This window comes from Eschrichtius robustus, chromosome 3 (assembly GCF_028021215.1).
Source record: "Eschrichtius robustus isolate mEscRob2 chromosome 3, mEscRob2.pri, whole genome shotgun sequence".
NCBI classification, from domain to species: Eukaryota; Metazoa; Chordata; class Mammalia; order Artiodactyla; family Eschrichtiidae; genus Eschrichtius; species Eschrichtius robustus.
Window position 1 is genome coordinate 9434503 of NC_090826.1, and position 108346 is coordinate 9542848.

At 52.0% G+C, this 108346-nt stretch overlaps 4 protein-coding genes and 2 non-coding genes across 13 annotated transcripts; 5 read left to right on the plus strand and 1 right to left on the minus strand.

Annotated features, from left to right (window-relative positions):
- Positions 1-6847: 6847 nt before the first annotated feature.
- On the plus strand, positions 6848-6963 carry LOC137763245 (U5 spliceosomal RNA). Its single transcript, XR_011073789.1, has one exon. It is a non-coding gene; the product is annotated as a U5 spliceosomal RNA (small nuclear RNA).
- An 8238-nt stretch (positions 6964-15201) lies between these two features.
- KIAA2013 (KIAA2013 ortholog) lies at positions 15202-21044 on the minus strand. Its single transcript, XM_068538903.1, has 3 exons — positions 19830-21044; positions 16635-17488; positions 15202-15905 (listed from the first exon to the last, which is right to left on the minus strand). The coding sequence occupies exons 1-3, from the start codon at positions 20860-20862 to the stop codon at positions 15888-15890; spliced, it is 1905 nt and encodes a 634-aa protein (XP_068395004.1). The 5' UTR covers positions 20863-21044; the 3' UTR covers positions 15202-15887.
- A 4897-nt stretch (positions 21045-25941) lies between these two features.
- On the plus strand, positions 25942-52592 carry PLOD1 (procollagen-lysine,2-oxoglutarate 5-dioxygenase 1). The gene is made up of 19 exons (XM_068538904.1): positions 25942-26093; positions 32592-32683; positions 34095-34228; positions 34678-34841; positions 35988-36100; positions 37968-38031; positions 39344-39441; positions 40307-40408; positions 40982-41113; positions 42595-42716; positions 44426-44530; positions 44958-45083; positions 45393-45534; positions 46160-46273; positions 46954-47019; positions 47667-47771; positions 49004-49150; positions 49920-50045; positions 51491-52592. Exons 1-19 carry the CDS (start codon positions 26018-26020, stop codon positions 51644-51646), a joined length of 2184 nt encoding a protein of 727 aa, XP_068395005.1. The 5' UTR covers positions 25942-26017; the 3' UTR covers positions 51647-52592.
- A 5371-nt stretch (positions 52593-57963) lies between these two features.
- MFN2 (mitofusin 2) lies at positions 57964-86140 on the plus strand. Of its 2 annotated transcripts, none has more exons than XM_068538905.1 (19): positions 57964-58193; positions 59417-59552; positions 64175-64353; positions 68423-68558; positions 71607-71769; positions 72454-72578; positions 73298-73406; positions 73519-73626; positions 75024-75177; positions 75345-75412; positions 75554-75675; positions 77404-77530; positions 77952-78056; positions 78333-78435; positions 79242-79498; positions 80046-80201; positions 81639-81835; positions 82677-82811; positions 84039-86140. In XM_068538905.1, exons 3-19 carry the CDS (start codon positions 64179-64181, stop codon positions 84106-84108), a joined length of 2310 nt encoding a protein of 769 aa, XP_068395006.1. In that variant the 5' UTR covers positions 57964-58193; positions 59417-59552; positions 64175-64178; the 3' UTR covers positions 84109-86140. The 2 variants fall into 2 exon arrangements, with proteins under 2 accessions (XP_068395006.1, XP_068395008.1); XM_068538907.1 differs by having other exon boundaries at positions 57965-58193; positions 79242-79462.
- Positions 86141-91977: 5837 nt separating this feature from the next.
- Positions 91978-92104, plus strand: LOC137763164 (small nucleolar RNA SNORD22). Its single transcript, XR_011073727.1, has one exon. It is a non-coding gene; the product is annotated as a small nucleolar RNA SNORD22 (small nucleolar RNA).
- Positions 92105-96566: 4462 nt separating this feature from the next.
- On the plus strand, positions 96567-108085 carry MIIP (migration and invasion inhibitory protein). 7 transcript variants are annotated; one of them, XR_011073371.1, is made up of 12 exons: positions 96567-96650; positions 98087-98282; positions 98532-98858; positions 99293-99374; positions 103365-103473; positions 103559-103617; positions 104317-104446; positions 104608-104704; positions 105065-105156; positions 105672-105806; positions 106091-107825; positions 108022-108085. XR_011073371.1 is itself a non-coding variant. In XM_068537726.1 (11 exons), the coding sequence occupies exons 2-11, from the start codon at positions 98169-98171 to the stop codon at positions 106386-106388; spliced, it is 1443 nt and encodes a 480-aa protein (XP_068393827.1). In that variant the 5' UTR covers positions 96567-96650; positions 98087-98168; the 3' UTR covers positions 106389-107997. The 7 variants fall into 7 exon arrangements, 4 of the variants coding, with proteins under 4 accessions (XP_068393827.1, XP_068393829.1, XP_068393830.1 ...); XR_011073373.1 differs by having other exon boundaries at positions 103559-103611; XR_011073372.1 differs by lacking the exon at positions 96567-96650 and adding an exon at positions 96876-96949.
- The last annotated feature ends 261 nt before the right edge of the window (positions 108086-108346 follow it).

A 108346-nucleotide genomic window follows, 5' to 3' on the forward strand; every position in this document is an offset into this window, starting at 1 on the left:
GTGTTTATAGCAGCTTTATTCATAGTTGCCAAAATCTGGAAGTAACCAAGATGTTTTTCAATAGTTGAGTGTATAAATAAACCACGGTACATCTGACAATGGAATATTATTCGGCACTAAAAAGAAATGAGCTAGCAAGCCATTAAAAGACATGGAAGAAACTTAAATGCACATTGTTAAGTTAAAAAAAGTCAATCTGAAAATCTACATCCTGCAAAATTCCAGCTGTATGACATCGTGGAAAAGGAAAAACTATAGAGACAGTAAAAAGTCAGTGCTTGCCAGGGGTTAAGGAGGAAGGAGGCATGAATAGGTGGAGCACAGGGGATTTTGAGGGTGGTAAAACTACCCTGTATGATACTACGATGGTAGATAAGTGTCCTTATACTTTTGTCAAAACCCATAGAATATACAACACCAAGAGTGAACCCTGATGTAAACTAGGGGTTTTCGATGGTAATGATGTGTCAATGTAGGTTCATAGATCATAACAAATGTGCCACTCTGCTTGGAGACGTTGATAGTAGGGAAGGTTGCAGGGAGGTGGGCAAGGGTCTATAGGAACTCTCCGTACTTCCTGCTCAGTTTTGCTGTGAGCCTAAAACTGCTCTAAAAAATAAAGTTTGTTAATTTTTAAAAATCTAATGAACAATTTCGCACCAATAAATTTAAGAACATAGACAAAATGGATACATTTCTAGAAAAATATAAAGTGCTGAAACTGGCATAAGAAAAATTAATACATTTCTGTATATTAATAGCCAATAAAAAAATTGAAATGAGAATCAAAAACCTTCCATCCCCAAAGCCTCAAGCCAAAACGGTCATAGATAAGTTCTACCAAACTTTTCAGGAGTATTTATCTCCTATCTTATACCAGCTGTTCCAGTCATTTGGAAAAATACAAAATTATATTCATACCTGACACCATACACCAGAATAAACTTCAAACACACCAAAGATCTAAATGTTTAAAAAAATGAAACCATATAAGTACTAGAAGAAAATATGAGCGAATTCATTTTATAATATGCATGAGGAAGCCCTTTCTAACTATGACTCAAAACCTAGAAAAAAATAAATGATTGAGGGCTTCCCTGGTGGCGCAGTGGTTGAGAGTCTGCCTGCCAATGCAGGGGACACGGATTCGAGCCCTGGTCTGGGAGGATCCCACATGCTGCGAAGCAACTGGGCCCGTGAGCCGCAACTGCTGAGCTTGCGCGTCTGGAGCCTGTGCTCCGCAACAGGAGAGGCCGCGATAGTGAGAGGCCCACGCACCGCGGTGAAGAGTGGCCCCCGCTTGCCACAACTAGAGAAAGCCCTCGCACAGAAACGAAGACCCAACACAGACAAAAAATAAAAATAAATAAATAAATAAATAATTTTAAAAAATAAATAAATAAATACATGATTGATAATTTGACTCCATCTTTAAAAAATACTTTTGCTCTGCAAAAATGAAAAACAGAAAGAAAATATTAGCAACTTACCTGGCAGATAGAGGACTAATATCCTTAATATATAAAGAGCTCTTTAAAATTACAGGGAAAATCTTTCCTTTCTGCGATATGCAGCTGCAAGATGGTAGTGCAGGTTTCCAAGAAAAATTAACTGAAAATGCACACAGAAAGAGGTAGACAAATGGCCCTTAAACATACGAAAAGATGCTCACCTTTACTTTAAGAAAGAGAAATGAAAATTAGAACTATACTGGGGGACTTCCCTAGTGGCGCAGTGGTTAAGAATCCGCCTGTCAATTCAGGGGACACGGGTTCGACCCCTGGTCCGGGAAGATCCCACATGCCACGGAGAAACTAAGCCCGTGCACCACAACTACTGAGCCTGCACTCCAGAGCCCACGAGCCACAACTACTGAGCCCACGTGCCACAACTACTGAAGCCCACGTGTCTAGAGCCCGTGCTCCACAAGAAGAGAAGCCACCGAAATGAGAAGCCCGCGCACAGCAACCAAGAGTAGCCCCTGCTCGCCGCAGCTACAGAAAGCTGGTGCGCAGCAACGAAGACCCAACGCAGCCAAAAATAAATAAATAAATAAAATTTAAAAAATAAATAAATAAAATAAAGGCCTATCACTTTAAAAATGTATGGACGCTAAAAGATTTTTTTTTTTTAAAAAAAAACAAAATGACATCAAGATACCATTTCTCGCCTATTAAATGGGCAGAACTTCTCGACAATGTCCTATTGGCAGCTCCTAGTGGCCACCTGCACTTCTTGGCTCATGGCCCCTTCCTCCATCTTCAGAGCACATCACTGCAATCTCTGCTTCTACGTTCTCCTGTTCTGTGGTCAAATCCCACTCTGATGCCTCCTTATAAGGACCATCTCAAGATGTTTAGTGTAAGCACATCTGCAAAGTCTCTTTTGCCACATAAGGGATTAGGACCTAGGTATCTTTGGGGGCCATTTTTCAGCCTCCCACACCCACTATTGTCCATTCTAGAGCCAAAATCAGGGTACAGGGATTGGATAGACGTAATGGAGGCTGCTAATTTTCTACCTTGAGCCGCTTGCCCTACTTTTACCTGGGTACTGTGGTGTACTCAAAAAATGGGTTGTGGGACTTCCCTGGTGGCACAGTGGTTAAGAATCCACCTGCCAACGCAGGGGACGTGGGTTCGAGCCCTGGTCCTGGAAGATCCCACATGCCACAGAGCTACTAAGCCCGTGCGCCACAACTACTGAGCCTGCGCTCTAGAGCCCGTGAGCCACAGCTACTGAAGCCCACACGCCTAGAGCCCGTGCTCCGCAACAAGTGAAGCCACCGCAGTGAGAAGCCCGCACACCTCAACGAAGAGTAGCCCCCGCTCACTGCAACTAGAGAAAGCCTGTGCGCAGCAACGAAGACCCAATGCAGCCAAAATTTAAATAATTAATTAACTAATTACTTAATTTAAAAATGGGTTGTTATACAGCAGATAAAATGCATGACCTGGAACTAGGTCTACAGATATACCCACACAAATAAATATTGAAAACATAAATGTTGCACGAAAAAGGCATGTTGCAGAAGGATGGATCAAATATATTATAAACCTGAATTTTAAAAACACAAGATCAAAGTTTTTTGTGTTTGGAGGACCCACCTCAGCTTTACTGGAGAGGAAGTAAATGCAGTTTTCAACTGTATAAAAACAGACCTAAAGCATATTTGGAGAAATGTTGACATCTCTTAAATTCAGGTGTCAGATGCACTTTCATTTGTTACAATTTTCTGTGGAGTTAGAAGTATTTCGTGATTTTTTTTAGTACTATTGTTGTTAATTTGTTTCTGCTTTATTGATGTATAATTGACAAATAAAATTGTAAGATATCTAAAGTGTATGTTGCATTAATTTGAAATACATATACATTGCTAAAGGATTCCTCCCACCCAGTTAATTAACAAATCTATCAACTTACATATTTATATTTTCTTGCATGTGTGAGAACATTTAAGTTCTACTCTCTTAGCATATTTCCATTATACAATACAGTGTTATCAACTATAGTCACCATGTTATACCTTATTATTATTTTTTTTTTGGAAGGCTCTTTTATTTATTTATTTATTTTTATATTTATTTTTGGCTGTGTTGGGTCTTCGTTTCTGTGCGAGGGCTTCCTCTAGTTGCGGCAAGCGGGGGCCACTCTTCATCGTGGTGCGCGGGCCTCTTCACTATCGCGGTCTCTCTTGTTGCGGAACACAGGCTCCAGACACGCAGGCTCAGTAGTTGTGGCTCACGGGCCTAGTTGCTCCGCGGCATGTGGGATCTTCCCAGACCAGGGCTCGAACCCGTGTCCCCTGCATTAGCAGGCAGATTCTCAACCACTGCGCCACCAGGGAAGCCCTACCTTATTTTTTTTACAGCTGAAAGTTTATAACCTTTTACCAAACTCTCGCTATTTCCCCCACCTCCCAGCCCTGGCAACGACTTTTCTACTCTCTGTTTCTATGAGTTTGACTTGTTTTTTAAATATTCCACATATAAATGATACCATGCAGTATGTATTATATCTGTCTGTCTCTGACTGGCTTATGTCACTTATCATAATGCCTTCAAGTTTCACCCATGCTGCTGCAAATGGGAAGATTTCACTCTTCTTTATGTCTGAGTAGTATTCCACTACCTATCTACCTATCTATATTCCATTATATATATATATATAAATAACACATCCTTTTTATCCATTCATCTGTTGGTGGACACTTAGGTTGTTTCCATGTCTTGGCTATTGTAATAATGCTGCGATGAACATAACGGTGTATATATCTTTTCAAATTAGTGATTTAGTCTTGCTCAGATAAATACCCAGAAGTGGAATTGCTGGGTCATGTGGTAGTTTTCATTTTAATTTTTTGATTTAATTTTGGCCTCTCCTCCTACCTCTTTGGAGCAGGTCCTCAGAGCTATCTGAGGAGCTATTTCCCAGGCTGTAGTCCTCAGTAAGGTCCCTGAATAACGCTGAAAACCACAACTCTTTTTGTTGTTTGGTTTTGGGGTTTTTTTGGCCGCGCCGTATGTGGGATCTCAGTTCCCCTGAAAATCGCAACCCTCGATTGCGCATTTTTCATTCTGTTGACAAGGGGCAGATACTGACCAGCTGGTAGATTTGGGGGTGGGAAGATAAGGCTCCTGCTCTCTCAATGAAACCCTTGGGAGGTCATGGGCTGAGAGTGAGTCAGGGATGGGGGGCATGAAGGTGAGAGGAGAAAGTTTAAAAGGGGCATACTGGGGGTGGGACAGCCAGAGAAATGTCCAAAAAAACTGAGGCCCTCCTCCAAGTTTTGCTCAATCGTCTGATATTTCCAGCAGTTCAGCCACCCCAGAGCAGATGCTGAAAAGGCAGAGGGTGGGGTCTTCCCAGCTGAGGAAGTTGGAGGGAACTTGGGGCAGGCAGGAGGAGGAGGATAGAGGAACGGGCTCCATCAACGCCAGTCTTTGGGGTGGAGGGATCACCATGCTCCTCCTTCCCTCCTTTCCTTCTGCTACCTAGGACTTGGGGTCCTTCCTCTAACCTGAAGTCAGCTACCGCCCCCTCCCCATTTCCCACCCCACCCTCATCTATTGTTTTTCTTTTTCTTTTTAAAATGTTTATTGAAGTATAGTTGATTTTCCATGTTGTTTAATTTCTGCTGTACATCAAAGCCACTCAGTTATACATATATATATTCTTGTTCATCTTCTTTTCCATTATGGTTTATCACGGGATATTGCATATAGTTCCCTGCACTGTACAGTAGGACCTTGTTTACTTCCCCTCTCCTGCGTCTTCATCCTCTCCCTCTGCGCTGCCTCCTCCCCAGCAAAGTTTGAACCCCTTTAACACTCTCCTGATGCCGAAGAAAGAAAAAGTCCTCCTCTAACCTCACACGCCTTCCGGCTGGTCTCCCTGGAGCCTTCACTCTCCACCCCACTCACTCCCTCATCAGCTCCCCACAGTGGGGCTTCTACCACTTTCACTCCCTGAAAACGCCTCTGGTCAAGGTCACTGACTTCCATCCCGTGACATCCACTGGCCCTTACAGTCCCCACCTTAATTGACCTCGGGTGGACCTTTAACACAACTGACTGCTCCCTTCTGCCCTTGATTTCTTGGTGGTCCCCACTCCTGGTCTTCCTTCTGCCTCCCTGGCCTCTTCCTAATGACCTTCACATGCTTCTCCTGCTGAATCACCTTCCCTCAATGCCACCACCCCCTAAGGATCTCCCTAGAATTTTTTCTCTCCTCGACCTTGACCCTTTCCCAGGCCTTGCCCCCCATCCAGGCCACCATACTTCTCTCTGCTTTAATTCTCAGGCTCCTAATTAGCTTCCCCAAACCTCCTTGCTTTCCAACAATAGCCACACTTTAACCAGAGTGGTTGTCCAACAGTGTTTCTCAACCCAGCTGGCATCACGCTCACCTGGAAGGCTTGTTAAAACCCAGCTGCTGGGCCCTACTCTCAGAGTTTCAGATTCAGTGGGTCTTGGAGTAGGACCCAAGAACCTGCATCTCTAACACGTACCCAGGTGACATTGATCTGCTGGTCCCAGGACCACTGTGTTAAAAAGCTAATCTGATCATGTATTCATTTTTAAAGCTCTTCACTGCCTCCCCACTGTCCTCAGGGTAAATCCAAGCTCTTAGCTGGCACTGATGGCCATCTGGTTACTTGCCCTCTCAGCACTGTGCCTCCCTGCCCGGAATACCCTCACCACCCGGCTCCTGTTCTGCCCAGATGTCATCTTCTGTTATCAACGCTCATCACCGACACCTGGTTCCCCATCACACTGAGCACTCCTTGAAGATGAAATACTACAGTTACTACTCTATCCCTAGAGGCCGGCACAGGGTTGAACACAGTGGTCAATAAATTTTTGTTGAATGAATGAAGATAATTATTTCAAACTTTTAAATTTTTATTTTATTTTATTCTATTTTATTTTATTTAACTCCAAGAGAAATTTTCACTTGTAATGCCACCTATAAAACAGACTTTTTCTAGCTGGATCAGCCTCAGCTCACTATCCCTGTTAAGTCTCGCCTCCGTTCTGCCCCCTGGCGGTAGTCTCGGTCCCAGTACAAGATGAATGATCTATTTGAGGTATTTCCGGAAACCGGAGCGTATAGACTGAGATTTTCATTTGCATATCCAGAATGCATTGCACCCAGGACAGATTTTCGACTTAAAAATGACTAGATTCTCCTTCTTTCTTTAACTATTTTTTCCCAGAAGTGAGAATTCTTTCATAGAATCGTCTGGGAAAAAGCAGATGTGAATAGCTCTTTCAGTTAAATAATCACCGTTACTGTGTTAGGGGTAGCAGTTACCCGAGGAATGTGTGCCGCCTATGGATAAAGCATACTCTGGTTTCTCTTCAGATCGTATAAATCTTTCGCCTTTTACTAAAGATTTCCGTGGAGAGGAACAATTCTGAGTTTTTACCCAATTTTTTGAGGCCTAGCATTAGCAAGGCCAATAATGATGTTTAAAAACAGAATTTTTTAAGTTCGATTTTTTTTTTTTTTTTTTTAAGTTAGGTAAATCGATGACTTGTTTCACTTACTGCACCGTGTCTTGTTTTACGTGAGAGCTAATTGTTCTTTTAAACAAGTTTTAGTTTCAAAACATTGGTTTTATTATATGCGTGGGGGGTAGATGTGGTAAGCTTCCTTTAAAAAAAATGTCGAAGTTCTGAAAGCGAAGTAGTTGCTCTGTTGGAGTCAAAAGAGTGTTTTTGTTTGCGTTCCTTAGTTGTTTTTAAGTACATAATGCTCCTACCTGGGAGAGAGAGTTTCTTTAAAGTTGTGGTGTTCAGGCTTAGACATCCCGGAATTCAATAATGGCCGTCAGCGGGATCAGTTGCCCCGCGTTATGTAGAATGTTAGTGTCGCGACCAAGAACCTAAGGCGCTGTACCCCGCATTAAAGGAGAGATTCGTAGCCGCTGGACCGCGAAAAAAATCTTTAAAAAAATTTGTTTAGAAATAAGTGTAAGCGTGGATTCGTTGTTGTTCCTAGAGCGTATTTTTAAGCGTTGCTATTCTATTCTCATGAGATAATTTAGCTTTAGAACAGACACTATCATTCGCTAAAAATACCACTCAGGGAAGACTTTTGCTCACGGTTGTTAACGGATTGGATGAAACTCTAGCGGAAATGACCATTTCAACCGACCAGAGTGGCCAGAACTCAGCCTTCTGAGCACGCGTAGCTGCAAAGTAGGCTGGGAAATGTAGTCTTTTCTCTAGGCAGCCGTGACTTTTGCGTAGATCGTAAGAGGGAGAAAGTGAATACCGTGGGAAAGAAACTAGCAGCGTCTGCCCTAGTAAAGAAGGGAAAGAATCCATCCGCACGTTTCTTTCTTACACATTCCTTACTTGGGTTTCGTTTCCCTGCCTCCCAGGCTGCTCCCTGTGGCCAGCTGTCCCATCTGTGTACAAGGAACCTCGCGGAAGCTGTAACGCGGCTGTGGGACCACCTCTTCCCAGGCCTTTTTGATGTTCTCTTGTGTAGAGAACCAGAACCCCAGGCTCCGGCAGTTGTCCACCGTCTACCTCTGCCCAGTGGGGCGGCTAGCTTTCTTTTCCCCCTAGAAACGCTGCTTTCTTCACGACGAGATCTGGTCACTGAGAACGAAATACTGGTGACAGTGCTTTCTTGCACTCTGAAGGCTAAGTGTGTATCTAAAGTAGGGGTTTTAACTTGTTTGTTGTTCACTTTCGGCAAAAGCAGCAATCCAGAGTAACGAGCACGCCGAGCAGCCAGAGAACTAGATATTATATGCTTCCGGGTGAAAGAGCACGCTGCTTCCATGAAGTAGTCTGGCCGGGGAAAATCGAACTTGAATCTGCTTAAGACTAGATCTGACCACCAGTTGACAGAACAGCAGAGCACAGTCGAGCTTGTCTGCATTTCTGCGGGGATGGATGCACTCAGCAAGTCCTGGCTGCGAGGAGCTTTCCAGGGCAAACCACCAGATTTCTTCAACAAATAAATTACCAGAAGAAATGAGAGAGGGAGATAAAAAGGGAATCTATATATTGAAAGAGAGTTAAAAGAACCCATCTCACCAAGCAGAACTTACTGGGATCCTGGTTTAAACAAACACTATTTTCAGAACTTCTTACATTTATAAGATGTCTTCTTTTTTCAATCTGACCAGATATTTGATGATATTAAGGAATTACTGAAGGGTTTGGGGTATGATTATCATATTGTGGTAATGTTTTTTGTTTTAACCTCCTTATACTTAGAAGTACCTACAGGCATATCAACAATATAAACTTTTTTGGGGGGGGGGGGCACACCACACAGCTTGTGGGATCTTGGTTCCCTGACCAGGGATGGAACCCACGCTTTCAGCACTGACAGCGTGGAGTCCTAACCACTGGACTGCCAGGGAATTCCCCGGAAATATCTACAGATGAAATGCTATTATATCTTGGATTTGCTTCAAAATAATGAGTGCAAAAAAAAGCCCCACCCCCCCAAATAAAAAAACAAAGACAAAAATAAAATTTTGTTTATGTGATGGTTGTTGGACTCAGTAACCAGCACACGGAGGTTCTTTATACTATTAGGTCTACTTTTGTGTATGTTAAACATGGTTCATAATTTAAAAGTTTTGAATATATATATATTTTTTTTTAATTAAATTTTTTGGCCGCACCGCTCGGCTTGTGAGATCCTAATTCCCCGACCAGGGATCGAACCCAGGCCCCCTACAGTGGAAGCATGGAGTCCTAACCACTGGACCGCCAGGGAATTCCCTGAATACATTTTAAAAACAACTTTGCGGTTGGTAACATAAGCACTTCTTCATTAATAGATCAAATATTGGTATCTAGTGGTAAGTCTCATGACTACCAGCATTTCAAAGTCACGATGAACGTGAGCAATATTTCAAGATGCCTGCCACCACTGGGCGTGTCATGACTGCATCTGTGATTTCTATTTGTGACAGTGATGCAAATGCCAAAGTTAATCATGGAAGGAAATGCTGAATTTCAGTTGGAGGTTAGCGAAAATAGAGATTTTTTCCAATCCAATTTCGCAGACCCCCTGAATTCTGTTCAGGGACCCAAGGTTTAGAAGTCCTGGTCTGCATTCCCTTGCCTCCAGGCACATAATACAAACAATTCCCCCTTGTATGGGGAGAAGGTTTTGAATTTATCAAAGCACCTTCACACAGAGTCATTTATTTCATGGGAATTCCTAACCATCTTTCTGAAGTTGGAAGGTGTTACTAGACCCATTTTACAGGTGGGAACCTAGAGTGTAACACTTAACCCACTTGTTTGAGGTTACACAATGATAATGACGGAGCTGGAGACAGAACCCAGGTCCCCTAACTCCCAGCCCACTCCCCACTCTTTCGCATCCAGCTCCCAGCTCCAGAAATGCTGCTTAGTTAACTTTTCTTGAAGTTTTCTTTTGAGAGAAGCCACAGTCTTTCTCCTGAGCTCACCTGTCCTCCGTTTGGTCATCTCTCAGGACCCCCTTGAACAGTCACATTGATTCCTGTGGTGCTCGCGGGCTACCAGGAACTCTGATTTCCAGCACTCTCCTTCACATACTAGCAGAGGTGATAGTTAACCTGCCACTGGGAGAGTGTCAGTCCTGCAAGGTGGTCAGTGACCTCTGGCAAGTCTCTTTCACTGTGTCTCAGTTTCTACTTCTGTAAAACAGGATGATTAACTGTCCTCCTTGGTTTTGGAGGAAGCTGTAAAGATTGGCTAAAATTATGACAGTAACTAGGGGAGAGTAAGTGATTAATCCTCGGGAGAAATTATTACCTGTAATGTTATCATTGCCGTGAGTTAGGGCCAGAGCCCACCTACCCCTTGCCTTTACAGGTCAATGAGGTGGAACCATAAATCCCAACTGTCTAAGCTTATTACCTACTTTTTTTCCCTTCCTGGATTCTATGCTCCAGACAAACTGAAGTATTACTGTCCATTGCCTCTTTAAACTTCCCCATTTCTGTATGTCTACTCGTGCTCTGCCCACTGCCTGGACGGTCCTCTCCCACACCTTAACCTAGGGAACACTCATCATCCTCCAGGAAGCCATCCCTGACCCTCCAGTGGAGGTTAGATGTGCCAGCCCCATACTCCACAGCCCCGATCGCAGTATAATTGTCCATTTTCTTATCTGTCTGTCTCCCCTTTAGACTGTGCATTCCTCCAGCTCAGGGTCTGTATCTGACCTCTTTCCAGTCAACAAGATTACTAAGGGGATTTGGTCAAATACAGGGACTGAGAACCCCACATCAGATAAATGGGTTTGGAGATAAGTACAGTCCACCTAATGTCCTGCCCAGAGAGACTTCTGGATGAAAAAACAACAACATTCCTGATCAGAAGAGATTGGTGCAGGACTACCCTGGTAATGCAGTGGTTAAGAATCCACCTGCCAATGCAGGGGACACGGGTTCGAGCCCTGGTCCCGGAAGATCCCACATGCCGCGGAGCAACTAAGCCCATGCGCCACAAATACTGAGCCTGTGCTCTAGAGCCCACAAGCCACAACTACTGAGACTGCATGCCACAACTACTGAAGCCCGCGCACCTAGAGCCCGTGCTCTGCAACAAGAGAAGCCACCGCAATGAGAGGCCCGCACACCGCAATGAAGACCCAACGTAGCCCAAAAATAAATAAATAAAATTTAAAAAAAAAAAAAAAGAAGAAGAGACTGGTGCAGCTCTGGGCAAATAGGCAAGTGGCTATTTCCAAAATGTGTCCACCGTGACTTGGGCAAGTAGTGGGAGCCTCTAGTTTTGGAGCTAGCAGACCTGGGACACATCCCAGACTCCACAAATTGTGTGACTTTGGCCTAGTGCCTTATCACCTCGGAGCCTCACTTTCCTCATCTGTAAAATGGGAATAAAGCTTTCCCTACAGGGTATACTGGAGAGCTGTGCTTTGCTGCCAAGCATCTACTTCCCCTCCTTCCTGACAAGAGTACCCCAAATTTCCTTTGGGGAACCACTCCTCTCCTATTATTCTCTGTTCAATGGTTTGAGACTGACCCAATGCCTAGCTCTGAGGTGGCCTGAATGGTCTAACCTAATTAATATATCCCTTGCACCCTGGTCACCATGATTGGCTCAGGGATGGGCTGTCCAATCAGAGGTGAACTTCGGCACTTTGGGTAGGAATGCTGGGACTCAGACTCTGATGTCCTGGTTAGGAGGGCAAAAGGCTTATGATAACTGTGGCCATTTTGTTTCCACAAGGGTAGCCAATCTGAGGATGGAAGCCAATCTATAGGAAGCAGAGCTAAGAGATGGATCCTACTGAAATTATTTGAGTCCTGGATCAGGCCATTCCTGAAGCTCCTCCTGGACTATACTGTTATGGAACCAGTACTTTTCCTTTTGTTTAAGCCAGTTATAATTAAGTTTTCTGTCACTTGCAACCCCCTTTGTTTTAACTGAAACACAAGGATTGAATGACATAACGCATACAGACACAATTCAACAATTATTCTTTAAACATCTACCCTGTGCCAGGCATTGTAGTCTCTGGCCATCCAGAGTCAAAGACAGGTATAGCCACTGCCTTCACAGAACCTGAGCTAGTGGGGAAGTGCCAAGCACACAGACGATGATCATCAATCGTAACCATTCCCCCTTTGTCACCCAAGGGCTGGACGGATGCATGGCCTGCTAGAAGATTCGCAATGAACTTTTCTTTTTTTTTTTTTTTTTTTTGGCCTCGCTGCGTGGCATGCAGAATGTGGGATGTGGGATCTTAGTTCCCTGACCAGGGGTCAAACCCATGCCCCCTGCAGTGGAAGCGCAGAGTCTTAACCACTGGACCGCCAGGGAAATCCCAAAGATTCACAATGAACATTTACTGAGTCAAATGATTTATTTGAAGCTTCCATCAGCCAAAGTCCAGAGGAGAGGCTCCCAGGAAGCACGATTATGAGACTAGGTAGCTTGTTCATGGCGAGGCTGTTTGCTCAGCTCAGCTGAGATGGGCCTCCTTTCTGCAAGGGAACAAGTGCCCCTCAGCAAGTGAGGTGATCCACCCGATCACCAGACCCCTAAGCAGATGGCCAGAGGTCAGACTTCTTGGGTGTGGGGTGGGGGGCTGAAAACAAGACCCCAAAGTCTTATCTTCTTCTTAAGGGTTTTTTTAAAGGTCAGGAATCCTTTTAAGAATCTGAGGAAAGCTACAGAAACTCTCCTCATGAAAAAAAAAAGTACATACATTTTGCAATTCCATGGGTTCATAAGTCACTTGAAGCCAGGTTATGGACCCTTGAGCAAAAAAAACTCTAAGGTTTTTTTAATCTAAGACACTACGAATGTCTGGATTTTTGGTTTATCACCCTTGAAAAGTTCCATTCCTCCACTGGAAGAATATGACTGTCTTAGTCCGTTTGGGCTCCTACAGCAGAATACCACACACCGGGTGGCTTATAAACAACAGAAATCTATTTCTCACAGTTCTGGAGGCTGGAAGTCTGAGATCAGGGTGCCGGCGTGGTCAGATTCTGATGAGAGCCCTCTCCTGGGCTGGAGATAGCTGTGGTCTCTCTGCGTCCTCACACGGCAGGGAGAGGACTAGAGAGCTCCCTGGGGTCTCTTGTATAACGGCACTAATCCCATTCATGAGGGCTCCACCCTCATGATCTATTCACCTCCCAGAGGCCCCACCTTCAAACAAACACCATCACATTGGGGGTTAGGCTTCAACATGTGAATCAGTCCGTAACAACACCCACAGGAGAATCCAACTTCCTCTTGGAAAAACCCTCCAGAGGAGCCACAGACCTCCTGGTTAGTGTCTTAACCCGAAGCAAAACTTGTGTGCAGGTAGTTTATTTAGGAAGAGATCCCAGGGGACAGCAGAGGGAGGCTGGGGGAGGGTAAAATGGAGGGAGGGAAATTGAATCAAGGGTGTCTTCCCAAGTTCTTCACCACTGTGGGCAGTGGGGGGCCTGATCTTGCCGTCTGAGGAGCTGTGTAGAATGTGTCACAGAACTGTCCGCCCAGGGGATGGCGGAGGGAGCACTGGTCCACTGGCTCCGTCTCTCATGGGAGAAGGGCTGCCCCTAGCAGCCATATCCTTGGCCTGCTTTGAGGCTACACACATGCTGAGCGCAGAGCAGCTTCCTGAAGGTCAGAGAGAAGGTGCGGTCAGATGCTGCCAGGAACCCGCACCTGGAAAGAGCTGGTGGCTGCAACCACGGCAGGAGTGAAAGGTGGCCTGAGAGGACGTGAGATGGAGCACGAGAGGCCAAGGTGCCCGTAGGTTTTCAGGGAATTAATACATTTCCAAACCAACTTTTCAGCTGTTGGGAAGTGCTGGGTAGTATGCAATTCCATACCAGGTGTCTACCCCTGAAAAGCAACTTGACCAAGCCTCTTTGTGCATCCAGCCCAAGAAGAAAGCTCCAGTGCATTACTGGACCGTGAGAGGCAGACCCACTAGAGTTAGTGGATGGCCTGCTCCCAAATGAGGCTGAACTGGAGGCACTGCAGAGGCTCACGGCAGACGCCCAGCCGCTTTCAGAGTGGGCTGATGTCAGCCCAGAGGGCAGGAGCAAATGCATTACCCACCCCATCCTGCGGGAGCCGTCAGAGGAGTGTGTGGGGAGAGAGCATGGGGAGAAACAGAGTGTAGGGGCTGAGAGAGAGGCTGGGCTGACAGCGAGCCCCAGTTTGCATCCCAGCCTGGGCTGCTCGGCCTGGAGCACGTTTCCTCATCTCTCAAATTGGGATCTTAACCCTTAGCGACCTCCTCCCTGCATGAGGCTGTGTTGATGTAAACTACCTAACACACGTGCTCGCTTCAATGACCTATAATTCTCAAGTATTCGTCTACTGAAATTCTAGTCATTGGCTCGGTATTATCCAGGCACAGGTACGTGGGTTCGTGTTTACACGTACGGGAGCCCACACCATGCCTGGTTCCAAGTTAACAGGGTGAGTGGGAGCCATGAAGTGCCGCTCCTGTGGTCAAGCAACTTCCAGTTGAATGCAATGACTAGAGGGCATGTCACGCCATACACCACAGCCCACCTCACCCCCTGCCAGCCAAGGGCCCCTGGCCAGAAGGGTGAGGCACCCTCAGAGCAGGGGTGGAAGGCGCACAGGACTGGAGCGACAGCAAACCAGAGCAACTTGTAGAAGAGCCTGAAACCCTTGTGTACTTTCTCTCCCAGCCACCTGCGGGGGCCGGACACTCGGCAACTTGGCAAGCAAACCTGGCTTCCTGGTAAGTCAGGCTGCCCATCTGGGAAGCCAGGGAAACCACCAAGACACTAAGGTGATGGTGCACACTCAGCCTGGCCCCTCTTTGCTCCATTCTCCCCACAAAGGAAGGACTCATACCTTAGCTTCGAGAACAATCTGCAGGAGGCCCACTCATGGTTTTTCCTGCCCCCGGTCCTATGGGCAGCAAAACCGGGGCAGGCAACTCTCTTTAGGGCAGGCAGGGGGAGAGGCACTGCAGCAGGAAGGGGCCAGGGTAATGCTCCTCGAGCAGCCCACTCAGCTGGGACATGCAGCAATCCCCGAGGTGGGCAGCATGGGGGCCACCCCCACAGCCTCTGAGTGGGCTCCTCTGAAGAGGAGAGGACGTGGGAAAAGAATACTGTCACCACGGTAGGGTCTTTGCTTCGGGCTCTACCCAAAAGCCTGGTGACCGAGGAAGGTCCGATGTCTCCAGAGGTCTCAACCACACGCAAACCGGTCGTGGAGGTTTGAAAGAGATTTATTTAAAAACAGAACACAAAAAAAAGCTTTGGTATTCCAAAACCCAACAATCATCATCACTAGAAAGTTAAGCACCTCCCCTAAAGCCCAGAGGTACAAAACCACAGATCTCCATAGGCTCATGATAAGAAAGACACAATGTGCAAACCCGAGGGCGACGGAGACCCACCCCCTCCACGCAGGCGGCATGCGGGCCTCCAAACCTCCCGAGGTGGTGCATATTGGAAATCACTGCCAAGATTCACTACCAAGAGTGGATGCAAAAGCCATCCAGCAAAATCTCAACAATAAATTAAAAATTCATTCAAGAAAGAACACATTAAATTAGGAAAAGAACACATTTTTTCCTAGACAAGTCTTTTCAAAAGAGGGTCTATTTCCTGGGACAGAAGAAAGGGGGAAAGTGGAAAGAGTGAGTTCAATTTCAAGTATTTTCCGTATAGGTTCATTTTATTGAGTCGAAAGCTTACAAAAAGTCCATCAGCCCCTCCCCTCCCGCTCCCCGATGCAAACTCCTGAACATCCACACGCACTTCCGAGTCACTGGTGTCCCCCAACAAGGCACAAAAGGCTGGGTGCTTTCCAAGGATCCCTTGTTCGCAGCAGCAGGACTTTCAGTGCTGGGTGTCTTGTGCAAGTGGTGACTGAAAGCAGGACTGATGCCACTCAGACACTGGGATCTTCCTGTTCAATCAACAAGACAGGTCGTTACTGCTCACGCCAACCCCGGTGGACAGCTACAGCAATCTCAAGGGAAGCAGGCGATGGAGACACCCTGCTGGCACCCCACCCAGGCTCCGAGCCCGCCTTGCTGACAGCGCTTGGCCCAGGGACGGGCTAGAGCTGCCACAGACTCGGGGGCCCAGGTGCCTCCTTAGGCGGGTGCGGCGAGTTCACGGGCTCTGCTCTGGCCAGGCCCGGCTGGAGGGGCGGGCAGATGACACTGGGCAGGACCTGCGAAGGCAGCTTGGCCTGTACCCCTGATCAGCTGGGAACCACGGGTGAATGGGGATACGCCAAATTAAGAGCAGAGAAGCCCACCACCTAGCAGGGAGAAGCGGCTCACCCGCCTGCTTAACAGAGGCTGCCAGATCCATGCGATGCAAACGCAGCCCCTGTCCTGTGACGGCCACCCGGGAAGGCGGCCTGCACATTTCCCTTTGATCTGACTTTCTGGGTTCTTCACGCTTGAGGAGCTCAGACCTGCCTCTGGCCCTTCTCCCACTCCTTCAGGTCAAGTGCTACTTCCTTTTCCAAACCAGAAGCCACAGAGCCTGTTTCTCCTGAGTCCGGGCTCTTTAAAGAGTGGGAGCACAGAGCTGGAGCTTAACGTACCCTCCACCCCACTACACTAGACTCGGGACAGAACGCGAGGCCAGGGCCCCGGGCTCTGGAGGCGCAGTGGCTTTATACCTTACTCCTGAAGAGGGGCTTGGCGCCAGGCCCACAGTACTCGTTGTAGATGAGCTTGAATAGGAAGAGGTGGAAGAGGGTGATGAGGGAGGCCACGCTGAACCAGAAGAGGAAGGGCAGCCCAGGGTCCTGCTGGGCCATGTGCTCGTCGTGGGCCAGGATGGCCTTGAGGTGCAGCGTGTGCCGCAGGTCCTGCAGGTGCGTGAGGTCGGTGGAGATGTAGAGCAGCGGCGTGATGGGCTGCGTCACCATGACCGAGAAGGTGTGGCCCTGGGGCGCCGAGGTCAGCTCCACAGGCTCGTCCAGGCAGCCCGCTTCGCAGGCGTAGATCTTGACGAGCTGGCCGCGGGACTCCACAGACACGTGCAGGTACGGCTTGCCCTCGGGGTCCGCGAGCACGGCCAGGTTGATGTGGTCATTCTTGTAGCGGATGCCATGCAGGGCGTAGCTGTTGTGCAGCACGTCGGGGTCGGCCTGGAACTGGAGGTGGTTCTCGGTGAACTGCAGGCCGCCGAAGCTGAGCACCATGCCCTGCAGGATGCCCGGGGCGCCCGCCCGCACCAGCCCCTTGCAGCCGCGCTTCTGCAGCGTCAGCCTCCACAGGTCCCAGAGCTGCAGGATCTGCTGGATGGAGGACAGGCGGCCCGGCCAGAGGTTCCCGGCGTGCATGGTGGCGTGGCCGCTGAAGCAGTGATCTTCGTAGTTGAGTGTCGACTCCATCTGGTCCCGCTCCCTGTGGCTCAGGTCAGGGCTGAGCAGCGGTGCGGGGGAGCAGGAGAGCATGTAGTACAGCGTCAGGTTCACGGTCAGGCCTGACGGAGTGTGGGCATCGGTGATCTTCTTCATTTCCACACCTGTAACACCACAGAGGTTGTACATTAAGGAGGAACGGCATTGCCAAGAGGCTGAGGTTATGAAACAAAGCCCAAGAGCAGCAGAGACACGAAGCTTTTGTCCTTAGGGATGAAAACAGCAGCTCCAGTCTCCCACGAGTACGGGAGAACAGCATCCTGCCTGGCTTCCTCACGTGACCACCTTGAGCTCTCTGGGCCTGAAACTGAAAATCCTGCCAGTGGGGCTCCTGCCAGAGCCCAGAAGAACACAGATTTAGCCAAGCCTAGGGCGCCAAGTAAAAAGGCCAGTTCCCCGACTCCAAGAACTGTCATCAACGCCCTGGCCAGTCGTGGGCTGCTTCTCTCTCACCGGGCCTGCAGCTTTAAACATCTGAGCACAGGATCTCCCAGATTTGTATGAGCTCTCCACTCAGCTCACCGCCCACGTGGTGTCTCAAGCTGGATGTCTGACAAGCATTTGGAAACTGACAAGGTTTGAATCCTTGCAGCCCCATGCTAATCCTTCCCTAAATCATCTCCAGACACCCGCTGGAGCTCTCCCCGCAAATCCAGGAGTCACCCTCAAGTTCTCACTCCCCACAGCCAGTCCACAGAACGCCCCGGTGGCTCCAGCTGCAAAAGTATCCGACTCATCCACCTCTGCTTCCGCAGTCACAGCTCTGGTCCCAGCCACCGTCCTCTCACCTGGGCTCCGGCCAAAACCTCTTATCTGGTCTCCCCACTCTACCTCCCCCCTCTCCCCCATACTGTCTACACTCTGACACAGCAGCACCGGGACCTTTAAAAATGTGCACCAGGTAGTGCCTCCACCCTGCCTCCCATCTCACTTAGAATAAAATTCACTGTCCTCACCAAGGCCCCAAGGTCCTTTACTCTCTCTCTGGCCACTGCCACCCTCCCCTTGCTCACTACCTGCCAGCCACAGTGGCCACTCAACCAAGCCCGCCCCTGCCTCAGGGCCTCTGCCCTGCTGGCTCCCTCCAGACCACCACACGGCGCTGCTTCTAGCTGTGTAGGCCTCAGCTTCTGCGATTCCTGCTCAGAGAGGCCTCCCTGACACTCTTCGCCCCACCCACTGCAGTCACTCACCCCCAAGCACATATTCTTATCTTTTCTCCTTAAAACGCTTGAGCCTAAAAAGCTATCTCGCTTTTTTTATCCAAATTTTCACTTTCTAATGTCTGTCTTCCGCCCGCCCAGAACTTAAGAACCATGAGAACAGGGACTTTGTTCTGTTTGCTTCCGTATGCCCCACGTGAAGAACACTTTCTGGCAGAAGCATTCGATAAATACTTGACTAAATTAAAGACTCTGAGCAACTAAGTTTAGGATTTATACAACTAGAACCGTGGAAACCAAAATCTCTTAATCTCTCTCTCCTCTACACTAGGATTTCCTTTTCTTAAGCAGTCAACGGGGCGAAGGAGTTTTCATTTGACAGGAGCATCCCACCTGCTGAAGAGATTCCACTACCCACCCCCCCACCCCCCATGAAAAAGCTGCAGCCACAACAGCGAGGCCACAGCTCAGGCTAGCGGGAGTCATGTCAAGAAGCCCATGCCTGTCACCAGCCAGAACTGTGGGAACTGAGTTAAGAATCCTGGGATCGGGCTTCCCTCGTAGCTCAGTGGTTAAGAATCCGCCTGCCAATGCAAGGGACACGGGTTCAAGCCCTGGTCCCGGAAGATCCCACATGCCGCAGAGTAACTAAGCCCGTGCACCACAACTACTGAGCCTACACTCTAGAGTCCGCGAGCCACAACTACTGAGCCCACGTGCCACAACTACTGAAGCCCACGCGCCTAGAGACCGAGCTCCGCAACGAGAAACCCGTGCACCGCAATGAAGAGTAGCCCTCGCTCACCACAACTAGAGAAAGCACGCATGCAGCAGCGAAGACCCAATGCAGCCAAAAATAAATAAGCACATTTAAAAAAAAAAAAAAAAGAATCCCGGGATCGGCCAGGCCTCTGGCTTATCCTTTACCAATTGACCTCCCAAACCACCCTGCTCAAATAAGGCTTCAGCCACAAGAACGAATAACAATAAGACCTGCCCTTCACACTCCTCTTTCACGACAATCTCATAAAAGTCCTCTGAGGTAGGTGCTACTGTTATTATTGAACACAAGCCCAGAGAGAGTAGGGTTCAAGGTCACACAGCTACTAAGTGGTGGAGCAAGAGTCGGCCCCAGATCAAACGCCAAGCCCAAGTTTGAACCACCCCGGGACCCCGCCCTTCAGTGTCACCTCTGCAGACTTTGCAGGGGCATCTCCAGGGTGGACCGTGCTCACCCTGGTGCAAGGTGTGGACGGTGGACCAAGCACTCGCCAGGCCTCACCTGGGCTGAAGAGCTGGGCCCAGAGGCGCTGGTGGTCCTGAAGCAGCTCCGCCGCCGGCATCTCCAAGAGCTCCAGCATTTCCTTCCGTGCCAAGTCCTGGAGCACCTTGAGCTCCTTGCCTGCTTTGCTTTTGAGCACCTGGGGGTTAAGAGGGCCGGAGACGTGCACCACCCACAGCACAGTCTCGTCCAGCTGCGTCTTGGGAGCCACTTGGAGACGGTTCACTAACTTCTTGGCGGCCACCACCAGCAGGTGCACCAGCCCCGTGGGAAAAGGCGGGGACCGGCCCGAGTAGAGGAGAAACTGATGGTCTCCGACCTTCTCCAGGGTGCTGGTGAAAGCCTTGGGGACCGGGCCGGCAGTGGGCCCGACAGTCTGCAGCGCGGCCACGCGTTCCGTGGGGTTGTTGAGCTGGATGCGCTGCAGATAGACGTGGGGTCGGCCCCGGTGCGCCAGGAAGTCCTCTTGCAGCAGCACGCAGTCTCGGCCGGATCCCGTGACGAGGCCGGAGGCCGAGGCGGGGCCCGGGCCGGCGGCCGCAGGGCCGGGACCCGGAGTCCCGAGCTGCAGGCAGCGCACCCGCCGCAGCAGCCCTTCCCGCAGCAGCAACACTGACTCTCCAGCTTCAGAGAGCGCGCTCAGCGGGCGCAGCTGCACGAAGGGCACGAAGTCCGGCGCCACGGCGGGCTCCCGCTCGCCAGGGGTCACCCACAGCCGGTTGGCGACCACGTCCAGGGCCAGGAAGCCGTTGGCCACCAGGGCCGGCACTCCGGGGCCCAGCGGTACAGCCTCGCCCCGCTCCCGCAGGCCGCGCCACGCGCGGGTGGCTGCCTCCAGACAGGCAGAGGGCTCGGCGGCGCCCGGCTCGCCGCGGGGCCAGGGCAGCAGCTGCAGACCGCCCGCCGCCCGCCGCGCCCCGGAGCCCGCGAACCACAGAAGCAGCACCAGGAGGCCGAGCAGGCAGAGTAGGCGGCGGGCCCAGCTGCTCGACAGCAGTCCCGGCAGCCCCTTAAGCCGCTGCTGCAGCCACATCGGGCCGCCAGGCGCGGGCGCGGCGCGGGGGCGGCCGCCGGGCCCGCCGCCCAGCCCACCGGCCCGGCCGCCCGCGCCTCACTCCCGGACCCGGACCGCGGCGCCCACCCCAGCCCCCGTCACAGGCGCCGCGGCAGCCGCCACAGCCGCTTCCTCCTCCTTCTCGATTGCCTCCGGCCGTCAAACGACACGGGCCGTCAAGCGCCGCCTACTCTTTTGCGACAGATGGAAAAGGGGAGGGCGGAGGGAGGGGAGAGGGGCGGGCCCGGGAGAAGGAGGCGGGGCCACAGCGAAGAGGGGGCGGGCACCGCCGGGGTTTGGACCGTCAGTTCTCGAGCCTGCAAAGTCCAGAAGAGGAGAGGGGTCTGCGGAGGACTGGAAGCGGCCAATTCATGGAAAACAAAAACAAAAACGAAAAAACCCACCGCGCTAGCTAAACCGAACACGTGTTGGGCCCCATTCGCTACTAATGGATTCAACAGCCCCAAGATTTTTTTTTTTTTTTTTTTAAATATTACAGTGTTCCGTAGACCTCCCTTGCTATATGTTCGGTGTTTTTGATACATGTATATAATATGTATTTGTATACGTATAGTAACACTAACCTTCATTTATCAATTTCCCCCCTCCTTTCCTTTTAATTAATTAATTTATTTATTTTTGGGTGTGTTGGGTCTTCGTTTCTGTGCGAGGGCTTTCTCTAGTTGTGGCAAGCGGCGGCCACTCTTCATCGCGGTGCGCAGGCCTCTCACTGCTGCGGCCTCCTTTGTTGCGGAGCACAGGCTCCAGACGCGCAGGCTCAGTAGTCGTGGCTCACGGGCCTAGCCGCTCTGCGGCATGTGGGATCTTCCCAGACCAGGGCTCGAACCCGTGTCCCCTGCATTGGCAGGCAGACTCTCAACCACTGCGCCACCAGGGAAGCCCCCAAGATTTTTTAAAAATAATTTAAAAACTTTTTTTCTGTGAAAATGATCCTCACTGCAAAAAAAAATAAAAGACTTAGAACTGTACAGAATAGTACCCCCCAAAAAAAGAAAGAAAAAGAAAAGAAAGTAAGCACTGTCAACCAGACTTCCTAGGATATATTTTGTTGACAATTCTTCCAGACCTATCTGGCTGCATGTATAGCATATGGGACACAAATCAGGCCCAGGACTGTCCATTTCTCTACCACACCAAGTCGTCTTCTTGATGTCAACCGTGAGTCTTAACTTATTAAATAACATAAAACACTAAAGTCTCATGCTTTGAAAATGCTTTAAAATTGTGTATTATCAATGCAAAAGACAAATTTTGTTTTGTTTCTGGGGAAAAAATTCAATCTCAGCACAGGGGCAGACAATAGGACGATTGTTTCCACTTTAGTTTCAGGACATTCCAAAGCCAGACAGACAGTGCTTCCCAGTTGTTGAAAATTAAACGGTCATTTGAGGTGGCTTCTTGTGGGCTGTGAGCAGACACATGTGTGTTTGCCAAGTCTTAGGGCCAGCACCCTATAAGAAGGCAGCTGTCCAGGTGATCCTACAGTATGCTTACCTTCTTTTTTAAGATCATTATCAAAACATATACACAAAATTCTTAATTTCCACCAGGATTTCACAAACCCCACAGAATAACTTCATGGATGTGCAGGAATCCATAACCTACAGTTAGAGAGATAGGATCCATCCAAGCCCCTCAGGGAGGCAGAAACACTTGGGAGGCACAGTGAGATGAGAGCAAAGGACTAAACCAGGCTTGATCCCACCTGTGAAATGAGGATGACCAGAGAAACTGCCTCTCAGGTTTCTGAGGAATAAGTAAGTTAATACAGGCAAAGCAAGCAAGGTGCATGACATGGGGTAAGTACACAGTAAATGTAAACCCACATAATTATTTTTCGCTATTATGAATGTCTGTGTAAGAGACATATACCTTGGCCTACTTCTGAGACTGCTTCTGGGGGAGCAATTCCTGGAAGTCGATTCCTACGTTAAAGAGAAGTTTCATGCTGGTGCTCTTAACTCCCTTACCACTCTCAAACGCCCCAGGGGAGGGAATCACAGCCCACGATCAGCAACACAGCCACAACAAAGCCAGGAGGTCAAGAGTAAGGACACTGGCGTGAGGCTGCTGGGGTTTTGAATCTTGGCCTTGCCGCTTGCTGGCAAGTCAGCTAGCTTCCTTGGGCCTTGGTTTCTCCATCCATAAAATGGGGATCATGAGACAGAGTAGGATTGCTCTGAGACTTAAGTTAGATAAACAAGTTAAACATTTAGCATACTGCCTGGCTTAAAATAACCATTCATTATTTAATTTATTTTTACTAGGAAACAGGAAACACATGTACATGACACAAAATTCAACCTATACGAAAGGGGGAAGAGCGGCCATTAAGTCTTCCGCTTTCCTGGAGCCCCAGCTAGTCAGTTCCTCTTCCCAGATGCAACCACTGCTTCCTGTTCCTTGGATGCTCTTCCAGAAATTCTATTCACTTACAGATATATAGCCATATAGACAGAGACCTATATTTTTCCCTTCACAGAAATTGTAGCATATTATATACTCTTGCATATTACTTTTTTCATTTAAGGGAACAGCTTGGAAATTCCATTATTATTATTATTATCATCATCATCAAAGGGGATAGGTGCCGGTGGGACTAGCTGATGGGTGTAAAGGGGGAGGAGGCTGAGAATCGGCTGGCAGCACAGAACGTGGCTGTCCACTGAGGCCATCGCTCTTCCTCGGGTCAAGAAAGGAAACGGTAAAAATGGAGAAAAGCAGAGGATGAAAGGGAGAAAAGCCCCTTGTGGCACCAGACCACTACCCTCCAGTCCAGCTATCCTTTCTGCTTCCCAGAAAAGCAGAGTCCTGTGCCTTTAACTGTGCACAACACGTGCAGCACGTAACCTGAGTAACATCTAGGCAGCAGCCAACCCTGGTTAAAGAGACAAGTCCTCCTTTTGGATGAAGCTTGGACCGAGTTCAAGTTCCAGCACTTTGGTGAAGGGTGGCAGGCAGGCTTCACCAGGGTGAATCCTTTCTCCAGGGGAGGCCAGCAGCCTCCAAGATTGATTCCCCCTCCTGATTTTGCAATGACTCTGGGAACTCCACTGCCCAAGGATTTTTTTCCGTCCATAGTATGTCACCATTGAGGTTCTCCTTGGGCCCGAGCAAAAGGGAAGTTAGAGCCGGTTTCCAAAGTCGCCTCCCTTACTGTGGTCCCCCATCAGCTGTGTGACTTCGAGGAAGTTGCTTCACATCTCTGAGCCCCGGTTTCCTTATTTCACAAATGGGGGCAATACTGCCTAACTGGCAGGGCTGTGGGGAACATGGCATAAGCCAGAGCTTTGAAAATTGAGCCAGTCAACACATGCTCCTTCTCTTCCCCTCTGCTTATCCCTCCATTTCCTCCTCAAAGGAGCTGGAATTTCAGTCTGCATCCTCCTGAATTCAAAAACATCCGGTGGATTCTGGCACCATGTCCTGTCCCCAGCTGCAGAAACACCCCGCCCTAGGTCCCAGGTCCCAGCTGGGTGGCAGAGGCCCTGGATTGCACTCATGCCTCTTCCCTTTACTTGCCTTTCGAATTTAAGCTTGCTGTTGGGTCCCCCTGGGCCTTACTTCTACCATCTTTACCATGAGTAAATCTCTGTTCAGTGAGATGATTTCCCAGGTTCCCAGGCATTGTACCTATCAACTAAAAAGAACATGTGTTGGCTTTGTTTGGATTGAACAAATAGTATATATTCATTGTAAAATGATTGTAAAAACAATGAAAAATATAAATAAGAAAATAAAAACTACCTGGCAATAACACACACACACACATTCCCACAAGTTGGAAATAATGACTGTAAATATTTGGCTGTCATTTTCTTTTAGCATCATCTCTATGCATTGTATCTGTAAGGATATATTTTTGCTGAGTGGGGTCATACAGTATATACTGCTTTTCCCATGTAACATCATGTCAGTAGTGCATTACCCTGGCTGAAGCAGTCTTAAGAGTGCTGCTGATTTCTCTTTTCCCCAGGACCTAGCATGGCCTGCTTTATGTTGTTCATTGATAATCATGACATTCCTCCTCCCTCTGCCCTTTCCCCCTGTGGGTGGGGAACCCCCTGCCCACCCAGGGTTGCACCCACTACCCACTCCTCTGGAGCCTAACCTGCTGGGAAGGATCTCCCTTTGAGGGTCTCTTCCAAGGATGAAAATTGTTGTTGTTGTTTTCCCAGAGATGGCTGCCTCTAGCTGACATCTGCTCCAGGAACCCTTGTTCTAGAAACCCTTGATTTGTTTTTTGAAGACCCACATCTGTGAAGAGACCCTAAACAACTTCTTTCTTCCTTCCTTCCTTCCTTCCTTCCTTCATCCCTCCTTCCCTCCCTCCCTCACTTTCTTCTCTCTCTCTCTCATTCATTCATTCATCCATTCATTCAACAATGTGACCTCAGGAACAAGACCTTCCTTGTCTCAGAGGTTCCCTTTGCCTCCCAAGGACAAAAAGGCAGATTAAGTGGGTCCCTTTTTGCGGGGCGGTGATGCGCTTTCTGCACTTGCAGCAGCCCGGAGGGTCTCCGCAGGCGTGTGGATGCCTCTGAACACGTTCCTGCCAGGCCTCGCCCGCTCCAGGCTCAGACCCTCACGCCCAAGGCTTTGGACAAGGGCGAATGAAATCTGAATAGCTGAGATTTACTGAGGGCTTATCAAGGGGCTGTTCAAAGGGCACTGCAGGTAACAATGTCATTAACCCGTGCAAGGCCCAACGCATAGATACCACTATAAACCCCACTTTCCAGAGAGGAAACCGAGGCTTACGTTTATTGATACCATCAAGGCTTGGCGCGGGGTCCGGGGTATAGAAATTGTTGCCTCGCCCCCGTCTCCCCTCCTCTTTCCGGTCGGAGTGAAGCCCCCGGAGAAGGGAGGGAGGAGGACGGCGGCGGAAGGACCCGGGAGCCGCAGGGACGGGCCCGCAGGGAGCTGCCCGGACTCGGAGAGGCCGCGGGTTCGGGCGAGTCTGCAGGAAACCCTTCCCCCCGGCAGCGCGGCGCGACACCGCCCCCGGGGCGGGCCCAGTGCGTGGCAGCGGGATCGCCGGCCCCGTCGGGAAGTTTCCACCCTGCGAGCGAGCGCCGCTGGACACGCCGGACGTTCCCAGACCCGGACCATGCGGCTCCAGCTGCTCCTGGCCCCGCTGGGCTGGCTGCTCCTGGTCGAAACGAAGGGTGATGCCAAGCCGGAGGGTGAGGGCTCCGGGCCGGGGGCGGGAGGGGGGGATCCGGGGCCGGAGGTGGGGCGGGGGGGGATGGGGGCAGGTGGGCTGGTCTGGGGGCTGCCTCCGTTAGGACCGGCCTGTAGGGGAGGCCTGGGCTTCCGAGGGGTTCTGGGTTCAGGCCAGTTGTCCACTGAATCAGTGGTGACTTGGACAAGGCACTTCCCCTCTTAGGGTTGCGTTTCCCACTTTCGGGCAGCTGGAGGGGAGGAACGGCCCAAGTCCCGTTCAGTACCCAGAGGGTCAAATAATAATAGCACTCATAATAATAAGGACCATAACTACCTTTGTGGAGCACTGGCTATGAGTCAGACGTCAATTAAGCAGGATCCTAACCTTGGGAAGCACATCCTTCTATCATTTCCATTTTTCAGCTGGGCAAACTGAGGCTCCAGAGTTGATTCAGTTGCCCAAGGTCACACCGCTTGTGGGCTTTGAAATCAGGATTCACACCTAGGCCTCATAACTATGGAGTGAGGGGCACCTGGGTGGGGTGGGGGACAGAAGGCGTGGCTCACATCACAGAACCGTTTGTACTTTCACCCGTGTCCTCAGTGGTCTGCTCTGCCCCTCCCAGGTGGGTCTTACTCTCTCCGGGTTGCACATGAGGAAACTGAGGCCCAGACAGGTGTAGTGACTGCCCAGGGGGATCCAGCTTTGGAGTGGTGGGTCTCAGATCTGCTGGACTCCGGGTCTAGTGCTTTTTCTACAACCCCAAGGCAGATTGGATTTCGAAGTGTGTCCCACTATCCTGAGCGGGTGCTACTCTCCTCCCCAGCCCTCCCTGGACCACCTGCAGTCAGCATCTGAGAGCCCCAGGAGGACACAGACCGCTGGCAGTCCCAGCGAAGCAGAGCCAGACTGACCACACCCTCCATCATCCCCCGTTCCCCTTGGCCCACTCTTCTAGAGAAACTGGGAACCAGAGTGGGGCAGGATGGTAGTTTAGCAGACCCTTGGGCCAGGAAAAGGGATGGGAACCACCATTTCTTGAGTACTTCCTTTGTGCCAGGTTCTGCCCAAGGCCATGCGTCTCCCGTGGTAAAGCAGTGGTGCTTAATCTCCATGAGGCTTGGTGTTCTAGCCTGCAAAACTGGCGTGATGATACCTCCGTCCTAGAGCTCTTGACAAGGATTCCGTGGGATGAGGCCTGTTGGTGAGAGTTCAGCTCAATCAATGCCCAGCCCATAAACGCATTTTCTTTCTTGGCCCAGCGCTGCCAGCTTTCCCGGAGTATCCCAGCAGGGCAGTAAGACAGGTCAAAAAATCCAGTGAGGGAGGTGCTAAGCACAGGGCTGGGCTGGTGGTGTGTGCAAAGGTCCTGTGGCCTGGGTCCAGTTGCTGGCCTTTTTTCCCCCTGGGCCTCTCTTCCCTCTGCTTCTGCTGATGTAGGCTCCCTCCACCCCAGACCATGCCAGGAGAGAAACTCCAGCTGCCCAGGGAGGTGATGAAGCCCAGGGAGGTGAGTTGGAGGGACCAAACTGATGACAAGGCTTCAGGTGCCCTGACCCCTAGCAGGCGATGGGAGGGGACAGAGTAGACACAAGGCAGGCCCCACAGAGGGTACAGGATTCAGGGTGTTGCTGAGATAATCCAGGTAAAGTACCTAGTAGATAGTAAGTGGGTCCCCAGGCATGTGGCGAAAGTCAGGCCGCTCTCAAGTTTGAGGCCCTGTGCTTCCCTTGCTCCATTCAAACCCTTTTGATACATAAGGAATCATTGGCCTCATTTTGCAGATAGGAAGCCTGAGACCCTAAACGGTTAAACACCTGGTCTCAGGTTGCCACAGCTGATTGGAAGTGGCATCACTGAGTGGGACTCAGACCCTCTGCTCATTCCTGCTGACCCCTACCTGCAGATGGGGGGGCAGGTGTTGCCAGCAGATGCTGCCTGGGGAAGTCTGCCCAACTGTCCCAGACCCAGGTGGTTGGGACCCCTCAGCCTGCTGGCCAAGGAGGCAGCATAGGATGGTAGTTTTTCCTACAGGCCTTGCCCAAGCTGCCCACTGGCGTCAGTGCCCTGCCCTGGGGGGCCCCCAGACTGATGTGGGGGACAGAAAAAGGCCTTCAACAAAGCAGCATCCAAACAAGCAAATTTGCACAGAGCTGAGGGGGCGGGAGAGTCCAGGTGCAACATGGTCCGTCCTTCTTTTTGTAGTTGCTTCTAGCTGAGGCCCCCTCTCTCCCTGGGCCCATGCCTTTCCCTGCAGGCCTTCATCTGGCCCCGATGGCCGCTGAGATCTGAGACTCCAGGGATGCCGGCTGGGCTTGGGTGGGAGCTTCAGGTCGTGCTGTTCCGCCGCAGGAAATGGAGAAGCAGGCAGACCCAGCTGGTTGTGTGTGTGTCAGGGCGGGGGAGTGTGAGGAGACCTGAGGTGGCAGAAATGAGTGGGAGGCCAGACCTGGGGAAGAGGTAGAGTTGGCTCCAGCCCTGGGAATCCCCATCTCCTGGCTTCCGTTCCAGCCCCAGATGGGTGTGGGGGATGGGAGAGGAGCTTCATTCATTCCCACCTCCCCAGAGAGCAGACTGGGTGTGTCATGACCGTGCCTTGGGAGCCAAGGCCACACACTGACCATCCACCCCCTTGCCTGGACCGACACTGCTTGGGGAGAGGAGGTGGCATCTGAAGGAGCACAGCCGAACAGGGCCTGAGTCCTCAGCCTTCTCTTAGGATCCCAGAGAGATGTCTGCACTCCCCGCAAGGCCCCCGTGCCCCACCCCCCCGACTCCCCATCATTCTCACTCTCAGGAACGCAGCTCCTCTCCATCCCTGTCCTCCAGGGCAGCACTTTAGTTCCCCGACCAGGGATTGAACCCGGGCCCTTGTCAGTAAAAGCGCAGAGTCCTAACCACTCCTGGACCACCAAGGAATTCCCTGGTACTATTGTTATTACTCCCATTTTACAGATAAGAAAACAGAGGCACAGAGAGGCTAAGTTACTCTCCCAGCAATCTGTGGCAGTTTGCCACTCCACTCTGCTCTCTGGTTTGTCTCTGCTGACCCTGGATCATGGGTCATCCATCTGGGGAAACCACTGCTGGACTTTGAGCAGCAGGTCAGGGGGACCAAGAGCCCTGTATGTCGGGCCTCACGTGGGCCCTGGCCTCAGCCCAAGGCGGCTGGCTGGACCAGACAGAAAGCAGGTGGGCGGGGCCCTGGGCCACGTTGTCACCCTGTAGGCTGCCCAGAGCTCTGGCTGTGCAGTGAGTTGGGAAGAGACCTCACCCAGTGACTGGAGCGGGTGCCCACACTGGGGAGGTCTGAGAGAAGGTGGCTGGAAATGCTGGATTCAGTCTACAGCTGGGATTCCCAGCATTCCGGGATGTTGGACGGGGAAACAGAGCGGTGAAGGGCATGGGCATTTGGAATTCCAGCTCATTTCCTTCTCACTTCGAGGTCCTGTGACCTCGAGGTTATATAGCCTCTCTGTGCCTCAGTTTCCTCACCTGTAGAAGGGGGGGTAGAAATATCACCTACCGCACAGGGTGTTGATGGTTAAATTTGATAATGAATGTAACACGCTTCACGAGGTGCATGGCATCTAGAAAAGGCTCAACAGTGCTAGCGGTTACTAATCATCTCCACAGGGCTCCTGAAGGCCAGACACTGCACCTGAGGCCCAAGTCACACTCAGTCCGAGTCCTGGGGAGGGGGAGGGACACCAAGGAAATAGAGACGTGGGCCTGGCCTGGCAAAGGGAGGAGCAAGTTTGTACTGGTACTTCACCTGCTGTGCACACGGAGACGGGCCAAGGACTGACTGGGTAAGGGGATGAGATTGAGGAGGGCTTCCTGGAGGAAGTGGCCTGGGGCCTTTTCAGGGGAAGGAGCAAGTTTTGCAGGCAGGACAAAGGAATGCTGTGCCGGCTGGGTTCAGCGACGCAGTTTCATGGGGGTGTTGAGGGGTGATGCCAGGGTCCCTTACGGGAGGGACCTGCCTTGCGTTCTCTTGCTGTGAACCACCTCCCAGGCCCCTGCATTGGAGCCCAGAGTCAGAGGACCAAGGGATGTTGGACCAGCGGTTTCTAAATGTGGCTGACATCAGAAATCACCAGGGAAATGTAGGACAAATCCAGACTCCTGGGTCCATCTCAGATCTCTGGTCCTGGGGCCCAAGAATGTGGATTTCACAACCTCCCTTGTGATGCTGATATGCAGGCAGGTTTGGGGCCCTCTGCGCTGGGGGATTTTGTGGGGTCCTTGGCTAGGAGAGTGGGCGTTGTGTTGCCCAAGGAACCCAGGATTTGTTAAGGCGCCATTGCAAGCACCTGGCAGGAAAACTGAGCGAAGACAGGCTGGGCAGGAGGGAGGGGGCATGTGGGGAGGGTCCAGCATGGCCTGAGCTGGTCGGTCTCATTAGACAGATGGAGACGGACGCCTGGCCACGTCCCAGGCCTGAGCGGTGCGTGCAGAGGTTAAGAGAGGGGATTCTGGGTCCAGGTATCTGTGTCCAAATCATGGTGCTGCCACTTCATGGCTCCCTTGGGCAGGTTACCGTGTCTGAGTCTTGGGTTCCTCACTTCCCCTCCCCCACTTCCTGACTTCAGGAGCCCTGGTCCAATGGAGAATCCAGAATCTCACATAGATACACACGCTGGCTTTTTCCATCCATGAAATGTGACACTCTTCCTGTCCCCAGCAGCCCCTGTTGTCGACAAGAGGGCCTCAGAGCTGGGGCTCTGGCTCTCCTTGCCTGAGGGCAGACTTAACCATCCTGGCAGGAGTTGGGGGGAGCCCTTCCCCAAGTGTGAGCAGCACCCCTCTTTCCTGGACCCCAGGGACAGATGGTGAGGCCTCCCCTCTCCACATCTGCCTAGTGAATCCACCCGCTTCTGCCCCAGGTCTCTGGACCCACCCACAGCGGATTCTTGCCAATCCTGGCTGGGCCACCTGGCACCAACCCCTTGCTCTGGGACCAGCAGCCTGCCCCTCGGCTCAGCCAGCTCTGTCAGGCTGGACTCCTTTGTTCTTTTACCCCAGGCTCCTCCTGACTTCCTGGGGAGGTCGAGGTGGGAGGGCCTTACCTGCCTGTGCTGGCCTGGCCACTTGGTGAGTCTGTTCACCCAGAAAAGTGTTAAGACCTGGACCCCAGGGAAGTAAGGCTCACCCAGTGAAACAATGATGGGCGCTGCAAAGTGGGGTCCTGCCCTCTGCCCAGAGAGAGGTCAGGATAAATCCAAGAAGGCTTCGTAGAGGTGGTGGCAGGGAAGAAGTGTCACTGACCCTGGGACCTGGAGGAAGGTTAGAGAAAGAGCAGAGAGAGGGAGCCCTGGCAGGAGGGAGGAGCCCTGGCAGGAGGGAGGAGCCCAGCCAGGAGGAGGGCCCACTCAATGGAGGGAATGAGTGTGTCACCAGGCCAATCAATGGAGGCCTTGAATGCCAGAGCAAGGCGTTTGCCTCTCAGTAATAAGCACCAATAATAGCTTAGTGTGTGCCAGCATCCCAACAAGGATTTTACAGGCCTGATCTCATTTAATTAGTCCAGCAGCCCTGGGAAGTAGGTACTACTACTATCCCTATTTTACAAGGGGGAAACCAGCTCAGAAGGGTCAAGGACTTGCCCAAGGTCACATAGTTGGTGAGGAGCAGAGCTAGGAGCCTAACCAGGCCAGCTACAGGGAATTTTTTTTTTTTCCTCTCCTGTGCAGCGCGGCTTGTGGGATCTCAGGTCCCCGACCAGGGATTGAACCAGGGCCTCAGCAGTGAAAGCCCGAAATCCTAACCACTAGGCCACCAGGGGACTCCCAGAGCCTTCACTTCTCATAGAACACAGCCTCAAAGTATGGTCTGGGAGGGGCTTCTTCAGGGCTCCCAGAGATGGCATCTGGGAGTGTTTCCAGCAGGTTCTGTTGCAGAGGCGAAGCCACACTACAGAGCCCAGAGAGGTCCCTCGTTAAAAAGGTAGCATAGCTGCTCTGGCCAAAGGCCAGGATTTCAAGTCAGTTTCCACTGCAGGCCAGCTCTTGTTGGTTCTCACAGTGTTGGGAGAATCCAAGGCCAAGTGAGGCTCAGCAAGAAAGTCTGTTGGGATTGATTAGCAATGTCTGCCCTGAGTGCGGGCATGGAGAGCTGTGATTGTTGCCAGGCTAATGTCTGATATTGGCCAGAGAGGTCCTCCTGTTGTTCAGCATTCAGAGCGAATCCCTTCCTCTGCTCCTAAATCCAGAGAGACCCAGTCTCACAATGCGAGGTGCAGACACCTCTGCTCTGGGTACTTCCTGCCACATTGGTCAGTTACCAGATGAACGGAGCCCTGAAGGAGAATTGGGAGACCCAGGTTATGTCCCAGCTCTGTCATTAACCAGCTGAGTGATCTTAGGTGTGTCTCTTCCTACCTGGGCCCTGGGCCCTTGTCTATAATGGGTTGACATGAAGATACATCCTGTGGGATTTGACACATCCCGCTGGGCACGGTCATCCACTCCTGCTGTCACCTCTCTTCATCCTTCATTCCCTTCTCTGTCCCTAGACAACCTTTTGGTCCTCACGGTGGCCACAAAGGAGACCGAGGGGTTCCGACGCTTCAAGCGCTCAGCCCAGTTCTTCAACTACAAGATCCAGGTAAAGGGCTCCCCAGGTGGGGCAGAGATAGCCGAGGGGTGGTGGGAGAGTCCAGGAGCTGGATGTCTGCCTTTCCCAAACTGACTTGGGCCCAAAGGAAAATCTTCTGGAAAAGTAAGATGGGAAGAACATAAGCAAAGTCTAGGAGGTGCTGGAGATAGAGGGTGTGTGGAAGGTGAGACTCGAGAGGTATGTGGGAGTGCTCATGTTAGTGCATAAGACTCACCGGGGGACCTGTGGCTAGTTTAGAGAGTAGGGCCTGGGGATCAGCATTTCCACAAGGCCTCCCAGGTGATTTGGGGATGCCCTTGTCTGGATATCTTACCTGTATAAACACTGCTGTAAAGAAACACAAGCTAATGCCACGTCCATCAGTGGCATGGATTTCATGTCCTGTGCTTGCAGTCTGTGAGGCTGAGCCCTGCAGGGAGAGATTTCTCCATTTCACTGAGTGTGCTGAGTGCCTCCTTGTGTCAGGTACCGTGGTTGGCACTGGGGACAGAATGATGGACGAGACAGACCAGGGCCCTGCCTACACAGCTTGCAGTCTAGTGGCTTTAAGCCAGAAAGAAAGTGTATTAGTTTGTGGCTTCCCTGGTGGCGCAGTGGTTAAGAATTCGCCTGCCAATGGACGGGACAGGGGTTCGAGCCCTAGTCCAGGAAGATCCCACATGTCGCGGAGCAACTAAGCCCGTGCGCCACAAGTACTGGAGCCTGCGCACCTAGAGCCCATGCTTCGCAACAAGAGAAGCCACTGCAATGAGAAGCCCGCATACCGCAATGAAGAGTAGCCCCCGCTCGCCACAACTAGAGAAAGCCCGTGCGCAGGAACAAAGACCCAACGCAGCCAAAAATAAATAAATAAATAAAATTTTAAAAATTCATTATAAGAAAGTGTATTAGTTTACGTAAATGGGGCTTGAGGCAGAGGGTTGCTTCAGGCATAGCTGGATCTAGGAGTTCAAGCAGCATGGTAAGGGCCTTGTCTTTCCATCTCTAGGCCCTGTTTGTTTTCATTTGCAGACATGCTTTCTCTACATGGTGGCAGGATGACCACCAGCCATAGACCCACATGCCCCAGCTTCACAACCTCAGCAGAACAAGACAACCTTTCCTTACCTTTAACAGAACAGTCCCAGGGAAGACTCTGATAGGCCCTACTTGGGTTACATGCTCAAACTCGTGGCTCTGGGAGAGATGGGAGACTCTGATTGGCCAGCCATGGTCACATGACCACACCAGGAGCCTGGTCAGCCACACATATGTCTTAGAATGGTTTCCCACGGAGGGGGAGGAGGAGGTGCTGGACACAGACAGAAGCAAAGATGTGCACTGCCCAGGTGGGGTTGGAAATTGAGCTGGCCAGATTTTTCTTTACCAAAAGCTCATGTTAAGGGGCCTTTCTCTGCAGGCGCTGGGGCTGGGGGAGGACTGGCACGGGGAGAAGGAGATGTCGGCAGGTGGAGGGCTGAAGGTTCGACTACTGAAGAAAGCCCTGGAGAAGCACGCAGACAAGGAAGACCTGGTCATTCTCTTCACAGACAGGTAGGCAGCTGAGAGGTAGAAGAATATTCTAGAATGAGGCCCTGCCAGGACATCAGGGATGAGGGGGGGTTACTCTAGCCAAGGTTGCCTGCAGTTTTAAGGGGTCTATGAACCCCAGAAAAGACCCATGTCCACTCTTGGTGAAAAGATGGGTGGGGGGACCTGCCCAGGTATGGTGAGCTATGCTTTGAGTGTGAGATGGGCACAGATTATGGGGACCACGTCTCTGCCCAGGAAGGGGGTGGAAACGTGGTGGGCAGGGGCAAAGGCAACAGGGCAGATCCATTTCCCAGATGTGCCCTGGGGCTGGCGTGGGAGGAGGGGGAGAGCCTTGATTCCTGGTCTCCTCCTGCCTGTACCCTCCTGAGCCCCTGCCTCCCTCTCCCCCACCCCTTCTCCTCCCTGTTCACCTTTGCCCTGCCCTGTCTTCTCCCCGGCTCTGGCCACAGCTACGACGTGCTGTTTGCCTCGGGGCCCCGAGAGCTCCTGAAGAAGTTCCGGCAGGCCAGGAGCCAGGTGGTCTTCTCTGCCGAGGAGCTCATCTACCCAGACCGCAGGCTGGAGGCCAAGTACCCGGTGGTATCTGACGGCAAGAGGTTCCTGGGCTCTGGAGGTGAGGAGCCCGGGTGCGGAGTGTGTGGCAGGCTGGGCAGGCTCCAGAGGGGCCCATCTGCTGCCTGGGTGAGGATCCCCCCTGGCTTGACATCCCATGCGGATGGCTTACAGGTCCTGAATGCAGAATGTCCTCAGTAGAACTCCTGATTTTTTAACTCTTAAATCAGCTTCTCTGCAGTCTTCCTTGTCTCATTCAATAGCCCCCCATCTGCACAGGGCAAAACAAGGAGTCACCCCTGATTCCTCCCTTGCCTTCCCGCACCGTAGTCCATCAGCAGGTCACATCACTCCGAATTCAAAAGATCTCTGGAATCTGCCCTCTCATGTCCACGCCCCTTGCCGCTGCCTCATGGGGCCCCTGGCATAGGCAGTAGTCTCCTAACTGCTCTGCCAGCCTCCACCCTCGCCCCTTGCAGTCCATTCTCCACCCAGCAGCCAGATGCGAGTCTACACACATCACTCAGTGACTTCCTACTGCACGGAGAATAAAATCCGTATTTTATTCTGGATTCCTCTGTCCAGCCACGGAAGGGGGATCCGCCCCCAGGGACCACGTTTCCCCATCGGCCAGGAGAGTTAGCACAGTCCAGATGGCCTGGCCCTGGCCCAGGGGTAGAGGTGTCCCCTGGGGCAGGGCCCTCCCTGGCTGCCCACCTTCTCCTTTTTCTCTTCCCTTCTCACCAGTCTGCACTGTAGCCTGGGGGCTGTGTGGGCCTTACCCTCTAAGCCCTCCTGTACTGTGTGACCTTGGCTCAGCCTCTGCCCTTCTCTGGGTCAAGTTTCTCAGATAACTGTAGAAAAGGGGCTCCAAGCCTAGGCCCCACCAGCCCTGCTCTCCTGGGCTTCTGGTCTAATTCATTTATTCACCACCTGTGTGGTGCCCAGGACCTGAGCGGGTGCAGCTTAATGGACAGCACTGATTTTTCTCTCTGGGCTCAGTGGGAACTTGTCATCAAGTGGCATTAACTGGCAGGCTGTTTCCAACCTGTAGACATCACCTCTTCTCAATCCAGGAGGGCTTCTGAGAGGAGGCAGGGCTTATGGGTAAGGAAGTGGGAGGTGGATGAGAGGGGAGCCTGGGAAGAGGCCCCTGGCTTAGAGGCCGGAAGCTAAGTGTCTGTCTCTGTGTGTCCCCCACCCCCAGGCTTCATCGGTTATGCCCCCAACCTCAGCAAACTGGTGGCCGAGTGGGAGGGTCAAGACAGTGACAGTGACCAGCTCTTTTACACCAAGATCTTCTTGGACCCGGAGAAGAGGGTAAGAGGCAGTGGGTGGGACTGTGGGATCTTGACGCTGGATTCCCCCAGACCAGGCTGCACTGGGAGTGGCACCTGCCCCCGAGGCCTGACCCACTGGGTTGGGTATTGACACTCCATTTATCTATTCTTCGATTCACTCATTTATTCAACAGGTATTTATTGAGTGCCTGTGGTGTGTGAGACACTGTCAGGTGTAGGGCAGGGATATGGCAATGAACAAGACAGCTGGGGTCTCTGCCCTCGTGGACCTTCAAGCTGGGGACACAAGGAATTTACAGCCTCGTGTCAGGTGGTGAGGATGGTCATGAAAGGAACTGACAGGCTGAGCTGCCCCTGCTCAACCCTACCTGGAGGGTTTCTAGGGGGCTGATGTGATCTTGGCTGGACCTGGGCCCCAGAAGCTAGGCCTCTCAGCCTGTCTCAAGGCAGGGATCGTTGGGGAATTCCCTGGTGGTCCAGTGGTTAAGACTCTGCGCTTTCATTGCCGAGGGTGCGGGTTCAATCCCTGGTTGGGGAACTAAGATCCCTCAAACCACGTGGCAAGGCCAAAAAAAAAAAAAGCAGAGATCATTGAGGGGAATGGAGGCAGTAGAACTGGGCCAGTGTAGCCCCAAAGCCAGCCAGTGTCCTCTGGGCAGGCAGGAAATTTAGGGAGCCCTTGAGGGGGGTCAATATTCCTGGATTCTTCCCTGCTTACCCCCCCCAACCCCTGTTTATTCTGTGCTGCGTGACGTAGGGTAACTCACTTTCCCTCTCTGAGCCTCGATTTTTGTTATCCATGAAATAATGAAATGAAGCAATTGGACTTGTGCAGTGGAAACTATGAACTTGATCTTTAGTTAGCTCAGTCCTTCCTCCTCCTTCCCCTTTGCCTCCAGTGACAATGCTAGCAGAAGCTCATGGTCGAAAACAAAACAGTGGAGCTGTTCTCTGTGGGATGAGGGCTGAGCCTAGAGTGTCACTTGGCCTGGCCTAGGGCTCCATGAGACACAGTCAGATCTCGAAGAGGCAGCATTATGCAGTGAACGTGGACCTCAGGGCCAGGCTGCCAGGCTCAGATGCCAGCTTAGCCAGTTACTAAGTGTGTGACCTTGAGCAAGTTATCCAACCTCTCTGTGCCTTGTTTGTTTGGTTTTTTTTAAAATTTTATTTATTTATTTACTTATTTGGCTGCGTTGGGTCTTCGCTGCTGCACACGGGCTTTCTCTAGTTGCGGCGAGCGGGGGCTACTCTTCATTGCGGTGCACAGGCTTCTCATTGCCGTGGCTTCTCTTATTGTGGAGCACGGGCTCTAGGCACGCGGGCTCCAGTAGTTGTGGCTCTTGGGCTCTAGAGCGCAGGCTCAGTCGTTGTGGCGCACGGGCTTAGTTGCTCCACGGCATGTGGGATCTTCCCGGAGCAGGGCTCAAACCCGTGTCCCCTGCATTGGCAGGCGGATTCTTAACCACTGTGCCACTAGGGAAGTCCGTGTGCCTTGTTTTTAAATCTATAAGGGTGTTGTGTGGATTAAGTTAATGTACATATAATACTTAGGATGTGATTGGCACATAGTAAAGTGCTAAACAAGCATTTGTTATTACTGTGGTTGTTGTTGGAGTTGAACCAGCTGTTTCCTTAGATTCCTTCCAGTTCTGAGGGTCCCTGGTTCTCTGTGAATAGAGCCACTAGACTAGTAGATCCCAGGGGCTTGGCCACTGGCTGGCCTTCCCAGGGCTCCCAGCTGCCCTGATGTGACAGGGCACATCAGTGGGTGTGGGGAAAGGAAGTGGCAGAAGTGGGAGGACAGACTCCCCACACTGGGTGATGGAGCCTTGTCCTCTGCCAGGGCCTGTCCCTGCTGCAGCCTGGTGCCCTCTTTCCTGCAGGAGGGGATCAATATCACCCTGGACCACCGTTGCCGTATCTTCCAGAATCTGGATGGAGCCTTGGGTGAGCAGCCCCGACGGGGAGGGGGATCCTGAGAGGAGTGGTAAGGAGATGAGGGTTCCAGGCAGGACCTGAGCCTAGGAGGTTCCTCTTGGGTTGTTGTGCTGGGATGTCACCCACCTCATCCCCAGGTCCCCAGAGACCACCTGGATGTCCTCTGGGGGCAGAGCTGTGTCTCTCTCGGGGTGGAGAAAGGAGGGCTAGGAGGTCATTCCAGAGAGCCTGCCGGACACCAAGGCTCAGCCTGGGAGGAGCAGGGTGATGCACTCAGCGGGTACCTGATCCCTGCCCTGCATACCTGGTCTTTAGAGGTGAGCCTGCTTCACCTCCTTCCCCTGCCCTCCCACCTCCCACGTGAAGACTTCCTGGGCTGGGGGCGGGGAGTTGATGGATGACTTCGGAAGCAGAGAGGCCACTTGGCCCTTGAAACCACAAATGCTCTTGGCCTGGTCCTGTCGGTGGCTGGTGATGACATTGCTTTGGCACTATCTTGCTGGGTGCCCTCAGGCAAGACACACACACGTACCCCTCGGGCCTCAGTTTTCCCATGCTTAGAAAAGAGAATTTGGACCAGATCATTGATTGGTGATTTAATGGGATAAATGGACCCCTTTGAGAATCTAAGGAGAGCTCCAGCTCCCCTCCCAGGGAGGTGCAGAAGCATTGCGCGCTTTGGCCTGTGGGTTCTGGGAGTTTGTGAACCTAGGTTAAGAAGCTGGGTCCAGACCACCTCTTAGGTGGATCAGGAGCTTGCACAGAGGGGCTCCCATCACGTGATCACCCGCCACAAAAGGCCTCCCAGCCCGGCATCTTCTCAGGCCTCTGGAAAAAGGGCCTTTTCTAACTAACTGTCAGGCAAGGCAGCGTCCTACCCGCTGTCTTACGTGCAGACTGACCAGGTCAGAGCTTGGGTATTGGGACCCTACTGCAGGGGCTTTCTCCACCGGGACAGGATCTGTCCCTGCCCGACCCAGGCCTCCCTGCTGGTTGAACTGCACCTGGAGCTGGGATGTTTCAGGTCTTTGCTTGCTCCCATCCTCTGCTTCCGGCTCTAATAAGTAATCACAACAAACATTAGGGGTTGCCATGGATTCCATGCTTACCACGTGCCAGGCGTGGTGCTAAGTACTCGCAGGACACGGAATCCTCCCACTCTAACCCCCATTTTACAGATGAGGAAACTGAGGCTCAGAGAGGTGAAGTGACTAGCCCAGGGCCTCACTGGGGGAGACTTCGGATTCTAGCCCATCCTGTCAGCCCTGGAGCTTGGCCTGTGGGCCTGATGCTGGACAGGTCTCTGCTTTCTGCCCCCCAGATGAGGTGGTGCTCAAGTTTGAAATGGGCCAAGTGAGAGCAAGGAACCTGGCTTACGACACCCTCCCAGTCCTGATTCATGGCAATGGGCCTACCAAGGTAGGGAGGGGCCCCAGCTCCCAGGGGAGAGTGGGATGGGGGTCCAGAATCCCAACTGTGCTCCCACTGTGACGCCACCGCTTCTCCTTGGGGTCAGGGCCACCCACCTGGGACCCACTCATTGCCTCTGACCTCACATCTGAGTGCAGTGTGGTGCCTTCTCTCCTTACTGTGGTGGTTGGTGGTGCCCTGTCCATCTCTGCTGGACCACAAAGGAGGCTCCTGTCCCTATCCAGACCCAGACTGGGCTGCCCTGAGTCATCTGTACTCTGCCACTCCCGGGCAGGCTTGTTTCTACATTCAACAAACACCGATTGAATGTTTTTACCAGGGCATGAGGCCTCGCCAGCCCTGAACAGGACAGACTGTTCCCTGTGCTCCCAGAGCTACAGAAGGGGCGGGGGAGCAGGCCAGACCCAACTGGCCCCTGGGGAACAGGCCCCTGGATCACAGCACATTTCTTGGAGTGTGGTCCTTGACCACCCTCGTCAGAATCATGTGGACGGAGGGGAAGGAGAGGGTGTTAAAATGCAGATTTCCTGATGCCACCCAAGAGCTGCTCATTTGGAATGTCTGCAGGGGTGGGGCTCAGGAATCTGCATTTTACAAGCTCCCAGGAGATCCAAAGATGAAGAAGCACCAGAGTGCTGAGTCCTCCCTCCGCCCTCCCTCAGAGCAGCTTTGGTGATCTCCAGGGGGACGGACATGCTCTCCAAGTCCCACCCCAAATAAAGCCACATTCCTGTCCCCTTAGGGGAGGCTGGGGTGCAGGCCCACAAGGGGCCCAGGGAGATGTGACTTGTTGGTTGGGGGGGGCGGGGGGGCGCTGAGCCTGTTTCCTCTCAGACCCCCCGTCTCCCCACAGCTGCAGCTGAACTACCTGGGCAACTACATCCCACGCTTCTGGACCTTTGAGACGGGATGTGCTGTGTGTGATGAGAGCCTGCGCAGCCTCAAGGGCATCGGGGTGAGGCTGCTGGACCCCGGGGTTCCGTCCCTCGGGGAGGGGAGGATGGTGGATTCTGGAGACTCTGTTGTCTTTGGTGGGAGGTAGAGGGGTCACCTCCCTGTCTGGGGTTCCATCCTCCTCCTCCTCACCCACACACCTCCTCCTGGAAACCTTCTCAGACTACATGCTCCAGCTTCCCCCAGATGCCTGCGTTCCGGTTTCTTCTGCCTGGTCCTTCAGGTGCTCCTGCAGCCTTCTCCCCATCCCACGAAACTTACTCCTCATTTAAGGCCCACTTCAGACCCCATGCCAGCCAAGCTCTCCCGACGGCGTGCCATCAACCCGTCCTCGCTCCAAGTCTGGCTCATGCTGCTCTCGTCCCCGGCAGGGACAGCCTCCTGCTGCTTCCCTGCCGGTCCCGGCCTCTGCCACCTGCACATCCTGCTTGGAGTGCCGCGGCCCAGGCCCCTTTCCTGCTAAGTCCGCAAGCGTCTGCCTGTGGCTCCAGATCCCTCAGGCCATCCTCGGGGCTCAGCGATGGCGCAGTGGCTGAACATCGCCGGATTCTTGTTCCTCCCTCTCCCCATGCAGGATGAAGCTCTGCCCACGGTGCTGGTTGGCGTGTTCATCGAACAGCCCACGCCGTTCCTGTCCCTGTTCTTCCAGCGGCTCCTGCGCCTCCACTACCCCCGGAAACGGCTGCGGCTTTTCATTCACAGCCATGTGAGTAGCAGGCACTTGGTGGGGTCGCCGTGTGGCTTGGGTCAAGGGCTCAGCCTCACGAGACGCCCTGAGACCTCTGAGGAAGTGACTGAACCAGGGTTGTCTGGGCCAAACGGAAGTGGGCAGTGGGCTGTATCCCCAGTCGCTGGGTTGACTCTGGAGTCAGACTGGCCGGGTTTGAACCCCAACATCACTGCTTATATTAGCTGTGTGACCTTGGGCATGTTATTCAACCTCTCTGGGCTTCAGTTTTCTCATCTCTTAGGTCTATTAGATAGGGATAATGTTAGTGCAGGCCACGGAGAATTGCTGCAAGGGTTAAACAAGTTGCACAGTAGGTGCTCTCAGCTGATGTCATTGTCATTGTTTCCCTTCCTGCTCCAGGCTGTCTTTCCTGATTTGATCTGGTGATAGTCAAATTGGTTTTCATTCTTTGTGTACCTTCTGAGGAATCGGGGAGGGCCTGGAGGCCTGCTACTTTGTGGCTAGCAGGACTAGCTCCCTCCCTTGCCTGCCTCTCCTTCCCAGCCAGTTAAAGTCCCACCTCTCAGCTTTTGCTGAGAGAAGCCAAATACGCTCTCCAAATTCTACCTGCTGTTAAGGCTCCTTGTCTTCCCTAGAGTCTTCTCAGCTGTCCCGTCTAGGGTCACCCCTTTCCGAGACCTCTCGGCCCTGACTGTCTGCACCCCACCCCCAGGGACCTGTGGTCCCCCACTCAGCTCAGCTCTGCGTGGGTCACAGACATTCATTCAACTGTGCCACCTGGAAACAGGAGGAGGGTGTAGGCCCTGCCCTTGGGAGGCTCCCAGCTTCCCTGGAGACATCAAACCTCACACGCATGAACTGTGACTTTGTATAGAAAAAGAGAACTGTTCCAGGCAGTCTTTGAGGACCTACTTTGTGCTCTGACTTCTTGATGCCTTGCAGTGACCCCGTGAGGGAGGCATGATCGCCCTCCCATTTTACAAAGGAGGAAACTGAAGCTGAGACGGGTGAAGTGACTTGTCCAAGTTCATGCAGCTAATCAGAGCAGAGCTGGACTTCTCTCTGAACCCTGGGTTTGTTTTTAAACACCCTGCTCTTTCCGCTTCCCGGTGCAGGGGCTCCAGGTATAAACTGTTTTTCAAAGTGCACTTTGAAGATCGCCTGGAGCGTTTTAGAGCAAAGCAGACCCCTGGGCCACACCCTGGACCAGCAGAATCAAAGACTATGGCTGTGCGGCTTGTGGGGTGAGGGGCACTGTCCTGGTGACAGAGGCTCTTAAGAGGCCTGTGGGCCTGGCCTGGTCAGAGGAGGATGGTCAAAGGATGGACCAGGAAGGGCACTCCGGGCAGAAGGTCTGGCGTGGGCAGAGTTCTGGGGCTAGGAAAGCAGATGGCCAGGGATGTTCCAGGCATGACAGAGAGCAGCCTGCAGTAGCAGAAGGTGCTGTGGTCCCTGGGGTGAAGCCTCATCCTCACCCTCCATCCCCTCACCCCCAGGAGAAGCAACATAAGACTCAGGTGGAGCAGTTCCTGGCAGAGCATGGCAGCGAGTACCAGTCTGTGAAACTGCTGGGCCCCGAGGTGCGGGTGGCGAACGCGGACGCCAGGAACATGGGCGTGTGAGTTGGGGGTTGCGGCAGAGGGGCTGCAGTATCAGGAGCACCAGGCGGGGAGACAGGGTCAGAAGGCTGTGTGGTCTCCAGCAAGTCCTGCCCCTCTCTGGGCCTCAGTGTTCCCATCTCTCAAATGGGGAAATAGTTGAGCCAACCTCGGTGCTCCTGGGAGGGGCTGAGCACTGTCATTTGGATTCAGGAAGCAAATGAGAGAAAGGGGAAGGACTGGAGGGCCAGAGTAGATAAATGCTGACAATTAGAGAAACAATCTCTGATTTTTTTTCCCTTTATCATTAAAACAAACAAGTAATTTGTGTTGACTATAAAAGAATTAGAAAATCCAGATCCGAGACTGGCAAATTTTTTATAAAGGACTAGCTAGTAAATCTGTGTAAATTGGCTTTGTGGGCTCTGCCATGACCACTCAGCCCGGCTATTGGAGCACGATTGAGCGTGGCAGTGCTCCAATAACATTTTATTTATCAACACTGAAATTAGAATTTCATAGGATTTTCACGTGACTTCTTTTGATTTTTGTTTTCCCCAACCATTTAAAAATGTAAAACTGTTCTTACAGACTTGTGGGATGGGATGGGGAGGAATGGATTGGGAGTTTGGGATTAGCAGATGCAAGCTATTATCTATAAGATGGATAAACAACAAGGTCCTACTGTATAGCACAGGGAACTATATTCAATATCCTGCGATAAACCATAATGGAAAAGAATATGAAAAAGAATGTGTGTGTGTATATATATATATGTATAACTGAATCACTTTGCTGTATAGCAAAAATTAACACAACATTGTAAATCAACTATACTTCAATAAAATAAGTTTTTAAAAAACAACAAACCGTTCTTAGCTCATGAGCTAACCAGTCAGTGGGCTATATTTGGACTGTGGCCCGTAGTTTGCTGAGCCCAGCACCAGATAAACAAAAAGAACATAGTTTTTTTTTTTTTAATTTAACTATTGTTGACTTACAATATTGTGTTAATTTCAGGTGTACAGCTTCAGATTCTTTTCCATTATAGGTTATTATAAGATAGAGAATATCATTCTCTGTGCTGGACAGTAAATCCTTGTTGTTTATTTTATATGTAGTGGTTTGTATCTGTTAATCCCATACTCCTAATCTATCTCTCCCCCTCCCTTTCCCCTTTGGTAACCATAAGTTTGTTTTCTATGTCTGTGAGTCTATTTCTGTTTTGTAAATAAGTTGGTTTGTATTATTTTTTTAGAATCCACGCATAAGTGATATCTTATCACATTTGTCTTTCTCTGTCTGACTTACTTTACTTAGCATGAGATTTTTAAGATTTTGGGTACAAGTTGCCAAACTATCCTCCAGAAAGGCAGAACCGGTTTACCCATAGCCCCGGGCAGTGTAGGCACCTGTCTGTGGGCCTGCTCTCGCCAGTAGCAAGGTTTTCAGGGCACTAGACACCACTTGCCAGGCGCTGGGCCTTGCTTGTCTTGACAGCTCCGTAGCCCAGGGGTTGGGTCTCGGAGTTGCGAGGGACCTGGAGGTGGCTGGTCCCAGCCTGCAGCAGGGCCGGCCTGAGCTCCCTAAAGACCCTTGGCTGGTACCTGGTGATCGCAGATATGGGCAATGGTTGGGGACTGCAGCCTCGGGGTAGCTCTGGGATCCTGGGTGGGGAGGCTGGCGCCAGAACCCTGTCCCCGCTGACCCTGTGTCCCCCTCCCTGCAGGGACTTGTGCCGGCAGGACCGTGGCTGCACCTACTACTTCAGCATGGATGCCGATGTGGCCCTGACCGAGCCCAAAACCCTGCAGCTGCTAATCGAGCAGAACAAGTGAGGCTTGGGTGGGCTGTGCCTGCTGGAAAAGCAGGCCCTCGGAGCCAGGGCTCACGATGCCCCTGGGCCTGGGCCTGGGGTGGGAGCCCCTCCCCTGCCTTTCTCCTCCTCCCCCGCCTTGGCCTCACCTATGACTCCCGGGCTTTTCCCAGCCTGGCTACCTTGGTCTAGGATGTTCCCCACCTCCCGGCTACAAGACCCCAGCCTCACCCCCCGACTCCCATCCCCGCAACCCCCAACCCCAGCCTTTCCTGGCTGCCCTGTGGGAGGGAGCTGGCACCAGATGGGCCAGACCCGGCTCCAGGCCCTACCCTAGGGAGGTGCTTGCAGGGTGAAGGCACTCTCCCCCCCCCTTCCCCATACCTGGGTCTGCCCCAACCTCCCCGTGGCAGAGGGACTCCCTCTGAGGTGCTTCCTTCCCCAGGAATGTCATCGCCCCGTTGATGACCCGCCACGGGAGGCTGTGGTCGAACTTCTGGGGGACACTGAGTGCAGATGGCTACTACGCCCGCTCCGAGGACTACGTGGACATTGTGCAGGGGCGGCGTGTGTGAGTACCTGCAGCGTGGGGGGCACCCTCATCTGCTTTCCTCTTAGCCTCACAGCACTGCCCTCCCCAGTATTCCTGTCCTGCTGCTCTCAAATTCCTGTTTAACTGAAGAAAGGAAGACTGCAGTCAGACACACAGAAGGACTTCCTGATAGTTATCCTGGGCCCATGTGCCCAGGGTAGGGGAATCAAATCACCACCATCGTGCCCTCCCAGCCTGTGACTTCCCCTTTCCTCCTCCCCCTGACCCCCAGACTATGACCCCTCGCCATCGCCTGTGGCCCCCTCCATCTTCCTTTCTTTCCCTTAGCGGCGTCTGGAACGTGCCCTACATCTCAAACATCTACCTGATCAAGGGCAGTGCCCTGCGGGCTGAGCTGCAGGAGATGGACCTATTCCACCACAGCAAGCTGGACCCGGACATGGCCTTCTGTGCCAATATCCGGCAGCAGGTTAGCCTGGGCTGGGCAGTCAGAAGAGGCCCTGTTGACCGGGATAATGGACCACCTTGTCACCATAGGTCCTGCAGCTTCTGAGATCCCAGCAGGGCTGCTTCAAGGCTGCCAGGCCCTGGTGGGGACACTTGGGGCCCCGGGCATGAGGGCTGGTCCTCGGGATCTGCAGGATCATTTTTTTCACACCACCTGTTTTCACACCACCTCTTTTATTTACGTTTTCGACAGAGCCTAAAGAAAACTTTCTACCTAAAACTTTCCACCTTTACTCCAAGTAATGTGCCCAAGATGCCCTTACCCTATCCCCGTGCCCCATGCAATATTATTTTGTGGTTATTTTTAAAACTGTGATGGCAGGGTAATGTTTCCCCTGTGCCCACAACTAACTCCAGGATCAGAACACCATCCTTTTCTTTTGCACATTCATTCTTTCATTCCTGTTCAGTCCTCCAGGAAGTCTTCCTTGATTGCATCCCCAGTGTCAGGCCTCATCCAGGCACTGGGGAGATGGGGTGAACTCAAATTTGGTGGGCAGAGGAGGCTGCAGTCATGCCCCCCACCCCGCCCCTGGGGACGTGCAGGGGAGGGGGAGGGTGTCTTCCATCCAGCCCGTTCTCCCCAGGATGTGTTCCTGTTCCTGACCAACCGGCACGCCTTCGGCCACCTGCTGTCCCTGGACAGCTACCAAACCACCCACCTCCATAACGACCTCTGGGAGGTGTTCAGCAACCCCGAGGTGAGGCCCTTCGTGGGTGGGCAGGGGTGGGAGCGGAGGGGACCCCAGTGATCCTGTGGCCTGAGGAGCCTCCCTCTCACAGCCCGACCTTGGCTGGGACCCCAAGCCACCCCCACCCCCGCCGCCTCCCTCTGCCCCAGGGGGCTTGTTGGGCAGGATTTCAGTGGGGAGAGGAGAATATCTCCAGAGGCAGCGCTGTCTGGTGGAGGAGGGACCAGGAGTCAGAGGCCGAGGTTTGTGGTCCATCAGCTGTGACTTAGTTGAGCCTCTCCACCTTTGGGGCCTCAGTTATCTTAGCTCTAAAATGGGTGTACTATCCCAGCCTGCCTCACCTCTGAGGGTGTTGTGATGATCAGAGGAGGAGAAAGTTGTGACAGCATCCCTAGACGTTGCAAGCTTGTGGCTGATGTGGGCACATGTACATACCTGCAGGCAGACCTGTACACACATGCACACACGTGTACACGCACATGCAGACACCCCCTCCTGCAGGCACACTTGTGTGCCCATCAGCTAACATGACCCAGTGGCATAGGCACATACTGGCTCCCCCCCCCCGCGCCCCGCAGGGGGCTTGCGGGGCAGAACTCCATCTTGGAGCAGCGCATGCAGTGGAACAAGGGGTGAGCCCCAGCTGGCCCAGGCAGGCCTGAGAACCCCACCTCTCCCACTCCCCACAGGACTGGAAGGAGAAGTACATCCACGAGAACTACACCAAGGCCCTGGCGGGGAAGATGGTGGAGATGGTAAGGACTGGAGGCCCTTTGGGAACAAAGCTGCTGGATTCATATCCGGCACCTGCTGCGGGGGGAAACAAACAGCAGAGGAACAAAGCCAGCCGACCTGGGCGGGGAGAAGGCACCTTTCTATGCTGTGGCACTGCTTGGGGTGAGGGAGTGGACAGTGGGATGGGCCCCCTCCTCTTGCTGGCACTTTCCAGCTGGAGTCTGCAGGGGCCTGGGGGTGCCTGACGCTTCTTCCCTGGCCTGAACAAGAAAGGAGAAAATATCCCCAAATGTGGTCTCAACTGTGGACCACGGGCCTAGGGTGAGAAACAAATGCTTCTCTGCTTCTCCCGGAGCCTACGGGCCTCTGCTCCCTGGGGGCACTGGGGATACGCATGTCCCTTTCCTGGACCTGGCCCTGGCTGCTCTTGGCTGAGAAGGGCCAGCTCTGAGCTCTGCTTCCTTCTCCCTTCAGCAGCTCCCTGAGCCCTTGCTCCCTGGGGACACTCATGGGGACATGGAGGGCTCACAGATTGGAGTGTGTGGGACCGGGCATAGATCACATGAGGGGCCTTGCCTGCGGTGGGTTCTGCAGAGGGCCACGGGGGCAGGGGGAGAATGCGGTGAGGCCACTCTGGACCCTGTGACTGAGTCCCCGCCCTCCTCAGCCTTGCCCAGACGTCTACTGGTTCCCCATCTTCACGGAGACGGCCTGTGATGAGCTGGTGGAGGAGATGGAGCACTACGGCCGGTGGTCTCTGGGAGATAACAGGGTAACAAGATAACAAGGGGTCCCAGACGCCTGGACTGCCACTGGGGGAGGCTGCCCCTCCCCCATGCCTGCCCGCTGGGCTCTTTTCCTGGCAAGCCAGCCAACCTCTCTGGGACTCTTGGAGATGGGGGCACTGGCAGGGGTGCCTGCGGGCACTTAGGAGTAGAGGGATTGAGAAATGGGATGGGGCGTTGGTCCTCAAGCTGCCATTGCCGCTGGGTGACTTTGAGCTGCCTTAAGCTTAAATTGCAAGTTTTCCAGTTCCTGGTTTCTGATTAGAATGATTTAGCTTCCTTCCCCAGATCAGGCGTGGATGGAGATGGGGGAGGAATGAGCAAGTGTGGGACGTAGAAGAATTAGGAAGCGACAGCAGTGCCAAGTTCACCAAACAGCAGAAGCAAGGGGCGTGGTTTATGTGACAGGCTGTGCATTCCCTGAAGGAGGAATTCATACGTCTTGGAAAGTTCAGGAACCATTTTTAAAGGCACATGAGCCCCTGGGCCTATATGCCTCAGAGACCAGCTAACCTTTGGGCTGGCAGCTTGACTAAGCAGTGGTTCTGGTTACTGCCTAATCTACATGCTTGGTGGCAGAGCTCATCTGCAGAACCCAGTAACTCGAATAGCCCATGTATGGGGTCTGGTGAACCCTCGTGCTCCACTGACCGGGCCAGCCCTGGGATGCTAGGGCCCCAGCTAACCTGTGGCCTTCTGCATTGGTTTTCTGTGCTGTGTAACAAATCACCACAAAGTTTATCAGCTTAAAACAACACCCATTTATTATCTCCCAGTTTCTGTGGGTCGGGAGTCCGGCTCAGGGCCTCACAAGGCTGCAGTCATGGTATCAGCCGGGATTGGGGTCTCATCTGAGGCTTGGGGTCCTTTTCCAAGCTCATGTGGCAGAACTCATTTCTTTGCAGCTATAGAATTTCATGCAGCTTGCTCCTTCCAGGCCAGCAGGACACAGAGTCTCCCTCTTCAAGATCCTCCTTGAAGGGCCCACCCAGGATGAGTTCCTTTTTTGATTAACCCAAAGTCAATAGACTGGTTACATTAATTACATCTGCTAAACCCCATCACTTTTGTCCTGTAACCTAACCTTATCCCATTGGGTTCACAGGTCAAAGGGAGGGGATTAGACAGAGCCTGTACACCAGGGGGCTGGAATTCCAGCGGGGTGGCGGGGGGCCCATCTTAGAGTTCTGCTTACCACACTCTCCTTGGTCACTTCCAGGACAACCGCATCCAGGGTGGCTACGAAAACGTGCCGACCATAGACATCCACATGAACCAGATCAACTTTGAGCGGGAGTGGCACAAGTTCCTGGTGGAGTACATCGCCCCCATGACGGAGAAACTCTACCCGGGCTACTACACCAGGGTGGGCGTGCCTGGGGTGCAGCCAGGATGAGGGCTTGGGGTGGAGTGGCTGGGGCCTGTGGGGGGGAGGGTGTTCCTGGCTTGGGGGAGAAGTGACAGAATATTTGGTCTCCAGGAGTGAAGTCTCCTCCCATCAGGTGTGAGGCGGGGCCCCGGGAGGCGTCTAGGGTAATGGAAGGCCACTGGGCCTCTAGCCTCTGACTCACCCCTTTGCATCTTTCTCTGTGTATTTAAATCCTGCCTCAGTGACTCCTATGCTAGCCCACCAAACAAGCCCCCAGTTAGCTGGCCAGCGTGCCCATTCCTTTAGCTCCTGCCTCGTGTGTCTTTTGACTGTCTCTTTGGCTTTTGCACTCCTTCTCTCAGTCACCTCCTCTTTAAATGGTTTTCTCCAAATACCTGCTTTGAGTGTGCCTGGGCCTTACCCTCAAGGAATCACCAGCCAGAACGGGTCGTGAGGATTAAGTTCATTTCCTCCCTTCTTTTTCTCCCCTCCTCTCCTCTCCATCCTCTCTTTCTCCCTCTCTTCCCTCCTTTCCTCCATGTCCTCCCCTTCTTTCCCTTTCCTTCTTTTCCTTCCCTTCCTCCCCACATGTTAACTGAGAACCTTTTTTGTGCCATGCACTGGAGAACACAGCATAAACAGACCTGCCCTCCCGGCCAACGTTCCAGCGACTGGATGAGGGGTCCCTTCTGTGCACCCCTGCCTTTCCCGGCCTTCGGGGGCCTCTCTCTAACTCCAGTTCTCTCGTCCCGCTTCCTCGACGCAGGCCCAGTTCGACCTGGCCTTTGTTGTCCGCTACAAGCCTGACGAGCAACCCTCGCTGATGCCACACCATGACGCCTCCACCTTCACCATTAACATTGCCCTGAACCGGGTTGGGGTGGATTACGAGGTGAGCGGCGGCCACCTCGGGCCGGGGGCAGGCCGGGGGGAGGGCTGGCTGGGGAGCACTCACAAGGTGGTCGGGCAGAGGGGCCCAGGGTATGCCGGTGCCAGAGAACCCGAGAGAAAGGCTTCCAGGTCCATGGGGACGGCTTCTTGGAAGGGGTGGGTTCAGAGCACAATTTGGTGGGAGGGAGAAGGCTTTAGACATAATAGAGCAGCGGCACAGGAGGACCGGGACCAGAGCGCTTGGACCTGGGTCCTGCCTCTCCCCTCACCAGCTCTCTGTAACATATAACCAGGCACGTTTCTTAGCATCTCAGTTTCCTCATGTCTTAGATGGGAAAACCTAGAGAGGCCCCCGTAGAATCGTGAGAATTAAATGAGTTCATCCAGGTAATTGCTTACATGGACCCATAATGAGTACTCAAGGAATGATAGCTATTAGTAATCAAAAGCTTAGGGTTTTCATCATTCTTGAAAGTAAGATGCAGCTTTGGGAATGACAGGACAGAGTTAGTGCAGGTGCGGGGCACAAGCTAGAGGCCAGAGGGGAGGGCTGGGGAAACCAGGAAGACATGAGGGTTTGGAAGGAGCAGTTGAAGGCCTCAGGGCCCCAGGGAAGGCATCTAGGTGTGATCAGCTAGGGAGCCAGCCATTCATTCATTCATTTACTCCTTAAGCTACTATTTTCTAAGAGCTTTTTGGGACTCAGTCCTGAGCAGGCACTGTGAAGGACACCCATAAAAACACCTATCGTTTTTTTTGAGAGTTTACAATGTATCAAGGTTCTCATAGGGGGTGATGTTGCCCCTCTCCCTGGGGGGGACATTGGTAATACCTGAAGTTGTCACAACTATGGGGGTGCTACTGGCATCTAGTGGGTAGAGGCCAGGAATGCCCAGGGCACCCCCCGTAAGAAAGAATTATCTGGTCCATGGTGGTGATAGCTGTACAGCAGTGTGAATGTACTTAATACCACTGTACACTTAAAAATGATTATGATGGGAAAGTTTATGTTATGTGTATTTATCCCAATTAAAAAAAAAAGGGGGGGGGAATTATCTGGCCCCAAATGTCCGTAGTGCTGAGGTTGAGAAACTGAGCCCTAAGCTCTTACTTGTATCATCTCATTTAATTCTTACCACCCTGTACAGTTTAATGCCCATTTTCCAGAAGGGGAAACTGAGGTTCAGGTTGGTCACAGAGTTAGTTGGCACTGCCCAGTGCTGCCTACCTGCAAGGCCAGTGCTCTTGGTCCCTTGGTCTTTGCTGAGTGTCTTCCTTAGGCAGCTCATGGCCGTCGCTCTGCAAGGCATCCCCAGGCAGGCTGTGCTGAGAGCCCCTTGGCTGTGATGGCTCAGATGGGAGAATGGGGGTAGTAGGGGAAGGGCCCAGCGTCCCATTGGGGAACTGGTGCTTCCTGTTGGGGAACTGACACCTCCTGTTTCCCAGGGCGGGGGCTGTCGGTTCCTGCGCTACAACTGCTCCGTCCGAGCCCCACGGAAGGGCTGGACTCTCATGCACCCCGGGCGACTCACGCACTACCACGAGGGGCTCCCCACCACCAAAGGCACCCGCTACATCGCAGTCTCCTTCGTCGATCCCTAATTGGCCCGGCCCGGCCACCACAGACCTTTTCCTCTTTGTCAACAACCACTGCCCAGCAGCCTCTGGGACCTCGGGGTCCCAGGGAACCAGATCCAGCCTCCAGGCTCTTGACCTCTCATTGCTCTTGGAGCCGCCATCAGAGAGACTGGGCCACAGGCTAGAGGCAGAGCACACCTCCTTGGCTGGGACTTTCCTGGTGCTCCGGACACAGCCCCGGGGGAAACTGTTCACTTTCACTGCTTTGTAGCAACTCGTCCTTTCCCATTCCTCTTCCTGAAAAACCTCTTCCGGCAACACTTGAGCAGAAGAGGGGCTGACCCAGCTGCCCAGAGAGACTCTCGGGGTGAGAAGCCATGCCCCAGAGCTTCTCCCCAGCAGAGCTGCAGCCCCGGGGAATTCTGCTCCAAGCTTCAGGGTTGACACCGAGACCTGGATCAGACTCAAGTCCCCACCCTGACCGTGGGACTGCTGAAGCCCCATCCTCCCTGGCTCCTATCATGAGAGCAAAACTCTGTCCCTTGGAGACGGTGACTCAGAAAACCTCCTGGGAGACAGGAAATGCACGGATGCCACAGCCCCATCCTCTACTTGACCCTTGCTGGGGGCGCAGAGCAGGGAGTGCTGTGTCCACACACTGCACTGTGTCACCCTGTCTTGAATGCCTCCAGAGAGAGGGACAGACAGTCAGAAACAGGAGAGTTTCTACTAAAGGTCATTCAAACCACTGAGTGGGAGATGCTGGGGTGGGCAGGTGTATACACGTCAGGGTGGGTGTCTGCAGGGAGAAGCTTTAACAGCTCATGACTGGCAAGGAAGGCCGGCCGTGGGTGACTTGGCAGATTGGGTCAGGCAGATTGGGTGACTTGTGTTTCCCACACCCAGTCACATGTGATCTCCATGTCATTTGTATATTCCATAAACCCTCCGTATAAGCCAGGCACTGCTACCTGGGGCATACTGTGTCATCTCTTAAGATCTGAATCTGGTGTCACCCTACTCTGAAGCATTCGCTGACCACCCTTCTTGCAAACATGAATGTCAGGGAACAGTGAACTTCTGCCCCACCATACCCTGGGCAGATCTGTAGCACCAATAACACTTCAGGGTATTTATTAATAATAAGCAGTAACCTCTATCCGTCCCTGCTCTGGGCTGGGCATCGTGCATGTCAGGCCGGCTCAGCACGCAGTCCTCTGGGATAGGGGCTAGCATCACCTTTTTATAGATGAGGAAATGTAGGCTTGGAGAGGCCAAGTGATTGGCCTAAAGTCACACAAGTGGTAAGGACAGGGATTTGAATATGATTTCAGCAGAAATCTGGTCCCTGCCCCCCACCCCCCACCAGGCATCCTGTAATCAGTGGTGAGGACAAAAAACCAAATGCAATTCACTGTGGACCCGGTGTGATAAATGCCACAATGGTTGTAAGAACTGCTGTGGGGAGCAGGAAGGACCAGCAGCGTGTGTAACAATGCTTCTCACCTGAGGTGATTTTGCCCCCAAGGGCATTTGGCAATGTCTGAAGGGATTTGGGGTTGTCACACCCTGGGAAGGGGGGTGGAATGCTGCTGGCACTAGTGAGTAGGGGCTGGCGACGCTCCTAAACATCCTGCAAGGCATCCCTGCCCCCCAACAAAGAATTACCCAGCCCCAAATATCAGTAGTGCTGAGGCTGAGAAGCCTGCTAGCAGATGCCATTTAAGCTGGGCCTTGGAGGGGAAGGAGGTATCCAATAGGCAGAGACACTCTTTAGGTCAAGGGCTAGAGCCGGGAAGGCACAGGTGGGGTCTGAGAAGCAGGTTGGCTCGTGTGGGTGGGGTGGAGGGGGTCAGATTGCAAAACCCATTTTCCCCGGCTAAGGAGACTTGGACTTTATTTAATTGGAGTCATTCAGGGGTTTTGCATATATATACTAAAGATAAGTTTTTAAAAAAATTTTTTTAAATTGAAGAATAATTGATTTACAATGTTTCAGGTATACAGCAAAGTGATTCAGTTATGTGTATATTATTTTCCATTATAGGTTACTACAAGATATTGAATATAGTTCCCTGTGCTATACATTAGGTCTTTGTTGCTTATCTATTTTATTTACAGTAGTTGTGTATGTGTCAATCCCAAATCCCTAATTTATCCCTTCCCTCTAAAGATAAGTTTTTGTGTTTAAAAAACCCATGGTGAATTCAAACAGTGCAAATCTTAATCTCTTTCCCATCTCTCACCCCGGGCTTCCCAGTTCTCCTCAGAAGTGACCATGCCTTATCTGTTTCTTGGGTGTCCTTTCTGAGAGGGTCTGTGCTATACGTGTGTGTGTGTGTGTGTGTGTGTGTGTGTGTGTGTCTTAGGGTTGTTTTTCATTGTTAACCTTTTTCTGATTACAAATGCAATTCATGTCCACCATGGAAAAGTTCATCAAAATAGAAATAGGTAATGTGGAAAAGATGTCCTGCAAATGCACCCCACCCCTGCCCTGCAGCCCCACAATCACACCACCAGCCAAGCTAGGGGAGCCTTGTCACTGGAGGCCTCACAGCTTGAGGCAATGCTTCAGAGAGAAAGCAGGGTGCTGGGTGGACGGTCATACTAGAGGCTGGGGATGGATTCCAAGGCTCCTGCAGCAGCCCAGGCAAGTGACCAGCGCCTAGGCCAGAGCTCGCAGGAGGGAATGGACAGGACAGATGTTTAGGGGGGAGATCCTCCAGGCCTCCTCCTGACTTGGGCAAGATTCTGCCGAGGAAGGGAAATGGAATTCACTTCGTGCCCTTGGAGTATTGACAGTCCCCTTAGGGAGGCCAGGGAGCTTGGGGGAGGAAAACAGCTGCTCTACAAGGCGGCAAGTACAGGCCCCCATGTGTGCCACATCCAGAGGCCTGGCCACACCCTGAGGCAGGGTCTGAGTGTGGCCTCACAAAGTCTGGGGTCTGACTCTTAGGATGGGAGGCTTCTAGCTCACTTAGCACAGAAAGAGCGGGACAGCTACCTCTGACCAACCTCACGGGGAACTGATAAGCTGGTTGGTCCAGAGGCTAACGATTTGCCTCTTGAGGTGTCCGTAGGCAAGATTCTACCATGGTTATAAAGCAGTGCAGTCCAGTAGGAATAAAGTTGGCCTTCCTTATCCAAATATGTATTTGCATGTGGTGGGGCTGTTCTACGCCATTTTATGTAAGGGACCTGAGCACTGGAGGATTTTGGTGTCCCGGGAGGGTCCTGGAACCAATCCCCTGTGGATACCGAGGTACAACTGTATAATGTGAACCACAAATCCGAGTGTAGAGGAAAAACTCTATTGTTTTTCCTTATACTCCACACAATACTCCACTTAATGACACTTCTGGTCACCAAATGTGTCTGGGTTTTTCCCACACCAAGCAGTCCTCCAATTCTGAGTGAAAACAGAAAGGCTGTCTTGGGGATAGCATCAGATCCCATAGGTTAAAGGCTCAGTCCCAGAAGACCGTCCCCACTTCAAATGCCAATTGCAAGTCCAGGTTGTCACCTGTGCTTCTGATGAACCGTTTATAAATTGGAGGGTCCCATGAGCCCCTCCTGAAGTTTGATTAATTTACTAGAGGGGCTCACAGAACTCAGGAAAACAGTTTACTTACTAGATTACCAGTTTATTATAAAGGGATACCACTTAGGAACAGCTAGATGGAAGAGATGCATAGGACAAGGCATGTGGGAAGGAGTGAGGAGTTTCCATGCTTTTTCTTTTCTTTTTTTATAAACTTATTTATTTATTTATTTTTGGCTGCATTGGGTCTTTGTTGCTGTGCACCGCTTCCTCTAGTTGCGGTGAGCAGGGGCTACTCTTCGTTGCGGTGCTCAGGCTTCTCACTGCAGTGGCTTCTCTTGTTGCGGAGCACGGGCTCTAGGCACGCGGGCTTCAGTAGTTGTGGCACATGGGCTCAGTAGTTGTGGCTCGTGGGCTCTAGAGCACAGGCTCAGTAGTTGTGGCGCACGGGCTTAGCTGCTCCGCGGCATGTGGGATCTTCCCGGACCAGGGCTCAAACCCATGTCGCTTGCATTGGCAGGCAGATTCTTAACCACTGCGCCACCAGGGAAGCCCTCCATGCTCTTTCTGGGCACGCCACCCTCCCAGCACCTCCACTTGTTTACCAGCCTGGAAGCTCTCTGGACCATAGTTCAGGGCTTTTTATGAGGACTTCATTACATAGGTGTTAAAACAGACAGGTAGGGCTTCCCTGGTGGCGCAGTGGTTAAGAATTTGCCTGCCAATGCAGGGGACATGGGCTTGAGCCCTGGTCCGGGAAGATCCCACATGCCACGGAGCAACTGAGCCCGTGAGCCGCAACTACTGAGCCTGTGCTCTAGAGCCCATGTGCCACAGCTACTGAAGCCCATGCACCTAGAGCCCGTGCTCCACAACAAGAGAAGCCACCGCAATGAGAAGCCCATGCACCGCAACGAAGAGTAGATCCTGCTCGCTGCAACTAGCGAAAGCCCACACGCAGCAACGAAGACCCAACGCAGCCAAAAATAAAATTAATCAATTAATTAATTATTTTTTAAAAATACACCAAAAAACCAGGCAGGTAGCTAGATGTGAGCAGAGAAAGGGGAGCACAGGCCAGATGGCAGGAAACCATGCATCTTGGGGTCCACAGGCAGACAGAGAAAAGCAGGAACCTCCAGACTGACAGGAAACCACATATCCTGGGGTGGCAGACAAAGAAAGGTGGGGAAAGGTGGGAATCTCCGGTGTCCAGACGTAAACTTTTGCTCATTATGCTCTCATTACAATAAAAATTAGCCTTGCAGATAAGAAATACCCATCATACACTGGCTCCATGACACTTCCAATCAAGGGTAAATAAGGACAAAAATCCCTCCTCCCAAAAAAAAAAAAAAAAATCCCTCCTCCCCTTGGGAAGGTGGAGCTGGAATGAAAATCAGGGAACACGACCCCCAAGCCTTCCTTCTGCAATGAATATTCCGCCCCTTCATTTGTACACCCCACATGACCGGCTTGCCAAGAAAACTCGGGGCAGCTACTCACCTGTCTGCCCGCTCTTCCTTTGAGAGCGTACTTTTGCTTAAATAAATACTCAATTTACTTTCTTGACCTCCCTGTCTCATCTCTGAATTCTTTCTGCCATGGGACAAGAACATTTCTTTCACGGAGAATATAGGCATGGTTGATTAAATCATTGGCCATTAGTGATCAAGTCAATCTCCAACTCCTCTCTCAGGAGGTTGAGAGGGGTGGTGAGGCTGAAAGTTGCAACCCTCTAATCACGTGGTTGGGTTCCCCTGGCAACCAGCCCCCATCTTTAGGAGTTTCCCAAAAGTTGTCTCATTAACATAAACTCAGGTGTGGTTGAAAGGTGTGAATAACAAAAAGACACTCATTTCACCTTTATTTGAATAGCTCTGAAGCTGTTTCAGAAACTGAGGACAAAACTAAATATTATGACAAAAGATGCCCCTATGGCTCTTATATAGGTAATTACCAGGGCTTTAGGAGCTCTGTGCCAGGCACAGTGGACAAAGACCAAATATATAGTTCTTATTATAAACCACCATATCACAGCGAGCCATTTATGTAATTTTAGATTTTTTAGTAGCCACATTTTAAACAGTAAAATGGACAGGTGAACTTCATTTTAGTAATATATTTTATTTAACACAATTTATCCAAAATACTATCATTTTACAATACAAAAATATCAATGAGATTGTTTACATTCCTTTTCTTACCAAGTCTTACACATCTCAGTTTGCACTGGCCACATTTCAGGAGCTCGTAGCACACATGGCTGGGGGGTACCATACCTGAGAGCGCAGGCTTGGAGCCTTCCCTGCTGCTGTTGAGGCCATCAGGAGCCTGTTTACTGCCGTGTCCCAGTGCCTGGCACATAATGAGGCCTAGTAAGCTGCCATATGTGAGCTGGGGTAATCTCCCCTCTGAGCCAACTGGGACCGCTGTGAAGGTCAAAACGACGTATGTTAGGTAGCCTACTCAGGGACTGTTGCTGTTCTTACTTCCTCAAAGTCAATTGAAGGGCGGCAGGCCCAGGCTTGCTTCCTGTCTTCCTCTTGAGAGCTCTTGTTTAAAATTACCAAACGCAAGCTTGGATTCCAGAGCAGACAGGGTCCTTGGGGTCAGGCTCTGGGGCAACAAACGAAAGAGCGGGAACCGCTAATCTACGCCCTTGGTTTCTTTTCCCCTTGACAGCTCGTGGCCCCGCCCACCCCAGCCCTCACGGGCGCCTGGCGGAACTACAGCCCCCATGATGCAGCGGGAGACCCGAAATTTACGTCATCGGCCTGGGACGCCTGTGCTGTGAATAAGATCGCTGAGGCGCATCTCCAGGCGTTGAGACAGCTGATCCGTGACACATAAGGGTTAGTGGGGTGGAACCTGCTGAGCTCGGAGTCCACCGACTCACTGGGACCAGAACGGCGAACCTGCGGCGGCTGGTGACGCGCGCGTCCTGCCTCCTCCTCCCGCCTGTCCCCGGGGGGAGCGTGTTGGTGACGTCGGGGTTATGATGGCCGCCGGGAGGCCGGGAAGGTGAAGGTGAGAGGGCGAGCGCGTCGGGTGGTGGGGCCCGGCCCGGGGCAGCACGGCGAGTCCTGAGTACCCCGGCGTGGGCCTGTGGGACGCCGGGTTCCCGGGGACTCAGGATCCGGGCCGGCGGGCGTCCCCACGCTCCGGCCTCGCCGCCGGGCCCTCAGCGGCCCTGACAGGAGGGGGCGGGACGCGAGACTCGGGAGCGGGGTCTCCTGAGGCTTCTTGTCACCCCCGCTTTCTCACCCTTCACCACCACATCCCACCCCTGCCCTTTCCCCATTTCTCATCCAGTTCTCTGTATTTGCCAGCACTTATTCAGCACATGATAGGTGCCTACGTTCATCACCGTAGGCGCCCTGCTCTGACTTCCCCAAATTTGGGCATTTCTTGCTCTCGCACAGTTGTCTCTTGTTTGGTTTCTCAATGGACGGTAAGCCCCCTTGAGGGCAGGGACTGTTTTTTATCCATCTCTAACTCTAGCGCCTAGCACACACACACAGAGGGCAGACAGAAAATGTCGAATAATTAGCTGCTTGGATGCTTGAAGCCAAAACTGCCCATTCCCGTCTGTTGTAAGCCTTGATTGCCCTGTTTCTTTAATTTCTCTATTTACTCTCTTTCTCTCCTCCCAGAAAGGGCTCTGACTGTCACCCTTCCCATCCCCAAGGGTCGGGTAAGGCAGCTTCCCGTAATTGAAAATAAGTGAGCTTTACAGTCAACGGGAGGTGCTATCTCAGTTCCCAGCTTGGCCACTTAACTAGCAGTCCATTAATCTCTTAAGTATTCCAAGCCTCTCTTTGCACCATGGAATTGAGAATTAAGATATTTTACAGCATCTGGCAGATAGAGGCTTTCAGTAAGTTCCACTTCTCTCTCTCAACTCCACCTTCCCGTCTCTAATCCTCCGTGCCACAGTCCTCAAGCCCAGTCCTTGACCTGGTTCTGCCCCCTCCTCTCACCCCTCTGGATGTGCCTTTACCAGGGTCCCTGCTTCTCACCAGCACATGTCTGAACACGTGTTTGTGCACACCCGGGCTTGGCCTCGCGCCTGTGTGTTGTGTTTTTCCCCAGGGCACTTCCTCACATACCACTCCAATACCTCAGTGAGTAAGCTTCCCTCGGGGATGAGTTTGTTTGGCTTTTAAACCTGATCAGACTTCTTTGGCATCTTTTTTTTTTTTTCTTTTCCTGCCCTGTTGACATGTCCCTTTTCCTTTCCAATAACTCAGAATTGGTGGAGTCAACACAATCAGTAGCCAACCTCAACCTGAGACAGGACAGAGGAGAACTCAGATTCTTTTCGTCTTTTTGACTCCAGCCATGTCCACGATGCCCACCCTGTGAAGGTCTCTCACCATCCATACAGTAAGTGGGGTGGCTGTGACATCTGGCTCCCTGGATCTGGGGGGAGTGGAAAGGGGTGTACTCTGCTGGCCACCCAACAGCAGGTCTCCCGGATGGGGTCATCTCTGCACAGAGCTGGAGCGTTCCAGCCTGTGTTGGAAAGAACTGTAGTTCCTTTCACCTTCCATGGAGGATTTCACTGGTTGCCGAGAGAGCCCGTTTAGAGACTGACTGTTCAGAAAGTGGCTGGGATCTCTGGGCTCCCTGAAGAATGAGTCTCTATCTCCCTCATTTGTTCTCTGCTGTGCTGGCTCCTCCCTCCCCCTCTCTGCCCAGCAGAAGTTGGTTCGTTGGCTCCTTATCACAGCTCTTCTAAGAGTCTACTCTGCCCCTTTACCCTGCATACTCTTTTTTTTTTTTTTTAACAGTTGCCATTTTTTAAACCTGTGATTTTACTTTTAAATTTATTTATTTATTTATGGCTGTGTTGGGTCTTCGTTTCTGTGCGCGGGCTTTCTCTAGTTGTGGCAAGCGGGGGCCACTCTTCATCGTGGTGCGCGGGCCTCTCACTATCGCGGCCTCTCTCGTTGCGGAGCACAGGCTCCAGACGCGCAGGCTCAGTAGTTGTGGCTCACGGGCCTAGTTGCTCCGCAGCATGTGGGATCTTCCCGGAGCAGGGCTCGAACCCGTGTCCCCTGCATTGGCAGGCGGATTCTCAACCACTGCGCCACCAGGGAAGCCCACCCTGCATACTCTTTTGTTTCAGTTTCTCAGCTTTTCCTCTGTTCCAGTTGTGCCAGCAGACAATCCGTGGATCCATTTTATTTTCCCTGCTAGGAGTTGCTGTGCATGAAACTGGGTGAAGAGGTGGTGTGGATTCAGGGACTGTGCCTGGGATCCAGACACACCTTGTGGTGACTTTTGCTGTTGCTGTCCCTATACCCAAGGCACTTAATCCTCCTTAACTAATAGCCTAGGTTGAGGCAGAGCTTTTCAGTACCTGGGAGTGCTAATAGCTGTTTAATTTTTTTTTTTTTTTTTTGGCTGCATTATGCGGGATCTTAGTTCCCTGACCAGGGATTAAACCCATGCCCCCTGCGTTGGGAGCATGGAGTCTTAACCACTGGACCACCAGGAAAGTCCCTGGTGGGTTCAGTTTAGAATTGGGTTTGGTTCTGGTCTTAGGTTAATACCTGTTAATATTGTGCCCCCAGCACTTTTTTGGGGTGGGAGTCGGGGACTACTAGGATGAATGAGGCTTTTCCCAAAGTCTGACCCTCAGGGTTTTAAAAACTGTGACGTAGGAGAAGGGTTTCTTCAGATAAATTTGTGAAATGCTGCGTTAAATACAGTTAAACAGGCCTTCCTTCCCAGAGTCTTTGCTGTGCTCGTGTACTCCAGTGGAGGGGGACTGTAGCATATAGTGTTTTACCAATTGATTCTGCTATGGAATCATTTTTGTCCACTGCAGTTCTGTGGACCATGCGTTGGGAAATGCTGCCGTAAACTCTCTGAAACCATGACCTCAAGAGCACTTTGAGGCGGTCCCAACAGCTTGAAGCGTGCCACTTAGTGTATAGCTGATACCGGAGCTCAACTCTGGCCCAGCTGTGCTTGGGGGACTGGCTCTGCATGCCTGCTGTGAGCCCTGCGGTGAAGTAGGGGCTGTCAGGGCTTTCCAGAGGAGGAACAGGAACCAGCTGTTTCCCCCAGCTCTAGAAGCATAGGAAGCCAGCAGGTGGAACCCCAAGATAGCTGGGGCCCTATCTTGGCTTGTGTGTGTGTATTTGCAACTGTGGTCCGTTTGTGCACGTGTGTATGCCCAGCTTGCTCTTTGGAAGCATTACATTCTGGAGTCTGAAAGATTTGTTTAACTCTCTTGACTCACTGAACTCCAAATACTAAGAAACAGATGCTTAGCCAAAGGCTGCTTTTTAAGCAAAAAGTAAATATATGTATTCCAGGATTGGAATGGTAGGAAGGTAATCCTCTTTAGGGGCATTCACTATCTCAAACCATGTCTCTTACAGTTGTAGAGGAGGAAAGTAGAAATGGAAATAGGTCCCTGCTCTGTATTAGAGACTGGCTTTCTAGAAGCTCACAGATTAGACAGGGAGAAAGTATGACAAAAAAAAAAAAGCCAAAAGTCTGGTAAGGTTGCATGGCCTCCACAGAGATGTCAAGGAAGGCTTCATGGAGGGGGTGACACTAGAGTTGGGTCTAGAAGAACAGGAGGAGTAGGCCAAACGGGAGAATAAGGAAAGACAATTCCAGGCTGAAAGCAACATGTGTAACACCAACATGGAATCTCAGCTCAGGCACGAACAGAGGCAGAGAAAACAGTTTGGAGGGGTTGGCGGTTCGGGACATGCAGCCGCCGGCTGCGGAGTGTGAGAGCAGGACAGCGCCTGGATGGACTGCACTCTGAGCAGACCAGGTGACCTTGAAGCACTAAGCTTTAACTAGTGTGTATGCTTTTAAATCTTGAATTTACCGAACACTAACGCCTTTGGTGTCATACCCTTTGGACTTGCAAACAATGACCAGAATTTGAAAGCACTTGCTTCTAAAAGCCCAGCTGATCTCTGAGAACTTGCTGCCTGCAAGCAAGTCACTTCTGGGGCGGTGCACTGTTGAGCCTCACCCCTGAGCTGACCTGTGTCCTCGATCCCCATGGCAGCCGTCGGGCAGCTGTGGGCGTGCTGGTGGTGGAGTTGCCTCTGCCCTCCCCTGAAGGCTGGCTCTTCCAGGGGGAAGTCTTGTGATCTTGCTGGTGGAGTTTATTACTCTTGTTGTTTTATAACATGTAAAACTACCTTTGAGTTCATGCCATGTCATCTTTAATCTTCTCACGGTCTACGTGATATCATGCTTGTACATGTGACGAATCCAAGCATCTGAGGTTTAAACAGTCGAGAAATAGTACAGTCACGATTTGAACCCAACTCTGTCTGATTCCAGAATCTATCTATAATGCTAGCTACATCATGCCATCCCAGACCCAGTTCTCCTTTCGGTGACTTTGCTCTTCTGCTTACACATATCCCATTTCTCTAAGAGTCTTTCCTGCTGGAGGAGCCAGTGGTATTTTCTTCCTAGTTCCCCTTCTCAGAGCTCTGCTGTCTTTCTTATGTCAGCCCTTGACACGTGGGCTCCGTGCTTAGAAAATCTCCCAGCTGTGGCATATTCCTGGGGAGGAAGGACACACACTCACTTTCCTCTCTCATCTCCGCAGAAATCATGAACAGCGCAAAATAATTGGTAGGTTTAGGCAAAACCTGTGGGTCCCCATTTCCCTGTGGGTCTCTCTTTCTGCCCACCCTTTGGGATGGTTAGTTCCTAAGGGCCACTTTTCAGTTATTATGCATTTGTTCCAGATGTTCTTTCTGCTTCTCAGGAACTGGTTCAACACACTTTGGCAGTTTCTCGTGTATGTTCACTCGTGGGCAGTGCGCTGTCATTTCCCAGCTAGAGCGAGTGCCGGGTCTGGTGGAGAGTGGTGTGATTAGGGTGGCTGGGGGGGAGGGGCCGACAAGAAATTGCTGAGTGTAGAGGAGGGCAGAACCGGGCACACACAGCTGTGCACACTCCCCTCATCCTCAGAAAGGCCTTTTCCCTGTGACGTCCCAGCGTCTGAGGGCTCTGCTGAAGAAATGGCACTGTGCGAGCTGGGAACTCTGAGGAACGATCCAGGGATGCCCAGCCACATCTGGGGACCGCCTTCTGTGGTCTGTCTCCCTCTTTTGACTTTGAGCAAAGATCTCTAGGGCTTTGGAGTTAAGCCTCACGACCCCTCGCATGTTATTGCCACGTGAAGAAAAAGAGCCTGCAAAGATGTGCGTGTGGTTGAATAAGAGCAGGAGAGCTACCCACACAAAAACAGACCGTGATGATAAGCAAATGTTAATAGTGCCTGTCACAGAATGGTGGGGTTGTGGATTTTTTTTTCCTGTAGTTTCCACATTTTCTACAGTGTACACATTTATAATGAAAGAGAACAGTAAACGTTTTTAAGTAAATTGTAGAAGTAGACCTCTCTCATTTGAAGATCACCCTTCCTTGCCGTCCACTCCTCCACCCCTCCCCAGCAACCAAAAATAAAAACAAAAAGCAAAAACCTGTTAGGAATTAGGGCCATCGGGACCGGGCGGCAGAGGAGCCAGGGCGGGGTGGTGGGAGTGCCTGACCTCGAGGGTCACTATGCTTTCACTGCTTTCAATATCCAGTGCTTTTTCTCAGGAGGGTGATGTATAGGAAATAAGTGAGATTTCTGTCACTCTTTTCTGCATAAGGCTAGGAGGAGGGCTTCTCTGTGTGTTACCTTGTGGTTCCCCTCTGTCCCCCTCTGAGATGGGGAGGGCAGGCCTGTCCCTGTTCACCAGGCAGGGAACAGCCAGCGCTAGGCCTGAGCTCCGGGCCCTGGGTGCCCACACTGTGTGACATGGAGACTGGCCCAAGTGGTCCCTTCCTACTCTTGAGGTGCTGGTTCTGATCTTGCTGTCCCTGATCTAGTCCTGGAGGGCCCATGTTCTGGATGGACCCTCGAGCTGGTGCCCGTCCCCCTGCTGCACCCCGCTACACCCAGCAGAACGTCCTGAGCTGGGTGTCCCTGGGTTCGCTCACGTGTCTTCTTTCTCTTGCAGCGCAATGTCCCTGCTCTTCTCTCGATGCAACTCCATCATCACAGTCAAGAAGGATAAGAGACACATGGCTGAAGTGAATGCTTCCCCGCTCAAGCACTTTGTCACCGCCAAGAAGAAGATCAATGGCATTTTTGAGCAGCTGGGGGCCTACATCCAGGAGAGCGCTGCCTTCCTTGAAGGTGAGACAGGCAACGCGCTCAGCCAGGCCCACTCCCGTCAGCTTCAGTATTTAGGTGGCAGGATTTGGGGATGGGGGGGTACAGCCCTGCTCTTGAGGAGCTCATGACCAGATGGGTTGTCACCTTCAGCGGTGCTCTGCTCTCGGAATCACGTGGAATTGGACTCCGGGGAGATTGGGCCAGGAAAACAAGGGACCTATCATTGAAGAATGCTACAAACTCTGTTCCATTTAGTCACGAGGGGTAGGTGAATCGTATCCTCATCTAAGAGACAAGCAGATTGAGGTTTTGAGAGTTGTTTGATACCTTGTAAGTGACACAGCGGCCTTTACCCAGGTGTCTCTGACTCCAAAGCCCAGGTGTTTTCCTTGGCCCGGTCTGGCTGCCATCAGTCCCGGCACTGTCCGGGTGTTGGTTGTTCCTGACCAGGGTGTTCTCTCACTGATATTTTTAGACAACAGGACTATGAATAAGAAACTTGTGTCACCAGTACCTTTTCCTCTAGTTACTAATTTGAGCCCAACCTCTGATCCCTGCTCTGTCAGCAGAGAAGGACTGGTTCCCAGGGCCCCACTAGGTCTGAGCACCAACTCCAGCCACTGGCTTCTCAGACTCCCTCTCTAGAAGGCACACCTTGGCTCCAGGTCCTGGGATTGTCAGTGAAGACCCAGTAGTTAAATCTTATCTGTCCTTGGTTTCCTCATTTGTGAAAGAGGGGCTCAGGTGAGACCAGGGGTTTCCAAATTCTAGTCTGCAGAACCCTAAAAGTTCAATGGGAATGCCCCTGGGACCCACTGCTCTCCACTCTCTGCTTTCCACTGGAGCACCTTGGCTTCTGGTTGGGTTACATGTCAGGCTGCTACTTTAGGCTCCCTTTAAGGAAAGGAAATAGTTCCAGTACTATGGTGTAAATGTTTGTCCCTCCATGTTCACATGTTGGAATCCTGAGGCCCAAAGTGTTGGTGTTAGGATGTAGGGTCTTTGGGAGGGGATTATGTCATGAGGGTGGAGCCCTCATGAATGAGATTAATGCTCTTATAAAAGAGACCCCACAAAGCTCCCTCGCCCCCTTCCGCCACGTGGGGATACAACAAGAAATCTGCCACCTGGAAGAGGGCCCTCACCTGACCAGGCTGGCACCCCGATCTGAGACTTTCGGCCACCTGCACCGTGAGCAATGCATCTCTGTTGTGTCTAAGCCACCAGTCATGGTATTTTGTTCGAGCAGCCCGAATGGACTAAGAATGCACTCTTTATGCCCTGCCCTCAGCGTGGTGCTTGAAGCAAGAGAGGCGTTCCCAAAGTATTTGTTAAATTTAAAAATTTGAATTTCAGGGTTATCAGATTGGTGGTTGTAATTATTCCAGTTTATTATCTGTTTGTTTAGCAATAGTTCTGGTGTGCCTGGCCCTGTGCCTGCAGAGATGGGACAGACCAGGCCCCTGTCCCGCCGGAGCCCAGACTAACCCTCTGTGATGCTCTGACTCACTCAGATGGTTCTGTGGACGAACACCGGCTTAATTAATAATGAAGGTGTTTGTGTGACGGCATCCGGAGTGGGTGTTTTGGTTTCTCTTTTTGTGGAAATATGAAGCCTCTCGTATTAGGAGGAAAAGCGCTGGAGCGATCCTGAGATGTATTTGGGGTTGTCCTGGCTAGGGAAGGGGATGGCTCCTGCCTTGGGACTGTTCTCTAAAGGGCAGGTAACAAGAGCTTGTTGGCCTACTGCCTGTTTCTTTTAAATGTAGCCACAGGCTTAAGAGCCAGCTTCCTCCGGGGGGGCGCATTCCAAAGGCCACACCCAGGTGCCCACATAAGGGAAGAATGTTGACGGGTCTGAGTAGGGGGTGGCCAGTGGATGGGGGAGGTCTTGTTGGTTTGCTCACTTCCTTTCGTGGCAACAACTGCAGGGGAAGCTCGCTGGGCATCTCTGAAATGCACCTGTCGTGTTCTGGATGCTGTGGGAGTGCTCTCAGTGCTGGGGCCTATCAGCCCAGTGGTTCACAAGTGCCTTAGTCTGTTTGGGAGGCTGTAACAGAAATACCATAGACTGGGTGGCTTGTAAACAACAAAAATTTATTTCTCACAGTTCGGGAGGCTGGGAAGCCCAAGATCAAGGTACCGGCAGATTTGGTGTCTGGTGAGGGCCAGCTTCCTAGACTGCTGTCTTTTCTCTGTATCATCACATGTAACCACACGGCAGGAGTGGCTGGCTAGCTCTTTGGGTCTCTTTTGTAAGGGCACTAATCCCAGGCATGGGGTCTCCATCTCTATATACAGTTGACTCTCGAATAACATGAGTTTGAACTGCGTGGATCCACTTATATGTGGATTGTTTTCAATAGCAAATACTATAGTAGTACAGATCGATGGGTGAATCTGTGGATGCAGAACCGTGGATACGGAGGGCTGACTAAATTACATGCTGAGTTTTGACTGTGTGGAGAGTCGGCGCCCTAACCCCCGTGTTGTTCAAGGGTCAGCTGTACCATCATACCGTCATCACATGGGGGCACATAAACATTTAGTCCATTGCAGCAAGAGTGTGCTGAGGGGCAAACACCCGTCTGCTGTCCAGCCAGTTCATGACCTTCCTCGTGTAAGTAGTAGGTGGGATGGGGTCAGGATCTTGCTCAGTTGCTCCCATCTGTCATAGTATGTTATCCATCTGCCTGTCAAGGGCCCTGGGAAGAAGCAATGCAGTGATCCTAGTATCTGTTTGCTTAGCGAACATTGTGCACCTGCTGAGCGCTGGGTGCTGGGATCAGACAGTTTGGACCTCACGTGGTAGGTGGTGCAGACAGGTGAGCTAGGCGGTTACCCTGTGGTGAGATAAGGGCTAAGATAGGAGAAGTACAGGGTGCTGTGGGAGCATAAACAAGGGGACCTGACTCAGGGGTGGTCAGGGCAGGCTAAGTGGGAAAGAGCCAGAGCACCCCGAGGCGGTGCATTACTTCTTCAGAGTAGGGGAGGGGCGTGGGGAAGCACTGAGCAAAGCTCAGAGCAGTGGCGAGTGTGGGGATGTGGTGAGGCAGCATGCGAGGCAGCGGGTGCCCAAGACCTGGCTGGAGCAGTGAGTGGGGCCAGAACAGGCAGGGCCTCGTGAAGGTGCACAGGGACCCGGTCCCAATCCCGGCTCTGCCATCTGCTAACTCTGATGGGTACATGCCATGGATTAAATGAGACCGTATTTGAAAAGTGATCAGGGACTTCCCTGGTGGCGCAGTGGTTAAGAACCCGCCTGCCAATACAACTGACACGGGTTTGAGCCCTGATCCAGGAAGAGCCTGCATGCCGCGGAGCAACTAAGCCCCTGCGCCACAACTACTGAAGCCCGTGTGCCACAACTACTGAAGCCAGTGCGCCTAAAGCTCATGCTCCGCAACAAGAGAAGCCACTGCAGTGAGAAGCCTGTGCACCACAACAGAGTAGCCCCCTCTCGCTGCAACTAGAGAAAGCCCGCACGCAGCAACGAAGACCCAACACAGCCAAAAATAAATAAAATAAAAATTAAAAAAAAAAAAAAGAAAAGTGATCAGAACAGTGTCTGGCATATAGTGAGAACTTGGTAAGTATTTGTTAAGTAAAAAACATATAACTTCATTAGGTACCGGCCCCCATTCTTAGCGATTTTGTGTTTTAATCCATTTAATCCTTTCACTAGTCACATGAAGTAGGTACTGTTGTTATCTGTGTTTTAAGGGTGAGGAAACTAAGACCAGGAAGGTTCATTTGCCTGGGGTCACAAAGAGTCAGGAAGAGGTAAGAGCCAGTGCTTCTTGCACTGGAACCCAGGCAGTCTTGCTCCCAAGCTGTGTTCTTTTTTTTTTGGCTGCGCGGCCTGCGGGATCTTAGTCCTCCCACCAAGGATCGAACCCACACCCCCTGCAGTGGAAGCTTGGAATCTTAACCACTGGACCGCCAGGGAAGTCCCCCAAGCCGTGTTCTTAACTGCACTGCGGCCCACAGTAGGGAGTAGCAGGGAGCTGTGGTGGTGGACTCTGCCTTCCAGACTTGTGACTGTGGAACTCTGACCGTGGGGTGAGCCATTTTCAATCTCCACCTCCAGACACCTACAGGAATGCGGAACTGGACCCTGTTACGACAGAAGAACAGGTTCTGGACGTCAGAGGTTACCTGTCCAAAGTGAGGGGCATCAGCGAGGTGCTGGCCCGGCGGCACATGAAAGTGGCTTTTTTTGGCCGGTGAGTCTCAAAGCCCTCATACCTTCTTTCTTCCCAGCTGGGGGCAGGCAGGGAGGCAGGCACTTTGTGTGGGATCGCAGCCTGAGGGCCCCAAGGCAGAGAAGCAGCTGGCATGCTTCAGAGTGCAGTGCTCTCCTTCTTATTTCTTTATTTTTAACTGTGGTTAAATACACATAATGTAAAATTTACCATCGTAACCATTCTTAAGTGTACGGTTCAGTTTTGTTAAATACATTCACATTGTTGTACAACCATCACCACCATCCATCTCCAGAACTTCTTCCCCTTGGAAAATTGAAACTCTGCCCATTAAGTAACAACTCCCGTTCCCCTCTCCCCACCCCCCTGGCAACCACCATTCTCCTTCCTGTCTCTATGAGTCTGACTACTCGAGGTGCCTCAGGTAACTGGGATCACACAGTATTTGTCTTTTTGTGACTGGCTTCTTTCACTCAGCATAATGTCCTCTAGAATCATCCATGTGGCAGCATTTGTCAGAATACCTTCCTTTTTAAGGCTGAGCAATATTCCATTGTACGTATGTACCATATCGTGTTTATCCATTCATCCATGATGGACACTTGTTGCTTCCACTTTTTGGCTATTGTGAATAATGCTGCTATGAACGTGGGTGTACAAATATCTGTTTGAGACCCTGCTTTCAATTCTTTTGGGAATATACCCAGAGGTGGAATTGCTGGACCATATGATCATTCTGTTTAAAAAAAATTTTTTTTTTGGCCGTGCTGCACGGCATGCGGGATCTTAGTTCCCCGACTAGGGATTGAACCCGTGCCAACCTGTGCCCCCTGCAGTGGAAGCTCAGGGTCCTAACCACTGGACTGCCAGGGAAGTCCCCTGTTTTTAATTTTTTGAGGAACTGCCCACCATATTGTTTTCCATAGTGACTGCACCATTTTAATTCCTACCAGCAGTGCACAAGGGTCCCAGTTTTTCCATATCCTCCCAATACTTGTTTTCTGTTTTTTTGATAGTAGCTGTCCTAATGCATGTGAGGTAGTATCTCCTGTAGTTTCGATTCGCATTTCCCTAGTGATTAGTGATGTTGAGCATCTTTTCATGTGTTAGTTGGCCATTTGTATATCTTACTTGGAGAAATGTCTATTCAAGTCCTTTGCCCACTTTTAAATTGGGTTGTTTGGGGTTTTTTTTTATGTCGTTTTGGTGTGGTTTTTTTGTTTTTTGTTTTTGAGTTGTAAGAGTTCTGGATTTAATTCCTTATCAGACATATGATTTGGAAATATTTTCTCTCATTCTGTAGGTCGCCTTTTCACTCTGTTAACTGTGTCCTGTGATGCACAGAAATATTTTATTTTGATATAGTCCAATTTATGTATACTTTTTTGCCTATACTTTTGATGTCATATCTAAGAAATTGCCAAACCCAGTGTCATGAGGCTTTTCCCCTATGTTTTCTTCTAAATGCTTTATATTTTGAGCCCTCAGATATCCTTCTTGTTGCACTTTGAGGTCTGGTAGGCACCTCTGGAATGTTTGCTACAGTACCAAGGACTTCTCCAGTTCTCGGTGGGCTCTGACTGGGTGGCCTACACAGTGAACTCAGTTCTGACACGCTGCCTGGAGGTGGCGGCAGACCCCCCAGGTTAAGAGCCCGGTCCCTCAAGAAGCCCCCGCTTCAGGTGCCATTCGGAAACCTGGGCGTCTGACCCACTGGCTATAGATCAGAGGTTCCCACGACCTCCTCCTCTTAATTTGCTAGAGCGGCTCACAGAGCTCAGGGAAACATTTACTTACATTTACTGGTTAGTATATAAATAATGGGATACTGTAAGGGATACAGGTGAAGAGGTACACAGGGTGAGGTCTGGGAGGGTCCTGAGCACAGGAGCTTCTGTCCCTGTGGAACTGAGGTGCACTGCCTTCCACCCTGAAGCTCATCAGTTCTCCTCGTTCAAGAGGTTTTATGGAGCTTAATCCACAGCGCCCTCCTTCCTTTTCCTGGAGGTCAGTGGGTGGGGCTGAAAGTCCCAGCCCTCTTATCACTTGGTCCTTCTGGTGACCAGCCCATCCTGAGGCTGCCTGGGGGCCCCACCTCAGTCACCTCACTAGCATAAACAGGTGTGCTCAACAGGTGCTCCTTATGAGTAACTAAAGGCACTCCTGCCACTCAGGAAATTCCAAGGGTTTTAGGAGCTCTGTGCCAGGAACTAGGGACAAAGACCAAACATATTTCTTGTTATACCACAGCACCTTTAAAAAAAGTAAAGCCCAATACAGGGGAAAAAAAAGACACCCAGACGGGTGGATGCTGTGCGCACAGTGGCAGCCTGAGGAACTGGCACTCTGCCACCCCTGCCCCTGATCACCTCAGGGGTGGCCCTCAGACCTCCGGGCTGTCATTTTGCGTCCTCCCCTCAGAGCTGTGGCCCTGGCTTTGGTGAGCTGGAGAGATGAGTCTGCAGAGTAGAGCTGTTTTCAAGAACCAGAATGTCGGAAAGGGGCGTGACGGGCAGGAATGCTACAGTAATCTGCCCTGTAGCCGGCCCTTATCAGCTAGGACTGACAGGCGGGGCTTCATGTTTGGGAGGAGCGTGATGGGAGAAGAGCAGCAAAATTGGCCTTTTGTAGAAAACCAGGGACTTTGGGGTCATTCAGCTGAGGTCACTCAGACTGAGGAAGCCACCCTGGGGGTGAGTGAGTGGTTCCAAGTAGAAGAGGAGGAGTGGGTTATCCCTCGGAGTCAGACAGGTGGTCTCCAGAGTGATGCTGAGAGCCTCAAGCTCGGTGGTGGGCTCTCTTGAGGGCAGAGAGCGTCTGCGTGCCGGCGCCACACCGAGGGAGCCCCTTGTAGCCTGGTTTGCCGTGATGAACCAGGAGCACATCACAGCACGGGTCACGGGTGTTTGTCCAGCATTTTCATAAACACAGAGAGCCCTCTCTGCCTGTCTGGGCACACGCCGCATCACTGTGGAGGACAAGACTTTGGACTTGCAGGCTGTAACTTCTGAGTGACAGCCTGAGACGCAGATAGCGGTAGCTTCACTGACAGCCGGGATTTCCTCGTAGGACGAGCAACGGGAAGAGCACTGTGATCAATGCCATGCTCTGGGACAAAGTGCTGCCCTCCGGGATCGGCCACACCACCAACTGCTTCCTGCGGGTGGAGGGCACAGATGGCCACGAGGCCTTCCTCCTCACGGAGGGCTCAGAGGAGAAGAGGAATGTCAAGGTGAGGGGGCAGCGCCGGCCCGGCTTTCAGCCCTGGGCATGCTGGTGGGTTAAATCCGGGCTTAGACCAGCCAGCGCATCCACTGTGCCAGGACCACTGGAAGCTCTAAGGAGAAGGCAGTGCCCTCCACTGCGGTGGAGTCTGGGGGGCCCTGTCCTAGCCTGGCTGCTTGGGAGTTGCGAGAGCTTCAGGGAGGGTCTGAAATCCGGAGCGCCTGAAGTCCGGATTCACAGTCCTTGTGAATTGCTGGGCAGGCCTTTTCTCTTTGTGATGAAGAGCATATGTGCCTTGTTCTTTGGCGTGTTGCCAGAGAGCGATCCCTGCATTTGCTCTGTGATTCTGACACGTCAGCTCGGGGCTTGCGTGTTTTCATCTTTCTGAGAGCCAGCTGCATTCTTGGTTGGGGCCAGATGCTCATTTTGGTTCATAAAAAATTAATTAATGCAGAAAACCCTCTGCTTTAGGACAACATCCAAGAAAGAAACTCAAAAGAGGAGTGAAGGATAGTTGGTTCTTATTGACAGCTCCCAGCTCTTGACTTTTTTATGTGTGAAATGAAAGAAAAAGGGGTAGCAGATCAGACAGCAGTCGCAGGCCATCGTGCTACGGCCACATGGCACTGGAAATCTCCAGGCTGGAGACTCTTCCTCGGCCCTGATCTTTCTTTCCCTTCTCCCCCATCAGACTGTGAACCAGCTGGCCCACGCCCTTCACCAGGATGAGCAGCTGCATGCCGGCAGCCTGGTGAGTGTGATGTGGCCCAACTCCAAGTGTCCGCTTCTCAAGGATGACCTTGTGCTAATGGACAGGTAAGAGGGAAGGTGCCTCCCCAGGAGGTCCAAGCTGGGAGGGCACCAGCTTTCCATTTCTGGATCATCCAGGCCAGGATCCCCTAGGTCCTGTTGTTGCTCTGCTTAAGTATATTGCTTTTCAAACTGGCTCAACCAAATATGCCTGCCTCTTGGATTTCCTCCAGGGTCTGGTTACTGTATCCCTGGGTAGGTGTCAGGGCCCTGAAGATGTCCCAGTAATGGTCTGTAAAGAGGGATAGGGAGGTGCTCAAAAGTTGGGAAGATTCTCAGCCTCAACCCAACATTAGCGTGTTTATTGGGGGCGGGGGGTGGAGCTTGCGGTGGTGAGGTCCATGTTGTATTTTATTTTTCTCAAAGGAACACTTCGCTCCTGCTTTGTGGACAGGCTGTAACTATACCAAGAAATGCAGTGCTAGGGTGCTTGCCAGACTCACATAAATACAGAACTTCACCTTAATTGTATACCCCCAAAGTAAAATTCAGGTCATTAGGTTTTTATAAAAGTGATAAGTGCGTATGGCAAAAACCACATTTTCAGACAGTCTGGAAGGATATGAGATGAAAAGTAAAAATCCCTCCAATAAGGGCCAGGCCCAATTTCTTTCCCTTCTGTAGCTTTCTCCTCCTTTGCCTGGCTGCCTCAGGTCTGTTCAGAGCAGGAAGAATGGGGCCCATGGTCTGTGTGTCTGGTGACAGTTTATCCTTGTCACCTCTAGCCCTGGCATCGATGTCACCACAGAGCTGGACAGCTGGATTGACAAGTTTTGCCTGGACGCTGATGTGTTCGTGCTGGTGGCCAACTCAGAGTCCACCCTGATGCAGACGGTAACCCCTCTTCCACCTTTTCCCCCACCCCGAGGACCCAGATGGAGGGGCGGGCTGGCAGGGCCTCGGCTGGCACAGCTCCTCCCCCACTGAGGTCTTCCCCCGCTTCCAGGAAAAGCAGTTCTTCCACAAGGTGAGCGAGCGCTTGTCCCGCCCTAACATCTTCATCCTGAACAACCGCTGGGACGCGTCCGCCTCGGAGCCTGAGTACATGGAGGAGGTGGGTGCCTCTTTACCCAGCAGTTTGGGGAATGCCACCCCATGTGTCTACCCAGTCCCTCTTTATGCTCTCCCAGGCCACATCCCTGAATGAATTTCAGCACCAGAGAAGTCCCGGGTGTTCGCTGATGGCTTTAAAAATACCCCTTCGTGGGAGTTCCCTGGCGGTCCAGTGGTTAGGACTTAGTGCTTTCACTGCTGAGGTCCCAGGTTCAATCCCTGGTCAGGGAACTAAGATCCCACAAGCCATGCAGTGTGGCAAAAACAAAACCAAACAAAAACAAAACGAAGAAACAAAAACAACTCTTTGGGACTTTCCTGGAGATCCAGTGGTTAAGAATCCGTGCTTCCACTGCAGGGAGCACGGGTTCAGTCCCTGGTCCGGGAACTAAGATCCTGCCTGCTGCGTGGTGCGGCAAAAAAAACAACAGCAGCAACAAAACCCAAACCCTTCACTTCCCACATTCGCTTTCCCGGACCCCTCTACTCTTCAAAAGGCTTTCCTCCCGGTCTGAGAAACGTCCCTACCACGTTAGCTGCTGCACCCTTGCTTGCTCTCTTTAGTTCATAAAGAATTAATCATTATAGAACAGGCTTAGCTTTAGAAAGACATCCAGGAAAGAAGCTTAAAAGAGGAGTGAAGAATAATTGGTTCTTACTGACAGCTCAGAATGCTTTACTTTTTATGCGTGAAATGAAGGAAAAAGGAGTAACAGACAGGTGATATGGGGTGATGATAAAGCACGTAGTCAGCAGGCTGACGCTCGGCAGTGTGACTGGTAAATTCCCTAACCCCTCCGGTAAATCCTCACCTGTGAGTTGGATATAATAGAGTTGTTGAGAGGATGAAATCTGTTAACTTTGAGAAAAGGCCTGGCACGTGGCAGGTGTCCTCAAGAGGCTGTCATCACTTTTAAGTTCCAGCAGTAGAACCCTAGGGCTTCAGAGCTAGGAGGGATTTTGGGGTGCGGCCACTCATGTAATAAACGAGGCCCAGGGAAGACTCAGCTTGTCAGTACAGAGTCCAGGTGTAGGTTTCTTGACCAATCCCCCCCCACCCAGGTTCCTTTCCTTCTGGGGCGCCAAAGTGAGACACTGTAGGCTCTAACAAGGCAATCTGGGGCACGTGTAAGCATTTCAGCTTGTTGATGCACCAGCTGTCTTTGACAGGCTGTACCCCAGGGAACCCCTGTGACCTGGGTTCTGGGGAGCCTGGTGGCTGGAGAACAGATGGTGGGAGATGGTCGCTGCATGTGTGTTTGTACCTTTTGAGCCCTGAGCTGTGTGAACAGATTATCTGTGTTTTAGAAAAGAAGCAGTTGGGGGTCGCGGGCTCCATCAGGAGGGGCCCACCCGCACCCTGCCTGCTCACGTAACGCCCGTCTGCTTGGGCTCCAGGTACGGCGGCAGCACATGGAGCGCTGTACCAGCTTCCTGGTGGACGAGCTGGCCGTGGTGGATCGAGGCCAGGCTGGAGACCGCATCTTCTTTGTGTCTGCCAAGGAGGTGCTCAACGCCAGGATCCAGAAGGCCCAGGGCATGCCCGAAGGAGGTGACGCTGGAACCAGCTTCTTGCTTTTCCCTAACATTTGAGTCGTTGGGTCTCATACTAAGTCAGCCAGTAGAAACAGTTCTGAGAACGAGGTGGTGAGAAGAGCCCTGAGTGAGAAGCTCTCGGCTGCGAGTTATTTCTGGACTAATGTGGTGCAATTCTCCTAGGGGGCGCTCTTGCAGAAGGCTTTCAAGTGAGGATGCTTGAGTTTCAGAATTTTGAGAGGAGATTTGAGGTGAGCACAAGCCTTTGATCCTGGTGTCTGGCGATTCTGTGCCTCCCCGGCCCTTTCCAGACGTGTCCCTGGCAGTGGATGCCAGAGCCTGGCCCTTGGCCGGTGGCCTCTGCCTCCCTCTGTGCCTCTTGTCTGTTCCAGGAGTGCATCTCCCAGTCGGCTGTGAAGACCAAGTTTGAGCAGCACACGGTCCGGGCCAAGCAGATCGCGGAGGCTGTTCGCCTCATCATGGACTCTCTGCACATCGCGGCGCAGGAGCAGCGGTAAGAGCCCCGGAGGTGACAGGAGGGAGCATGGCAGTGACCGCCTCACCCCTGCCTGGACCCGGCCCAGGGCCAGAGCCTGGCCGCCAGATTGGAGTCTCAGGGTTCCCTCCAGGCCCCGTTCAAGCCACGAGGAGCAGCCTGGTGAGGAGGCCGTGGGGCGTCTGTCCGTCCCACCTGGCCTGTGCAGTGAGGTTCCCCACAAGCCCGCGTTGGCGGCCTTGGCCCAGCGCTGCGCCGAGCGCTGCAGCCGTTTTCAGAGCCTGAAGCAGGACATACTTCTTTTTTTTTTTTTATTGTTTAAATTTTTATTTATTTATTTATTTATTTATGGCTGTGTTGGGTCTTCGTTTCTGTGCGAGGGCTTTCTCTAGTTGCGGCAAGCGGGGGCCACTCTTCATCGCGGTGCGCGGGCCTCTCACTATCGCGGCCTCTCTTGTTGCGGAGCACAGGCTCCAGACGCGCAGGCTCAGTAGTTGTGGCTCACGGGCCTAGTTGCTCCGCGGCATGTGGGATCTTCCCAGACCAGGGCTCGAACCCGTGTCCCCTGCATGGGCAGGCAGATTCTCAACCACTGCGCCACCAGGGAAGCCCCAGGACATACTTCTTAAAAATACCCTTTTTTTGGAGAAATTAAAATATAGGAAAGATATACAGAGAATAACATACCGTGCTTCCATTGCACAGAATTGACAATATTTGCTTTATTTTTAAGTTAAAATAAAAGACATACAGCAGAAACTAACACATCGTAAAGCAATTATACTCCAATAAAGATGTTAAAAAAAACCCACAACAACAACACAGAAAAAAATGTTGAATACCCTTTGATTCTTCAGCCCCTGTCCCAGTGTCCCTCTGCCCACTCAGAGGCAACTGCAATCATGAATTTGGTGTGTAGTCCTGTCATTCATTAAGCAGTACTTTTTATGTAAGTTCTGAAGAATACATAATGTTGCTCTGCAAGTGCTTTAAATGTACAGATACAGGATCATGCTGCACCTGGCTTCTCTTTCCACTCAGCATCGTTTTTACCCTTTGTTCTTGTTGGTACCTGTAGATGGAGTTTAGGACTATTAGCTGCTATAGAGTAGTCCACTGTGAATGTACCTCCTTTTCCTGTAGATTGATTTTTAGATTTCATTATTTTGCTATTGCAAACCCTGCTGCAGTGGATGCCAGTCTGTGTGTCCACTTGTGCACATCTGCAAGAGTCTTTCTAGCATTAATTCCTGGAGGTGGAACGTTTCCTCTTAGGGTATATGCATTTCAGTTTTACCCAGTTTTACTTGTGGCTTTCTGAAACATCTGAACCCATCCGAGGTCCCACCAGCAGTGTATGCTGGAACTCCCATTTCCCTGACCCCATCAGTAATTCAGACTTGGGGAATTTGGCCAGGCTTCTGGGTAGCGTAGTACCTCTTTTTTCTTTTTCTTGATTATACTAGTGATTTTTTTCTATATTAATTGGCAGAACTTGTTCTAAAGCCCCTGAAAGCGCCCTCCCCTGTCTGTCACCACCACGTCTTCCAAATTTGGAAAACTTGAGTGAGTTGTCGGCGCCGTCTCTCCCTCATACCTGGGAAGGGGAAGAGCAGGCCTCCGGGGACGTGCGTGGAACTGCCAGGATCGCCGCTGGGGCCCACACAGGCTTCCCCGCGTCCCCTCTTGCTTCTCTGCTTAGTCACGTGGGGACCTGCGTCGCGGAACCAGAGCTCTTTCTTTCAGGGTTTACTGCCTGGAAATGCGAGAAGAGCGGCAGGAGCGGCTGAAATTTATTGACAAGCAGCTGGAGCTCTTGGCGCAAGACTACAAACTGCGAATTAAGCAGATTACGGAGGAAGTTGAGAGGCAGGTGAGAAGTGGGAGAGGAAGCACACTGGGGAGATTTGGACTCCGAGTAGAGGCTGGGGAGCTAGAAAAGTGAAAACGCAGACATCCTATTCCTTGGGGGCTCCTCAGCCTTCCAGGAGGAAGTCGTGGCCCTGATTCAAGAACGTGGCGCCTCCCTGGGTTTGCTCTTCTATCCTGTGACCCTGGGCAAGTCCCCCCCTCCTCTGGGCCTCCTCCTCCATATCTTACAGGGGTGTTTGGTCAGCCAGTCTCTCATATCCCCTCTACCTCAAAAACTTCAATTCTGTAGATCAGCTGAGGACACTGCATGGGTGAGGGGAAAGATATCCAGCGTGTTAGAGTCTGTTAGACTCTCTCCTGATGCTGCAGAATTGAACCACATTCCTCCTTGACACTTAACCAGCACGCTGCTTCTGCTGTAGGTGTCCACCGCGATGGCTGAGGAGATCCGGCGCCTCTCTGTGCTGGTGGACGAGTACCAGATGGACTTCCACCCTTCCCCAGTGGTCCTCAAGGTTTATAAGAATGTGAGTCATTAAGCGGCAGGTGCTCTGGGCAGGGGCTCCCCTTATTTCCTGTTGGCTACTGAAAGGAATCACCAAGCAGACAGCAATTCAGCCCCTGCTGCTCTGAGTCAGGGCCCCTCAGCCAGGGACATGAGCCCCAGGCTCCCATGCGGCCTGCCTGCCGCCGTTGCCTTGTGGGCCTGGGCTGACCAGCCTCGGATTTCCCTGTCCCTGGGCTCCCCAGAGGGACCCGCTGGCAGAGGGCGCCACTTCCCTTCGCCTCTCTTCTGGCTGCAGGAACTGCACCGCCATATAGAGGAAGGACTGGGCCGAAATATGTCGGACCGCTGCTCCACGGCCATCACCAGCTCCCTGCAGACCATGCAGCAGGAGATGATAGGTCAGTGCTGCGGGGGCCTCGGGACCTGGTCCCTGGGCTGCCCAAAGATCAGTTTCAGGCCAGTCTACAGAAGTAACGGCCTTTCCTTGTCTGTCACCTTTTATGATGAGTCAGCTCCATACCTTGGGGTTCTGGGCATGTGTCATGGGTTCCTTCTACACATAGACTTGGGGGGTCGGTTGGGGGGGTCCTTTTTTTAAAAAAAAAATTTGTTTATTTATTTATTTATTTATTTTTGGCTGTGTTGGGTCTTTGTTGCTGCGCACGGGCTTTCTCTAGTTGTGGCGAGCTGGGGCTACTCCTCGCTGTGGTACGTGTGCTCCTCATTGCCGTGGCTTCTCCCGCTGTGGAGCATGGGCTCTAGGTGCGCGGGCTTCAGTAGTTGTGGCACGTGGGCTCAGTAGTTGTGGCTCACGGGCTCTAGAGTGCAGGCTCAGCAGCTGTGGCTCAGGGGCTTACTTGCTCCGCGGCACGTGGGATCTTCCCGGACCAGGGCTCGAACCCGTGTCCCCTGCATTGGCAGGTGGAGTCTTAACCACTGCGCCACCAGGGAGGTCCCCGTGGGGGTGTCTTGTGTTACCACGTGGGACTAGCAGAGGCTGAGAGTTCGGCCTCCTCCTTAAATCCGCACGTTAGCCGGTGTGGAGCCTTGGTCTGCATCCCCCCGCCCACTGGCCCGCTCTTCCGGGCCTGATTTCCGGGCCTCACCGTCAGCATCCTGGGCCGCAGCGAGTGTTCTGAGGCTCGGCCCTGGCGTGGCACGGGGCTGAGCTGCTGTGCTTTCTCCGCATTTCTGTTCCTGACAGACGGCTTGAAACCCCTCCTTCCTGTGTCTATGCGGAGTCAGATAGACTTGCTGGTCCCTCGGCAGTGCTTCTCCCTCAGCTACGACCTGAACTGTGATAAGCTGTGTGCCGACTTTCAGGAGGACATCGAGTTCCATTTTTCTCTCGGGTGGACCATGCTGGTGAATAGGTTCCTGGGCCCCAAGAACAGCCGCCGGGCCTTGATGGGCTACAACGACCAGGCAAGCGAAGTCCCGCACCCTCGGGCATCAAGGGAGGTCAGTCTGCACCCCAGGCACACAAACTGTTCTGAAAGGGGTGCCCTGAGGTCACAGCCGTGGCATGTGGGCCACCACCACAGTCAGGTTTTTGCCACAAATCAACCTAGCTTTATCCTAAGCACTAATATTTGTGAAATTACAAACTCAAGCCGCATTTTTTTTTTCTATTACACATTAAAGTGAGCATGTAACTATTAAATATAGATGACCTATCTGTCCACATACCACCATTTTCATGTTTAGATGTTGAACCCCCCATCTCTGTACCACTGGAGTTACTGCCCGGGCTGCTCTCGGGTCATGTCCCACACCTGGGGACCTGTGCTGAAGCGTTCCAGGGCGGCCACTGCGCCCGTTCTGTGGTACCCCACGGTGCTCACCTTTGGGCCGGCAGGTCTGTTAGGAGCTTAAATTCTTCTCTGCTACATGTGAAGCTCATTTTCCCTTTTGGAAATTGAAGAGCCACTCCCCGTGCCCCTGTTCTGGACCCTAGAATGAGAGACTGGCCGGTATCTTCTCAGCCCCTCCTCGTTTCTCTCTGCAGGTGCAGCGGCCCATGCCCCTGACCCCGGCCAACCCCAGCATGCCCCCACTACCCCAGGGCTCCCTCACCCAGGAGGAGCTCATGGTTTCCATGGTCACCGGCCTGGCCTCCCTGACCTCCAGGACCTCCATGGGCATTCTCGTTGTTGGAGGAGTGGTCAGTGACAAGCCCTGCTCGGGAAGGGGCGGGCAGGGGGGTGGGGACCGAGAGGCACAGTCTGGTGGGTGTCCCCGCATCGGCCCTGCGCTTCACATCCGTGACGACTTTTTGCTGTGATCTCAGGAGCCGTGCAGCCTTAGCCCTTTAACATACATTCATTGACTTAGTTAAGTCTCACTTAACTAACGTGACATTTAGGTTCCCGTTTTACAGAAGAACATCTGCAGTTGGCTTGCCAAGGGCACACAGCTAGGATTTGAGCTCTGACCCCATCTGACTCCAGGACCATATTCTTTCCCCTGTAGGGCCAGTAGGGTAGGGAAGTGACCTGAGAAATTGATGAACCTGGATGGGTTCTAGAGAGGTGGGTATGACCAGGAGTTTCTCACTGGTAGGTGAGGAAACCGAGAGCAAAACTTACAAGGGCTTGAGACAGAAAGAGGCCAGGCTGGGCCTTGAACCTTTGTCTCTCCAGCTGCAGTTTTATTGCCCTTTCTTTCTGCCCCAAGGCCTGAGATCACAGGCTGCCTTCTTGATTACTGGGGTACTCCCCGTGTCTTGTGTGACCCAAGACACACTGCAGCTAGAGTTATTTATGCCTTGAATTTTCTTGATGATGTGGGCAAGTTCTCTTTGTCATGGTCGTTTGAGTTGTGGAGTGGTGGCAGAACGCAACTGTAACAAAACTGCCAGGAATTGCATTCTCAGCTTGTAAGACTAGGGTGGGCTGGAGCTGAGGCCCGCTCCCTCCTGGCCTGTAGACAGTACATGCTCTGGTTTTTTTTTCACAGATGGTGACCTGGCAGAGGGTCATGATCTGAGAAGCTGACACTTGACGGTTATGTAACCCTTTTTACAGTCAGTGTCTCATTTTACCCAAACAACCCTGAGAATTGGGTGGAGGCCATTATCCTATTTTGGGAGGAAACAGGTGTAAACAAATTTGCCCAAGGTCACACAGCCAAGGAAGAGCTTCACTCTAGAGCCTCGATTTCTGGCTCCAAGTCCGGTGCTCTTTGACTGTAACTACACTGCCTCCAACCAAAGTGTTACAAACCAGACCAAAAGAAGCCGTCTACTGAGGACCAACGTGCAGAATTCTGCTTGTCCGTGTCACCAGAATGGAGTGTCCCTTCAGAGTACTCGAACGTTTACCTTTAAGATTCCTCTGTGCCTGGATCTGTGCTTCTGGTGCTCACAACCAGAGGTGGCCTCTGCACAAGTCATGTTGTGTGGCCCACACTAAGTTTCCCTCGTCTCCAAACTAGACATGGTCCCTGCCTTCTGGCCTCAGTGAGACCAAGGAAGACATTGAAAGGAGTGTTCTGAGTAGAAGCACAAAGGCTCTTTGAGGCTCTTGGGAAAGTCCTGGCTGAGAGGATGGGCGGTGGGATGGCAGAGGGATTGTGCCAGCTGACCACTGTGCCTCTGCAGGTGTGGAAGGCTGTGGGCTGGCGACTCATCGCCCTCTCCCTTGGCCTCTATGGCCTCTTGTACGTCTACGAGCGTCTGACCTGGACCGCCAAGGCCAAGGAGAGGGCCTTCAAGCGCCAGTTTGTAGAGTACGCCAGCGAGAAGCTGCAGCTCATCATCAGCTATACCGGCTCCAACTGCAGCCATCAAGTCCAGCAGTGAGTGGCCCCGTCAGCCCCAAGGGGCCAGTGCCGGCTCCCGTGGTTCAGGACTGCCCTCTAGGTTTCCTCCTAACCTGGCCTGGAAACCACTGGGCCCTGAGCGCTGTCTGACTCTGGCCTTCAGCTGTGCAGTGCCAGCGTGGAGGCTAGGGATGGGGGAGGAGTCTCCAGGGACACCTTACGTCCTGGGCTGGGACCAGGTAGGCCTCTGGTCTCCCAAGAAAGGAAGACATGGGAAGACGAGGGCTGTTACCTGTAGCCATCTTTTAAAGGTTACCTCGAAGGGCTTGGGTTGTGGGTGTAGCTTTGACGTTCTGAGCCACAGCCCATTCTTCATGGCGTATCTTAGGGCAGGTGGGAATGGATGGCTTGATCTGGGTGGTGGTCAGGAAGGTGCTGGCTGCCTGCCTTTTATTGCTATGTGGCAGGCCCTCTGCTAGGCATTTTGCACCTAACTCTTCATTTTCTCCCCGAGCCCTTTGAGGTAGACGTTTTTACTGGCACCTTGTTTTTCAAAATGAGGAAATTGAGATCTGAAGAGGAGTCATGTGTCTCCTGCACTCGACTGAGTGCAGGAAATTGAAGAGCCACTCCCCGTGCCCCTGTAGCAGCAGAGCCGGGATCTGAATCCTGGTCTCTTGTGCCCAAGCCGGGGCGTCTTGCTGTGTGCTCCTGGTTCTCACCCTGTGCTGATGCTCGTGTGTGTGGTGGCTGTGACGTCCGCGGTCTCAGCAGCGGGCGGGGACGATTCTGACAAACCAGGACAGGCGCAGGTGACAGATGGGCTGGCTGCTTCACCAGCGACGTGGCCTGGTTGATCCTGACTCTCCCCCCTCAGGGAACTGTCTGGGACCTTTGCTCATCTGTGCCAGCAAGTTGATGTCACCCGGGAGAACCTGGAGCAGGAAATTGCCGCCATGAACAAGAAAATTGAGGTTCTTGATTCGCTCCAGAGCAAAGCCAAACTGCTCAGGTGAGGTTGGCCATGTGGCAGCGGAGGAAGTCCGGTCCCTGGGGTTACAGCTCACAGGCACGTCCTTAACCACGGTGTCTCAGGCACTTGACACGTGCTGTCCCATCTTCAGCGTCCCTTTAGGGACGTATCATCACCTTCACTTTATGAAATGGAGGATCAAGGCCTAGAGAGGTTAAGTAACTTATCTGGGATCCCACAGTAAGTGGTCAAGCCAGGAGTAGAAGAATCCAGGCGTGCTGGGCTCCAGCACTCTCTGACACTCCGCACGTTGACTGTCCTTTATTGTCGGCGGGAACAGTGGGCTACACCCGGCCCCCACCTCCCGCCATTTCACGGTGCAGCACATCAGCATCCGTGTCCACAGGGGAGCTGGCCAGGTAGCCAGTGGCCGGCAGAACCCGGATCGGAACCCAGGTCTGCGTAGGGTCTCTGTTGAAAGTCAGAGCTTCCAGCAGCAGGTTGCCGGGGAGAGGATGGGTCTCAGGAGTCAGGAGTCCTGGCTTCTGGTCCTGGCACCCCCGTTTGGGCAAATCACTGAGCTTTCCTATGTAAAATCCTATGCTTTCATCTGTAAAATGGAGGAAGGTTTCCTGACACAGTCACAGAGCTGCGTGTGAAAGTGCTCTGCAGAAGTCCTCGGCCCACTCAGGCCGGGATAACATCAGCACACGGGACTCTGTTCTTCCTGCCCCGCCCTGACGTCAGCACCGAGGGAGCTGCATCAGAGGGCGTCGGTGGGCCTTGCCCTCCCCGCCCACTGCCCTGGGACAGCGGTGTTCTAGAGACACGCCGCGCATCCCCGGGGAAGTCTCACGCGGCCGGTGGGTTCGGGGTGGGTGTCTCTGCTGCTCGTCACCTGCAGCGACAGGGTGAACCTGAAAAGGGCTGCGTGAGAGCAGCCCAGCCTCCTGCTGACAGGCAGGACGACCGTGTTCCCAGCAGTCCAGGGACTTGCCCGTGGTCCCGGCACGAAGCAAACACCGGGCTTGAGGGTCAGAAACACCTGATTTTATTTCCACCACTGATTGGTCGCGTGACCGTAGGAAGTTATTGAACCTCTCTGGGCCTCATTTTCCTCCTCGGTGAAGTGGAGGTTATTGGAGGGATAATGAGTAAATGAGTCTGTACAAGTCAAGTGTCCGGTAGAACAGCACTTGGCCTTGGCACATCGTGCCGTTACTTGTTATCAGCTGTTACTGCTACAAGGTAACCGTTTCTCTGCAGGAATAAAGCTGGTTGGTTGGACAGCGAACTCAACATGTTCACGCACCAGTACCTGCAGCCCAGCAGATAGTGGGCAGCCCGGAGCCGGCGCCTGCGTAGGGAGGGGCAGCGCTGCCAGCCGCGAGGGGCCTCCCGCCGGGGCCACGCGCAGCTCCCGTCCGTTGCCGCCACCGTGAGAATGAAGGCACCCACTGTCTCCCACCGTTTTGAGCCCTGAGACGCTAGTTATTTTCCCCCTCCTTTGCCTGCTGCAACAGGAAGATATTCCGGCTCATACCCCTAAAGGAGACTTTTTTTTTTCAGTGATGACTCTGGACAGCATGATACTGAGGAGTGAAGTCGAGTCTTTTCTCTGTTTTGTCAGGCTCTGTTGTTTGAGAATCATCTGATTGCTTGATGAGGCCTTGGGATCAGCCAGCATTGCAGAAGGGCTGGTTGGGCCTTTAAGGATATCAGGCAGACACCCCCTCCTCCAGCCAACGCTAACACCGACCCACGCGCACCTGCCTACCGCGCACCCCAGCGCATCCGCAGAGAAAGGCCACCTTAGGGGGTGGTTGCATTTTCTTCCCGGATTGCGCTGGGAACAGTTCCAGGAAGGCCAAGGCTGTCCCAGGAGGGTTGTGGCTTACGTGTCAGTTTGGTCCTTCGGCTTTCATTCTTCGTCCCATCTGCAGAGCCTTCCAGACCAGCCTTTCAGTCTTGGTGGTGGGGCTGAGAGTGCGGAGGTAGCTGGAACGCTGAGTGGCGTAGGGGAGGGGCGTGTGGAGGGTGTGTCCTAATGCCCCTGCTGTCACGGGTGGCCGGTGCCGTGATGGGGAGAGACTTGCCGCCTCCTCCTTATTCTGTCCCTTGTTCTGGTTTCGGTCCTTAACCTATTATTCTGGTTTCTTATTCATGAAAGATGGTTTGGTCCAGATAGTTAAAGGATGTAGTAGAAGGAAAGATGGCGGAAGGAGGGAACCTTGGCGGCAGGCTGAGAGGAGTGGGCCCCTCCCAGCACAGCTAGAGAATCTGGAGTTGATGCAGAGCAGGACCTTGCATCTGACCTTGCTCTGTGAGGGGCTCGTGGGGTCTCGGAGCCCACTCTGCTAGCTTGATGTTCCCTGAGAGACATGTTCCCACCCCTCACCCCGCCTCGGCCCAAGCTGCCCTTGGCCACCAGACCTCTGGATGAAGTCTCCTGTGCCAGTGATGCTGCACGTGGCCGAGAGACAGTGCGGGGAACCCAGCACCCAGCCTCCCACCCTCCCTGATCCCAGAGCCTCCAGCTGACACATGGGGCCTCGTGTTGATTTTGAGAAGTGTTTCCTGTTGTTGAGTTTGGGGATCGTTACCGGTCCAAGTGGGGGCAGGTTCCTGTCTCCAAGGTGTTAACTGTCTGGGGCAAACAGCCTTCGGGTGACAGCCTTTGCAGGGCAGGTCAGAGAACTTCCTAGAAACCAGCGGCATGTCTCTCCCAGAAAGAGGCTCAGGCAGAGAGGTGGGGCTTGTCCTGCTCTCTTGAATCCACCCGCCCTCCGACTTTGGGGAAATGACTTGGTGGCCTCTGCTCACTGGTGGGTGGCACGCAGGTGGCGTGCTCTCCAGGTGCCCGCTTGTCCTTCAAACCCTCAGTCTACCCTGGTGCGTGGAACAAAGTGATGGACTTCGCCGAGGCCGCCATGCGGCGGGAGGGCGCTCTGAGCTTTTTGCCAGCCTGGATGGTGGTTCCCTCCCAGTGTGTCTGGAGAAGTCAGTGTCACACAATTCCAATGAATCTTGTGCTTTTGGGGGGGTGGTTATTATTTAGAATAACTAAACATGAATTTTGTTTGAATGTAGCCTCTGGGCAATGAATGAGATTTTGAGCTTCTCATACAATAAGTAAACTTGAAATTACACCACTGAGGGCGAGACTCTGAAAGAACTGTGGCAAAAAGCACTTTAATTTAATGCTGCTGACTTTGTTCTCTGTTTTTATGTTCATTTGCTGGAGTGCAAGACGTGCTTGACATGGTGGGTTTTTTCTCTGATGTATTTAAGGTGATATATTTGCCTGAATTATTCCTGTATCACTGCTGATAATATTGAACACTAAAATAAAACCTAGTTGGAAACCATTTGTTTTGTGTGTCTCCTCAGCTTACTGTTCCTATGCAAACTCTCTTTGACATGACAAAGTCTGCAGGCTGTATTTTGAAATGACCTTAACTTCGTTTAGGGGAAGTTCCCACTGTAATCTGCCTGTGGGTTCCTCCTGACTCTGGAAGGAATCTGATACTCTCAGAAGAACAAAAGGCGTAACTGATCTTTAAGAACCAGGAAATCTAGAGTGATTTCTTTACAGATTTCACCATAACTCTAAACCATTCATTTTTCACTTAAAAAGTAATGACTCAGACTGGTTCACCCTAGTTGGCCTTCTGAGAAATTGGTTGTGACCTTTTCTTTCTTTTTTTTTTTTTTAAACGGCCCTCAGCAGTGGCTGGGGCATGACTAGTCCGTTTCGCTGACCCTGCACACCTGTCCCCTGGGCTCTGCACTGCCCACTCGCCGCGCTGCTCATCCATTTCAGAGGCCTCCACACCTCAGCGGATGGCATCCTCGTCCCTGCAGATTCCCAGGTCACAAACCTGGGGCGTGATCCTGGACTCCCCTCTCCCACGTGCTGCGTCCAACCTGTCAGTTTCTGTCTTAAAAATACACCTCACCCCTGACCATTTCATCCACTCCATTCACAGTCACGGCTCTGACCCACGTTACTGCCTCTAACTCAGCCCCTCCTCCCACCCTGGCACCTCTCACACTTGTTTCAAAGCAGCAGCCAGAGTGACCTTGACGTAGGCTGGAAATAGAACTCAGCTCGTATTACTCCTTTGCTCGAAATACGGCTCTGGCTCCCTGTCCCACCCAGAATCGAGGCCCAAGTCCTTGTGGTGGCCTTTCAGGATCCACTGCCTCTGAATGCCCCTCCCTCTTCGGCTCCCTCTGTTTCGGCCACACTGGTCCTTGCTCTTCCTTGAAACTGCTGTCCACACTCTACCGTACGGCCTTTGCCTGGCTGGCCCTCTGCCCGTGGTCCAGAATGCACCACAGCTGACTAACTCCTTTATCTCCAAGTCTGCTGAGACGTCACCTCATTGAGGTCCATGCACACCCCTCCCTATTAAAATCCCTCTCTCCCCTGTTCCCTGGCACTTCTGAGTACCCTTCTGAGTACCCTCCTACCTACTCATCATCTGAGCAATATTGTTTGTGTCTGTGCCTGCTAGAGCATAAGCTCTAAGAACATAAGCAAAATATGAGATTTTTACATGTTTTGTTCATTGGTAAGCGCCCAGGGTCTAGACCAGTGCCTGGCACAGAATCAGAACTCAGTAAATACTTGCTGAATTAACAAATCCTGTCCTGATAACACAGTCGCACCATTTATCAACCCTCTAGCGCTGGGGGACAGAAGTAACAAATGCTACTGGAAACTTCCTATAGGTAGGCATGGCACCTAGGGGCTTTCAAGTGTGTTGTATGTTTAGTAATTAACATTTTCCACTCCACTGTGGAAACTGAGGCTCAGAGAGGTTGGGACTAGTTCAGACAGCAGCAGCTGGAGGGTGATGGAGCCTGGATTGGAGCCCAAGTCCAAATTCCCCAAAGCCCAGTGGCTTTTGAACATTTTTTTACCCTGACCCATTATTAGAAATTTATCACGATTGAGTACACACATATATGTGCAAGTGAAACCAAAAAAAAGTCAATCATTACCCCTTTTCTGCAATACACAGGTATTTTCTCATGAAGAAGCTGCTGTTTGCAACCCACTAAACTGCTCACCAGCCACTCCTGGGTCATGACCGGTCGTTTGAAAAAAGGTGTTCTACCCTCTTTGCCTCACTCAACACCTCCTAGTTCTTTATTCCCAGTCAAGGCCAGACTCATTCCTGTGGTTCCTCAGACTACCTCATCTGCCCACTGAGAGTTCTGGGGAATCAAGAGCCTGAGATTTTGGGCCTTTCAGTAACAGTGTCGCCATTTAATCACAGAATATGTAGCCAGGAATGTACCTCCCTGTTCCAAGCACTGGGCCCTGCTCACAGATGTCAGCTAGGTTCACTCTGACCTCCAGGACAGGGTTTTCTGTCTCTTGAGTCAGACTCAGAGATTAGAACAGGCAACTTTTATAGAGGGCTTGGCTTGTGTCAGACATGCATACGCGTGACTTCCAATCCTCTCAAAAACCTACTGATCGATTTTCCCCTTTGTACGAACCAAGAAGTTTATTCATCAAAATATTTGAGTGCCTGCTGCGTGCTGAGCATGGTTCTGGGCATTGGAGACGCGGCAGTGAATAAGGTGGATAAAAATCCCTGCCTTCATGGCGCTTACATACTTGTGGGGGAAGGCAGGCAGCAGGCAAAACCACTGAGTAAAAGAGTATGTCAGAAGATAAGGGCTATGGGGGAAAATGAGGCAGGGAAGGTCAGGGAGGGGGTAACAAGAATGTGGCTGGGGTAGGCCTGGCTGAGAAGATGACGTTTGAAGAAAGAGCTGAATGAATTCGGCGGGGAATGAAGCCCTGTGGACATCTGGGGCGGGGCACTCCAGGCAGAGCCGCATGTGTAAAGGCCCTGAGGTACGAGCATGCCAGTATCTTCAAGGAACAAAATGCGACTAGTGTGGCTGGAGCAGAGCGAGGGGGGCGGAGAGCAGTTGGACTTCAGTTGCAAAAGGAACCAGGGGAGACTGGGGTCTTGCCGGCCACTGTGAGGACCTTGGCTTCACCGCGAGCGAGGTAGATGCCATGGAGAGTTCCGAGCCAAGGAGTGACGTGAGCTGACATACTTACACTCGAGGGGTCCCGGGCTGCTATAGGGAGAGTAGACAAGAGAGTAAGGATGGAAGCAGGGGGGACCAGTCAGGAGGCAAGTGCAACATTCCAGGGAGGAGAGGATGGTGACTTGCACCGGGCGGTTGTGATGGAGGCTGTGAAAAGTGGTCAGTTCTGGAGACCTTTTGAAGACAGAAACAATGCAATGTGCTGATAGACTGGATGAGTCATGGCTGACTCGGGTTTTGTCCTGGGTCGGTGGCAGGATGGGGAAGCTTCCTGGTGGAGCAGGTGTGGGAGAGAAGATCGGGAGTTTTGTTTTGGACATGTTGAACTTAGGGTCCCTCTTCCGTAGTTGGATATGTGAACTTGGAGTTCAGGTGATGTCTGGTGCAGAGACGCACACTGGGGAGTCAGCATGTGACGGTGGCAATCACAGCTTAGGGTTCCTGGAATGCAGAGCCTAAAGCAGGAGGCTTGTGCGCCCTCGTTTTAATCGGCAGAACAACGCCAGAGAAACGCAGTGAGGGCGGGGGGCAGTCAGAAGGAGGGAGAGCCAGCAGGAGTGTGCGTGGTGGAGCTGGCCGCCACCAAATGTGACCCTGAGGAGCCATGTAATGAGTCTCGGCACCCTTTCCTGGTGGAGAGGAAGGGGGCAGAATTTATTCACCGTCTCCCTCTTCCAGCTGGTGAAGAGTTGTCCCATGGGACATTGACTCTGTGCATTTCTGGGTTGCATATTGAAATGCTTGAGCACCAAGTGGGGCCCACGGCGGTGGTGGAGGTGAGAGGGCCAGGACTCAGGCAGGGGGGGTGGCCGGGCGAGTTGCGTTTCCATCAGACCACTCAGCCGAGGCAGAGCCGGAACAAAAGGCAGGTAAGGCCAAGAGGGTCTGAAGCATTCACCCGTCCAATCACTCAGATCTGCTCTTGCCTTCCCGCCCTTCTTCCCCGAGAGGGGAAGTCTAAGTCCCATTGAACCGCGTCCCCTTCGTGGTGATACGGTCGGTCCCTCGTCCATGGCCAAAGCTGCAGCTAGTCTGGTTATTTCCTGGTGGGGTCATCCAGATCTTCATCCCCGAGGGATCTGAGCCCTTGGCTGTCTTGCCGTGGGTGGGCTGTGATTGCCACAATTGCCACTTACTATTATCAGTGGGTGTGGAGACACCGAGAGACACCAGAGGAGGTTCTGGAAACACCTCTGCCTCATTTTGTACACGCTGTCCTGACCCCTCATGGTGATGGGAATCTATTACCCGCAGCGGTACAGTAATTCTCTTTGCCTGCTGGTCCACCAGCAGAGAGGCCCGAAGACCAGGTGATGGTCACGTCTTCAAGTTCATTGGGACTGTGCTCAGCTTTGGTCCTGCAGACTAGGGGTCCAGCAGCAGCAGGACAGAGCCTTTAGGAAAGGAGCCCAGGCTACTTCACCCCCGTCATCTTGGCTGCTCTGTCCCTGGGCCCATCGCACCTGCACTGGGGTGGCTGAGCAGAGACGGGGGCTGACATTTACCAGCTGCATCGTCCGTTCCAGCTGGTCGTGGACCGTCTCCCCGGCAGCAGACGTCCCGTGATGGATTCGAAACATGAGACACCAAGATGTAATCCCGTGCGTCCCCATGTACTGGACATCACTGGTTCATCTTCCCCCTTCCCCAGTCCTTGGCGCTAGTCTTCTGATCTCTTTCTCCTGAGCTCTGACCTCCAGCCACACCATTTGCCACCACCCAGAAGACTGTGTATCATCTCTTCCTTAGACTGTTCATCCCTCCTCCTGAATGGATGACCAAGTGTACAGCTCACAGCTCTGACCACCAGCAGGATTAACCTTCATCCCTGAGGCGGCGTCATGGCATAAGAGTGGAAGTGGTCCGTTTCCAGTGAGGGCAAACATACTGCGCCCAGCTAGGCCAAGTTCTTTATTGTTTGCTTACTTGCTTCATACCTTTTAATAGCTTTATTGAGATATAGTTAACATACAATAACTGCCCATGTTTAAAGTGTACAATTTGATAAGTTTTGGCAGATGTATGCACCTATGAAAGCGTCACCACAATCAAGACAGTGAACAAACCCATCATCCCCCACGTTTCCTCGTGCCCCGTCATCGTCCCTCCCGCCCACCCCATCTCCAAGCAACCCCTCATCTTTCTGTCACTATAGTTTACATCTTCTCAAGCTTTACTGAGGTACAATATATGTATCATAAAAGTCACTCTTTTTAAGTGTACAATTCAATCATTTCAGCAAATTTACAAAGTTCTGCAGCCCCATCACCACAATCCAATGATCCCTCCTGCCCATTTGCAGTGAATCTCTGTCCTTTTCTGGACATTTCATATAATTGGAGTCATCAATATGTGGTCTTTTTCGTATGGCTTCTTTCACTTAGCATAATGTTTATGAGGTTCGTCCATGTTGTAGCACGTGTCAGTACTTCATTTCTTTTTATTGCCGTTTTCTATTGTATGGATACCACATTTAGCTCGTCCATTTATGAGTTGACGGACATTTGGATTATTTCCTCTTTTTTTGTGGCTATAATGAATAATGCTGCCAGGAACATTCTTGTACAAGTCTTTGCATGGACATGTTTTCATTTCTCTTGGGTAGATAACTAGCACTGGAATTTCTGGGTCATATCGTAAATTTATATTTAACTTTTTAAGATACCGTCAAACTGTTTTCTGAAGTGATTGTACCATTTTACATTCCCACCAGCAGAGCACGTGGGTTCCAGTTTTTCCCTGTCCTCGCCAACGCTGGTATAGTGAGTCTTTGATTTTACATGCCATCATTTTAGACATAGAAATAGTTATGCGGTGGTGTCTCATTCTGGTTTTATCTTACATTTGCCTAGCAAATGGAGCCTAGAGCAAGAGAAGACTCTAGAAAGCCAGATTGGGATAAAAGCTGGTGCTAGGTGTATTAATGGTGGGTAAGGATGCTGAGCTGAGTCTCTGACCAGCCTCAATAGGAGAGTTCTGTGATGTGGGGCATCTTTTCTGTGCTTATTCACCATCTGTGTGTATCTCTTCTCTGGTGTTCAATTCTTTTAATCATTTTAAAAATTGGGTTGTTCGTTAGCCAAGACATGGAAGCAGCCTAAGTATCCATCAACGGATGAATGGATGCCAATGAGGAAAGCAAGCATCCTGTCTTACCCCTGTTCTAGCCCCAGAGCCTGTAATGGTGAACCCACTGGAGCTAACTGGGAGAGAGGATGAGCACTTGTTCCATAAGGAACTGTCTAAGATACAGCAGATGTCTGTGGATAGCATTTGCTTAGCTTTTCTTGGCTATTCGTAGCGAGAATAGTTTTGGCTATTTTAGATGCTTTGCTAATTACATGATCTTCTCATTCAGGAGCAGCTTGTTCCTTGTTCCTGTATACTCCTGGAAAGCCTCCCGAGTTAAAAGGTACCATTGCCAGTTACCTGCTTGTTCACGCAAAGGTCCAGCTCCTTGTCTGGAGCCTGAGAATGATTTGAGGGGAAAGGAGTAAGCCATATTTCTGCTCAACTCCAGCCTGACTGAAGAAAGAACAAAGCACACATAATGGAATCCAATTCTTGGAAGATATCAAAAATGGAATTTTCTTGGGAATTCCCTGGTGGTCCAGTGGTTAGGACTCTGTGCTTTCACAGCTGAGGCCTGGGTTCAATCCCTGGTCAGGGAACTAGGATCCCACAAGCCGTGAGGCGCAGCCAAGAAAAAAAAAAAGAAAAAAAGGAACTTTCTTATACAACCTAGCTGTTCAAATTAGCATACAATCATTTCATCCTTTCTAAATAAAAGTTTTGGGTTTTTTAACCTTAAAACAAACAAACAAACAAAAAACCGGATGAGTGGATAAAGAATATGTGAGGTATATATATATATATATATATATATACAATGGAATATTACTCAGCCATAAAAAGAATGAAATATTGCCATTTGCAGCAACATGGATGGATCTAGAGAATATCATACTAAGTGAAGTAAGGCAGACAGAGAAAGACAAACATTATATGTGGAATCTAAAAAATAATACAAATGGACTTATTTACAAAACAGAAGCAGACTCAGAGACATAGAAAACAAACTTATGGTTCGGGGGAGGGATAAATTAGGAGTATGGGATTTACAGATATACACTACTATATATAAAATAGATAAACAACAAGGATTTACTGTATAGGGAACTATAGTCAATATCTTGTAATAACCTATAATGGAAAATAATATGAAAAATATGTATATTTAACTAAATCACTTTGCTATACACCTGAAAATAACACAATATTATAAACAAACTACACTTCAATAAAAAAAATTGGGTTGTTTTCTTATGAGTTGAGAGAGTTATTTATATAATCTGGATACAAATTCTTTATTAGACATGTGATCTGCAATTATTTTCTCCAATATTGTGGCTTGTATTTCCACTCTCTTAACAATGCCTTTCAAAGAGCAGAAGTTATTAATTTTGACAAAGTCCAATTTATCCGTTCTTCTTTTAGAGATTGTACTTTTGGTGTCGTATCTAAGAAATTTCTGCTTAATGCAAGGTCACAAAGATTTTATTCTCGGTTTCCTTCTAGAAGTTTTATAGTTTTAGGTTTTACAATTAGGTCTATGATACATTTTGAGTTAATTTTTACATATGGTACAGATATGGTACAGACAGAGGGTTTTAAAAATTTTGTTTTGTTTTGTGGTGTGTGTGTCTTCAGCATATGAACATCCAGTTGTTCTTGTACCATTTGCTGAAAAGGCTGTCCTTTCTCCACTGAGTTGCCTCTGCATCTTTGTCAAAAATTAATTGATCATGTATGTGTGAGACAATTTCTGGACTTTCTATTCTATTCCATTCATTTATTTGTCTACCTTGGTGCCAATACTACACTCTCTTGATTACTGTAGCTTTATAATAAATCTTAAAGCAGGTAGCATAGGTCATCTGAATTTGTTCTTTGTTTTCAAAATTGTTTTGGCTCTCTAAGTCCTTTGCATTTTCATATGAATTTTAGAAATTGTTTGTCAGTTTATACAAAGAAACTTACTGGGATTTTATTTGGGATTGTATTGAGTCTCTAGGTCAATTTGGGGAGAATAGATATCTTAAAAATTTGAGTTTTTCTAGCCATGAACACAGTATATCTCTCCAATTATTTAATCTCCTTTAATTTCTTTCAACACTGTTTTATAACTTTAATGTATAGGTTTTGTATTTTTTGGGTCAGATTTATCCTTAAGTATTTAATTTTTATATTTCTTGATTTATTTTAAATGGTTTTTAAAAAATTTCAGTTTCTGATTGTTTATTGCTAATATATAGAAATACGACTGATTTTTGTATATTGATCTTGTATCTTGCAACTGCAAAACCCATTAACGATTCTAGTAGCTTTTTTGTAGAGTCCATGAGATTTTCTGTTATCATGCTGTCTGTGAATAAAGAGAGTTTTACTTCTTCCTCTCCGTTCCAGATGCCTTTGATTTTTCGTATTGCACTGGCTAGAACTCTAGTGTAATATTGAATTGAACTGGTGATAGCAGACATCCTTACCTTTTCCTAATTAAAGGGAGAAAGCATTCAGTCTTTTATTATGAAATATGCTGTTAAATGTAGGTGTTTCATAGATGCCTTTTATCAAGATGAGAAAGTTCCCTTCCAGTCCTAGTTTGCTGGAAGATTTTTTTTTAATTTTAATTTTTTATAAATTTATTTATTTTATTTATTTTTGGCTGCATTGGGTCTTCGTTGCTGTGTGCAGGCTTTCTCTAGTTGTGGTGAGCGGGGGCCACTCTTCGTTGCGGTGCGTGGGTTTCTTGTTGCAGTGACTTCTCTTGTTGCAGAGCACGGGCTCTAGGTGCGTGGGCTTCAGTAGTTGTGGCACATGGGCTCAGTAGTTGTGGCTCGTGGGCTCTAGACCGCAGGCTCAGTAGTTGTGGCGCATGGACTCAGTTGCTCCAAGGCATGTGGGATTCCCCCCGGACCAGGGCTCGAACCTGTGTCCCCTGCATTGGCTGGTGGACTCTTAACCACTGTGCCACCAGGGAAGCCCCAAGATTTTTATTTTTAAAGATTTTTATTAATTTAGTTAAACTAAAAAAAACCCCACTTCACCCATTTCTTCTACTCCCTGCCTCTTGCAGCCACCAATCTGTTTTCTGTATCTATGAGCTTGCTTTTTGCTTTTGTTTTGTTTTTTTAGATTCCACATATAAGAGAGAAATATAGTATTTGTCTTTCTCTATCTGACTTATTTCACTTAGCATAATGCCTGCAAGTTCCATCCGTGTTATTGAAAATGGCAAGATCTCCCCTTTTTTATGGCTGAATAATAGTCCATTATAGATAATACCACACTTTCTGTATCCATTCATCCATTGCTGGACACTTAGGTTGTTTCCATATCTTGGCTATTATAAATAATGCTGCAATGAATATGGGGGTGCATCTAGCTTTTCAAATCAGTGTTTTTACTTTCTTCAGATAAATACCCAAAAGTGGAATTGCTGGATAATAAGGTAGTTCTATTTTTAAATTCTGAGGAAATTTCAAACCTCCATACTCTTTTCCATAGTGGTTGCACTGATTTACATTCTCATCAACAGTGCACAAATGTTCCCTTTTCTCCACATCCTTGCCAACACTTGTTATTTCTTGCCTTTTTAGTAATAGTCATTCTAACACATGTGAGGTGATAACTCATTGTGGGTTTGATTTGCATTTCCCTGATAATTATTGATATTGAGCATTTTTTCATGTACCTATTGGCCATCTGTCTTCTTTGGGAAAATGTCTATTCAGATCCTCTGCCCATTTTTAAGTTGGATTGTTTGGGGTCTCTTTTGCTATTGAGTTGTATGAAGCTGGAAGATTTTTTTAAAAATCAGAAATGAGTGTTGGATTTTGTCAAATGCCGGAACATCTCTTCAAGTTAAAAGATTGTGGCATTCCAATTGCAACTACTAAGAAAAAGGGACAGTGCTTGGTGGATTTTTCTGTATCTATTGAGATGGCTTTTCTTTCTTTCCTTTCGTCTGTTAATTTGGGAATTATACTGACTGCCTCTAAAAGGTTCTGGTCAAGTCACTTCATCTCTCATGACCTCGTTTTTTGCTTTGTCTGTAAAACGGGACAATAATATTCATCTTAAAGCACACTTATGAGGCTGGCATGCATTGGCATATGGAAAATACATGGCGCAAAGTAGGCACTCCATATAAACTTGCCCATATTTTACAGACTGGGTCACAGCTACCTGTGTTCATATCTTACCCGCTGCCTCTCTCCCCCTCCTCCAGGAAGGGACCCTTCTTAATTCTTTCCTGCCTCCCAGTGCTTAGTACAGTGCCTCTTGGCACAAAATAGGCATAAGTACTCGAAAGAAAGTATGAAAGCATGGGTCACTGGCCGCCGCCTACCCACAGCTGCCTCCCTTGGCTTTGCGGGAGCATCAGCTCCAGACTCTGACACTGCCGTCGCCAAACGCGAAATAGCCCGCGGCCTTGTCCTGACCAATCGGAGCCCGTCTTCTGGGGGCCCGCCCCATTCCGACTATCGACCGCTAGACCTGGGAAGTTGACCAATCAGATGTTGAGCGCCGTCGTTATCCCCGCCTCAATGTTGAAACGGCAGCTTCTGAAGGCGAAGTAAAGCTCGCAAGAGCGTCCCGGCTCCGCCCCACATCTGACCAATCAGAGCTCCCGGATCAGGCCCCGCCCCCGGCCGCCGTAGCGTAGGGCGGGCTGGGCGGAACTCCCAGCATCGCAGGTGGCAGTGGGCTGCGCGGTTCCAGGGCTTCCTGGCGGTGAGTGAGGGAGTGGCGGGGCCGGGGATGGTGAGGAAGGGCTGGACGGGTTGCCCCACGTACACCCCCACGGAGGTCCGGGGCCCGCGAAGGGAAAGAAGAGGGAGGCTGAGTCTCCCTATCCCGGGGGTCCCGCCCCTTTGTTCCGCGGCACCGCAGCTGGTACTCTTGCTGCCCCAGTTTCTCTTTTGAACGTCGCCTTCCCGTTACCTTGGTGCAGCTTTAGCTTTCCAGAGCGCCGCCGGAGTCGGAGGTGTTCTCTTTAACACCGTGCGGAAACGGAGATCCTCGGACTATAGGTCTGGCCCAGAGTCAGATAAGGACGGGGTCCGGGAGTTCCTGTCCTGCGGATGAGGCTTTTTACCCCGCTTGTCTGCCCCACCCCCCCCCACCCCCACAGTCGTCTGTACTTGCATCTCCGCTGCCCCGCCTTCCCTGCATGGGTATATGTGGGGACGGCTCCAGGGTAGCCTGGCTTCTCTCTGCTTTAGCCCCTGCAACCGGGCCCTGAGGAGGCGCCCCGGGTGTGGGCGGTCCACAGGTGAGGCGTGTGGGTGGGAGGGCTGGGGGCAGGGCAGGGGTTCTGAGAGTAGGGTGTCTGTCTCGACGCAGTGTTAGAAAGGGATCGTGTGTACTGGGGGAGACTCAGTTTCTGGTTGGAGGCATCTGGGCTTGGGACTCTGAGGCAAGAGGAAGCCTCTTCCCCTAGTCTGCAGAAATCCCTTCCAGAGGCATCAGTGTGTCCCTGAGCCTGGATCCCTGGGGGGCCAAAGGCTGGGAGAAGGAGGAGGCAGCTTCCCAGGCCCCCCTCCACACTGTTTAGGGAAAGGCTGGCATAACCATGTACCCCGGAGCCCGATTTTGGTTCAAATCCTGGCTTTGGCGCCACCTACAAGCTGTGTGACTTGGGTCTAGTAGCTTAACTTCTCTGAACTTTGGTTTCTTCATTTGTAAAAAAGAAAGGGAAGAAGGAGGGAGGTCAGGAGAGAGGGAAGAGTCCCTTCAGAAATCTGATTTGTGTTGAATTTGAAAGTTATAATGCTTTACATCTGTGGACCTGCCCCAGTTGTCTTCTACAAATTAATCTAGTAATTTCATAGTTAAGGTTGTTAAAGAGGGATTGATCTCTTTTGACATGTTAGGAAACACTGTGGCCAGTGTAATAGTAATAGGCATTTATTGAGTGCTTACTGTGTGTGCCAGGCACTGTACTAACATTTAATATACATTATCTCCTTTAATCCTTACAACAGTCTTATGAGGTCAATGCTGTTATCATCTGTTTGGCAGATGAGGAAACTGAGGCACAGAGAGGTTAAATAACTTGTCTGAGGCTGCACAGTTAGGGAGTATCAAAGTGGGGATTTGAACCCCGGCCTCTGGCTCCGCAGGGCGGCCTCCTCAGCGCTATGTCATGCTGTCTGTCTTGGCTTCAGGTAGGAGAACCCGGCCGTGAGGGCACTCTGTGGCCCGGGAGTCGGTGACACCTGTCGTGGGAAGCCAGCGGATACGCCTGGGATGGTGGAGACCAGAGATCTGGCACAGCTGCGGCAGCTCAACCTGGAGCTCCTGAGGCAGCTGTGGGTCGGACAGGATGCCGTGCGGCGGTCCGTGGCCAAGGCAGCCTCAGAGGTGAGCGCCTCGGCCAAGTCCCGGGAGTGAGGGAGGGGCTGCCTAACCCTCAGGCCAGAATCCAGGGCTTCCGGGTCCTCTCGTGCAGCATGCCCATTTTACTGATGATGAGAAACCCGAGTGAGGCCCAGCGTGGGAAGGGACTGGCCTGGGACATGCAGAGGCTGGAGCAAGGATGAGGACCAGACCTTCATGCCTAGTGCAGGCCAGCTGGGTAGATGGCTGGGTGACCTGGCCTCTCTGTTCCAGTCAAGCCTGGACTCCAGCAGCAGCTACGACTCAGAGATGCCGTCATCCCAAGAGGCATCCTCAGTGGCCTCGAGAGCCTCCTGCCCACAGGATGCCCACCAAGGTGACCCCTGTGATAGGGACGGGGCCAGCTCCGGGGTGGTCTCTCTCCCACCTGCCAAGTGCCTCCACCAGGAGTCCCCGGGCCCACTGAGGCCCCACTCGGCTCCCTTGCTGGCCACCTCAGGCTTGAGCGACCCAGAGCTTTCAGCAGAGCTGGACAGTCTAGACACCCAGGAGGCACAGGCCCTGAAGTCCATCCTGGCTCAGCGGAGCAAGCTGTCCGAGGTAATGCGGGGGAGCGGAGCATGCACTGATGGGCGCTTCCTTGAGCCTCAGTTTCCCCCCGACAGATGCACTCATGGGCAACCTCCCTTCCAGGGTGAGGCTCCTGGGAGGTACCGTGAGTCAAGTCCAGCTCAGCCTAAGTGCTTGATAAGTTGTGGCCATTAGTTTCTCAGACAGCACTTTGGGAAGAAGGTGACCAGCCGCATTATGCAGATGGGAAGACGGGGGTTCAGAGGACAGACTTGTTCAAAGTCACACATGGAGGGGGGTGGGGGCCAAACCCTTGTCCTCCAGCCCCCAAGCCCTCGGCTGAGCCCTGGGGCCCATGTCAGGGTATGAGTTAAGACACAGCCCCTTTCCTCCCTGCAAGGTGGGACCTCCTTTGGGCCAGGCCTGCTGGCCTAGCCCTTGCCCCTCTTTGCCTCCCTCCTCAGCCGAGAGTGACCAACAAGGAGTCTCCCGTGCCTGAGAAGAGCTGGCGCCTCAGACCGTGCCTGGGCTACGACTGGATTGCAGGTGTGGCCAGCCCCCCCTGCCCGGGGGCGCGGGTGGAGGCCCCAGCTTGCTTATGCACCTGCCTGCGCCCCCGGCGGGCGCTGCTGCTCTTTCTCCGACTGTTCCGCCCCCCTCGGTGAGCACCTTTGGTACCGCGTCTCCTGTCTCGGCCCTTGGCACAGTGACAGGCACAGAGACGGTGCTCACCGAGTGTTTGTTGAATGAATGAATGAATCAGAGCTGCCATATTTTTTTGGCATTTATTGTGTGCCAGGCCCCTGTGAAACTCTGTATGCGTGTCATCTCTTTATGTTTTACTGCCCATCCCCCCACTCCCCCAGCAACCTCAGTGGCTTCCTGGCTGGTCTCCCTCTGGCCCCTTTCACCCCCATTATCATCCATTTTCGGCACAGCAGCCAGAACGAATTTTTTTTTTTTTTTTATAAATTTTTTATTTATTTACGGCTGTGTTGGGTCTTCGTTTCTGTGCGAGGGCTTTCTCTAGTTGTGGCAAGCGGGGGCCACTCTTCATCGCGGTGCACGGGCCTCTCACTATCGCGGCCTCTCTTGTTGCGGAGCACAGGCTCCAGACGCTCAGGCTCAGTAATTGTGTCTCACGGGCCCAGTTGCTCCGCGGCATGTGGGATCTTCCCAGACCAGGGCTCGAACCCGTGTCCCCTGCATTGGCAGGCAGATTCTCAACCACTGCGCCACCAGGGAAGCCCCCAGGACGAATTTTTAAACACGGAATCAGATCATGTCACTCAGAGTACTTAGCACTTAGAGTAAAATCTAAAATCCTTATCTAGAGTTTTGAGGTGTGATCTGGCTTCTGCTTGGCCCTGTGACATGACCTCTAACCATCTACCTTCTGACTCCTCATGCCGGCCTCCTTGCTGGTCCTTGAACCTGCCACGCTCATGGCCACCTCGGGGCCTTTGCACTTGCTGTGCCCTTTGCTTTGAATGCACTTCCCCAGGTTCACACCTGCTGGTTCCTTTTCGTCACTGAGTGTTCACCTCAAATGGTAGGCCTTCCACGAGCACAACGTTGTAGGGCCACCACGCCTGCATCCTTGTCTATTGCATCAGCCGTTTGTATGTTCCTCGTATCATTCATTCATTCTCAGAAGTCATCTTGTTTGCTTGTTTCTTGTCTGACTCCTCCGGTGGACTGTAAGCTCTGTTGGAGCAGGGGCCTGGCCGTCTCTTTGTTGCTGTGCTCCCCGAGTCTGAGCCTAGAACGGTGCCTGGCACGTAGTAGGCCCTCAGCCAACGCTGGCTGAGTGAGTGAGTGGGCGGCCCTAGGAGGTTGGTGCTGTCGGAGCCTCACTTTCACAAAGGAGGAAGCTGGTGTACAGAGAAGTTGAGTTGCTGCCCCAAGGCAGGTGCTCCGTGGGGCTGCTGAGACCCTGCGGTGGTGGGGACACAGGCCCCATCCCAAGGACTTCCCTGACTGCCAGCTCACTGCTTTGCTTCCTGTCTCTAGGAAAGCAGAGGCGGCTGCCCCCTGCCTGCCCTGTGTGTGTGTGTGTGTGTGTGTGTGTGTGTGTGTGTGTGTGTGTGCACGCGCACCTCTCTCCCCCCTTTCCGAGCCCCCGTCCTGTCCCTGCATTTGTGTGCTCGAGCCCCATCCCTTCTTGGCTCCCAGAGGGGTTTTTTTTAAAATTAATTAATTCATTTATTTTTGGCCGCGTTGGGTCTTCGTTGCTGCGCACGGGCTCTCTCTAGTTGCGGCGAGCGGGGGCTACTCTTCGTTGCGGTGCGCGGACTTCTCACTGCGGTGGCTTCTCTTGTTGCGGAGTGCGGGCTCTAGGCGCGTGGGCTTCAGTAGTTGCAACATGCGGACTCAGTGGTTGTGGCGCATGGCTTAGTTGTTCTGTGGCATGTGCGATGTTCCCGGACCAGGGCTCGAAACCGTGTCCCCTGCATTGACAGGCGGATTCTTAACCGCTGCGCCACCAGGGAAGTCCCTCCCAGAGGGTTTTTTCCCTGTGATTCTCTCCTCTCCTTCCTCCACCATCACTCTGCCCCGTCAGCCTACGAACGCCAGGGAATATTAATGACAGTTGATTTCAGTGAGTGCTTATTGTGTGCCGGGCCCTGTCCCAAGAGCTTTCCTCTGCTTCGCTCCCATTCACTCCTTGACTCCTCACAATAATCTGATTAGGTGGATGCTGTTACTGTCCCCACTGGCAGATGAGAAGGCTGAGGCATCAAGAGACTGAAAAACTTAGCAAAGTTTCACATCTGGTCGGGGTAAAGCTGCAGTCTGTGATTTCCCATCCTGAGGAAGCATCGCTCCCTTTATATCCTGCCTTTGCTTCTAGTTACTGCCTGTGTTCTCTGCTTTTCTTTATAACAAAACTCCTCAAAAGGGCCATCTAGACTCGCTGTCTCCTGTTTCTCTCCCCGACTTTTTCTTAAACTGGGCTTCAGCCCCTGACACCCTCCGACGCTGTCTTCGGCCAGGTCAGCAGTGACCTCTGCGTTGCCAGCTCCCGGCTCAGTGCTCAGTGCAGAGCTTTCTTGGCCCCTGGGTAGCGTGGACACAGCGGCCACTCCATCCTCCCTGAAGCTCTTTCTTCTTCTGACTTCCAGGCCTGGGCACCCCCGCTGGCTCTTCCCCACCTCCCTGGCTGCTCTGTCCAGTCTCTGCTGGATCCACTTCCTTGTTCCAAATTCCAGAGGTGCCCCCCTCAGTGCCGAGGCTCTCCATGCTCTCTTCTCCCTGACTTTATCTCTACCCATGCTGCTCCTCTGAATTCCAGACTTGTATATCTGGCTTTCCTCTCTGCAGAGCTCATTAGGTGTGTTAGACTAATCTCAGGTCCAAAATCAAGGTCCTGATTTCCGCCCCACCTGGTCCTCCTGCAGTCTGTTCTGTCTCTGTTAGTGGCAACTGCATTTATGGAGCTAATGGCCATGATCTTGAGATCAGCCTTGAGTTTTTCCTCTCCTTTTCACACACTGTGCATCCTGGTAATCCTGCCTTCCACATATTTCTAGAATTTTACTGTTTGTCTCCACCAGGATGCCTTCAGTAGCCTCCTAACTGGTGCCCCTGCTTCCCCTCACCTTGCAGCAGCCAGAAGGGGGGTCCTGTAAAAGTACATGGCTGATCTGATTGCGTCACTCCTTGTCCCCAAACCCACCGCTGGCTTCCCAGCCTCATCCCCTCCACCCTCACCCCTACACCTATTTTACCTCCTGGGTGTTCCTCAAATGTACCAACCACACCTGCCCCAGGGCCTTTGCATTTGCTCTTCTGTCTGCCTGGGATGTCCCCACGGCTCCCTCCCTCCCTTCATCAGGTCTCTGCTCAGGTGTCACCTCCTCAGGGAAACTTCCTCTGGCTCCCCTGCCCTACCAAGTTCAGTTTTCTGACTCTCTTTTATTTATTTATTTATTATTTTGGGCTGTGTCAGGTCTTAGTTTTGGCACGTGGGCTCTTCATTGTGGCGTACAGACTTCTCTCTCTCTAGTTGTGGAGTGCAGGTTCAGTAGTTGCGGCACGTGGGCTTAGTTGCCCCGTGACATGTGGGATCTTAGTTCCCTGACCAGGGATCAAACCCGCGTCCCTTGCGTTGGAAGGCAGATTGTCAACCACTCGACCACCAGGGAAGTCCCTCCTGACTCTCTTTTATTTCCTGGCAGGTGTCACCTGTCAATGTTGTATTACAGGTTTCTTTGGTGACTAGTTCGTCTGTTGCCACATTAGAATGTAAGCCTCACGAGGGCAGGGGCTTTGTCCAGATCGCTGTTCTTTCCCCAGCACGTAAAACAGCGTCTGGCCCATAGTAGGGGCTCTATAAATATTTTTTGCGTGGACGATTGGATATGCATGAGGGTAGACAGACACGAGACAAAACCAACAGTCACCTGAGTGGAGGGTCCCCTCCAGGTCTGTACGAGGCATGGTGGGGTCAAAGCAGGTGGCCTGGGGTGCCAGTGCCGAGCGTCCCCTGAGTCTTGGCCACACAGCAGCTCCTTTATGTGTTGCCCACTCCAGGGTCTCTGGACAACAGCTCTCCCGTCACCAGCAAGCCCGAGGCCTTCTTCTCGAAGCTGCAGAAGTTCCGGGAAGCCAACAAGGAGGAGTGTATTTGCAGTGACCCCGAGTGAGCAGGGGCAGGCGCAGGGTGGGCGGGGCGGCTGGCTCAGGGGCTGTGTCACCCTGGCCTGCTCACCCTCTCGCCCTCACAGATCCCAGTTCCTAGGCCTGCAGGAGAGTGGTGCTGTGGAGGGGGACCACGAATGTGAGTGTAAGCGCTCGGCGGCCGCCCCGTAGCCCAGCTAAGGCCTGGGGGCCTGGGGAGGCAGCTGAGGTGTTGAGGATGGGGGGAGGGAGGCCTGGGGTCCAGGCAGAGGGCCGCGAGCCTGGGGTGAGCTGAGGCCTGGCCTCGTGGGGAACAGGGCCAGCCCTGTGCTACCCACCTCGGCCCTCGCCCGTGCCTTCCGTTTCCTCCCAGCTGCCTCATTTTCCCATGTGTCCCCACTCCCTCCCCCTCCTCTCTGCACAGGGGTCGTCTGGGTGGGCAGTGGGGGGGCGGTGCCAGCTCAGTCACGTGAGCACCCAAATCTTTGCTGTGGGTTTGCACGAGCAGCATACAGTGTATACATGTGTGTACATATGTGTGTGAGGCATGTTCCTATGGATGTACGTGTGTGTGCACCCTGTGTGTGTGATTACAAGTGTAGGTACGTTCATGTGTGTCCACAGATATGACTGTATGAAGCCGTGCTTTGTGTTTGCACGGATGACATTTGCACATGTGAAGTTGCCAGCATGTGCACGCGTGTGTCACGCTTGAGTAGAAGGCGGTGCTCAGTGTTGTTGCATGTGAGCACGTGTGCGTGTGCATGCTCTTGTCTGTGTACACGTGGGTGGGCCTGTGTGGTTGGGGTCCAGGGACCTAGGTTCCCTGGCTGAGGGGGGCTTCTGCTTCTCACGGGTCTCACAGGTGTGTATTGTTACCGTGTCAACCGGCGCCTGTTTCTGGTGCCTTCGGATCCCGGCACCCCCTGCCGCCTGTGCCGGACACCACGGGACCAGCGGGGTCCAGAGACCCTGGCAGAGCCAGCGCAGGTCAGGTGAGTGGCCAGAGCAGGCAGGACACCGGGGGGAGCTGTAGGGGCAGCCGCAGCTGAGGACGAGAGCAGAGCCTGGGGCCTGTGGTTTTGAGGGAGGGCAGGATGGGCCACAGCAGCCTGGAGGCGCCTGCAGCAATACCCCCACTGTCATCCCCGCCCAGGGTGAGCATCCCGCTGTCTGTCCTGGACCCCCCGCACCAGTACCGCATCCACCGGCGGAAGAGCTTCGACGCCTCCGACACGCTGGCGCTGCCCCGGGTGAGGATGGCCTTGGGGCTGCCCCCTGTCTGGCCCAGGTCTCTGGACGTGTCCTGAGGCCCAGAGGGCCAGGGACTGTCCCAAGGCCACACAGCGAGGCTGGGCTCAAGGACCCAAGTCTCTGGAGTTTGGGCTGGGCCACTCATGTCACGTGTGCCGTGCTTGTTCCCTGAGGGAGGCTGGGCTCCCCACCCAGCCCCTGGCTTCCAGGAGGACTGTCTGCCCGTGCAGTGCGTTGGCTTAGTGCACACAGGCCCCATTTCTTGCGCTCTTGTGGCCACATGCACAGTCCTTAGGGCAATTATCTCGTGGAGCCACAGCAACCGAGAGTGCAGGTCCTACTGTTATCCCACTTTACAGATGAGGAGACTGAGGCAGAGGGGAAGTGACTTGTCCAAGGTCAGCCGGATGGAAGAGCCGGGATTTGAACCCAGGTCCTTTGTGTCTCCTGGGTAGGACAGGGGTCACTGGGGACCCCACTCATTCCCAGTTGAGGCCGGGGGTGCTGGGGTTGCGGGGAGGAGAAGGGGTACCGAGGAAAGTCAGTTTGCTCATCTGTAAAATGGGTACAACATACTGTCCTCAGGCTCATGGGGTGGGCAAGGGGCAGGTCAGTGAGTCAATACCCGTCAGGGGCTTGGGGCAGAACCTGGCACACAGGACGTGCTCCATCAGCATCCACGGCCTTCCCTCCACCCATCTGTGGTCGGGGCCCAAGGCCTGGGTCAGCAGGGTTAGGAAAGGGAGGCCTGGGGTAACAGTGGTGGATAAGACCCCTGCCCTCGGGGAGCCTCAGTCCATGGGGGACACTGTGATTGGGGGGCCCCTTCACCCTCATGGGGGACACAGCCCTGTCCTAGAGGATGCTGCCAGTCCAAGAGGAGAGGTACAGCCCCTCCCTGGGGTGTGCCCAGTCAGCGGGGAGCCCCGCTCCAGGCCAGGCACGTTAACCCTTTGCTCTCCACAGCACTGCCTGCTGGGCTGGGACATTCTTCCTCCGAAGTCTGAGAAAAGCTCAGCCCCCAAGAGCCTGGACCTCTGGTCCAGTGTCTCTTCTGAGGCCCAACGTCGGAAGCTGTCAGCCGCCAGCCTTTCTCACCGGGTACGGTCCAGGGTGCCCTGGGAGAGACAGATGCCTTGGAGCAGCCTGGGGACCGCAGGGTCCTGGGGCGCAGGATTGGGGTAGGAGTGCAGAGCCTGGAAACGTCTCTCTGTGGGGTTCCCTGGCCCTAGCCCTGGCCCTGACCCACGGCACCTCTCCAGGCATCACTGCTCCCCGCTGGCTACCCCACCCCACCCTGGAAGGTGACCCCGACTCTGAGATCCAGAAGGGGATGAGGCTGCCCCCAAAGAGGCCCCCCTGACACCCTTCCCTTCACTCTCCAGGCCGTGCCAACGCGGGTCCCAGCCCCCACCCCGATCTGGTCAGAACTCTCCGTGCCCCAGCCCCACGCCCCCCGGCCGAAGCCCTGAGGACTGGCCACTGGGAGGTGGACAGCGCCCCTACCGTCGTTTCCGCCTCTCCCCTCCGGCGGGGGCGCCCACGAGAGGGGAGCTTTGCCCAGCCTCAGCTGGCGGTGGACTCAGGCCCCACCTTCCTAGGCTGGGCCGGTGGGTGGCCTCAGGCCTGTCTCCTTCCTGGGGACAGAGGAGACCCTGGGGTTGGGAAGGGGGGACTCTGTGACACGTTTGTAAATAAAGCTCAGCACTCCCTGCAGCTCCAGATTCCCACATGTGCCGGGTCTGTCCTGCTGATGCCCTCAGAGCCCTGGAAGTGCCCTGGCCTCGGCCTGCCCCCCCTCACTTGCAGGACACCTCTGACAACCTGTGCTGGGCGGGGTGGATCCAGCGCCCTGAGTGTGGCTCTTTGTGCAGCTTCTAACTCTGGGTAGGCGGCCTCCCCACCAGACAGGTGGGAGTGAGGCTCCCCAAAGTAGGCTGAGGCCAAGGTCAGCGTTAAAAATCCATCTCAGCAAGGGGCTTGGGGTCTCAGGCTGTTCGCTGTGGATGAGGCTGAAGCTGTGACAGAGGGGAATGAGTGAGCTCTCCCCTTATTCTTGGGCCCTGACACGGGTCCAGTGATGGAGGGACTCTCTTGAAGTCCCTGGGCCAGGTGGCTCCTTCACTCCCATCTCTAGCCCAGCCCTAGAAGCCACGGGTGATCTAGAACCCCGTCAGGGACACATGGGGAAACAGGGCCAGGAGGGTTGGAGTCAGAGGCAAGGTTGGCCGAGAGCCCAGATCTGCCCTCCTGGATTAGTAAGCAGCACCTGTCTTTATACTCCCGTAGGTTGAACAATATGAAATTCCTGATTTTTAGGATACAAATGGAATAGCTGGGGAACCTAAGCCCAGGGGAAGCATGTGCTTTTTCTGAGGTTTCTAGCTTAGAGCAGTGGAACTATGGCTGTGGTCCGTGGCTCCCACCTGGAGCTTGTGAAGCTGAGAAAACCTTTCCCCATCCAGCACAGCACATATATTAGTCAGGATAAACGAGGTTATGCCACAGTAACAAATTAACCCCCAAATCCCAGTGGTTTGACATAAAGGCCTGTTTCTTGCTGACTTGCTCATACTACCTGTCTGTTATGGGTCACATGGGGCCTCTGTTTTGACATCGTCTTTCGGGGACCCAGGCCAATGGAGGCTCCACTGTGGGGGACATCACCAGTTGCTTCAGCCCAGAAATGACACACAGGTCACTTGTGCTCATGGTTCGTTGGCCAGAACTAGTCACAAGGAGTTGGGACATGGAGGGGGCTCATGGGGTACTGGGTGAGCGTTACTGTCTTCCACATCCTGACTTCAGCAGCTCTGTCCCCGCAAGGCAGGCCTCCTGCGCAGCAAAGGCCATTCGCAAAAATAACAGACACTACGCGCTCTCGCCTAAAAATCTTCCCTTGCTCCATCTGGGGTTCCAGCCTCCAACGCCTTCAGTAGCCAGGCAAGTAAGGTGACTGGGAGTGGGGGGCTCAGGGCCACCGGGCAAGCACGCATCCCCTCCAGAGGCTTTCAAGTTCAAATGCCTCTGATCCAAAGTACGTGTCTGGGCAGGTTTCAGCAGCAGGTCATGGTTTGCCACATGATTCTAGCACCTGAAGAAACAAAGTCTCTTCCACATGTAAGTTTTAAAATTAATTTTTAAAAATTTATTTTCAGTGGTATAAAACATAACAAAATTTACCACTTTTATATGTGCGGTTCAGTGGCCCTAAGTCCATTTACGTTGCTGTGCAACCATCCCCAGAATTTTTTTCTTCTTGCAAAACTGGAGCTCAGTACAGACTAAACACTAACTCCCTATTTTCCCCTCCCAGCTTCTGGCAACCACCGTTCTACTTTGTCTATGAACGTGACTACTCTAGGGACCTCATACAAGTGGAATCATACAGTATGTCTTTTGTTTCTTATTTGGCTTCTTTCATTTAGCATAATGCCCTCAGGGTTTATGTTGTAAAGTGCCAGAATTTCCTTCCTTTTTAAGACTGGAAAGTATTTCCGGGGCTTTCCTGGTGGCGCAGTGCTTAAGAATCCGCCTGCCAATGCAGGAGACAGGGGTTCAATCCCTGGTCCGGGAAGATCCCACATGCCGCAGAGCACCTAAGCCCGTGCGCCACAACTACTGAGCCTGCGCTCTAGAGC

Coding starts and splice junctions, on each gene's coding strand:
- KIAA2013 (XM_068538903.1), bottom strand. CDS start 20,862: ATGTGGCTGCAGCAGCGGCTTAAGGGGCTGCCGGGACTGCTGTCGAGC. Junction 17,489..19,829: donor GGCCCAGCTCTTCAGCCCAG/GTGAGGCCTGGC, acceptor GTGGTGTTACAG/GTGTGGAAATGAAGAAGATC.
- PLOD1 (XM_068538904.1), top strand. CDS start 26,018: ATGCGGCTCCAGCTGCTCCTGGCCCCGCTGGGCTGGCTGCTCCTGGTC. Junction 34,842..35,987: donor GAGGTTCCTGGGCTCTGGAG/GTGAGGAGCCCG, acceptor CCCCACCCCCAG/GCTTCATCGGTTATGCCCCC. Junction 45,535..46,159: donor GTGCCAATATCCGGCAGCAG/GTTAGCCTGGGC, acceptor CGTTCTCCCCAG/GATGTGTTCCTGTTCCTGAC.
- MFN2 (XM_068538905.1), top strand. CDS start 64,179: ATGTCCCTGCTCTTCTCTCGATGCAACTCCATCATCACAGTCAAGAAG. Junction 79,499..80,045: donor ACCCTCGGGCATCAAGGGAG/GTCAGTCTGCAC, acceptor TTCTCTCTGCAG/GTGCAGCGGCCCATGCCCCT. Junction 82,812..84,038: donor AGCAAAGCCAAACTGCTCAG/GTGAGGTTGGCC, acceptor GTTTCTCTGCAG/GAATAAAGCTGGTTGGTTGG.
- MIIP (XM_068537726.1), top strand. CDS start 98,169: ATGGTGGAGACCAGAGATCTGGCACAGCTGCGGCAGCTCAACCTGGAG. Junction 98,283..98,531: donor TGGCCAAGGCAGCCTCAGAG/GTGAGCGCCTCG, acceptor TCTCTGTTCCAG/TCAAGCCTGGACTCCAGCAG. Junction 103,474..103,558: donor TGTATTTGCAGTGACCCCGA/GTGAGCAGGGGC, acceptor TCGCCCTCACAG/ATCCCAGTTCCTAGGCCTGC.